This window comes from Genypterus blacodes, unplaced genomic scaffold, assembly GCF_046128005.1.
Source record: "Genypterus blacodes isolate CSIRO-AG114 ecotype Tasmania unplaced genomic scaffold, CSIRO-AGI_Gbla_v1 ptg000052l_1, whole genome shotgun sequence".
NCBI lineage: Eukaryota > Metazoa > Chordata > Actinopteri > Ophidiiformes > Ophidiidae > Genypterus > Genypterus blacodes.
The window spans coordinates 1,588,148-1,725,857 of NW_027466864.1; the positions used below are offsets into that span (position 1 = coordinate 1,588,148).

The window sequence follows — 137,710 nt, forward strand, 5'->3', positions numbered from 1 at the left end:
TCTGTATACAAATTATTGCCGACATGCATTTTTGGATTACATAGGTTGCACAATTATTTGCTGCCTTCTAAAACCCCCAAAACTTTCATTATTTTGTATTCCATGGCTATTTTTCCTCACAAACAATAATAATTTTACAGAGCTTTCGTGTTGTACTCTACACACACACACACAAGCCCTTACTGTCAAATAACCTGTGGCATAAAACCTTTCACCATGATGATCATCATTATAGTTAATCACCATTCATTTCCAGTTTCACAAGAACCCACAAGATCAAACATGGAGTATTTTGAGCGTTTTTTTTTCTATTGCCGGGTCTGGAACAACAGTTTGGAGAAATTGAAACAATATGCAGCGTATCAACACTCACAGTTAGTGAACCATCACCACAGTTTGCAGATATTGCGATAACGACGTGGGCTTGTTTTCTCTTTGTTGCTTCCACCATACTCTATCTGGCGCTGGAGCTGCAGTCCATACAATACACCAGCAACACCATCTTGTGGACACAACAGGTAAACTCACTCTCTGGCGTGACAATCTGGGAATCTACTGGGGTCATTCCCGGTCCAGTGGATCCTGTGGTGAACAGCGGTGTTTCCCCTAAACCCTCGGAAGTAAATCAAGAGGCAACTGCAATCTTTAGTAACGTAAACTTATTCTGTAGTTGCATCAAAACTGACATGAAGTTTGCGGCAGTGAACTATGAAACACTTGCTGGGCAAAACAAGAACCGGGCTGCACCAGTCACATGAAACGTCCGCAATACATTAACCAAAGATATTTCCCTCTATTATGGCCAACATTTGATTTGTGGTCATTGTGTCAGAGACAATATTTCCTGGATTTGATATGTTTTCAGTTTTTAGCGTGTTTCTTGTTTCACTCTGTGTATTCCTTTTCAAGTTGTGCATGCCAGCGATGAGGGCTGGTCTGTTCTATGGTGAAATGCGACAGTTCAAACACACTGTGGTTCATTAAAGACATCCTGTTGGCTCGGAGAGGGAAAAAGATCCCGAGCAGCCTACTGTTGCTCTGGTCTGCCCTCTAAACCCACACTGGCCAGACCACATCAGCACTGGAGCTGGAAATCACTGGGACGGCCGTGGTCAACCATACACACAATACCATTTCCATTTTGTCATTTTGCTTTCCTGAACAGTGGAGCGGGTACAGTATGAAGTGTTGTTCCCTTCAAACCACACAATGCCGGTAAGCGGCACAGATGGTGCTCTGTGATGTTTAATGTCACTGTGATAGAGAACACGTTTGAAACAGATAAAGTGACAGAAGAGCTCAAAATACTGTATTTTTACTTAATGAGCCAGATAGTGTTCAAAGCACATATAATAAGAGGAAAGGAGCACATGGTGGAACTAATGGCATTCAGACATTCAGACACAGGAGGAATGCATCTTCGGCATCAGCAAGAAGCAGAATCGAAAGGAAACTTTGGTTTAGTGATGATCCAAGTGAGTCACCAGGTCAGCTGACTAGGAGCAAGCTGATCACTTGAAAGAAAGAAAGAAAGAAAGAAAGAAAGAAAGAAAGAAAGAAAGAAAGAAAGAAAGAAAGAAAGAAAGAATCAATGAATCAATGAATCAAACAAACTGTACCCTGAGGCCTCTGGTGATTTGGAAACTCTAAAATTGACACTAGGTGTGAATATGAATGAGTATGCCAGATTGTGATCTGATTGAATGATCTTGAATTTCAATGCAACTTCATTGGTAGGTAGGATCTGATCCAAGGAAGAACCCATTAAAGATCGGCCTCATGGCAGCACTGTTGGACCCATTTTGACTCTGCTATTTAGATTTTTTCCCCGAAACATTTGAATAAATCTCTGTCACAAATCTGTACATGTAGAATGTTTGGATAATTCTGGACAAACATTGTAGCTAAAGTTGAGTGGGCGTGGCTCATTCTTCAATAAGTGCTGAATGACTTTATCTACTGTAACCAGACTCCGTGGACATGTGAACTCAGCATCGACAGTTATATTTTGTGAATTAACACAACTGAGTAAGGGGGTGAGGTTTGTGTTTGTGTGTGTGGGTCTAGTCGAGCTCTTAACATGATCAATTTGATCACTGAGCGATGGGGTCAGAACCGGAGGACTGCTCTGCCCTGACTGAGGTATGCTCTCTCCGAGTGCCCTCTAGCCAATGTGGTTACCCGGAGCTGTCTGTTCATTGCACTCCCCATGCAGGTCACTAGATGGCGTAGAGCTGTCAAAGGCACCCACTGCAGCATAAAACCTGCAGTCAAGTTGAACAGGCCTCTTGCTTTTACTGCTTGGGAGTAAATCTCTGTTTACTGCATATGACCCAGTTTAAGCAGCAAGCAGGCTGGTGATCATCTTCCTTGCCCGTCGTGTTGGCATAAAAGTTAATTTTGTTGTTGTGATTGGTGTAAAGGATGAGTCACAAGCTGACAAAATCAGAAAGTTCATAGCCAACAATGGAAAGGCCTCTTTAGTCACGGTAGAGGCAAGAGGGTTGTAAAGTTTCAAGAAAGTCCTAAGAATGCTTCAGTGGAATTACCTGTAGGTGCTACGTGGATAAATCCTGGACCCAGTAAATATGGTTATGAGGTTTAAAAAGCAAAAAAAAACAAAACTTCAATTAGTTCATTTTTGCACATGTGTGTATGTGTGTGTGTGTGTGTGTATGAGTGGTGCAATACAGTAGCAGTGTACCCGGGGCTCTCATCCAAACAGCTGGTACCCATCTGTTTCTTCTACTCCTGCGGCCTGTGGCTCAGGGAGTGAGGTGCACTGGCATGCGGTGTCTGGGCCTAGACCAATAGTGGCGAGGTATGTAGGAGTGTGCGTGTGTGTGTGTGTGAATGCGGTTTAGTGTGTGTGAGAGCGTCTGTGTGTATATGTGGTTTCGCACTTGTGACTCATTTGTGTGTATGTGTGTGGGTGTGTGTGTTGCTGGTTGTGTAGACGTGTGTGCAACTGGACAGTGAAATGACTGTGTGTGTGCATTGGTTAGCAATAATCACATTTATATCCACACTAATACTGCTGATACACAGTCATAGTTTATAGCAAACATACCTTGACGAGCTCTGCTGCCCTCTTATTCCCTGCAGAAGCTCTCCCATGATACAATCTGCTCCAAGTGACTCATTGCGGATAAGCAGAAGAAGACCCACGGCGGCTAAGGTGGTATTTCCGTTTGGTAAGGAAGTAAGAGCCTGGAGAATGTTAAGCGCAAGAGGAACGGGATGATCTTTAATTGATGTAGGGAATGTTATGTCTGAGGCTTTGTGGATAAAGCAGCTTCTTCCAATTTGCTTAATAAAACTGAGCTCACATGGAATTGGAATAATTTGTGACCTACCTTGAACTCATTCCCAGTCTAAAGGAAACTATCCTATATCCGCTAGGGGGCAGTATAGGCTTTATTATAACATAACCTCTGGCGATGAACGTGTGTGTTTCAACGACGGACCTTTAAGACGGGGTGAAAACCTGTTGTTTGCAGGGCACGGAGGGTCAAGTCAGTTCATTCTCAGGGGACTAAAACCATCTGGGGAGACTCCAGTTGGCATTTGTCCCAGTATTCCATTTTTGGCTCTTAATAACAATTCAGCGATCTAAAGGCACTGAGCGATATCAGGGTTTGTCATTTAGACAGAGTCAAAAACTGTGCGTGTGTGTGTGTGTGTGTCTGTCTGTGTGTGTGTGTGTGTGTGTCGAGTGAATATGGGTGTAGCTGTTTACTCTTCAAACCTAGCAGGCCTAAAGCAGGCAGAAGGGAGTAAATATCTGACTTATTAATGCAGAGACACAAACAGAGCGGAAGTTGATGGCAGCCAGGAAAGACTTGAGGCATCATTATGACGTTATAGAACTAATAAAGTATCACGAGTGGGCAGCAGAGAGGGAGCGAAAAGTTAATGGATGATAGAAACCCAGAGAAAATCCTGACAGAGGGCTTTGCTAAGATTTAGAAGAACTACATTTGGAATAGTTATAGTTATTTTTTCTTATTGTTCTCATTCAACAATTGAGAAAATGTTCACATTCATAGGATGAACATGTTGAAATGTGTATATATGAAAAATGGAATACAATAAATGTAATATATTCAAAGAGCAAACCTGTAAATACATAGATTTAATCATTATGTGCATACAAAGCTTAGTATTCAGTCACGTTGTTGTCATACTGGCACCACACCAGCTTCATTTGTCTTTGCTAACTTCATTATATAACAAAGGAGATGTCTCAGATGCTTTTTGCTCTGCAGTCTTTTTAATGGCAGCTAAATGGGTTATTTTAGTGTTCATCTGTGTGCTGCTTATAAGTGGAGGTCTAGAGGAATAAAACCTTAATGTTCTTCTTCTGCTACAGCTCTACTCGTCTTTCTTCAGTAGCCATTGTGCACTTGCCATGTATCATCGTTTCAAGTGAATGTAGTCTAGTTTATTAACCTCCAGCCCACGCGTGTGTTTTATGTCTGGGTGTAACCTTCCATTATTGTAATCACACACTTTCTACAGCCCCTCTCCCTCAGCTTTATGATGTTATAAGGTGGATCCATTTTCCTGCGTAATGACGTTACTGGTGGGAGATTCTTCACACTAATGTAACACGTTTATTCCCTTCCCTCGTCCTTTCCAGTTTCCCCGAATGTCCGTCCATGTTTGACCACGCACTGCAGCAAACAATGTGCATCTGGCTGTGAGTAAACAGTGAGACGTTTGTCACACACACGATAAATGAGCTCTCCTTGCCGAGCAGAGGTTAGCAGGCACACAGACAGCTTGCTCTGAGAGTGTGGATCTCAGGGAAAGTGTGTAGGTGTGCGAGTTTCACATCCAGCTCAGGTACAAATGCCCTCTGTCCACAAAACTGGAATTAGAATGGAAGCTGATTTCTTCCTTATTTATCTAATTTGCCTTATGTCATGGTCTCCAGGCCACTTACACACCCTCAAACACGTGTATCTAATGACAATTGACAATTACAATATGTAGAATTGTGGTGAGTTGAGACACTGCTAAGCTGAAATAAGGTTCAGAATCTGTTACAGGTTTTGACTTGTGTTTCTAGGGAGGAGTCATTGGTTGATAAATAAGACTGTTGCTACACCTGTGGTTAGAGAAACGCGCACATAGTGACACAGTGCATTGAGCTCACATGTTGCCATATCTGCCACTCGGCTTTATTTTAAAGGTAAAAGTGTCAAACACTGTTTTAGATGTATAATTGCCTAGAATTGTGGTTTAATGATGATATTCAGCGGGTGGCCGTACTTTCAAGTGCTTTTCCAAGAGGCTGCACTAATGGTTCCTGCACTAATGGTTTCTGCACTGCAGGTCGTCATAATAGATGTGCTGACAATGCTCACTGGCTGCAGGATTACATCACCTTTCCACCTCCTTACATTCACGATCCTGTTTCCAGGGTACAGAAAGTACAGAAGATATATGCTTTTTAATATCACACCACAGATAAATGATCATCCTCCAACATATTGGATTGTTTTCAAAAGTGAAATTTGATATGTATTCACATACAAGTCTCAAAGGCCCACTGACCAAATAGCCACTGAGTCAACAGAACGGTTGAATGAGTGTGTCCATTTCCATTGAGACACTTGCTGAGCCACCTGGTGTGGTGAATGTGCAAAATCATCAAATGTTTCACAGACCTCTGTCAGAAATGTCTGCAAACTATGCTGCAGTGCAGATGGTGCCTTCAAAGACTTCACAAGTCTTATTTATGTCACCAAGACAAGCACAACACAGTTTGTTTGCACTGCTCAGTGTTTGTACAAAAGATTTCCTATGGTCATTTCTAGAGGGTCATTAGAATACTCAATACTAATGATCATATTATTGAGACCCTGCCTCCAGCCCCTGAAAATGCAGCAGCTACTGGAAGATGAATGCTGACAGGAACAGAATGTTTATGTTCAGGTGGTCAGACAAGGTTATGGTGGTTTTGTTTTTCCTGTTTTAGACAAAATACTATTTAGTCTTCGTAACACAAGTTTCCCACCGATAACACTCACCTCATTATATTGTGCCTCACTTTGAACCTTGTTACCCAATGCATACAATTCGGATGAGCACCAGACAGCAAGGTCACTCTAACCACAACTCACAATCACTAACCTCTACTCCTCTCTCTCTTCTTTCATCTGTAAACTAATCACCATTAGTTTAATTTCTCTCGGCCATGTGTATGCACACACAGTTCCCCTCCTCCTTCCTCCCTCTTACAGCTCCCGATGACATCAGCCACAGTCTATTAATTAATAAGCTCACTTTTTAATAATTACTCAGATAAAATTCCATATCCATACGTCACCGAAAACTCAAAAAACTGACCTTGCACTGTGAGCGTTCTGCAGTATTCATTCTCGATTACCCAACCTCCTTTGCACTGTATTGCTTTCCCTGTTTAAAATTGCTATACTGCAAAGTTCAGTCCATCAACTTTGTCTTTGAATCATTGTGGAACACTCCAGAAATCTCCCCCACAGTCTGGATGCAGGCAGTAATTGCCTATTGACTATGTGGGTGGGGTATATATCAAAGGGAATGCTATTAAAGCCCTCAGGAATGGTGGTGTTGGTATTGGGCGTCCATTCTTCTGGCCTTGTTGTGGATCCCTATAGCAAGATAATTTGTGGTTTGAGATAAAACAAACTTTTACATTTAACATTTTCTCTTTGTGTTTTGTTTAGTATAACAAAAGTGCAGTAGGAGTGCAGCAGAGTGTAAACACTGGCACATTTGAATACGCCCCACAGCTAACCTTACCTTGGACAGGTGTACCAATTGGCAATTTCAAACCCATATTATTACCAATACTATCATTTATGTAATTGTTTAATGGTAGTGGTAGTAGCAGTGCCAGTATCATCATGTTATAATCTACAGTCTATCCTCACATTCCTCTCAAGGTTTAACGCTCTACTTCAGACAACCAGGGGAAACTAATCGATCATTGAGTGATGCAGCGCCTCCGCAGCACCAGACCCTGCTGGTGGAGAAACGCCGTTAATTGCTCTCGATCGGGAGTACAGCAGCAGGAGCAGCCCACAGCGGCTCGGCTGTGCTTGTTGACAAAGTCTCCAGGCTGAGATGCTCGCTTCTTCTTTTCTCTCCCTGCAGCAACGAGGAGGAATGGCGGCATTTCACATCTCTCTGGAGTGTTTGCCAGCGTGTTAGTCATCGATCGCATGAATGAATGATGTTGGATTTGGCATCGCAACAACCTCCAGTGGAAACCTAATCACAGATGACTGCGCATTCTGCACGCCGGGTCCTCGCTCCAGCTTGCAGCCCTGCCTTCCGTAAAAGGAGTGGCTATTTAAACATTACCGGCGCACACACACTCGTGCAATGCGGTGTCATACACACACATACACACACACGGGCTTTCGGTGACTTTGTTTTGGTGGGGGATCATCTGCAGAACTGAAGCACCGGCACCTGCATTCATGGCTGTTTGACAGGCTGCACAGTAGCGCGTTTACGCACGGATCCAGAATAGCCGTAAGGTAAGACAGTGCATGCTTTTCCAGACCTGCTCAGCTGGCTTTAGGTGAACATCGTGTCATAGTGAAAGTGGAGGAGTCTGGGTTGTTTTTATTCCCATATGGGGGCTTCATGTTGCACAGTTTGTGTCTGGGCTCGACAGAAATGTTGGTTCCTCGAGAGCTGGAGGGGGCCTCAAAGGTCACAACTCAAATATGGCACAGTGTCACTCTCCTTCACTTAATGGCGCTATTTAATCAATATATGTTCATGAAATCCAATATTCATCCTTGTCTCTAAGCAATATACAGACTGGAAAGTGTAATTATCATCTACTCAAAAATAAACAATTCGTTTTTGAGTGATATCATTCATGTAAACTAGGCTGAGGTCCCTTATAAGGAATCTTGTAATGATTTGAGAACACAAAACACTGCAGGGCATATTTAAAACTACTACTGTGAAACATACAGTCGGCATGACAACCACTTTATACTGTACATTATTAATCATTACTGACATTTTTGATGTCCCTGTCAGAACACCAGGGGTGACTGAAGGGTGACTGAGCCAAGCATCAAAGGTTCTAACTCAGGTCAAACTCCTTCCAGTTTGGCCTTAATTCTGCTAATGACATCATATTGGTTTGTCACAGTTTTATAGGAGTCCTTGTGCCTAAATGTGCCAGAGTTATTAAGTCATGTGTCATTGTCTGAGGTGGAAGCAGCTCAACAATTCAGCATGTTTGAACTTATCAACGTCAGTATACTGCACACTCTCTGTGCTCTACTTAACCATGTGCAAGTCTGTGTAACATTGTGATCAAGTGCCAAAGGTGAACACCATATTGAAGCAGATAACTGGTTTAAAAACATTGATTGTTTCCTTAGTTTCTCGTCCATGTCTAAGAACGTGCTCATTGTAAAACTGCTTTAACTTCTAATGGGATATCTTAACCACAATGCTTCCCAATACACATAAGATAGCTTACTTGTCTGTGGACTTGACAACTTAAGAACATAGTAACTGTTATCTGTTGTAGTGGGTGTGTATGCGGTGTGCCTTCACTTTACAGTCGTCAAACGTCATTCTGACCCTGAAACACTCTTTGCAGCTCACTAAAAACATACTTAATGACTGTCTTTAGTCGTTATTCTCTTAGTTTACACTGAGCTGCAATATTATTTAACATGCACATAAGGATATTTGAATTATTTCCCTACCACCACTGTGCACAAATTGATGGATTTGATCAGAATGGATCCATAGTGTACTGTACTTGCCTCAGTTTAAGTCATTTTCATTGCTTGTAATTTGATGTTGATGTTTGTCTGACTGACTTCCTGCAGCTGGGAGTGCATCTATACTGCCCTCCAAAGGTATTCACCATAGATATTTGACCTGAATGTGATTCAGGACAAACTCTATTTGACCTGGTCCTCATTCCAGCTGGGACAGTGGAACATAATGAGGGATGATGTCATGTATTCTGAGTTGTGATATTTCACAGGGCTGTAAATCATTTCTATTCCACTTTGTCACTATCTGAAACTGCAGCTGCACATCACTGGTAAATATGTAACCTGAAGGCAAGAGGTCAGTGACTGTACAAATAAAGACAACTTAAAGTGCAATGACAAACCGTAGCGATACTACAAGGCACTTTCAGTTTAGGACAGTGACAAATGCCCTTTAAAAACATCTGCATATTGTTATATATACATTTCTAATATTTAAAGGTCATCTTAAATCTACAACATCGCAGTGTAAAATGTTAATCAGTCATAAGAGGAATTAAGTAGATGAAAAATATCTCCTATATCTTCGGTGCTGCAAATTTCCTGTTAAAATACAACTGCAACTGTGTGTCTGTCAAATTCATGCAGTTTAATATGAAACTTTGATGACTCCCGCAGTGAGACTGGGTATGAGTCAGTGGTTGTTATGGTGATGAACCACCACTGCTGGATGCTCTGTATCCTCTACGCCTTTATTCAATCAGATAGAATATAGAATCCATCTCTGGTGTTTTGTCCAGTAGATACCACAGTGTTGCTATGTGAAGTGTGTTTTGCATATGCACTCAGGTGTATATCGAATGTATTCATCATGGTCCTGGTGCTTCTCGCTAAGCACCTCCACTTACCTGATGATTGTTCACAGCGTACATTGTCTGTCTGGGCCTATGTTTTGCATTTTTATATCTCCTACTTCAAGTCCAGTTCAGTTTTATCATGTCATACATTTGAATAGCAGTTAATCATTTATGGAGTGATGTAACAGCATACGGGACAAACATGACACTTTGAACGTCACCTAAATATCAATCCCCTATAGATATATGTCAGGTCTCTATGCAACTATTACAATAACCAGGCTAGAAATATAGAAAAATATTAATATTACGTGCATCTTTTGAGGAATGAATGTAATCTCTCCTATAGGGGATGGCGTCCCGTAAAGACAGACGCAGGGATCGGACCCCTCCGGAGGAAAGCTATGGAGACAGGAGTGGTGTCCCCCCCTGCCCCGGAGACACCCTGCCCTGGAACCTGTCCAAACACCAGAGGGTCAAACGCTCCAAGTCGGCCACAGGGGAGGTCCTGGATCCAGCAGAGAGAGCGGTCATTCGTATAGCAGGTCAGCTTACTCTCCTCATACACACTTCATATTCATCCTGCAAACACCCTGGCTACAAAACCCACAAACATTGGTGCTCCGTTGGATGAGAAGGACTCAGGAATACTTGTAATGCCATTGAATTCTGAGAGAGATTTGGCTTTGTAAGGGAATATGAGGCACGTTATGAAATGGGTCCCTAAACGCACCTTAAAAGAAGAAGATTTATAGGTAATGGAAACACTGACCTACTCCTCTTAGAGAGCCATTCGGAGAGATTCATTACTTATTAATTACATCAGGGCTATTCTCGTCCGCAGTAATCCCCCTTTTAATGAAGTCAGACCTGTTTGCAACGGTGGGACCCTCAGGGCAGCGAAAAGTTACAGACTGAACCTTCAAACCGAGGGATTCAGCTCTCAGCATCAGTTGAACCGAGTTTCTTGGCTAACGGACTTCAGTACTACAAAATGATGTAATGTGTGTGACCTCCTGATATACTTCTTCATCTTGTGTGTCTGCGGGGTTGGAGTTGGTGAGATATTCCCGAATTTGCATTGTGCTTGTGCTGCAGTTTTGAATTCTAGACTGAACAGAATTGTGTTGTACGTGTGTGAGATTGTACTTTCGCTGACGTGGTTTTTCAACACAACAGGATGTGCGTTTGTACACTTAGACAAGCAAAGTGTTGGGGTAGTAGTCGTGTACGTGAGAGGTGTGGTTCTGGTGTCGTTGCTCAAACAATAGACTGGGATCCTTTCCAAAAGGAGCTGTGAGGATTCTGGAAACACATTATTTATTTATACTATCCCTTGGCAGAGCCTTGCAACCACGCTGATTGCTGCTAAGTGTTTCTTACATTTCTACAGTTAATTTAAAGAGACGACAAACGGACTGATGGAAGTGAAACAATGAAGAGTGGAGGGACGGACTGATTTAGTGACAGACGTGTGTAATTCTATCACAGATGTACAATGTACTGTACATTCTGTTTCTGCTCAATGTGAATATCCTAAATTTAACCCCAGCGAGTCCCTGGAGCGTTTAGGAGTGTTTTGCTCATGTCAGGCTCAAAGGAAGTTTTCCTGACCGCAGTGTGTGTGTTAGCGACATTCAGCATCATCCTGTAACCACGTCCTGTGCAGCTCTTCCTCTGTCCGTCAGAAGGCCAGGTCAGGCTTTGTCAGCACCCATGGGCTCTGCTGACTGTTTAACCGGCTGCTATAGAATTCCTGACTATACGTGGAATTATGCATATAGATGAGCCTGAGCCAGAGGGGATGTGAAGTTAAAAGCGCAGTTCTGGTTTGTCATTACCTACTGTGTGTGTGTGTGTGTGTGTGTGTGTGTGTGTGTGTGTGTGTGTGTGTGTGTGTGTGTGTCTGTGTGTGTGTGTGTGTGTGTGTGTGTGTGTGTGTGTGTGTGTGTGTGTGTGTGCGCGTGTGCAGCTCTCTATTGTCCCTCTGTAGTAGTGTGTTGTGGCAAGTCGATAGATTTATGTTTGAACTGAAGCTATATTTTGCTCCACCAAAGCCCAACACAAAGTATAATCACTAAATCATATCATGCAAAAATAAGTGCTTTTCTTTCATACAACAGCAGAAAGCAACAAAATAATCTCCATAATCACTGAATAACTGTAATTGAATGCAGCATATTACTAGAAGGCAGACGTGTGTGTGTGTGTGTGTGTGTGTGTGTGTGTGTGTGTGTGTGTGTGTGTGTGTGTGTGTGTGTGTGTGTGTGTGTGTGTGTGTGTGTGTGTGTGTGTGTGTGTGTGTGTGTGTGTGTGTGTGCGCGCGCGGACGGACGGACGGACAGGTGTTCATTTCTGTGTCTTGTCAGCACATGGCTCATCCCAGCTCTGCTTATCTCTAAATAGGTTTTTAAATTTCATTTGTCTTTATAATCGCCTATTAGAGGAGATCACAGAGTTTTGTAATAGCCTGTGGGAATCAGCCCTGAAAACACATTTGGTAGCTTGTTAAGACTTAACTGAGAACATCAATGGCATTAGTGGAGTGATCACAGGGTCATTGGTATTAAATGAAATGAGAACCGTGCTCTCATTATTATTAAGCTTTTTTGATGGTGCAATCTCTCTCCTGGTGGACCTGATGAACAAATCACTGAATGGTTGAGTTGCCGCTCAGTCAGCTGTCAGACTTGAGACACAGAGGGGATTTACCACACGCTGCCTGGCTCAGAGGTCACGGCGGGACAGGAAGACGTCAGTGGTCTTCTCCAATCCTGGGCAGAGGAATGTGTCAATGCATGCGCGGGTGCATTACTGAGCACTGGTCCTGTAACATAACTCCAGCTGCTGTAGAGGGCACACACTCTACCTGCCACCTTGTGGTTGACATGTGTAGATGTGTGACCCTCAGAGGAACACACCAAAACGTTAGAGGATTGACCCATTTACCTGTTAAGTAATCATTCTATTCTCTTTAAACCTATAATCGATTACTAAAGTTATGTTTGAATATTCATCACTTATTTTACGCTCTACAAAAAATGGATGGATTTATTCATCTAGTTCCTTGTTTTGTGAATTGCTGACATTTGAAGTGGTTTTGGTATATCAGCAATATCATAAATCAAGCAAATGAATATGCTTACTGTACTTCTGTCTCTTTCTTTGGATTAATATATTATTACAACAAGACAAATTCTGCCCAGGGTTGCGCTTGGTGGAGGTATGTCAGTGTTGGCCTTATTATTCCTAATAGAGCCGTTATGATGTGTTACTGAGGTGACTCTGTACGCACACTTACACACACTTGCGATTAGCCATAAATGTTTCCATTGAACTATTTATCTGTTATATTACAGGCAGAAAGGGGAGCTTAAAGAGTTGCACATTCTAGTCTCTACTGTGACTGCGCTAGTGAAAAGACGGGTAACTCTTCATCCACACAAATACAATCATACCAGAGCTGACACGAGCTACACACACACAGATTAAATCCGTTGCCTCTATGGTGCTGTGAAACAACCTGGCCCTTTTTCATTTCATGAAAGCTTTACAGCTGAATAGAATCACATCTCTGCACAATAGAAGATTATCTTATTATATGTACGTATTATGCATTATGTGTCTTTATGATTTTCATTGATGATACATTAGAGATGTGGTCACTTGAATTGATATCTTTGTGAAATTTCAAAGGTGTTTCTTCTTACATTGTTAAGCATTTAAACAAACTGCAGGACAGAAACTATTTTGGACATCAGCTGCAGTTGAGGAAGAGCTGCAGCAGGTTAATAAGTGTCACCTAATTGTACATCAACCTCCATGATTAATTTACACAGCCAATGACCTTTCTTCACATAGCAATAAATCATTTGCCCACCAGGTGGCACTTCCTCTTACACGGCCCAGCAGCCTAAAAGCAGAGTCATCACACAGAGCCATCAAAGCTTTTGGAACACTGTCCCATGTCCTTAACCTGGCTCAAATAGCATTTATTACATTGTGTAACCTCTTCCTCATACTAATAGTACAGTGAATATGATTTTCACTCATTGAAGGAGTGTGTCAGACTGAATAGCTGCATGATTTTTAGATGACTCTGTCAGCTGTACTACGTTGTGGATATCCAGAAGAGGGAGCCAGGCGTGTACAGCTGAACGTGCTTGTTTGTCCCATAGTGTTACTGCTATTGCAACATTATTGCACCATTCTTGCCTGAACATCGTCCAGCTTGGCCTTGCCCCTGAGTGTCTGAGAGGAGCTTAGCCGTGCCCTCACACTCCAACTGACAACAACACACAGTCATTTAGTGAGAAATCTGTTTTGGGTTGCAGGAAATACAAGGAAGGATGGAGGCAGAGTGACTCTCTTTGACCTTCAAACTGTGTCTCTTTGATTAAGCGTATGAAAAACTTTTCTGTCAGAATCTAATGGCAGTGTCAGTGTTGCTGTTTGTCCATTATTTTACCTCTGCATGTGTGCGGTTCATGTTTATTTTTAACCATCATTAGGGATTTGTGCATCAGTAAATCCCTTGATACAGGAGTATAAAAGATGAGCTATGATTTGTGAAGAATGTCGTCTCATTCTCACAAGACAACAGTGTGAAAGACATGAACAATGTTAATGGCCTCAGCCGAGTATGAAACTAAGGGGAAATGCCTGCTGGGAAAAATAAAGACATGTAGACGGTTTATTGTCTAACTGAACAGCTTTGGGAATGCAGTAAATGTTAAATGTTATAAAATTGTAATAGAACATGTTTTGTGAGTGTATGGCATCTGGAATGGAAGATTGATAAGAGATTCATTAAATAAGTCATAACCTTTTTCATTTTCTTAACAACAGGTACCGTTTCCATCACTGGTTATGAGCATATAGATATCACAAAATCCATCTTAAACTACGTTGCCTGACAATTTTCCAACACATCTTTATGTTACATGCTGGTTTTAGGTCATATATCATCATCATCATCATAAAATGTGACGGTCCTCTGCTTTGAGTGCGTTCATCCTTCCCCTCCACTTTAAAATACATGACAGTCATTGTGTCAAGATGCTTTATAAAGCCGTTATGTTACTTATGTCTGTTGTCCTTGTCTCCACTGCAACGTTTCATGTTTAAACCATGTCAACACAGGTTTCGAATATGGGGCCACTTAAAATAATATATAGATACTATCAAAATTGGATTTACCTTAAAAAATGGCTGAAGTATAGCTGTAGTATATGTTTGTAGCATATGTCGACTATAACAATAAAATCGTCCACGACCAAGGTTAAACACAATGTTGACCCGTCAGCGGTTCACACAGTGTCTCATGTCTCACACACCGTGACATACAGGATGCTGAGGACATGGTTTATGTCACACTCTTGCCCTCCATTCATCCCCTGTGGCTATTGGTGGGTATCAAATGAAGTGCAAATACAAACATATGTATATTCTCCATAGAAGTGCACACACATGAGGTTAACAGGTTTGTGCACATAAACACACACATGGGAACACACCCACACCCTCAGATCTTCCAATATGGAAAGCTTGTGTGACTGAGCTAAAGCATACACACACTTGCACCTGTTGAGCTGAGAGCTGCACACACACACACACACACACACACACACACACACACACACACACACACACACACACACACACACACACACACACACACACACACACACACACACACACACACACACACACACACACTCCACCATGACAGGTTCCATTACGTTAAGGGATAGCAGCCAATAAGTACAAAATTATTGAATATTTGCCTTGTTTGTGCATTGAGTACTTATAATTAATACAATATTACTTTTATATTACTGTAGGAAGTTATCGTTTAACTCTCATGAATGGACTTCATAATCTGCAAATTGAATGAAGAAATCAGAGTGAAAATGTGGAATTTTAAAAGTGAAACTGTGTTTGAACCTTGTTAATATGAGAACAGACCTACAGTGCCCACCGAATACTGTGTCTCGGTGCCAGCAAAAGGGTTTCCATTTCCTGTTGAGTGAGTGTAAACACACACACTCTCACTCGTCCCACAGTTGTGATCAAGCAGCGGCATAGAGTTTGGACTTATCGTGTTTCCTGTCAGGAAAGTGTCCTGGCTGATGTCAGATTGGCCTTGGCCAACAGAAACGTCTGTCAGGCTGAGCTGCAGGGATTTTCCTTTTCCTACTTCGCTGTTGCCCATCATTGTGCTGCAAAGGGATCCTGCACAAACCCGGGTGGAAACGATGCTTGGGGGGGTGGATTATTGTCTTGATTCTCCAAATCATTTTTACGAGCTGTGCCATCAGAGAAACATAAACAAGATTCGTTAGATTCTGCTTTTATATTCTGCAGCACTCTATCAGGCTTGGGCCATTTGAAATGCACCATCTGTCTCTGTTCACTGACATGTTTGTGTCTGTGTCTGGCAGCATTGCTGGCATAAATGTTTTTTATTCCCCACCCTGCATTGATATAAATCCATCCTGCCTTATTTGTGACATTGACGTGTATAGTTACAACAATGAAGCGGCTATATTAGATAAGAAATTAGACTAATGACTAATGACTTTGTGACATATGTTTGTTGGCTGTTTCGTGTCTTCTTTAATCATTATTTATCGATGTCTGAACAGTCAGCACCTTACCTGATCAGGTCATCTGATGAATATTCAGTAGTTGATCTCATGTCAAGGGCATCTCTACAGTACAGCTGCCTTTAATCTATTCATTGCTCTGCAGGCATCCTGTATCATAAAAAACAAACAAACTGCTGCTAGTGATTGACTGTAATACAGCAGCTACCAGCTGTGGTGTGTTATTGCAGCTCAGTAAGGATGTTTGTTCGGTAACATTTAGTGATTAAAACAAGACACTGAGCCTAATGGCTTATGATGAGCTCCTCAAAATAGTAATGACATGCTTGATCTCTTTGTCTGTTTGGGTATTTAACATGATTGCACTTATGTCAACTAGTTACTTAGTTACTAACTGGATCATCTTTAATACAATTAGTTTCATGAAAGCACAATAGCTGTCAATCTAATATCATAATGTAGTCTTGTTTATATGCAGGTATCATTGGTGGTTCTCACTAAATTTTGCTATACAATTACAGCATCATACGTCCTCGTTGCTAGATTGTAGTTGTGTATTGTGGTTATAATTATCACAGGTATGAGTGTACACGCTGGCAGAACAGAAATTGCAGTAAATCTGATCAAATCTGTATTTTTGAGACGTGTATATTACTGTTATCCATGGCAAAATCATCAGCTTGTATGTTTGTGTATAGAAAGGTTATCAGACAGTATCTCTCAAATATCAGCCTTTAAAATCCGTTCGGCTGTGTTGTAATTGTGTGTGTGTTTGTGTGTGTGTGTGTGTGTGTGTGAGCATTTTAATTATCGGTGTTGCTGACTCGTGGCGATGGTGTGTGGGTGTCAGTAGACCTGAAAGCATCGTTTCAGTTTCTTACTTCACTTGTTTAATGAGAGGAGGACAAACAAACTACCTACAAGTATATGAGTCTGGATATTGTATTGTGTAGAGAAGCTGCAATGTAATTAAAGTACATTACATGATGCACAGCAGACACAAGAGAATTGAATCTGTAAGTTGTGTCTAATGGTTAGATAGTAATATTGTAATCTGCTTATCAGCCATTGCAATCTAATTTAGTTGAACTGTTACTAGGCTGCCTCTGCTTTACTTGCTGCCGTGCGTCGGCTTGGCAGGTACTGCTGTGTGTGTGTGTGTGTGTGTGTGTGTGTGTTGTCTCGTGTGTGTAACTTTAAGAGGAGGGGCCTGACATTTATATTAGTATTGGTGAGCCAGGCTATGGGAGCGAGAGGGAAGGGGGCGGGGGTGGTGCTGGGCTGTGGAATGAAGTTTGGAGCTGTGGAGGGTTCATACACACTCATCTGAGAGAGCAGACAGAGGACAGCACAGGCTGCCTCACACACACTCACAGACTCACTCAGCTGCAGTGAGGGAGAAGCTGAGTTGAAAAGGAGAGGAAGAAGCAGAGTGGAGGAGGAGAAAGAGGAGAAGAAGAGGGTGACAACGCAGGCATGGCCATGTATGAACCCTCCTACCTGCCTCCCAACGCCGAGGAGCAGGACTTCATCCAGGCTTATGAAAATGTCAGGGAGAAGTATAAAGGTGGGAACCTCCACTCTGCTTTCACTGCTGACAGCTACTGCATGAGAGCATGTGAGGATGAGAGAAGTGTGTGTGTCTGTGTGTGTGTGTGTGTGTGTGTGCTGCTAAAGGGAGGAGCGTATTCTTCGGTCTATGCCTAAGGTGTTATTGACGCCACACAGGTGCGACCACGTGCCTGTTTGCATACACACCTCACCATGCCTTTGGTGAGTGTGGCTGCTGCTGCTGCTGCTGCTGCTGCTGCGTGTGTTTGTTTGTGAAACTGACTGGCGGCCACGCGTGCCACATCTCTTGTTGAGTGTTTTATCGATTGGTGTACATGTTTGCTGTCACTCTTCCAGACTGTCGCTCTCGTGCGTGCGTGCGTGCGTGTGTGTGTTGCGACTGCGAGAGTCCAATTGATTTACTGGCATGCTCACTTTGATGTGTGACCGTAGCAACCAGCCCACTCTGCTGACCTCTGACCTTGATGAAACAGAGAGGGGTTTAACTCCGAATTCTCTGCTGATTATGTTCCAGTATGACAATATTAACAGGTGTCGCCGAAGAGTTAAAGTCATTGTACAGCAGGGACTTAATGCTTTTGCTCTAACTGTTCTCTCTTCTTCTTCGATCCCTTTATCTGTTTGTTTCTGCAGTCCATTACTGACTGTCTTCTAAAATGTGTCTATTGGATATGGATATTAATCAAGATAAGATGTAGATAGTAAGGTCCCAAATGCCACAGCTTCCATCTGACCCTGCCCCACATACTGCACCAGTCCCAATATCCCAACAGTCTCTTTAACCAGCTGTCCCTTTGCTACTTGGGGGAATTTCCAGAGCATCTTTCAAGTGTGTGCTGATCTAGATTCCCCATCCTCTTCCATTGATACATTCTCTCCCTTGCCTTACCTCACGTTCCAACCTTTCTAGGTTCCAAGAGATCCTTGGGACAGAGTCAGAGCTCCCCTATAAATATTGCCCCAGTTTTCCATTTCTTTTTCTATATCGGGAGAGCTTGCAACCGTTTGTGCTGAATCACCGTCGGCTTTACTGTACACGCATCTCTTCATCGCATGGTCTGTTTCTTTAGAGACCCATAACTGTTTTAAAGCTTTTCTCATGTAAGCATTGTGAGAAAGTACTGGAGATAGCGTGCTGATTTGAGCTATAAGTGTAATTGCTGTAAACAAGCGCATCATTGCCAGAGCAGTTGGTGCTGGAGTCCTCCTTTGGCCTCTACATGTGTGTCGTTGGTTTGTATTCGATTGGATATCTGCTGGTGCTCTGCAGACGAAGATAGATTTTGGCTTTGGTAGATTAGTAAGAAGTGTAATGCACCCACATCACGCACACATACGCTTTAACATTTGAAGACAATGGGGGCAAAGTGACAAGTGACGAATGCGTAATTGCACCCGGGTACAGGACAATTACTGCGATAATGATTTTTTGAAACACACGTCATGCATGCGTGGGTGTGTATGCGCGCGTGTGTGTGTGTGTGTGTGTCAGGAGGTAATAGGAAGCAGGAACAGGCTCAGTGGCAGGTGTTTATGTTCCAGACGTTCCTCTGTGATCCTTCCTCCTCAGTGTCTCTGCCACGCCGAGGTCCTGCTCTCCTTATTAAGGCACGAGGATAACAGAGACGAGGAGAAAGATGTGTGTCTTTTTTTGCGTTCTATTTCCATTGCTTCTCCCTGTCTTTTTCTATTTTTGTGCCTTGACGTTTCTGCACTATTCTGCATTAAACCGGGTAACGTGTCTGTGTTGTTATAGCTCATGGGAAAGATTAAGCAACATTTGTTAACCCACGGACCTTGTTTTTTTCTATGTCACTCAGTAATCGGGCTGTGTACAATGTGCATGTGTGCGTTTGCGTACCTGCTACTGCTTGATAATGGAAAGTATTTGGTGTGTAAACATTCTCCAGATACCCAAGAGTACAAATGTCTCCATGTCACACTGAATATAACCAGTCAAACCTACACACAGAGTACTAAGTCTCACAGCCTCCACTTGTCCTGACTTTACGTTTTTTGATTTTACAGGCAGACATAAAGGACTTTAAATCGTCACAGATCAAGATTAATCCTTTGCTGCAGTGTGACGACCAAAACTGTAATGACTATAGCTACTGTGGAACCGTTTAGATGTTACAGCCCATAAATTGATAATATGTGTTATGCAAAACATCTTGTGGATGTCAGAAAGCTGTCCCATGGCATCTCCAACATGCTGCCATGCAAAGAAATCATTTGCTTATGTAATCACTGATGTCATGGAGATACAACACAAAACGTCGTAGGCGTGGATGTTGGCTTAACTGGGCGCTGTCGGGCTAATCCTTTTTTTTTTCTGTAAGCAAAGTGACTGGTCCCTGTCCTGCATTGACATTTATTTTTGGTTGACATTCCTTCATGTTTGGCCCCTGAACACTGTTACACCCAAAAGCAGTCCACTGTTAAGTCTCTGCAGTGTTCGGGTGGTAATATTAGAGAGGCCTTGATGGGAATTACTCTGTGTAATGGTCAATGTCCAGGCACCATCTACTATCATGCACCTGGAGAGTGTCTTTAATAGGTCAGGGTCTGTTATACTTTATGCTTGTGTACTTGTATGGAGCAGAAAAACCACCAAATACCACCTGGCTGATGTCAGAGCCGGTACCAAGAAAATTGGATCCCTGATGGTTTTAGACTGGCGAGTCATAGCGCCGATCTACTCCATTGTAGAGTTCTGACCTTGTCACATTCTGTGAAAATAAACATGGCAACCGTGACAAGTGGCAGTGCTGGAAAGGCTCCCTTAAATACTAAACATTAAACAAAATAGAGGTGGAAAAGGCAACCAAGGTGTTATTAACCAACGTATATGTTCAATTTAAAAGGCCAGTATGAAGATTTTTCGAGGTGATGCCGAGCTGAAAGGGGTTCCATTTTCCATTTTACTCTAATATTGTTCCACTAAATTTGTCATTTTGTTCTGTGAGACAACTCAGATTCATTCTTGAGCTCCAAACTTTTCCAGAAACAGCAGTTGTCTCTGTCTTCTCTCATCTCTGTGCTCGGATGTGTGACACAGGTCTACGTGGCACGAAAGGAGATGAGATCATGTTCACCCAAACGTCGCTTATCCCACGCTGACTAAGTCATTTCTGAGTCTGCTCTTGCTAATGTTAGGCTCTCTGGACGGTAAATACTTGGCCGTCTTCCCTGTGTCCTCTAATACAATTTGTGCTAGCAGGTGATGCCGGTGTTACTGGGCCACCTGACTGGGGGGCCTTGGTCATGACTGCTGGACTGCTGAGGGTTTCTGCAGCCATGACTGGCATCCACATTTGCCCCCCGCGTGTGTCCTGCAAGGCCCTGTCCTGTGTCCTACAGGGCTTTAAATAACCCCTAAATATAGCTACCGCCATGTTCAGCCGGCCAATTAAACGTTATTTTTGGCTTACTTGATTGTCTGCTCAGGGTGATTTAAATTCCAGTTTCTTCATGGATGAAAAACACCAACATTAGCCAACCATTAAGTCTGCTTTCCTGTGTATAAATGAAATTCCAGTGTCTGAGAAGAGTTGAAACCATGATAAGCACCGGTATAAACGTTCTATCATGGTGCCTTTTGGCCCAGCAGAGACTAGACTATCTTTATGAATGACTACAGTAGCTTCTATTTACAGTCATTGTGTGAGATTGTGTGTGTAAGTACTGTGGGAAGTAGTTTCGTCACACACTTTTGTGAATGAGTGAACTATTTAAAAAGCTAAGAGCGGGACTGTGTGTATGTGGGATGGGTGTGTATTTAAAACCCTCTGCGTGTCTTTTTAAAGCTGAATGTATGTTTGCTTGGCAGGCCGTGTTTCCCATCTGTCACACTGACTTGGGACTGATCAGATCTTGTTGCCGATGGCAGTAAGGCCTTAACATTTCCTGTCTTGATAGGAAAGAAATTTTCAAAAAATGATATCAGAGGAATAAGTGATGTGCTTCCTGTATCATGAACAGTTTCCAGATGTGGATGTACATCCTCCTGTTTGATTAAAAGGTAGCTTCTTGGCACTTAACCATGCTGTTCTCTCTGGGCTGTTGTATTGAAAACCTCGTACGTACGTCACTTTGGATAAAAGCCTCTCCTAAATGACTCATTTTAATGATTATGATGATGAACAAGATAGAAACACTGATCATTTTCTTCTCAAATCCTTCCCAAGATGTCACTGTTGCTGCACTGATAACACCAGTCAACATGAGTTTGCTCTACTGTCCTCATAAAGTTTGTAGTTATTAATTGGAAATGCAGAGCTTTTGTGTGAGGATACGCACAACCATCCATCATGCATATGTGTATGTTTAGTTAACATCACATATAATCCTGGCTTTACCCGTGCTCAACCCCTCTTGTGGCTGCATCGCCTTCTGGTGTGTGACCTGTGGATGCAGGAGTTATTGTCTCAGCTGCTCTAGTGGATTTCATCTCCACTCAATGATCACATATCAGGTAGCACTCCCTGGGAAAGTGTATAACTATGATATACAGTGACTTAAGATACTTAATTATAATGACAGCACATTCAGTTGTTTAAATGAGGGTGAAATCATGATGGCCCATATCTGTTACTGAGAATGCATTACATTACTGAAGTAAGTGTGCAGTGAGCATTCCATCACCTACTGCAGCAACTGCTGTTCTTTAGAGGAGCCCCGTCTCTGTGCAAACAAAGTGCTGAATTCACATTGAGGTCAGCTCTTCACAGATGTCAGCGCCAGGTGAAACGCTCATGGAAAGTGGAGCGTTGGTAAAAATATCTATGGATTTGGCGTGTGCGTTAGTCTATATACAGTTGTCATGACATTATGGGTCACTTTTCTTGGACTGCAATGAGGCCAAACGTTGCCCTTTCATTGCAGTTACCCGTCTTAATCCCCAAAAAGGATACTGTGTGTAATGGAGCTTTCTGTTACAGTATTTGTGTTCAATGCGGTGGCAGAAATGGAGCGTTACATTGGACCCATGCATGCTGTGTGTGCCTCTGTGCTTTGCTGCCCTGCTGTTAACAGTGTCACCTCAGTGCAGCAAAAAGCTGTTCCACTCTTTTTTTTTTTTTGCTATTTAGTTTTTTTGTGTGTCAGCATCCGGCCGGCCTACAGTGCTGCCTGGGATAGATCATCACTGACACACAACTGAGGTCAAAGGCAACTGGGGGGCAGGGCTTGATAAGTAAGACTTTGCTGGGATTCCTTTCGGGCCTTTTAAGGGAGCGGGAGAAGTTCCAGAGGGATGATCCTCAATGTGTCGGGCCTTCCTGTCAAACACGCAACAGAACAGAAGCTGCTGTTCTTTTATGCATGAATCTCTTGTGTTTTATGACTGTCTGTGTTGTGTGTGTGTGTGTGTGGTGGTAAGTGAGACAGCGCTAGAAAGGAGATAAAGAAGAAGGAATAGAGAACATTCAGACTTCAAGTGTCAGTGCATGCAAACACTGACGGATACATCCAGCATATGTAAACAGAGATGTCTTTGAGCCTTAGTATGACGCATAGATATATAATTCAAGTAAAACAGGAATACATGCATGAATAAGCAACGAAAGACACCTACAGTATCTGACACATCCACATGCATTTCCTCCATGGGAGCACTTGTCTCATGCTGGGCTTCCGCAGTGTGTTATGCATTTACGCCCTAATCTCTATTAACAAGTGATGTAATGATGACACAGCAAGTCAGTGATCACATTTTAATGGTTGGAAGAAGAAGAGAATAAAAGTACTTTAATAATCCCCAAGGAGAAATGCTTTTTAGTACTAGTATCCATATTTAATCAGGGATTCCTGCGATGTGAACAATTCAAGGCCCCCCTGTGTTGGTTGCATTAGATTATGTGATGAAAATACTTTACGAGCTTTAAGTTAGACTCCCACAGTTAGGATGAGGTATGAATAAAGACCTCACACATTTGAACTGCACCATCTCTGTCACAGCTCTGTCTGAATGCGTGACATCACCGAGTCAGACAGATGTGTGTGTTTCGTTGCCCTAATGCTGCGCAGTCATCCTGTAGATTTATGATAAGATGTCTGTCAGCTGCACTGATGCCCTCACACTATCTGAAATCTTGTTTGGTTTAGAACTCCAGACCTACTTGACTCAAAACCTGAGTGACAGCTGCCATCTTATCAGAGCCTCAAAGCATCAAGCCTCTCAGCTTTGCCAGGGTTGGACATGTGCTTTCACCATTACTACTCCCCTTTTTACACAAACGAGGAGCAGCGTGGTATTTTACAGTTTTGAGTTTCACCCTGTGTTTTACAAGGCCTGCAACACATGGCTCTGTGGTGTGGTGAAGGGAAAAAAGAGTGTGGAAAACACTGTGTGGAAAATACAGATATTTTAACACCTGGGTTGTGTTTGACACAAAGACGCTGTGTCCACTGCTTTGTAGGGCTTGCAGGGCTGTAAAGCTTTATTATGTTGAGAATTTGTCTGGGACTACAGCTTCAAGGCTCCAATGAGCAATGAAAAAGTTAATAGAGAAAACAAAAACAAACCTACACACACACACACACACACACACACACACACACACACACACACACACACACACACACACACACACACACACACACACACACACACGCACACACACACACACGCACTCACACACGCAGACCATGAGCTGCAGTACACTACTGTAGATGGAAAGGTCTTTTTAAAAGCAGAGGAGTCACCGCCTCTGCAAAAGGGAGAACGTCTCTCCCCCTCATTTCCCAACCCTCCTTTCTCTAATTAAAACTGTATGCGTATGTATGGATGCATTCACAGAATGTGGATGTGTGTGAGGAAGACATACATAGATAAGGTGACAAAGTCTATTGGACACAGTATTAGTCTAGCCAATGATATCTATCCAGCTCTCTAAGTATTATATATTTTTTGTAAGCCTTAAAATGAAATCCAATACGGTGCCTTTCTTTCACCAGAGAATGACATTTGTGCATTAAGTCCTATTTTTCTGAATATCATTTTATGTCTTTTACGACATATGTTTTCATTTAAAAACACCTTGTAGGGTTCAGAATAATGATGTGACCAAAGAGAAAGACCAAACATGTGTCTTTCTAAAGTGATTTATGGGCTTCCTGCATCCCAGGGGTCTCATTGGTATGATGGTACCACTCAGAGAGAGAATTCCTTGCATAGTTTTGGGTGTTGCATGAAAAACTTGCATTCAATTCTACATTTATCAACTTATTGTGGTTATGTTGGTGCTTAAATAATACTGTTTTAAGATATTGTTAGTAAATATCAGTCCGTATCTATACTGGATGTTTGACTTTGATATACATATTCAAATTCAGTTTAAGACAAATTGTGGTTTAAGGTGACCAAGGGCCTCGTCTTAGAGTAGTAATGTATTCTTTAACAGCTACTGGTATTCAGTTGTATGCTTAATGTTCTGTACAGACACCACTGTACATCATTTCCATGTCCAGCCTATTGTTGTTGCTGAACAATTATCACAGAGTCTGAACTGAATCACATGGGTCTGGACAGTTGAATGCTGTGACTGCTGACAGTGTTTCTGCTGTTCCTCATCCTCAAAATTTTAGTAGTAATTGAAGTACCGTCTGTACCACTATTGCTGAAATCTGTGTAAATGGAAATGTCTGTGTCCAATGTGAAGGAGCACTTTGTCGAGGGAAGACAAGACCTTTTTTATTTGCCAGAGTAATTTTATTCATATTGAAAAGTGTCCAAATTCTTCTGGAGGCGAGAGCAAGCGGCGGATTGGAAACATTTCTGCTTTATTGGCACAGGGATTCAAATAGGTTGTCGGGTATTAAATTCAGTGTGAGTAACAGTGGGATTTCCCTTCTGCAGGATGATGGTGCATGGTAACGTGTATTAACAGGTACTGATGAGCCTGCGGGTGCATTTGTGATTGCGCCGGTCTATTTCTTTGTCGGCGCTGTCATTTCCTGACTCTGAAAGGCCACGAGTTTACTGCCAGTCGGCGGTATTCAAAGCAACTGGAGCCGGTGTGACAGTCACCACCCGGGCCAGAAATGTCACGGCAGGTCACCCACACAGCTGACGATGGAGAGAATGTTCCCCACGTGCACACACACACAGACAGACACACACACACGTACGTTCAAACACATTGACATTGTAGATTAAGTTCTCTCTCCTCTTTCTCACACATGTACCCACAGAAGTATACACATGCATGCACACGCTCCCCTGGGGTCTACAAACTTGCCACAGGACATCACTTGTTACATTCTACTCTGTTAACGGACCAATGAATCTGTTGTGGCCTTAGATCCTACAGACAGGGGAGTAAAAACCTGTCAATAGTGTTACATACCGTCCACACACATATTCTCTTCTGCTCCTCTGCTTTGACAGAAGATGCGTTCAGTGGCGTGCTAACTACCGTAAATGGCACGGCTGCCTCCAAACTTTCCCCAAACATGGTTACACAAGTTACGGTTAGATAAATGCTGTGATTTATTTCCAAGATAATAAAGTTCCTGAAAATGTAAACCATGCGTCCAGTGCTTTGACTGCTTGTGCTCTGAGGGGTGTGACCGTATATCAGGTCAAACAACCATGCTGGGGGAAAATTTAAAAAAGCATGTTTGTTTTCTTATCACAGAGTTGAAATCACAGCTAATTTTGGCTTTCCTGTACTTTGGCAGGGGAAGGGAGGGGAGGGGAGGAGAGGGAGCGATATGAGGCTCAAGTAGAGGTGGTGGTGCCTATAAATTCAATCCTGGATAATTTCACATCTTTATTGTCATACGATGTAAACTGGTACCACGAGTAATGCTGGATTGTATATGATGAGAAGCACAAATGGGGCTTGAATGCTGTGACCTCCACAATTCCTTTGCTCTTCATTGTCATTCCAAAAAATTGTCAGTTTAAGGGCAGGAGCTCTGACATGGTGCATACTGTGCTTAAATGTGTGGCAAAAGCTGGGCTGATCAAGACGGATTTAGATTAAAAGAACATGTTTTAATTGCCCCAAACTCTATTGTAGTACAGCCAGGGTCGAGACCAAAAATCAATCTGCTCCCGAGTCTAGACTCAAGGGTAATGGGATGTGCCTTGATTTTCCTCTAGTCTTGGGTCTAGACTGAAAGACGTAAGGCCCTGAGGGTCGGCTGAAGTTCTGCTCAGACTCATAAAAAATTCCATTTAAAAGCGCTGTGCAGTGTTTAGCTGGGTGGGTTTCAGTTTGTCTCTAGTATAAGGCAACAGGAAGAAGCAGGGGAGAAATAGAGACTGACACCTGGGTGTCAGTTTTGGAAAGGCTAAAATGTCTGTACATGAATCAATGTAAATCTGTTAGACATCTGGGACGCAGCCCATCATCCATCCTGGGAACAGAGCATAGCGGCCAGTAGCCAGAGTGGCGCCTCTCGAAGTATAGTCATACAGAGAGTCGACAGAAAAAGATGATGAGGCACTCGGGGTGGGAGGGAGACTGAAGGGAAGTGGAGAGACAGAATGCTGAAATGAAACTAAGATAAATGAGAGAGGATAAGCAGAGAGGAAGGAGGGGATAGTGTGGAGTCTTTCCCCGGGCATGTGGTTGATTTCACACCCAGCTGCAGTTTGCTAGGATTGAGGGACATGTGTAAGGTGAGACAGGAGGTGTGATGTCACAGTGGATGACAGGAGTCCTACCAGAGTGGAATTTATGTTCGACCTTGAAAACGGCTGTTTCTGCCAATTCAATGGCATGACAGACACACAGACATACACATTGTTGTGCACTTGTAGTGTACAGAGAAATACATGCAAGTGGTGCAACACAATGAGATTGACATTCTTCCCGTTCCCCGTTTCACTGCAGAGTTTTGGCCAGAATATGTCCGAACCTGAAGTGATTCTAAAGCAACATTTTGACTTTTCCATCCTGTCAAACATTTTATGATAAGTTAATGTGAAAAGCTGCACAACCCTCTAACTTTGATATGACTTGGAATTTGTTTTTTTTATGATAGAAAATGTACACATTATCAATCTCCATCTGGATCTGCTGTTGCAACCATGAATTTGAATACCTTTCTTTACCCCCTCCATATGCATAATTCCAGATCAGTCAGACTCATTGCTGCTATGTTATGGCCTTTAAATGTATCATGTTGCTTTAGCACCCCCTAGAGGCCACATTGCAGCAGGTTTGTAGTTGGTTTGAACAGTAATGTCATTAATATTTAATTATTAAGCGTTGCATGGAACTACATAGAGCACAAGCCAACAACAGAACCTGACCCAGCTTGAAACTTCTGTTCACAAACTCCCACTTAACTTTATCATCCTGATGAAACACTCAATACAGAATAAATGACTATGAAACGTTACAGGACAGGTGTTTGTGATGATCGGGCCTTTGAGCCCGGATTCAGTGCAACAATTTTCCAGTGCTTGCTCACCAAATGATTGTAGCAGCTTCCTTGTTGTTCCCACTGCCATAAACAAGTGTCACTGCCTGAATCCACCATAGGAAAATCTGACAGCCCACAGCAGCGTCAAGCTTTTCTGTCCAACTGTTGGGTTTGGTTTACATACACACACATTAACTCCGTGTATTTCCCTTAAAGCCCCATGAGAGGCATCCATTGGCATGGTCAGTGTTTCCAGTGTTGAGTGTCACAGCTCCCAGGAGGCTTATGCTTCTCTGTAAAGAGGCAATCTGAATGTAGCTCTACAGTAACATTTGTCTGTATTCGAAGTGCAGCGATAGTTACAAAAGTGTAAACATTTTATTCTCAAATATGTCACCTATATCAGCTTATCACCACTTACTTCTTCCCTATGCTTGTTTAGATTGCTTGGGCTTTACAGGTTAAGAACAGCCCCTAGTGGATCATCATCCTCATAACAACAGATGTGATCCATCTACTATACAGTATACAGCATCATAAATGCATTTTTTAGGGAATCAGTAATATTATTTTAATGATAACATTAGATTTCAGATAAGAAGATGTATTTGAGGAAAGTTTCCTTAGTCATGCTTTGCAAAATGTTCAGTAGCTAGATTAAGTTAAAATGACAGCATCTCCCTTGTGATTAGGTTGGTCCAGCTCCAACCTACTGACTGAGTAAAAACCAGTGAGTCAGAACGTGGGTGGGGGACCTTTGGGCTTCAGCTCGCTCCCTGACCACAGCAGAAAGCCTTTCACGTAAATCACGCCCTCATTTTCTCCCTTCTGCAAATAGTCTGTGACTCGGAGCAGAACCTTGCAGTCTCCTCCTAGCTGTTGTCATGGAGGCATTCCAGATCTCCAAAAGCAGGCTTAACGTAGAGCACAACCTGAAGGCCCCCATGGGACCTGAGCTGAGGTTGTTTTAATGGTTGTGCATGGGAGGAACCCTGCAGGGGTCATTTGTTCCATCCCCTGTTTCCCCTCCGTCTCACTCCCAGAATTCCACTCCACACTTTGTGTACAGATTACCCATTCTGTGGAGCTTTAAACAGCTGTGTGCTGTTTGCCTGACTAGTGAAGAAAGCAGAATGGCCTCAAGTACATCTCGTACACATTCTTTTGGAACTTTGTGTACACACACACACTGAACAGTGAAATCCAACAGATTTATCATGATCATTCAGTAAACTATGAAATGATATCCAGCAAATCCAGTACAAGCTGAAAGAACAGTGGAAGGTTGCTGATAGTGTTGGTTGGCTTCTCGAATAGAAGTGAAGAGACTGAGATCAGAGGATGGAAGTCCACATTAGAATGAGACAATAAGGGAAGATAACATTGTCTAGGCCACTCCATTTCTTTTATAGTCATATGTAAAATCTGTCATATTATACTATATGTGTGTATGTGTTCTGTGAGTGTGACAATACAGTAATCCAATTTCTGACTTGAAGATAACCTTCTATATAACACAGTATAGTCACACTCAGTAGTTAACATGCACATTCAATCAATCATATTATAATCATTGTATTGAAATATGACAGACACATATCTGACAAAAGTGTGCATGCAAACATAGTGGCTGACATGTATGTACTACTGATAATACTACTACTACCTAATCCTTTATATTCACATCAGATTTGAACCCAGATCAATCGGCTATAATCCTGTGAGCTCAGTGTATTGGTGTAACAATTTTGTTGCTCAGTAAGACAGAGATTATGTCTCTTGGTGGGGAATCAGGCCTCTTGCTGACTGCTGTCCCGAGCTCTAAGCCGGAGCATTCAGTCAGAGATTTGAGCGGCCTGGTGACATCAGACAGAAGGAATGTTTTGTCTGCATGTCCACCGCAGGGCTATCAGTCTGATGTGAACAGAGGTGATACAAGCATCACAGCTGACACAGTAGAGCTATGGAACAATCTTTGATGAAACACACACAAAGACAAAGTAGGGTTCTTCAAGGTTAGTCTAGTAGGTCATAGTTTAAGACCCTCAAAGTCAAAGAAGCTGGAACCAATTATTAGTGGAAATTTGGCATTATTCTTTACCAGTTCGTACCTGTTTCATAGTCGAGGGAAGTTTATTTGTATAGCTTTAAATTACATACAATGTCTCATGCCTACATCCAGAGTCTCTATGCAGTGTCTCTTGCTTTTGTTGCTAAGGAACAGTAGAGACGCATACAATGATCAGCTGTGTATTTTCAACAGCAGTGTTTACACAGGCCAGTAAGGCTAGAGATCCAGGGCCTAGGGTTGGTGGTCATTAGTTATGATCATGTTACAGGCGCACATACCAACGTTTGTATTGTATATACAGCTTACCCTGGGCATCATTTCATGTGGCGGGACAGCTGTCAACTGCTGAGGAGATCCTGCACACAAGTCAGTTATTGATTTAGATGTATAAAGAATACATGAAAAATGTACCGTTTTTTATTAGAAATATTAATTCCTGTATATGTGTGTGATTGGGTTATTTGGGCTTTTAGCACCAATGACTCAGTTGATTTCTCACTTAAATTAGCTTTATTACCTGAATTACCACAATCAATCATCAGTTTTTCAAGGTAAGATTCTAAACAATATTTTGGAGTTTGGCTCTATTGAGAAGGATTTAAAGTTACTTCTTAAAAGCGTCAAAAACTGTTCCTGTGTTACAAATGTATTCCTGATAGTATCTAACTTCCTTTTTGATAAAGTGAACAGTAGGGGTCATGACTCATTGAGCTCAATGGCACTGTTAAAAACATAGTAAAAAGGGAATAAAATGACATCCAGGTATATTTGCTCTCTAGCCGGAGCCGTAATGTGGCTGGTGCTGTAGTGATAAAGCCATCATGGACGCAGCAGCTCAGACGGCTGGTGAGAGGCTCCTAGGAGATTCCCATCACATGCTTCAACAAATAAACCTCAGCAGTTTACAGGCTCTCTGGCTGCTTATAAACTCCTGTATAGATTGGCAGGATCCTGTTATAAGTCTGTGCTAGAGTTAGAAAATACAGAAAAGCAAATAAGTCCAGAAGAGCACAGGGATGACAAAGTCCCGTCCCTCATAACTCCCATTCCTCACAAGAGACTGTTATGAAAAGCTGCTAGTGGTCCAAAGTTTCATCCCTGCAACCTTGTACATTTGAAGAGTTTGTGTTTGACTTTGTAAGCTTTTTGTTGCACTACGTAACCATATGAGCAGCTGCAGGCCTGTGGCCTGTGGCCTGTGGCTGATGGTTTACATCATTGTAAACCATTTGCACAGTCCAGATCTCACACACATGGTCAAAACAAAGAAGAAATATTGACCTGAAGCTCCGTCTCACGGAATGTTTTACACCAAGGGTGTGAAAAATGACTGCCAACCACAAAGAATGTGAATACATCACATGCACGTGGGATTGTTTCAAAAATGTATTAAATCCGATTTTTGACAAATCATTTTGTATTTGTGAAAATTTAGAACAGTAACAGAATGACCAATAAACACTGTTGGTACTCACATCGCTTGAAAACTACCACTGAATAATGAAGTGTAATGTATCAACTTTTCTTTTGCCATATTGCCAATGAACAACCACATTATTTTAGTGTAGGCCACATCAGCAGGTATTTCTTTGCATTTTATATGTTTTATAGGCTTCTTTTTCTTCCCTCAGTAGTCACGTAAAAGACTACACTGTGAAATTGAAGGGATAGAAAAGTGAAGTAAGAAATGTCTAAAATTACCTTATTTTGCCATCGAAAACGTAGGGAAAGATCAGAAAATCTTTCATATAAACCTCATAGAGAATTATTGATACAAAAACATCTGTGACTGCCCTCAAATCATCATCCAATCTTGATGATGATTTACAGCTGGTTATAGGCAGCGTCTGCTATCAGCCAAAGCAAGCAGTCGAAGACTTAAATGCACAACACACAGCTGGGTCCATCTGTAAGAGTGTGTATATGTGTGTGTGTCGTTCTGTTTTATGTCTGCAATAAAAAACATGCATGCACAACTATTCAAGGATGACACTATTAAATCACACTACACACTTACACAATAGCCATTTTGAAAAAACACACTTGAGTGATTTCTCTGTGACTGTGGAGAACTAGACTTCCATTTCTCTGCTGCCAAGTATGTGACATTCATTTCCTCAAGACTTCCTTTATTATGTACAAGAGGCCATTCAAGTGCTGAATCAAATAATAGTTCTGCAACAAGGCCTCTTGCTGTCTGAGCTCAGACAGTTCAACAGATTATTAGCGGTAGTGTTGATTTTCCATCATTTATTTTGTTGGATTATTATTTGGTTCAGTCTAATGGAATTCCTGTGGTTTTGACTGTAGTCACTGCTACCAGGCACAGTCAGGGTCTCTAAACTTAGACACTAGACTTCATTAGAGGTTGAAGAATGCAGACAAGTAATCAAGAAGATCACGTATTTTGCAAAACAGTCCATTTTGTATTAGAAGGATAAATCACTAGCAACATTTAATTTATTCCCTGACTAAGACTGACGTGTCTTACTATCAGATAAACGTTTCAATTTTTTCTTTCCTTTGCTATTCGGGAAATTGTAGTCATAAGGATTTATTGGCTTAATCAACTTTAGATTGTCGAGGCTTTTTCTGTTTGTGAGTATGACTTTGCTTTTATTTATTCAAACATTAAATGAAAATGATTTCATTTGGCAAGTTTGTCTTTGATAAGTTTTGAGGATATTTCATCATGGCTCCAGCACCCCAAAGATCATTTAATTCAGATTTCAAGTGTTTGGTGATCCTTCAGTGTGTTCAAAATGACTGTTTAGGTGCTACAAAATTACTAAACATTCTTACCAAGTGCCCACTGACATCATTGAAGCCTGTGAACTTTTAATTTGCACCAACTTCTTCGAAATAAGCAGTGGGAAATGGTGGGATGAGAGGACGTATCAGGTGAATTAGTTAACAAGATGTTTGCAAACTGCAATTATGCTGCTTGCTTAGGAATTAGAGACTCTGCATGTGTTTGCGGTCGTTGCGGTCTGTTGATGTTAGTCACAAGCTCATCCTGGGTTTTACTTCAGGGATCTGGGTGTGGTGTGAGGATTCTGTGTCTCTGCTTGACACACCCACGCACACGCAAGCACACACACACACACACACACACTCGTCACATTTTCTATTTTAAAAACCTTTTATGTTTCTTCCTCTTCCTAATATCTTCTTAGGTAGGTCATCAACTTTACATTCCAATTAGCTTTGTGGCATAGAAGGTAGATACGGACTGTGCTGGTGTGACTGGCATTGTTTACTATGGAATGACTTACTGAAAAGCTGGTTTTAGGTGAAACGGGAGGTGGAGGAGGAAGAGGAGGGGGCAAGGGAGGAGCTTTTCACATGCAGATGCCTGCACACACAGATCGTTTGTGTGTGTGTGTATGTGGGAATGTAAGAGTATGTGTGTGTGCGCGTGTGTATGCACATGGTGTATCACAGGAACCAAAACAGAGCAGCCAACCGGCCAGCAGACGTTCATTAGGAAAGGAGAGGAAGGTGGACAGAGACAGTGACACTTAGCACACAGGAATCTCATTTGACTCAGCTGCAAGTGCTCAGGCTTCGTTACCAACATTCACAAGAATCATCATCGTCATTGTCATCACCTGCAATGGACAGCTTCAGGTCCATCCAAAATGAGATTACTTCTCTCAAAGGTATTTCAGTGTTTTCATATTGATTAACAGCCTGATATATCCCAAGTTGTAACTATGTGTGCTCCTCTACTCCGCTTGGATTGTATGGGACACGGAGCAGGATTCAGGCAGACAGAAACATGCTGTTGTGTTGTTGTCAGTCTGTAGGAAGGCAGTCAGGGAGGAGTGTCCGGCACTAGTATTGTTTGAAAAGCAGCGGAAGCTCAGAAGCCGCAGTGTCCACAGCTCACACATTTACAGCTGAGCTTTTATATCTAAAAACCTGAGAAACAGAGGGAGAATGTGAAGGTAACAGGTGGCGAACGGGCTTCTCTTGCCTTTGATGTGTTGGCATACAAGTGTGCCAAGGTATGCAGTGCCAGAGTAAACAGACACCGGAGAAATTACACACACCCATATGTGTGTCACTAGGACACAGACTTCACATTTGCCAGGCAAAGCCACCAGGCAAGCCTCAAGATTATCGCGGCTCACCTTTGCAAAGGTAAACTTGCTCCTTGGCAATGCCTCCCGAGCTTCCCTTTTACCTCTGGGTTAATCCCTACGGCAGTGATTTTGGACATAGATGATTTCAAAATCCATATAAAAAAAGACTTAAAAACAAAATATCAGTTGGTTGACCATTATTTCACCTTTGTTATCAGTTTTGCACTGTTTGCTACCCACCAGTTTCATGCCCTCACTGTGTCAAGCACCTGTGTCACTTCAGCATGCGACCTGTCAGGTTTTACTCACCAAAACCAGTTGTACGCGTGTGGCTTCTCACCAATGTCATTTTCATTCGGTGTGTGAAGAGTCTCCTACAAGGAGAATGCTAAGAATGTCATGACTATTGTAAACTGTGAAGAGCCTTTTGTAGTGCAGTTCCCTGGAAGACAATAAAATGATATTAAACATTTGAGGGATAACCCTGACAACCTAAAAGAATTCACTATAGAAAGGTGTCAATCAAAGTGTCATTGGTTGGCCCTATATGACGATGGGAGGGAGAACAGACAGTCTTAAACTCCTAGGCTGCCATGTAGTACAGTATGTACACATGTGCTGGATGTTAATGCTCACATGTCTGCTGTCTTGTGTGTACAGACAGCACACATTCACAGAGCAAAGCAAACAACGTGATCTCATGAGGTTGATCCTGATGGACTGACAGACCAGTGCTCCTCAGATGTGATAGGAGGTGGTGCTGGTGTGTCAGGGTGACAGGAGGAAGTAATCCAATGATCTAATAATACTGTGGATGAATGAATCACACACATCCCAGAACTACCTTACCTACCTACTGTATGTATGTATGTGCTTTTGCCATCCGATGTGCTGAGTTTGTTATTGACAGCACATTGTATAGAAAGTCTCTGTGTCTAAGTACTGGGGACATAGAGGAAGAGTAACCCACCATGATAGAAACAATACATGACTAAGGACAATTGTATTAGAGGACATTGCACTGATAGAGCATCAGATGATGTTCCAGAATAAATCTTAATGTAATTACATCAGTGTCACTGACTTTCATGCCCTTTTCCACTCCGTAGACAGTGTGTGTGAGCCTTCACACACTCACACTAATAGGAAAACATTTATTGGGTCTCACCATAGTGAAGAATCTGAACAAAGCACCCTGTGGCCTATGCAGAGAGCAACTTAGTTGGTGTCCTCATTCATCAAACCTCTCAATCTGCAGCTTCATCATATTGGGAATGTGGTGTAATATTCTTAGTGTCATCGTCCATACATCTTTTTTGATGAAGAGGTCATGCATGCACTCTCTGCATCACCACAGTGCAGCCAACAGGCCAGGATCATGAGGTAATGCAAGGTGGGCAGTGCAATCACATGATATGTTGCCAGGAAGAAGCCTGTAGTGTGTGTAATTAATGTGATCTCCCCTCTTGCCCCAATCGATTTAAGTCTCAGTTGCGCTTCCTGAGTGCAACCATATAAAATCCTTGGCAGCTTCCCCCTATTTTACCGTATGACAGAAAACTCCAGAAAGCTACAGTGTCTATTCAGATGAGCGACGTTGCACCCGGCTGTAGCCTTACACCCTGCTGCATGACAATTACAGCAGTTTAACAGCTGGCTCATGTACCAATGACTGGATTCTGGATTCCACACTGTCCATTCTGTTATGGGTGTGGTTTGATATATTGCTTCTGTCTCCTGCACATTTCAGATGATGGATTGAGTCCCATAATACATGTGATTATGTTACCTTTGAGTTTATGCTCATCATAAACTGTGCCTTTACGGAGTTACATGCGACCCAAGTGTCACAACTTACCAAATGCTGTGTGTTTTGTGAACTTTTAATTGTCAAAACATCTGTGGTGCCAAACCCTCCTTTCTATTGGTCCAGTTTGTTTCTATATGGCAGAGAGTTCTCTTAGAAACCTCCCAGGCAACTGATGTTTAGAAACCATTATGAAAGTGGGTGTGATCGCAATTGTCCTTTGGAGACTTCGATAGAAAATAGAATATTTGTATATATGAAAATGTTCCTGGCCACAAGGTCACAGCTCATCTAAATCGATTTAGTATGGCATCTGTCATTAAGCAGCAGTTCACAAAGTGAGACACAGGGTGTGATCCTGATGTCTGTAGCCTCTCCTCCTGTCTAAGGACATGTCTCTTAATGTGCAGTAAATGTTCATAGTAAAGTGTTTGTCTTGCCTTCCAGTGTCTTTGGGACAAATTGGAATCTACCTTAGACAGCAAGTTAGCTGCTATATTGAGGCAAAATAAGATATTCCTCTTCCAACTATTCATGGATCAGATATTTATAATACACACACACACACACACACACACACACACACACACACACACACACACACACACACACACACACACAGAATTATTCAGGATCTAAATCTCCCAGTTGGTATGAGGGAATTCCCTGGCATGTTTGTTGTACTTCCCCAACCCTTACCTCTCTTTTCCTGCCTTAATTTCCCTGCCTAAGCCAAGGAATTCAGTCCAGTCTGTCACCAACCTGCCTGACTGTATCCTTGTTTCCTATTTGGAGGCCACACTTTTGTAGCCTCTATTTCCTCCTGTCATAGTTTACTTTACCTCTGTTTCCTGAGCAGGACGGCCAGTGTCAAAGGTAAAGCAGAGGAGGTATCCTGAGTCTTAGGGCTCAGCAGTGGGGCTAATGAGCGGCTAAACCCCATGGAAGTTAGTGAGTGTCAAACACAGGAACAAAATTAGACCTTAAGTTGTCTCACCACCTATTGCACATAATGGTTGGTTCTGGTGAGCATAGGCCTAGTTTAGGTTGGTTCGTCCCTCCAACATTCTGTTTTGTTGTGTTGGTTGTGGAACATATTTGTCCTTTACACAAAGCGTTGAAGAACCTATTTTCGTTCTTCGTCTGGTTGTTTACCTCAAATAACTACCTTCACTCTGCTTGTTTTGTCACACCATCCCTGGAATTTTTTTCTGTGGCTTCTTTTGGCTTTATGTTGTCCCATTAAAACACACGAGGAGCTGTGTGAAATCTTGAAGGGGCAGAAGGTGTCATAGGTATTATTCTCCCATAATCACAAGTTGTTCTGTCTGTCACTCTTTGATGTCGTCGCCGCTGTGTGCTGCCGTCATGGTGCATTCAGGTGAACGACGAGCAGAGCCAACAACAAACTGGACGCTCCCGTTATCACCAGTTTGCTGATTACAGGGAACGCTGTTTGCATTCAGGATGGGTTCAGCTCCGCTTTGGCTGCCAGACGTGAGGCGGCGCCACAGAATGAGATGATGATGAATGCACCTTCATTTGACAACAGAGTGAGAAGTCTTCACTGTGTTTACTTGCACCGCGGCCCTTCTTAGTGGCGTGGACGCATCTGTGTGTGTTGCATATACATTTGCGTCATGTGAATGTTGAATCTGTCACATTTTCTGCAGTCGTTCATTTTACTATTATACTCTATAGAACAAGGTATAAAATTCTCACTTTTAGTAGTCGGAACAGATTTGAAATGTAATTTTATAAAATTTTACGTTATGATTTGTTGGAGCATCTGTTCAAAATGCCTCCTTGGATGCCTCACTTCCTTGGGAGTATTCCAAACACACCCAACTGGGAGGAGACCACAAGGCAGACACAGAATACGCCGGGGGCATCATGAGTCCCATCTGGCCTGGAAATGACTTGGGATTGCAATCTTGATTAAATTCATCGCTAATGTGTATGTGTGTGAGTCTCAAAGTTGAGGCCAAAGTCTACTTTGTATCGGCAGAATTTTCTGCCATCTTCTACCTTTGCACCCTCTTCCTGTTCTGTGCTGTAATCCACAAAATCTAGATTGGTGTGTGACACATATATGCCTTTCACCAACTTCTTTTGTTATTCTATATTTGATATCATCCCTTTAGTTTTACAAGCACTGCTCTTTTTCAGGTACCGTGTAAAATTACATTTACCAGGTGCTCTTCTGTTATTTGGGGTTTCTTGTATGAGCTGCTAAAGTGTCTCATGTCTCAGTTTCTCTTCAAACAATGGGAGAAACAGAGGCAACAAAGACAGGAAGGAAAAGTTTGCGAGAGGTTTTTAAGGACTCGGGAAGTCGTAGCTGCTTCAATAGCCACTGTTGATGTTAGATGACATTCCAGTGTGCTGTTTGTGCTGTCGAAGCTCCTTTGCAGCCTTTGTGTTGGTAATGAAAATGTTTGCTTATTTAGTAATACAGTAGCTCGAATAAAATGAATGTAACCCAAGTGTGCTGCATTGGGAAGCAAGTAATGATAGTTTAACCTCAAGAATTTAGTCTTTGATCAGAGAAAGGAAGCAGCCAAAAATGCCAAAAATGGGATTAAAACACTGGAGCAAATCTGCATGTCAGAGGATTGGAATGGAACTTGGGTTAATTAGAGGAACATTTTTTGGACTGTTTATTTAAGATTTACTTTTGAACTTTGAATCTCATGGAATGATCAGTTTTAGGCCCTCACACTGGACAGGATCACACTTCATACTGCGTGTGTGTGTGTGTGTGTGTGTGTGTGTGTGTGTGTGTGTGTGTGTGTGTGTGTGTGTGTGTGTGTGTGTGTGTGTGTGTGTGTGTGTGTGTGTGTGTGTGTGTGTGTGTGTGTGTGTGTGTGTGTGTGTGTGTGTGTGTGTGTCTCCCTGCTATGCATCCATCCATGGGAAAACACACCATTGTTTAATCTTCCCATGGCAGTCTGTGTGAAATGGCAATGACTCACTCATTGTTGCTGATGTGCATCCGAAACTGTAGAACATAAATGTTGTCGGGCACATTTCAATGTAAAGATGCAGTTTATGTTAAGTTGGAAAATCTACTGTGAAATATCAAATGTGTGTCTTCAAGGAGAAACAGAGCGTTCTGGGGGGAAAGATCCATCGTAACCACACAGTAGCAGTCAGCTGGATTCTGTGTGGTCTACTGAAGAAGATGAACGGCTGACGTGACTCTTGCTATTGCTGACTCGGGAGTAGATCTTCCATGCTTTCCTCCCATTCTTCTACATGGGAATTCCATCAAATTCCTTTCACTGCTTATCTGTCAGGCTGTGGTACAACAACCTTGACTCAACCATCCGGAGTCTCCATTTGGACGTCACATCGGCACTGTTTGTCCCATTATACCCATAGTAGTGTTGCACCTCTGTATGTTTGGTTTCCTTCAAGTTCCTCTGACAAACAGTCATTATCATAACATCCTGGCCGGGAAATGCATCATGGGTACAATCTCTGAGATATTTTTGGGGATGGTGGGACCCAGGGGTAGACCTGACATTATAGCTGGGCTGATCCCCCTCCACAGCTGGAACTTAAGTTGAGGGTTTCCCTCATGACAAAGAGAAGCCAAGGAAAATAATTCATATAGACGATTCACTTCCTCAGATTTAGGAGGTGGAAAGTGTGTGTGTGTGTGTGTGTGTGTGTGTGTGTGTGTGTGTGTGTGTGTGTGTGTGTGTGTGTGTGTGTGTGTGTGTGTGTGTGTGTGTGTGTGTGTGTGTGTGTGTGTGTGTGTGTGTGTGTGTGTGTGTGTGTGTGCCAAAATACTCCTTACATGATTTGTACACTTGGGGAGAAATTATTTGTGCTCATCTCCTTGAAATATCACAGATACCTGGATGCGGTTTAGTGTTTGGCAGTAAAAGAGTGCAGCACCCAACAAAACAGGGATTTTTACCCGTCTGCATTAATCATTATCATAACAGCCAATCCCGAGTGTGGACTTTTAACAAGATGCACACATCCGAGTAGCTTCTCGAAAATGATTCAAAGGAAATATACTTGAGATAGTGTCTTGTCTTTTATTATGTGGGTGTGCTGAATTGTTGATTTTTCCCCTCAACACTCAATGTCTGAACTTTTGGCTTTTGGAGGCATGAGCGGTCTCAAAGAGGACTTAGGGAACACAGAAAAGCTCATTTGACTCACGTCCAAACTTTCATGTGCAATAGAAGTATTTTCACTGCTTTCCATAAAGCTCAGCATGCATCTCCTTAATGTGGGCGGTTCTGTGCTGCTATTAAAGAATACACAGTTAATCATTAACACTTTGCACTGACTGCTGCATTCAAACACTGGCACTCCTGCTTTTGTTCTGCACAGCCATATAATATAACTGCAGCTGGCATTTATTGTACAACTCATACAGAATATAATCTATTCACTGCATCCACCTGCTTCCGCCCAGAATCTGCTGCTACACGTTTGAAATTGATAACCTGGTTGCAACCATATACTGTACTGTATGACTTTGATTCTATTTCACCTCCGACACACACAGCCTCTCCTGCACAGTGAGTGTATATTAAAACAATGCCAATTCTCCCTGTCCTTCAAAAGCGCCTGCGCAATGTCACTGAGGCTACCTGGCACCTGACCAATGCATTTACATGCCACAGCCCAGCCGCGGTCAACGTCATTGCTGTCTCGTTGATCATAACTGACATCTCTCTGTGTTTACGTGTTTCCTCTCCTCCATTATACGTAAGACAGTGAAAATGGCTTTGTCTCCTTTATCTCAGAAAGCTGTGTGAAAATATTGCCTGTGGCTCAGAAGTCTGACAATTACTTTGATATGACCAAAGTGTGGCTTTAAACTTTCCCTCATTCTGTCATACAGACAGAAGATTGTTTGCATCAGATTTAGCTTTTATTACCCTTTTATCATTTCTTATGCTTTGTTCCTCTTCAACTTTACACAAGCAGCCTTTGTTGCTGCTCTGAAATTTTAGATCCTTTTCAAACACTTCAGAGCTCCACACACACACAGAGGTATTATTATAGAGGGCGGCTCTGACCTGTGAAGGAGGGGGGAGACTCCTATTCTGTTGATCTACACAGTGTGACGTGTTTGAAAGGGAGAGCGCAGAAAGAACAGAGATAGTGAAGAAAGTAAAAGTTCCTGCTGGACAAACTGAGATCTAACGCAAAGGACGGAGTTCCTGCGGTGTTTTGCTGTTCCAAAGGTCTAACTAAATTATTCTAAATGTTCTACATGGAGTGCTACTACTCGACCAAAGGTAAGACACATTGTCACGCATAACTGAACAACAGAGAGGCTGAAAGTAGAGAGCAGACAGGTAGAGAGCCGAGTGGTGAACTTGATACAGGTAGAGCGCAGACAGCAGAGAGAGATTCCGGGCTGGGGGTGGGATTGAGCATGGGGTCAAACTGTGACAGAGCAGAAAACACGTAACAGGTGCGAGTCGGAATCTGTGGTGGCGGAGGTGTTTGATTATTGGCCAATTTCACAAACCGCAATATATTATGTGCCATGGTTGTGTCGGCAAAAAAAGAAGTAGTGCAGAGGTGTAAGAAGCGATCTGTCGGAGTGAGATTGAATTTAAGACATTTACGGGCATAAAATTAGAGACATTGTCAGACAAACATACACTGTTGGTCACTTTATTAGACACACCTGTCCAATCCAATAAAGGAGCCTTGCTATAAATCTGACCTTTGTGAACATGATTATGTTCACGTTTGTTGACATTGTGCCAGAGAGGTATTCATTCAGCTGTTGTGGCCATAGTTTGTGGTGCTGTTTTGTGAGACTGCATTGTATTAAAATGTAATTCTCATATTTAGTCCAACCACTCTGACATTGTGCTGCAGTTAATAGATCTGATTAATGTGCAGCAGATCTTTGTGTATCTGTGATAGCTCGTGCTGCATGTTTGAATCATCTCTTCTGTTCGACCAAAGTCTGCAAAATGCAATCTAACACTGTACACCTCAGCTGAGTATATATATTTATGAGTGCTCACACTGAATGACACCTTTCTGGTTTTGCCTGTTGATGGTTTGCGATAAAGGTTTGGATTGGGACTTGATTGGGACTTTCGAGAAATTGTCTCATGCTTCTTAAAATGTAAGGGTTTGTTAGAAATCCATGGCAATGCAGCCCAATCAATGATTCTTTAGATAATTACTTGGACTACTCTGGTTTCTGCATGCCTGTCGGGCTCAAATTTGCCAGTTGTAATCATTAGTTAGTGACTATTGTCAGCCGTAATGTGTACGTATGGGGGCAAGGGTGAACTAAATGGTATCGTTGGATAGGATGTTTAGATGAGGTATTTGTAAATGGAAAACAATGAATGATCTGGGATGATTGATAACAAATGAACCTGTATGGTTGAGACACATTGACTGAGAACATGGACTAATGTTTCATGTATATTCATGATTAAGAACTATATGTGATGGAATTAGAGAGATCAACGAATATGAAGAAACATAGATAAGCAGTAATCGGTAGATAAGTCGGTTGGTCAGTGGGTCATATATCATTTGTAGTCTGCTTGCTTGTTCTGTCTGTGCTTGCAGAGAACACAGGACAAATGATTGCATGCTGGTAATAACGGAGTTCACCATTGTAAAGAACACTCCAAGTTTTGTGTCATCAACTCTAAATAATATATTATGTAACAATGCACACCATTCCCATGTGTTTTAATAGTATATGATGTATATAATAATGTTGTGTTGTTGAGTGGGTGAGGTTTTTAGTTATGGGAGATATTGGTGTGCTGTTTTACTCATTAAATTCCAAAAATAATGATTTAGCACAGTTGCATCACATTAGGGTGGACGGGGGGGGGTTTCCTGCAGGTTTTCTAGCAGCACCAGTGCTAGTCCATCTATAGAGATAGAGAATTTAGTCTACACTGAGTCTCTTGTGCAAGTGATCTGATAGGAACTGTGTCAATGTATCTCAGAAATGATGGCCTACCAAAGACACATGATCACTCACATTGGTGTCTTATCTGTGATCCCATGTTTTAGGATAGGCCAAAGGGTCAACACTGACCTCTGATCTCATGCCTCTGCTTAAAAGACAGATGGAATGTTTGGGGTTTCAGTGCAGGACTGGCTGGATGCTGACTGTGGTCACATGTTCCTGCAGAGATTTACTGTCCTGTCTGGACCAGGCTCAGTGATTTGTCAGGTTCTGTCCCTGTTTCAGCAGCCTGTACAGTATTTCACCCTCTGTGTTATCTGCTGAGTGTGACACTGCTGTGCTGACTCTCACAGGCAGGGATGACTTCTTTCACTGAAAAGCCTTTTGCTGTCACTTCAGATGGAAAAAATCCCACTGAGCCTCCATCAGGCTGCAGCACGATTCAAAGACCTCCCACAGAATGAGAAGAAGTGCTGCACTGTGTGTCTGTCTGCCTGTTTGGTTGCTTGGAGTTTGTCGTTCTGGCAGTGATCACTGTTCCAGCACCACAATAGGAAAAAATGCCAAATACAGCAAAAATTTACATGATGGATTATTGCTGTTGTTGGATGAAGCAGCTTTTAAAGGAACAGGAGCAGGGTCCATGTCCTCCCACGGGGCCCTTGGTGAAATTGAATAAAAAGGCATGGATTGATGAGAAGGTTTCATAAATGAATACGCCTGAGTTTTCATTTATTCTACTTTGTGTCTATTTTCATTAGAGCAGGTTTCCATTATATTTTCCTTGGATAGAGTTTGATCAAAGCAAGTTGGGTTGAAGAACTCATGCTACCCTGATCACACTTTTCTTAATTTGTCAACATGTGGCAGTAGACTGTCCATCCAGAAAATGTGAGCATAGGATGTTCCAGACAAGAATTGGACTTCTGTTGCACTCCCTCTCACATCCTGTTGTTTTGTGGTTGATCTATTTGATAATATCTGACCTCTTGAAGCAGTTTTCCTTGCGCTCAGTTATTCCTAGACCTGAGTTAAGTGCTGTCTACTTGAGCTAGTTTACGAGAGATTGGATTCGGACAATTTTATGATTTAATGAGGGCATTTTCGATCAAATACACTTACTGTAGTTTAATGTGAGCCATAAAACAAAATTCTGATTTATAGTTTAGCGATTTGTCAGAATTAGTTTTGGACAAACCATTATTTAGACACATTGAACTTTTAAACCTGCCACTTCAGAAGACATTCTAGCATTACATTGCGAAACGATCGTAATGTAGTCATAAAATATTTACCACGGATATTCATCATAAACAGTTATGCAGTAACAGTCAGCTGTTGAAAATACTAGACAGGCCTTATTTTAAAGTGCAATATCTCTCGACCTGTCAGTGTCATAAGGTGATGATTTAACACACTGTTGCTTACGTAGCAGAAACACTAGCAGGGCTGGTGAAGGGTATAAAGTACTCGTATGTAACACAAGCATCTGTGTTGGTGCTTATGTGTAAAACAGTAGCAGGGGCGATGTGGGTGGTAAATGTGAGGGGCAGAGTGGGATGACCCCGCCTAAATGGGCAGCCGTAAACTTTAAGCCTTTCATTTGAAATAGTCTTCAGACGTCTGGAGCCATGTTTAAAAATAAAGATTAATTTAAGTGATGCTTAAAGACCATTACGTTTGATTTTCAAGTCATTTACTTCAAACATATTTAACATACAGATTCAGAGTGAGACTAGTAGTAATGTCGTGGCTTAACATACATATACTTATGAGTACATATGAGTTTAACTCTCACTATTAACGATTTAACACAAACATATCTGAACACGTCATGTTAGACATACTGCATCACTTTATGACAAACAGTGCATGAGTGTGTACCGTTGTAATATAAGTAAAAGCAAATATCACAGATGCAAAAACAGAATATTGATAGATATTGAAATTGTAAATTCCTCATCAATCTTGAGTAACACTTCCTATCAAGACAATACATTATCTGGAATAAAACAAATACATTAGCAACGATAGCAGCACAAAGTCAAAGTACATTTAAAATACTCCTATAATTTGCCATTCAAAATACATACATTACAATTTACTTTTAACTAGGAGATATTATCAATCAACCACTTGTTTTTAAACTACGTTCACATGTATCTGAATTCTTAAGTGCTGCTATGCTCAGAACACCGAACTTGTTTTTGTTCTTTTTGTCCAGCAGATGGTGATATCAGCTAGTTAACATGACTTTGCCTCTAGAGACTTCAAAAGAGCTAAGGGTGTGTCATCCTACTTAGAGCTATTTATCTGGTGTAATCCTCCTCGCAGTAAATTTTACAAGATCAACCCTAAGATCAACATCTCCTCTCCCTGTGTGCATGAATCACATTTAACGTGGAGCAATAAAAATGCCTGAAGGTGTAACTCAGAACCAATGAAACCCGAGTGTTCCAGCAGATGGAGGGAAAGTCTTTGGACCTTTCAGAGGCCTTATGCGTTCTTACAATGCACTTCTAATGTAACACACATGGAAGACCGGTTGTATTACCGTCTACAGTTTGACTGTGCATAAAGAAAACAATTAAAGTTATAACTCATTCAGTAGTGTCAAAGCGGTACGTGTCACAATTGTTTCTGAGAACATACCATCCCACCTTTGTTTTGCACAATGATGTCGCAGACTACAAACTGTATTTCACTTTCTTTTTACTGTTACAGCACTAATGTGTTTTCCTCTGTCTCTCTGTTCTTTTTCAGGTGAGTGTCTCTGTTGTTTCATTGCTGTATGAAGATGGTCTGGAACCTCTGAAGCTGTCACAACCAATAAGTACTCTGATTAAATTACACAATCTAGCCTCCTGGGAGAACAGACGCACACACACAAAAAAAACAGAGGTTCACTTATAACCAATGTTTGTGCCTTGCCTGACTCAGTGGTAATGCAGTTTGCAACTATCCTGATCTATTTTGTATCTCAGGAGGGGGTAAGCAGAGAGGATTAATGGATTTAGTTGTGTACAGATCTTTGTCACAACCTTGCTGATTAATCAACTTGACTATTTTGTAATTGCAGGTAGAGTTTTTACAGATCTCAGGTATGCTTGCCAGGCCATAAACAGGCATGCAAAGACAGACACAGGCTTTAATACTCCCACAATCCACATGCCTTCATTATCACTGTTCTCGTGTTTTATGCTGTTTTGAAATAACCACAGTTCTCGTGCAACTGAGGGGATGAGTCATGACTTGCCCATAAGTCTTCTGAAGTAACCGTGGAATGTTTTACTCCCACTGAGGGCAAACCCACGGCGTGGCTGTAACACGCGGGTGTGGTCTAACCCCCATAATGCAGCAGGTCACCTCACTACCTTGCTTACGTTGCAGTAGTAACTTCAGGCCATGGACATAAAACAGGCCTTTTGAGTGTGAGTCCACTGCCTGTTCACTGGGGCCGTGTTGTGTTTGTGTTCATGCTGGGGCCTGGTATCAAGCATCGTAAAAAGGGTTGATAAGAGGAGAAAGGCCATAAAGTGATAAACAGACAGATATGGGATTTTCAGGGGAAAGGGAGGGGCAATTTATGGTTGTTCAGTAACTCTGAAGCAAGAATAACAAGAACATGCATCGTCCTTCAGTGCTGAAATTACATATTTTCACATTTTAATCAGACGTTTGTGGTAGTGGTGTTTGGCCATTTTTGGCCAGATGTCTCACACCCTTAGCTTTTTCAGCACACACTGGTTCTTATTTCATCTCCCCAAGGGTGATTATTCATTCAGTGATCAGGTCACACCTGCATGGATACTCTGTCACATTTACAAAGCAAAGAAAATCATTGTGAAAGGTACACCAACTGGTTTACTCGTCTCTTCCACAGACACTGCTGTTTTACTAATTTGATATCCACATCACATCTCTAATGTCCCTCCATGCTTTAGGCAGAATGCTGTGACTACCTAACTGTAGAAAACGTTACTACATACGAATTCTAAGCACTGCATACTAAGATATGCATTTCTTTCTCTTTTGCAAAGATAATTGAAGCAGAACTGGTTGCAGATTGTTGTGTAGCATTGCATTTAATCACAGATTCATTACTTTACGTCCTTCACAAGCTCTGTAATGTAGTTTTGTTTATTTTGCTGCAGCGCACCATAGGAAGTTAAAGGAAAGTCAAGGGAGCCGTAACCCGAGAGGCTGTTGACTCCACTGTTTTGTCCCAATTGGGGCCACACTCTCTAAAGAACAACTGTTAACATACTTTTCCCAAGGCTGTAACTCTAATGGTCTCCCACATAGGAGTTTTTCATGCCTAATCACATTAAAGTAATAATAAAAATCACATGCATTGCAGTGCAGTACAGTGGTGTAGAAAACGAGCCCCTATTGTTCATTGTTGGTTTACTTGCTGTTTATATTACAGTAAGTTGGACTGGAGGCTGCCTATTGTTCTGACTAGTATTCTCTCTTTAAGGCAGGAGTATTTTTAATGTAGGTGTCACAATGGAAAACAGGATAGGGTTGGAGTTCAGTCATGCTTATCAGCTACAGGCAAAGAAGAAAACAAAATTCCATCTCCTGCTGCACTGCTGACACCGCAGGTATAGGTGGGGTTGACTGTCACCATAGATATGTCAAAGAAGACCGGATCAACTGAAATACCTGTTACACTCTTTATGTGAGTGAGTTGTTAATGTGCGGTTTCATTGTACTATACAACGAGCACGGTAATCATCACACCGTTAACACCTACCACTTTTTATTTCTTCAGGGGCAGAATAGGGCTGGGTGTGGATTCTATTTCTCAAGCCTTCATGTCCTGGACTCCAGCCAGTCTCGGAGACAATGCTGCATGAGGAAACAAAAACCCTATGGGGTTAATTAAAACATAACAGGGAAAAATGCGAACTTCCAAAGCACTTAACTCTCATATCTTGCTGCATGATCTGGGTGATGCACTGTACCTGTGTTACCCACTATTATCACTTATTGTTGCAGAGTCAGGCAACATGAGTGGTAGCTTGACACGAGTGCCAGAGCTTTAAATTCCCTTTGTGCTGAAACCCACCTATGGTTGCATGAAAGGACAGGTTGGGTACAATTTGTAATGATTTAGACTCCAGTAATTACTTCCTTCTGTAGAGGAGTGATGATGACGACTAGAACGACTAGTAGTCAGTTCCTAAGCATGAAAACCTGTTTGATAGAGCATTGAAATGTTCTCCCACAGGCTGTGTTAAGTCACCTATGAGCTATTATTTCTGCAAATAGAGCGTTGGGCCTTGATATTCCCACACTGTGTTTTAAATATTGGATCGCATAAGTAACATTAGAAGAGTTTTGCCTTGAGAAAAACACACCGTGCAAATAAATGTCTGTTCCAAGACTTTGGTGAGGGCTGTCTGGATGTGTTTCACTTTATACCTGTCTGTTAAAGCATCTGGGGAGGAGCTCCACTCTCACCTCTCAGCGATGGAATGACAGGCCTTCAGGAAATGCTTGTGTTTCCTCATACGATAACATGAAAACACCCGTTGCACTGTTGGCATTTTTGGATTCATTTTCCAACGTGAGCATTTTCTGCAATCTCATCTGTCATGTTTACAAAAGTGAGCAGAGAATTGAAGCCATTGTCCCCATAATGCTGTTGTTTTATTAGAGCGGAGAGTGGAGTTACAAGAGCCCTCCTGTTGGTGGTTCTGCTCGGTGAAAGCCAGTTTATGAAAGTTACATATAACAATGACACCGAGGCACCACTGTAACTAGACTCTAAAGCTGTGGGAGAATAGGCCTTTTCTTTCTGCAGCCACAAACACACTAACTTACTGCATGTCTATCTTCTGTGAAAGGCGCTGCTCATTTTTTCTCTCCCCATGCTCCACTCACTCACACTGAGGAAAGAATGCAACTGATTCATTCTCTCCAGATGGAAGGAGTTTTATGGGAATGTGGATCATAAATCACCTTTGTTTGTGTGTGTGTGTGTGTGTGTGTGTGTGTGTGTGTGTGTGTGTGTGTGTGTGTGTGTGTGTGTGTGTGTGTGTGTGTGTGTGTGTGTGTGTGTGTGTGTGTGTGTGTGTGTGTGTGTGTGTGTGTGTGTGTGTGTGTGTGTGTGTGTGTGTGTGTGTCGGCGTGGGAGAGGGGGCACCTGTGTTGTGTTTGTATTTTATTAGATACACAACACCTGATTGTCAGGATGTCCATCTAAAAATAAAACACACCCTCTTCAGGTTACAATGCAAAGTCCGCACACTGTGACAGCCAGTCAGGAAGGCCAGAGCTCGGATCCTGTGTCAAGTTTTGTTGTTGGACGGTTGGTTGCCCGTGGTTACACTAACCCCAGTCCTTGTGTCCCTGAGCTACGCAGAGCACATGGCATTTGCTGAACCTGTGGGTTGCTTTGCTGAAGCCAAGCCTGACCACACCCATGTTTGGTTTTGTAGTCGCTGACTCATCGAGCAGATATTCAAACGATTTTTTTTCTGTTTTCATTTCAGCAGCGTGACTTTGTTTCATTGTTACACGTTTCAATCGTGAAACACTCTTGCTCTCTTTTCTTTATGCCGGTCCTGCTCTTTCTCCTCTTGCCCTGCTTTCCTCTAAGCACCTGGATCATGTAAGCACAGGGCAGAGGAAGAATGAGTGACTGCTGCCTTTTCATGGCGTGGGTGTGTGTGTGTGTGGCACAGACAGGCCAGTCCTTTTTGGCTGCCACCCCCACACCTGGCTCACACAACGGCCATTTTATACCCGCCTTTCTATCCAAATCGTTACTCCATTTTGTGAGGGCCTGCTTTCATTTCAGCACAGATGAATGGCAAATGACAATATTGATTTAGTACAGGAAATATTAGTACGCTGAATGATATGATTTAAAGTATGTCTTGGGAAATATATTTATTAAGAGACAAATTTGATGCATTTGACCCTGTAAAATGGGCGTAATGATGCATAACCTACGTGCATTTGAGTTGATGCTTTGTATTGATGTGTGAGACAGTTGAAGTTTAATGAAAAGTTTAATTTGTGCAAAATACAAGCATGATGTTCAGTCTTTGTCTACATCACAACCACAGAAGATGTAACGCATCATCACGTAAGTCACATGTCATCGTGTCTGAAAGTGACATGGCACCATTTAAATCATATCTGTATCAACTGACGGATGACTCAGTTTTCATTTCAGAGGGCGAGGGTTTAAAACTTCATGGTCTAAGGAAAGGGCCAGAACAGAGATTAACATAACCATGAGAATGAAAAGAAAACAGGCTCGTGTTTTGACAAGTTCAGCACCCATCAAATTAGTTTGTACAAAGAGTCTGTCAGCTCATTTTAGTTTTAACTTGAGGTTTTGGTCTCCCCCCCCCCCCTCAGGGCCAACTGTATTTGGAAGCACGCCAAACACAACTTGCAAATCCTCAGTTTTAGCTGTTACCTGGGAGCTCATACCTCTTCACTCGGTTACATCATTTTATTTGCACGAGATGGAATTTGGACTGGAGGCATGTTCTCCACTGGTTGGTACTGTTTCACTGGAACTCTTTTGTTCCCTAATACCTGTCTCCAGCTCTAAGATGAACTCACGGTTCTTAAAAAGCTCACAAAAGGCTTAATCACTCACCATAAATCACTCAGAATAAGTATGTAAGACACCAGAGTTGATATTGAGTGTACTGTTCGATGGTGCTGTTTGCTGTCCAGCCTGTACATACTGTAGGTTGGCCACTGGACTCACTTTGTTGTTTGTCTCTATCTTGTTTAACTGTCCTGTCTTTTATCTGGATGTCCTTCCTTTATTTTAAGCACCAGGGCTGTAATTTGTGAGTTTTCTCAAACAAGGCATCCTGTGTGTGTCACCCAGTTACAAAGCGTGGGCAGCTTGAGATGTATGGGATATGTGGCAGTGTATCCAGGGCAGCAGAGAGGATGTGTCCAGCTTGGCAAGACCTCAGATTTATGGTTCCGATGGAGCGTTGCATTTATGTGGAATACATGAAAAGAATCCCTTGTTCTTTTCTCACCATTACCCCCCCGCCCCCCCTACAGTGAATGTTCCGTCCACTCCTGTTCTGTTCTTTTTAGTCCCATCTTGCAAGCCATGTTGATCTGCTGGACAGCCAGTGGGTCTCATATGGGTGAAAAGTAGTCGCAGCAGTGGCAGTGGGATTTTGCCGGTGAAAGTTAAGCGTGGTGTTGTATAGTGTTCGAGGCACTCAGACCTTTGTGTAGCATGTCAGATCCACACAGCAGGGACACTGGAGACCCCCTTGGAGATCGATTCTGGCTCAGCCCTAAAAAAGGTAAGCAACAAACGTCGGACTGGCGCTATGGATACATGTTTCATGGCATTGGTCATATCTGATAATCATATTTACCAGTTCTTGCTTACTAGCTCTTACTTCCATGACTTTATGTACCTCTGATTGATGATTTTGGGGATTTGAAGGGTTAAATTTGAGTTGTACTTCAACACGAATCCCTTTTGTGCTACAATAGTTCCTAAATCCCAAATGGTCTATTACATCCCTAGCATGCTGATTTCCCCTCTGGCTGCTGCTGAGCTGTACTGGAATAAACTACTCAGAGAGGCAAAGAGACAAAGGCTGTTTTAAATTCTCTGTCCAGATCTCACGTCTGGAACTTGTTTACAGCAAAAAAGTTTTGTAGTCTCTGGCTGTTTGAATTAATGTTTCACCATAAGATGACTTCTATTCCTTTTATGACAGAGTGGCAAAATAATATAAAGTTGCTTTGTGAACAGTATGCACAGCGTTGAAAAAATGTTCTTTCATCTCTAAAATGACTAGGTATGGATTTGAATTAGTGAGTGATTGAGTCATGGTTGATGCTGTTGATAATATTGGTTATGGTAACCCACAGTTTTGCCCACCCACGAGTTTGAGCTTATCCTGACTCACCTCCTCGTGGGGGACACCTGTCCCAGTCTGTGAGGCTGCAGGGGGCGCAGCTCTGCTGACCAACACATAGAGACCCCCCCCCCCCACCCCCACCCCTCCACCCACCACCTGTTAGACAGCTCACGGAGAGACAGACAGAGAGAGACAGCGAGCGAGAGAGAGAGAGAGACTTTTTTAGTGCTGCATCCTATTTTTGATGATTAAGGAGGGGGAAGAGGGTTTAATCTGTGACTCCTTTCTTTCCACCCACTCTGACTCATACTATTCTGAGCACAAACAAGGCCTACAATTTCTTTACCTCAGTTTATAGATTTTCCAGTGTGCATTTATGCATATATTCCCCAAGCAAAAGCCAAGGGCTGGCTGTTCTACCTCCCCTCACACAGTAGGCTATTCTACTATAGTGACGTCAGCAAAACTCCCACTATTATGTAACCCTTTCTACACTCCGGAGACACTTCATCATTCTTACAGAAACATACAAACTATAAATTAACACAAAGCAGTACTTAAGTGTAGTTCAAATTGGCTTGCTGCAGAGGACTTATATAAGTATTCTGATATACGTGCAGTATATGAGGCTACATAGGTTTAGATTGGCTCAGAAAGATCGACTGATTTCAGTAAATGACTGTGTTTACTGTTCTTCCCCCTCTATATTTTCTCTTCTGCTGTAATTTGCCTTTTGTTTAAATCTCATTTATCCAAGAACAGTTGATTATTTATTTTTGCAGCAGTGTATGGAATGCCAGAGACACCTCTCACACTCCTTCTCTTCTAAACAGTTCAGTTTTAACATACAGTGCTTCTTTGTCCGTCTCCATTCTGTGGTTTCACAAACTGCTGTGTGTTTGTGTTTGGTTGAACGACTTCTTCCTCTTGCCACTCAATCCTCTGTTTTCATCCCTCACACACCAGCCCATTTCCAGTCATGAATGTGTACTTAGTACTCTTACTAGATCATCACTCTTCAACTGCCCAAACAGTGTCAGGGGTTAATCGCTGCAGCTCCATTCCTTTTGTTTTTCAAAGGCGACTTTCTCCAGCTGTTGGAGCACTAATTCGCCCTGCTGATTGCATGATCGCATACAGATATCATTCAAGGTCATGTTAGGGATGGTGTGAAAGGATGAGCTTTAAGGCCTCATATGCAATCTCTGTCAACATGTTGCAATGGGGGACAGAGATTGCTGAAAATGATTAGGTATCTTTTGAGAGCATTATGAGAATATATGTGAGATCTCCTAACCCCTGTTTAGAGTAACTGGGCAAAAATGGTCATTTAGTGGTTTTCAAAGTGCTCATGCAGAGATACAGACAGAAACATTGCACTATCAACACTACACTTTAAGTGTTTCCCCTTTCTCCACTTGGCAATATAAAAACTGAATAATAGATGATCATATCCTTTTTCATTTTTTAAGCGTATAATTGAACTGCGTATTTAAGCTGTAACTCTGTAGTTTGAGCTACCTACAACCTTCTGTTCTTTTGTTTAGTTTATATTCTGTTACAACTGTTCATGTGTCAGTTCTGTCACTGCTGAGGGGTCATTCTCTATTCTATATCCAGCTATGAGACAAGCCCCCCAAATATAACCAGGCTTATCATTTAAGATCACATGGGAGCTTTTTGGAACTTAGCAGAAGCAGACATTGCAACTTCAAAAGTGCAAGTCATCATTTGCCTTGCTAAGAAAATGACTAAATTATTTTCCATGTGAAATCTTTTTTTGCCATTTTTCAGACTTGTTAATGTTGTGTGTGCTAACAATGTGTTCTCATTGAAGCACACTGTACAAGTTGTTGCACTTCAGCTGCGCTCAATTACAAGGAAATGAGAGTGCCAATTTTCTGTATCTCTGCTCCAGAGCTGTGAAACCTGAATCCCGACACACATGTGTTATACAACTCATAGTACATCGGAATTACTGGAATAACATGACATACAGTATATAGGGCACATCAGTAAATCTAGTGGTGTTGAATGTACATGTTCACGCGTGTCCTTTTAGTAGTGATATTAGAGTTTGCAGATTCCTTAGGATTGCCTCTAATGGGGGCAATACATTAGTTGTCAAGAAACATTGTGCTGACCTTTACTTTCCCTGGAAGTGGAAGTGGATCGGATATCATAGAGAAGAGCACGTGTGCAGGTCCAATAGGCCGCAGAGCCCCAGACCTTTTACAGTGGGCAAATAGCCAGCCGCCATTGTGGCAGTTATCAAGTCTATTCTGGGAATTGTGGAGTTCTGAATCATTAAAGCAAAGGCAGACTCCTAACTGGGTAACTTATTTAAAGAGTCTTCCCTCTGAAGTCTGAACACTCCTTTATGTCTCTCAATCATTACAGTATCACATCAACTTCTGTTTTTGACTAGCTGCTCCATCAACGTCTGTTTATAGTCAGAAGGATATTGGCCTGTTCTAGTTCTATAATGAGCATACGTCCCTCCTCCCTTCACTAAATCTATTTCCGCTGTTTTATGTAGGTGATAATGCTACACTAACATGCGCAAATCTATAATTGCTGCTGTGTCAGAGTGAAAAGTAGCAGGGGCAACACACAAGGTTCATGCCCAGATTTGTTTAAGGTGGTATGAGGCTTCTCTAGGTGACATATTTGATATTTGGATGTCTGAAAAGGTTAAGTCTCAAGTTTAAAGGTCATGGTGTATAAACGGTGCATGGAATCATATTGATTGGCAGTATTGAGACCAAGGTACCGTGCTTGATGATAATTACCCCTAATGGGAGGCTTACGTGTACAAATGATTGACTGACATGTCGCCTGTGTTCATTTGCTTTGTTTGTTATTAATTTGCATGACGGTTTCTCTCTATTAATAAATCCGGTCACACAAGCAGAGATGCGGATGTGCACACAGAAGCTGTGCACTCCTTTCTGCCACCACCACCTCTTCTTTACTGTCAGGCAAACCGTGGCACGTCAAAGATAGAACATTTGTTTCACAATTCTCAAGAATGCCGTCCTCCATACAATGGAGAATTCCTTTGCTCCTCCACTGTAATCCGCCAAGTCTTGAGGTGTGAATGATCCTTGTGTGAGTGAGAATCTGAAGTTTTATTTGAGTGAGCTTCAGGAGAGCATATCATCTTATAACCTATAGCATACTGTGTTTGTCTGCCAAAGGAGGGAGAAGCTCTGACAGCCCTCGGGCATCACTGTCTAGACTGATTACATGAACTTCAAGAATTACCCTTTGAAACAAATTGCCATTTTGACAGCCTTTTCTAAATGTATACGTCAATGCTTAAAAACTCACTGACAAATGAACATTATGCTTTGGTGAGCAACTTATGAATGGATGTATTGGTTTTTATTGTATGTTTTTATATTTAATGACTGCCTGTGGTTGGAAGCACATTTTGTAAAGACTATAATTTTGCCCCACAGATCATTTTGGTTTACCTGATTGCTGATGAAAGCTTGACAGTGTGTTAATAGGTTGTGTCGTTGGGGCAGATCACACTGACTTTGCAAACAGTTGTGTGAAAATTGGACGGTGAAGTCCAGCTGTCCAGGTCAACATATTTATGGCTTGTTGCGCCACTGCAGCGCCAAAAACGGATATGTCTCTTACTCAGACACTGGCTCACTTCATGTGACTGTTGCCATGGCAAATGAAATAAAAACAGTTTTCCACCAGTGTTCAGATGTGTAATGGTGTGTGGTTTCGATCAAGGGGGAGGATGCATAATTCATGGCTACCCATTCATAGCCACTGTAGTTTCGCAATCACTACAGCAACAATAAAGTCTACTCGGTGTTCTCCTTTTCTGAAACAAATGTCTTGAATTAAATGAAAGAACTATGTTTGCTGTTTCCAATGTCGGTCAGTTACTGGACAAGAGCCATGTCAAGACATTTTCCCTGACACGGAGAGACGAACGGGGGACAGATGTACAGAGGGGAGATGTGATCTGATATCATGTTCTTGGGAGTGCTGAAAAGGTTAGCTGTAATGCACTGTTCTTTATATAGACGCTCAGGAGAGATTGTGGGTTCACAGCTAAATTGAGGTACAAGATCCTAATGTTAGCTGGTGAAGCGCTAACACAGTTTTAGGGCATCTTACAGCCTGTTGCATCATTTTAATGAGCCTCAATGGAGAACAGTGATTTGTCGAGTGTAATTTCCTTCATGTGGGGACTTGGTGATCCTCCAAACAAACAGATATAAACAGAGTTAAATTTGTTGAATGTTGCCCGGAGGATTAGGTTGTTTTTGTGGAGTTCACGGGGGTTTTAGATACCTTACGAGACCTTGTTGTTGATCTTTTCAAATCTTTTCTGTCTGACGGAAATGATTGAAACGAGATCTGAAAACCTTGCTCTGTGTGTAAAAGGAGGTAGTATTCAGTGCTACCTGATCAGAATAAGTGTAAACTTGAAAGCTTGTGGTTGATAAACTACAAGGCAACCCAGCGTGTCTCTCTGGGATAGGTTAGATGCAAGCCAAATGGGTGTCTCTCTGTCCTATCACTAATCTCTCTTTAGCACAGCCGCCGCCTAAGGTCGGTGTCTGTGACACGCCAAAGGGTGTGTGTCAGCCAGCTATGGTGTGTGTTATGAGCTGTGTGTGTGTACTCTATAGGAAGGCGAGTGCTTTTGTGTATGGATGGCTTAGTGGGCGTCTTCTTAAAAGTCATAAACCTACTTAGCATGTGCTTTAACACACTTCATATGTGTTTAATTCCACTCATCTGACATTGCTGGTTTTCTTTCGCTTTTCTTTTCAAACCCTATAAAATGTTTTTCCCTTCGTTCTTGCTGCCATAGAGTTTACTTTGCTGAGTTTTTTTTCCGAGACATTTTTCCTAGGAATTATTGAGAGAAGGTAGGAGGAGCCGGCCAGCGAAGTGTGCCTCACTCTCTCTCTCTCTCACACTCTCTCACACACACACTCCCTCTCTTCCATTCTGTCATTGCCATCTCGGCAGAAAGGAGGGTGTTCATTTCCCAGCCACGCTGAATGCAGCGGGAACAGCACTCTCTTGACTTTATTTAGGTCAGTTTTCACCGAGGAATATTCTTTTTCTTCATAATAATCAAAGGAAGAGCAAGAACCTAAGGAAGAGACAGTAAGCTTACAAGGATTTCTTCATTCCTTTCTTAATGAATTGAGAGGCACGTGGCAGCTGGTTTTGCCACTGGATTCTTTAACACAACAAAAGTGAGATTATCTATATCATCTTGTTTTAGTGCCTCTAGTGTTATTGTTAGTTGTACTGTCATATAGCACAATGGTTGCCGGCATGCTGATGCCCCTCAGGGACCTGAGGGCCATCTATGAGGTCCTCTTTCGAGATGGTGTTATGGTGGCAAAGAAGGACAAAAGGCCCCAGACCAAGCATCCTGAGATAACAGGTGTGAGCAACCTACAAGTAATCCGTGCCATGGGCTCCCTCAAGTCTAAAGGCTTTGTGAAGGAGACATTCGCTTGGAGACATTTCTACTGGTACCTCACCAATGATGGCATTGTTTACCTGCGTGACTACCTCCGCCTGCCCTCTGAGATTGTTCCAGCATCCCTGCAGAGAGTAAGGAAACCAGCTGGACCCATGGCCATGGCCAACCGTGCTGCACGGGTCCAATCTGTTCAAGGACCTACTTCTTATGTTCCTAAGCCAGGAGGGAGAGAAGCAGAGAGCCAAGAAGCAGTGGTCGATCGGCAAAGTTACCGCCATAAAATGGTGGAGCCTGGAGAAAAAGAGAGCTATTCTGATAGGACCCCCAAGTTCAGGGGTCGTCCAATGGCTGCTGAATCAGTCAGACCAAAAGCATCCTGGGCAGTGGAGGAGCAGCCTGAGAATCTATTCAGTTGGGGAAAGGTCTTCAGCAATGAAGCAGTGATGACAGAGGAGCTTCGTCTGAAAAGAGTCCCTTCAGCAGCTGGCTCACATCAGCAGCCTGATGTAAACAGTGAGGAGAAACCAGTGATAATCACATCACAGGAGAAAAAAGTTTCTGAGGTCCAGAAGGGGAAGACTCTGGGTTCCCTCCATGTTCAAAAAGGAGCTTTTATCCAGGAGTCTTCACAGCGCAGTCTGAAATCTGTGTCTTCCAAAGCTGCTCCACCTTCCAAGATTCAGGTTATTTCTACTTCTGTCAAATCTAATAAAGAGAAGCCCATAGTGGAGGAACGTGTTCACACAAAACATAGTGAAATCATCACCAGCAAGTCAGTTGTGTCCCCACTCCTCACTACAGAGTTCAAAGAAGAGAAGAATGTGGTGAAAAGTGTGGTGGAGGAACCAAATCAGCCTGCAGAGGTCATGGCTCCAGCTAACACAGCAACTGTTAAAGTTAAGCACCAGGAAGTTCACATCACAAATAGTTCTGCTCAGGAAATAGCCACAATCTTCCCTGATACAGCCACTATCAGCCCTGTCATCTCTAAACCTCTCAACCAAGTCACCAAGGAAGATAAGGTCAACAAAGGACAAATGAACGAGGCACTGATTACAGCTGCAAAAGTAAGAACCACACTTGCCAAACTAACTGTCACTCAGGAGAGCAACAAAGCTGGAAGTACCACCTGTAAGACAGTAATGTCTACTGAAATAGTCAAGGAGACCTTTGGCGCGAAAGTGATGCAAGATCCCATTGTTGCTAATGTTCGAACAGTGAACACTGCAGTGCTCCCGGTGGAGGTTCCAGGTGAGACACAAGTGAAAGAGAGGGTGGAGGAGACCATTGTCAGCAAAGTTAGGCAACAAAAATGCTCCACAAATTATCAGATGACCTCACGGCCAGTGAGGTCCACTGAAGCAGTCAAGGAGACATTTGACGTGAAAGTAATGGAAGATTCCATTGATGCTAAAGTTACGCCAGTGAACACTGCAGCAAAACCCAAAACTGCTCAAGTGCCTCAGGAAGATGTGACAATGACCATCATTAAGGAGTCCCCAATACTGGAAACTGCAGCTGCCATCAGTACAGTGACTCTCTCAGCACCAGTGGCCATTGTTAAAGATGTAAAAGTGGAACGTACAGTGATCGAAATGACAACAGAGCAGGAGAAAACTAACAAAGAGATCATTCTTCCTGTCAAGAAAGATGAAAAAATCTCATTGCCAGATGAAGCCCCTAAGCTCTCTGTGCAGGAGCCCATATCAGCGCCAAAGGACTCTTCTCCTCCTCAGCTCAGTGATGATCTTGTCACCACAGAGACAGTTATTGAAACCAAACCAGTGACTGCAGGAGGCTCTAAATCTAAAAGAAAGAAAAAGAAATCACCGGCTGACATAGCTAAGATTGTTAATGCCGAGGAACCAGCTGAACCAGTGGTGATTATGGAAAAGGCCTCCACAGACAAAGAGCATGATGAGGTGGCAGAAACAACCCGCCAAGCCACACCAGCCATGACCTCAGAAGCACCAAGCACCACAAAGAGTAAGGGACCATCACCCTCAGAGAAAAGTATCTCAGAGGTTAGAATAAATATTGACAAGCAGCTGATACAGAAGAATGTGCTTAAGAGTGTAATGGATGAACCAAATCAATCTGCAGAGCTCATGCCTCCAGCAAAACATGGTGAAATAATCACCAGCAAATCAGTTGTGTCACCACTCCTCACTACAGAGGTCAAAGAAGAGAAGAATGTGGTGAAAAGTGTGATAGAGGAACCAAATCAGCCTGCAGAGGTCATGGCTCCAGCTAAAACAGCAACTGGTAAAGGCAAGCACCAGGAAGTTATCACAAATAAGACTGCTGAGGAAAAACCCACAACCTCCCCTGACACAGCCACCCTTAGCCCTGTCACCTCTAAACTGCTCAAGCAAGTCACCAAGGAAGATAAGATCAAAAAAGGAAAAATGAACGAGGAACCAATCACAGCTGCAGAAGTAAAAACCCCACCTGACTCTAAAATGGATAAGAAGAAGGTGAAGGAACTTGCCAAAATGACTGTGGTGAAAAGTGTAATGGATGAACCAAATCAATCTGCAGAGGTCATGGCTCCAGCAAAACATAGTGAAATCATCACCAGCAAAACAGTTGTATCCCCACTCCTCACTACAGAGGTCAAAGAAGAGAAGAATGTGGTGAAAAGTGTGATAGAGGAACCAAATCAACCTGCAGAGGTCACGGCTCCAGCCAAAACAGCAACTGGTAAAGGCAAGCACCAGGAAGTTATCACAAATAAGACTGCTGAGGAAAAACCCACAACCTCCCCTGACACAGCCACCCTTAGCCCTGTCACCTCTAAACCGCTCAAGCAAGTCACCAAGGAAGATAAGGTCAAGAAAGGAAAAATGAATGAGGAAGAAATCCCAGCTGCAGAAGTAAAAACCCCACTTGAACCTAAAATTGATAAGAAAAAGGTGAAGGAAGTTGCCAAACTGACTACTACTACTACTACTACTAGTGTTACTATGGAGAGCAATAAACCCCCACCTGACAGTACCACCTGTAAGCCGGTGGTGTCCACCGAAGCAGTCAAGGAGACATTTGAAGTGAATGTGATGCAAGATCCTATTGATGCTAAAGTTACCACAGTGAACACTGCAGTGCCCCCGGTGGAGGTTCCAGGTGAGACACAAGTGAAAGAGAGGGTGGAGGAGACTGTTGTCAGCAAAGTTACGCAACAGAAAGTCTCCACAAATCCTCAGATGACCTCACAGCCCCAAATCCAGACAGAATCTGAGGTAATAACTGTTAAAAAAGTGGAAATGGTGACAGTGCAGAGAACAACTGTAGTCAAGCTCACACAAGAGAGCCACAAACGTGAAGAAGAAAACACGGCAGAATTTCAGAAACCTTCAGGTGAGACTGAAGCTAAAGTGCCGGTAATCACAGGCAAAGCTGTGGAGGAAACTTCAAAGGCTAGGAGGAAAGGGAAAGGCAAAAAGCAGGCTCAGGCACTGATACCAGACACCATAAACAAAAACCCTGTCCCTTTGCCTAAAGCAGAGACTTTGCCAGCCACTGAGATTACATCATCGCCCAAGGTGGCAGTAAGAGACCACCCTGTCACGACCTCGGAACTGACAGAAACTAATGTCTCCCCAAAGATGGCTCCTGAAAGAATGTGCAGCGAGGAAATCAGACAGGCTGCAGCTGTGCTCGCTGAGGCCCCTGCAGACAAAGGGAGGGTGGAGCCAACAGCACTCTTTGCTGAAAAAATCAAGCGGGAGGTTCCGAAAGCGAAAACATACTCCACAGTGAGGGAAGCACCCGCAGCCGGAGAATTAGCGTCAGCAGCACCAGCAGAGGCAGCTGGAGCTGAGGCACAGGACGGCCCCTTCGTCGAGCAAGAGGAGCCTCCCAGAGTTGCACAACTTTCAGTCACTCAAGCAGCAGAGCGCAGCACAGAGAAAGGGCTCTCTGTTTCGAAGGCCTTGAAGCCGGAGGGAGAGAAGAAGAGAGACTTGGAGGAGTCCACACCCGCTGTCACTGCCACACCTACAGCTGTCCACCAGGCCCAGACTCACCTGGGTGGCACCTGCCTGCTTGTAAGCCCCGAATTAGACGAGGCAGCCATGAAGAGGAAGATTGTAGTGGTGGAGGAAATAGTAGAGGTGAGGCAGGTTGTTAGTCCTGAGGCAGTGGCGGGGCAGTCGCCACCTCCATCTATACAACCTGAAGCAGCAGGAGAAGAAGAAGAAGAGGAAGAAGAACTGGACCTGGATGTTCTTGAAGAAATAGCCATAGAAAGGGCACTTTTATTTGCAACACCAGGGGCCAGGGTGCAAGGAGCTTCACCTGAGCAAGACTGGGACCACTCACTGGAGGAACCAGACGAGAGGACATGGCCCAACTTCATTGAAGGTCTGTTAGTCTGCCAATTAACCTACTTCCTGTCCTCTACTCTGTGCATGTGATGTAATTGGGGCATCGGTTTCCATCTTTCTTTGAAGTGTGGGAGGTCTTAGGTAGGATAGTTGATGAAGGCTTAGATAGTTGGGTTCGCCCAGTATCATGTACTTAGAGTAATTCATACTCTTAAGGACATTCTCATTCTGTAACTGTCTGTCCATGACTTCTTCTTTAAACTGTTATTTTGTTTGATTTGATTACAGTTTATAGTCGCATATTACAGAGACGAGAGGTGTGGTGGAGTGTATCTGCTGTTTGATGTGGGCTAGAGAGAGTCTCTCTTTTGGAATAGTTTAATTGAGACGGCAAAGAGTGAGCCTGTGAGTTAATCGTCTATGTGTTGAAATAGATACAGTACACATTGCACAGTCACGGCACGCCCTGTGCTCGATTTGACACACTGTCACTATTCACACAGGTATGACATGGGGTCCCCTACACACAGATCAAAGCTGAGTTGTTCAGTACAGATATAAACACTTACACTCATCTGTAATGTTGAGCATTCAGCACATTAATGTGAATTTTTAAAAGCATTTAAATCAGTATTTTTGCACAGATTGAGCCTCGCCCACTGTGTCATTTGCAATTGTAATCCCTTTAACCATCTATGTACACCAAATGATATTATGTAGATCTGCACTTATTGCAACAAGGTGGGGCTGTGTGCCGAGATTCAGCCTCGCCTGGTCCCTAAGGAGATAGTTCTACATGATAGAGTTTAAAGCCAGTTTGAGTGAGAGAAGGGGGTGTGGTGCGTTTGGGAACCTTTCTCCTCTTTGCTCCAGTAAGACTGTGTTCCTGGCACTGTCTCGTGCTATGTGATTTGAGTCTTGGTTCTCCCCTCAATCTGTCTCATGTGTGAGATAAGCGTGCCCCCACAGGATTATGCAATGTTAGAATGCATAGAATCTGGGAGTTGTGAAGACAGAACGATAGCATGCCTGTGTTGCTCCTTCCTTCCTTCCTTCTCTCTCACATTTGGAAACTTAACTTTCCAGAAAGCCCAGAAAACAGTGCCAGCTCATTTTGTGGTTTGCTCTGCTGCAGTGGAAATCATTTCACTTCTCTTATGATGCAGTGGTCATACTCTAAAATCATGATACTGACACATACTCACGTGACTGTGGGTTTTGGACAATGTCACAGACATCTCACAATTTTTAAGTATGAAATAATTCATTATTTTGCATTCTTGTAGCCCTCATGGAGTTTAGAGCATTTGCACATGGGCGTTGTCAGATGTGGGTGTGAGCAACAGACAAAGAGTGAGGAAGCTGGAATGGTTGGCTCACCGCTCTTTGGGTGTGTTTGTTTGGATCCACACGTGATACTTCAGCTGATCTGGACTTAGTTAACTTTATTCCATCTGTGTGTTAGTCATCAGGAACAAAAGTCCCTTTTTCAGTTGGAGTAACAAATACATTAAACAACATATGCAAATCATTGAACGTAAGTTTTTCCATTGTACAGCCAACACATGGAAACATAGGGCCATGCTCTCAGATGACCACAGCATTTGCTAACCCATTGCTGACATCTACTGTCCAGTAACAGCCATAATCACCCCACAACCATCTGTGACCCAGACTAAATGCCATTAGCATTTAGTCAGAGATTATCTGACTCCAAGTGACACGTGTTTCATATCATATGGTGTATAAATTACGTTTTTCTTGAAGCTGATCTCTGTTTGTGGTGGTAGAGTTATATACTGTTGCCATTACAATTTCCTCTTAATACACCTTAGATATGACGGCACATGAAAGAAGAGGTACATTTTAAGTGTTGCTTTCCTAGTGAGCAGGGTATTCTTGGTATGTTAGCAGATTAAATACTTGTCAGCACGCCCAGTTACACCCTGGAGCTTCAGTATAGAGTGTCTACTTTTGCCTGCACTCTGTGTCTCTATCCATCAGTAATGTGAACATCAGGAGGAGGGATGGTATTTCCAGGCTGACAGCAGTGACTTGTGCTGGACAAAATGTTAATTGGAGTCTATAAAAAAAGTGTAAATGCATGACATTTGGAGTTTTCTGCTGGATGGTGGGTGTGTGCATGCTGCACTGTGCATTTTTCTAAGAAGTGAACAGTTTTGAAGTGCTTTATAAAATCCCACACATGGCACCAGTGATAATTAGACAGAATCATCCCAGACAGGCCGCTTTACTCCTCTTTGTTTTTGTCTCTAAAAAATGTGAAATCCTTCAAATGAACAGCTACACTATGTGGCAGCTCAGTGCCTTTCATTATCATGGCCACGTGATTTGGGTGTTGCACGTGACTCATCCAGGCCGATCTCAAATCTGAGGGTCAAAATTTTAACCCTGACATTTGCGCGGTGGGGAAACAGAATGAAAGGCACGAAGATCTCATTGTATCTATCAATAGCCCATGATGTGACTTGGCAGCTACAGTAAGATCTGCTGCTGTTGCTACTGTTTCTGCTGCTGCCGGTGCTGCTGCTGCCGGTGCTGCTTACACTGAGCGTGGCTACTACTCTGGGCACTGCTTGTGTTTATCTCAAAACAAAGTTAATGACCGTAGCTGCCCGTGTCCTATCTCTTACTGCTGACACCAACAGTGAAATCACATCTAAAACTTTATGGGACTCATCACGGCAGTCTGAACATATGACACCACCCTTCTTAAATTATAATACAAGCTTACCTAGAACAGTTTGCATCAGTTTTGAAAGTACCGCTTCATAATGAAACTTCGAAAGACATCTATAGCTATTCAAAGCTGCTTTGTGAGCAAAAAAATGCATAAAATGTTAAACTTGCTGGATTGGATGAAGGAAATTAGCTTGTGAATGAGTAATGAGCAGCCAGTAATGAGACATTTGTTTGATATCTTCCAGCACAGCAGTTTTGGTGCCAGTCTTGAACTACCATGTTGGCATGCAAAGATTATAAAAGCATTTACCGATATAAAACTGAATGCCAGCCGACTGCAATTTAGAAGGGCCAGTGCCTCAGAATAGTTGAGCCTCAGCCTGAGAACAAACAGGTCAGTAACATGTGGAATAAATTGAGGATTTTGGCTTGGAAGATTACAATGGTAGTCATTTCCCAGGATGTTAAGCCACAGTGGTTTTTTGATTGAGTTGACGATATACAACATGCGTTTTATGAGTTGGTGGAGGCTTTGTAGCTTTTTGGATCTACTGTAAATAACACAACATAAACACGCCCGCTCTAAACACAGCAACCCGACCATTGGCTTAGCCGTCAAGTGCCCACTATTATGTCGGGTGTGTTTATCCTCATTTGACCTTTATGGTGACCTGCCCTTATTGTAAGAGACCCTTCAGAGTTGATTATCAAAGTGGAGGGGAATATGATTTCCAAAAGTGAGCTGCTGAAATGTGGCAGTGTGGATAGACATTTGTGATGCACAGCAGAGGCACACATAGAGGCATTTCCCTCTGGACACAAGCTTAGAATATCTTTCCGCTATGTGTCCGAACATGAATGGCAACCATGGAGTTCAGGAGTTCACAAAGACACACAAGGATGTTCACAAAGGAATTCCCCTACGTGGTTTGTCAGTATAGTAATTCATCCATTTATAGTGTCCACATTTCTACTTTCTACTCTCTAGACACTTGCAGGAATTGCAGTGAAACCTTTTGTCAACACTGCAATAAACCACACCATATGCATATATTTGAACTTACTATATTTAGACAATGTTGTGCATTGCTGTGATCCCAAATGCAATGGCAGAGGAACATTTAGGGACATGTGGAACTCGGGTCATGCTAAATTCTCTCACAATCTGTCTCTCTCTAAACCCTGTGGGAGTGCAGCCAGAGTTTAGACAGTTAAATTAGCCATATTGTTATTTATAAGACCAACAAAGATACATTTGGTCTTGATTTAGAAAATATTCCATCCGTGTTAGCTCTCCCCAGCTTAGTTCTCATATTCCCTGGCTTTGTTGCTATCTGTCTTTGTTTATTTGTAGATCCAGTGGTTCTGCTTGGCATTCAGTTTAGCCGTTGGCATTGTTGGCAATTTGAATTTCATGCATTAGGCAAACATCCTTGTCAAGAGAGACTGCTCTCAGGTAACAGTCAAATAAGATCACAAGAAATATGAAGCACAACGACCAGGACCTACAATTACCAAATATAAAGACGATTTGTAGGGTTTCATTTCATTCATTATAAACCTCTTGCCCTTCCTTCCTGTTGACAAACTACTACTATCACACAATACATTAACACAATACATCATCACATCACCTCATAATGCACCATATTGCATTGAATCATATTGTCTGTATTGTGACGGATTGATGATACATTATGTTTGATCAATTATTTTGTATCATTTCAATGTGGTTGAGTATTTAGTTATGTCTCTACTGGTGTTCTGTTTTGGTAAGGTCTAACTGAGGTCTTGCGCACAGCTTAGCATGGTGCACCCATACAGAGCACCCTCAGATAAATGATCGCTGACTTAGTATGACAGAATAAATCTGCCATCATCACGATCAAAGAGAGACAGAGGAAGAGAGGGCGGCTCTGCTTGTGTCTCTAGGGGGGGATATAGCAAGTGTCCGGCCAGAGTATTCCATCAGATTCTAACTGTGACACAGTGTGATCATCTGGCTCTGGTGGATATTTATAACCCTCAGTGAGCTCTAGCCCTCTCCCCCCTGTTTACCCACCCTGAGCCCCCGCAGCTCGTCGCCTCTGCCCCCTTCCCGAGCTTGTCGTTTCCCTCCTCCCCCGGTCGCAGGAAAGCAGTCTGACGGATCTAAGCAGAAGGCAGAGAAACAAGGCAGCTGAGCGCCAACAAACAGGAGCCTGTCCTGTCCGCTTGTTTCCCCTCTATCCTGCTCTCACTTCCTACACCCGGGTCCTCCGCTTCCTCTCTCTGTCGTCTCTTAGATGAAGATCATACCTGGTAGGTCAACGGAGTGGAGTTTCTGTGGTGTGCCTGTGTCCATCTGTTATTGTCTGTTTCTTTGGCTGCTTGGCGTCAGTGATTTTGGCAAACGCACGCGTGAAATTTCAATGTGTTCCTGAGCAGGGCGCACACTTCCACAGTCACGACTGTCACACCTAGACACGCATACACACATTCACATTAAAGGGGGACCGCAACCTTCAGCTACTCCACACACATTGTATTCCATTTTTAACTGGTCTACAGTGTGACTGATGGATTTATGAAGAGCGTTGGCAGCCTTCTTCAATTTTCTCTTATTTAAGACTGTGTGGATAGAAGTGAAGGGGGGCATGTTGACCCAACCCCACTTCCTTCACAAAGTTTTGTTCTTGTCACTGCCTAATGATGATTTTCCTATCTGCCTTGTGATGAACAACAAGATTGAGTATTTTATTCAGAATTAACCTCAGTTAGTGTTTGAGTGTGTGTGTCTGTTTGTTAAAGCCATCTTTATCTGTCTGGGCTATTTCAGATGTTGCTGTTAACCCATGACCACCTGTTATTGTCAAGAGCGATCCCAATGAATCCGCTAGGCTGTCTTTGTTATTGTTGCTTTGAGCATATGATGACTAGGCTGTCTGGGGTTCTACTTATTAGCTATATATTTACAATAAAAAAGTGCAGTTGACTTTAATATATCCAGTTGGAATAGGTTTGGGAGGTGCTGGAAGCTACTTATAGTAAGAGGAACTCGGATAAAACATCATTGTTATGGACGTAAATCTAAATAACTGTTAAAATGTCATATTGAGTTCGATTTTTGTTGTGCCGCTACATTTGAATTCCCAAAATGGTATTTGAGACATGTTTGCCACATTTTACACATTCTGACCTATGACGAGCCCTTTCAGCTGCAGACACTGTAAACATGTATCAGCTTACGTTACAGAAAGAATGTATGCAGCAACAAGCATCAGAGGAATCAGGCAAAATAGCTTTAGGGTGGGGAAACGGAAGGAATTCCTGCTTGGGACGTCCTTACAAAAAAAAAGAAGAAAGACCCTCCCATTGATTCTGTCCATTCCCCTTTCAACAGCTTCCCCCCCTCCCACCGCCCAACCCATATTGGGCCCACCTGTCACTATTGCCTAAGACTGTCACTTCTACCTTACCCCTCTGTTCTGACAAATGCCTGCCAGGCCCCCAGGACTCACTCTCCCTGCCCTGGTGCTTTTAGGGCACATACTTACCTTGCTTGTGTTCTGGCGTTTGGGAAAACACAGGAGACAAGGTAAGAGAGGACAAAGAAAGCACCAATGACAACGTCACCTCTCCATGCAAAAATCTCTCTGGGACTTCAACTCTGTAAATGCACGTCATGAGTCACGCATTTGTCATTGAGCCTTTCTGTGATGACTGTTCGCAGGTCTGCTTACTTCAGGGTTGTTAATGTCAAATCAAATAAGCTTTAGTTCCGTAATGACTTTTGTTATTGCGTTTATCTTTAGTTTGTGTTGAGCGCCCTATTAGCTGCATATGTGGCCTGTTTACTTTGTGTATTAGTCACATTCATATGTAACCTTGACACCTGTCAGCCATTCTCCATTGAGACGTGACCGCTGAGGGTTCCACCCGGTCTTTCTGTGCCAGTCTCACGCTGCCATTTACAGCCTGCTGATTGAAGTGACAGTTCTTACTGCAGCAGCAAAGGGGTTAACCCTTGTTACTCTCAGACAGCATGGGAGGCCATCACTTCTGCTCGTGTGCCCTGAGACTGACAGTCTGACATGTTGGTGCATTCACACAACGCTGGTCCAGACTCCACCTTCTTTAAGCTTCAGGAAGGTTTTGCATCACACACAGACCTGGTGGTGGCTTAGTAAAGCCCCTCCCAAACCTGTCCAGTCATGTTTGGTAATCAAGGATCTGTTTATGTTGTGTACAGGGTGTCTAATGTCTTCTCAGTGGGATGATTCTCTTTCTCTTGGAACTTGCACCTTTCATGTTGGAAGCACTTCCAGTCCTCCTAGCAGCTGCTAGCTTTTGAATGAGCAGACAGCTTTAGAAAACAGGTGAATCAACTGATTGAGGCTGTCCAACGGCAACACTTTGATCAATTCATCCAGAGTTTAGCCTGGATCAAACAGTAAATTGTTTGATCCTATTCTATTTGGATTGATGAGTCTCTGTTTACTCATGGCTCATAACGTACACGCTCGCTCACTTAGATTAGTGTCTAATTTGCCTATTGGGCCATTCCCCTCCCCCTATTGGCATGGAGTAGCATTAAAAACCCAATTCCTAAGGTCTAAACTGCTCACAGCATTAAAGCATGCTCTTTATTAACCTTTTGATAAAGTCAATGCAGTGGAAAGTTATGTGCCATTCTTTTATGTAGACTAAGTAATGTATTAATCAGTCTTGTGTGAAGAATAGTTAGTTATGTTGGATCAATTTAAGTTTGTCATTTTTTTTTTCCAGGGTAAAGCAAACATACATCAGTATTGAACAAGAGAACAAATAGTCTGAAAATATTCTCACCAAACATTGTGAAGATGGAATTGAAAAATGTTACTTAATAACTTAGTTTAAGCTTAAGAAGGTTACTGCTTTGTACTTGATCCTGATATTTTAGTTAATCTTTAATGTTCTACCTCTCAATGTTACATTATCTCTGAGATCCTGCACGGATGAAAGCAGCGGCGGTCACGCTGATGGTGTCTGATGGGCTTTTGGGTCTTAGCTGTCCCTGTTTGCTGGCATCCATTCTACATGATGACAACCCCTGGCCTCCATCCACTCGTCCCTCTGCTTAATCTATCACTGACGGTTTAACAAAAACATATCAGCAGATCTATTGTATGCATAACTTAACGCTGCTGCTTTTGACCCGTGTCAGATGTGTCGTACTGTGTGTGCAGAAGTGGGAACACGGGTATTAACATTCTCCTCTGACCCTGCTGGAATGGAGTCACTTGAAAGGTCACAAGTAAGGGGGCGTGGCCACGTTAGTCTCCAAATACTCCCTTCAGTTGGCATTCATTTGTTTTTGTTGTCCATTTCTCAGCCAAAGTTTGCATGTTACACATGATGAGCAGATTTTAGCCATCACAAGACGTACTCGTGCTCAGTTGCCTAGCTGCCAAAGGTCTGTGTCTGTGTCTGTCAGGCTAGGGCACTAGATTCCTTTGCATAATTGGCGGGTTAAGAATTTTCATAGCCAGTATTCTTGCGCAATACATGTTGAACAGCTAAAGTCAGTTCACATGCCATCTGTCTTATACAGCGAAATGAGAGATGGAATGTGTCAAGTCATTTTTGACATCGCAAGCAAAGTGTAAGTTCCTGTTTCACATGCTAAGGCCATGGGGACCATTTGACCGCACACATCGCCAACTCCCAACAATTGCTCTCAGTAGTCTGAGAGATGAAGGGAGACACTCACTGAGCTGTGTGGGCATGTGAAGATAAGTAGTTGAGTTTGGCTCTGGTTTTGGCTCAGGCCAGTGGAAAAAGCCAGTGCTCTTCCTGGAAACATCAACGAGTCGGCTACTTCTGACTGCATGCAACAGCCGAGTTTGCCACACCGCTGTGACTGGACCAGTGAACATGAGTCATAACATAAACATTGAACTTGTGCCTCAGAGGCTCGTAGATGCCCACAGGGCTTTTGGAACCAGATTTTTGGTTCTCTGTGAATAGTGAAATGAGAGAGAGCTGCATGTTGCATATTCAGTCCCGTCCGTTGGAGCTCTTGAGCTGTGCAAATACACAAGGTTCTCTGCTTGGGGGCGATCATAAAGCTCACCCTCACAGTTTCAGTCAAAAATGCAAATGTGCTGCATCTTAAGTCATATTTAATTAAGAAATAGTCATTTGTGCTGCAACTTCCAGTAGAAAATGTATTGAAGTCAGTTTATTCATTGAGTTATATGGCATTTGTTCAATATCTGAATCAGTTTATTTGTACTATAGTCCAGTTCTACCTACTCGTGATTACTTTACACACTTTTTCAGTGTCCTCACTGTGGTGCATTTTGCATTAACGGCCAGGCTGTAGCTCTATGTGACACACTTTAAAATGAATTTAATTCCATTTTAAATAAACTTAACTGAGATCCTGTATTAAATCCTTACCTTGCTGCTGGATGCAGTTATTAAGATAATTTCAGATTATTAACCAATGAGTAATGTTGAGTTAAATATAACCCAAACTAGCCTGCAGACAAGCTGCTGTCACAGGTGAGAAGATCTGAAGCCTGTACAAATGGTCAGAGGTCAGAGGTCAGTGTCTGTAAGAGGATCACACAGCATATTTAGGTCACTTTCCCTTTTAAATATGACCCGGGTTCAGCTCAACTGTGACCTGTCATAATTTTTCTCTTATTAAATATGACTGGTGACAGGTTAGGCGTGTGTGTCAAACAAACTAGAGCAACCATAAAATGATGTGGAAATATTATCATAGGCTCTGGTTTCATTGTATTGGAGATATTGTTCCTCCTTCATGTAATGAAACGGATGAGCATGTGATTGCGCAGCGGCTTTTATTGCAGCTTTGAGGTTGTGCCAGGTTTCAATGAGGAACAGAGATGATTAATAAGGAGTAATAATCACAGATTCACGTACAACTGGTCTTTGTTGCTCCAGGGTCAGATTAAAACAGGCAACAAAGCAGCACTGTAATCAATCAAACGGCAACACTGGGCAGCATCACAAATATCACAAGCATGTAATTGCCGTTATGTGCTAAGACAAAATATAACCACACACTTTCAAACCACTAATTATCTATGATTGAGACAGAAATTAGAAAAGTAAAAATATGAAATTGTTCTTCATAGTGAAGTTCTTCAAACGCAAACAGCATTGAAAAAATGGGGCAATGTCAAAACAAATGATGTAGTTGTCAAAATTGTTGCTGTGAAATATAGCTCATAAATATTTGAATGTGAAAATGGTGACAGTTGCATTTTGTTTTTGTCTCTGGGGGGCGTGGGAGCCATGCTGTTTTCATCTGTTAGGTTAGAAAGTGGTTCCTGTCTCTTTATTTGAGTCTCACACCAGCTGGCAGTGTGTGTCTGTCGCATGTATGTAACACAGGGATACACAAGGGAGACTGGAACTGTGAGACTTGTCTGTGGACCATCAGGATCATGATGGCAGCGTTAGAGAAAGATGAGCGGGAGGATTATCTGCATGGGCTGAGCTCATACACAGAGAGAAGCAGATACCTGTACAGTAAAATGTGTTGTGCAGGTGAGTAGGCAGTGAGAGGGTTAAGGAGTTGATTTGTTGGTCTGTAAGATCATACAGCATGGTTGTCATTGTCACAATGCTGAAAGAGAGTATATATAGATTTTTGAAACCATACCAGTATTGATTGATTGATTGATAGAAAGTAAGAAGAATCCAATAAAGATAATAATGATATTTAATTTTTATTTGTTTTTTTTAAGACTAACAAACATTTTTGGCAAGAATCCTTTATACTGAATTTCAGTACTGTTGTTAATCAGGGAATCGGTGCCGCACCCTCTCCAAAACGACATTATGGTAATTAGTTTACTGATCAGATATATGAAAAACCTGTTTAATAACTGTCTGCTGGGAAACTCTGTGATGTAAATGAGCACTCTGAGATTTGCCGCTAGCTGCTACTGCAATAAATCCTTCACCCGCTAAAATGCACACATTAGTGTGAAGAATTGTCATGGCATGCTGCTGTAATTATGAGGTTTAATATTATCTGGAACGGGAGCTGTAAAGTCAAGGTGTAAACTGTGATAACATCAAAGGAGCGTGTGAAGAAAAAGCAGACAAAACGTTTCATCAGCCTAATGTGAGTGACTTTTAATCATACGGATAGGAGCTGGTGAATTTAAGCAGCATGTTATAATGTGAGTTTTTATTTATGAATTCAAATGGGCCTTGATCTTTTGTAAGTTGTTTTCCAATGTTTCTTTGTATCATTCTTTGTATGGTTTTTTAACAGTCACTCACATTGCATCTGTGCGTCACACTCTGTACTGAATTTGTTGAATTTCACATCATCGTCAAAAATTTCCTCAGCAATACTTCTTCTTCCCTCATATCGATAATATAATGTGCTTTGTCAGTTTAAGCCTCATGTGCTGTGGGTTGGGTGTCGTTGTGCTTTGGCGCTATCTAATGGTCAAAACCGGTAATTGTCTGCCCTGCTGAGGAGCAGAGCGCGGTGGGTGTTGGGGGTGTTTTCCATTCCTCCTGAAGTCAGTCAGCAATGGGAGACTCCACCATGTGTCTAAAAATACGGCCATGAGTAAGAGTCACTCACAGCGACCACAGTGTGTTTTGGGCTGTTGTCATAGCAACACATCTGAAGTTCCTCTTTTTCCACATTTTGGTGGATGTCTGGGAAGTGGCAAGCGTGACACGGTATTTATTACCCCATGTGGTAAGAGATTAACAGAACACAATGGACAAGGGGAACCTATATGCCTCTTCCTGTTTGGGAATGATTTAGTGTTCTTTGTGCTGCTTGGTGTTTTAAAATCATTTCAGTTTCATTTAAAGCCAAAATCCACCATAGCTTCCCAGAAAAGAATGATCAAATTGTTAATTAAAAGTTAATTCTATTTTATATAATTGATGTATCTTTTTACAATTGAATTTGCTGTCTTCCCTCTGTGTTTTCATATAAAACATAACCTTAATAGTGATATTTCACAGCTAAACAGGCTGAGAAAATGGCGACACCTACAGAAGTTACATTGGACAGACACAGTAGCCACCCTCATGCTCTGAAAATGTAGTTTGTTTGATACAGCATATTAATGGACAACAGTGATATCATACTAAAAAGCGCAGTTAATTGTTTTCCATGCGAGTTGTTTTACATAATTCAAAGTCTCAGCTAAGTGACACCACTTGGGCATATTTCTCTCCTATAGAGGGAGACACATGCTGCTTTACGAGTTGTCTGCTGTCCCCGGGTGAATTCACCAACTGACATAGAAGCAGCTGATACAATAGTTAAATCCCAGATGTGGGTCACCGACTTATTTAAAAACCTCAGCTGTTTTGGCTAATCTTAAGGCTTGTTGAGTCCGAGTTAAATTGGGTTTGCAGCTTCATCTTTAGATTCGGGGACAGCAGCTAGAGTCTGCTGACGATTCAAATGGATATCAGCATGACTGTGCATCCACTGCATAACACGCCTGTGGATTACGAGACTTCTTTTGTGTGAATTATTACATTTGTGAGACATGAATTCAGAACAATACATCAGAGCATCAGCACAAAGTTTAAACATATCTGATTTGCAGTTATATAGAAGTGTTACTTTTCAACCGTCTTTCCACATGTTAAGTAAATGCAAAAGTGTCGATACAATTAATTTAATAACGTGTAATCTCATTGTTTTTTCTGGGACTGACCTTAATCCCAGGTCACTCTATAAAGGTCTCATGATGTTTTGTATTTGGCATTCTGCTATATTCATGGTCCCTGTATATACAACTGAGCAGCACATGCCTGAGTGTCTGAGTCATGTAGCAGTGGATCATAATGCTTTTGATCTTTATGAATCCTTACCTCCAAGGGACATTCATAATGTGACTAATCTCTTCAGATGTCTTTGAGTGGCTTTGTAAGCTAACCACAGCAGAAATATGACCTGATACGCACAGCGATTCAGGTGACGGGCCCTGCCTCCTCTTCCTCGCCACACTCCTCCTTCTCACAGCGGAAATAAGGCGATAATAGGGTGTGTCGAGGCTGCTCCTACTTTTATCGAAATTCCTTTCCCTGCGGGGTGTGGTGGCCCGGAAATTGCAGCTAATACACTTTCACCTGAGTTGACCAGGGAGGGAAGAAGAAGGGATGAGGACAATGGTGGAGGGAGCTAGAAAGAGGAAGAGGGGAGAGAGTCCTCTTCAATGAGACGTGTCCAGCCCCTTCTCTAAACTCTCTATGTGCTCTGTCAATCCGCACTTCTTAACCCATAATGACGCATTCTTTGCATTCCTTTGTTCACTTATTTGTTTGTTTTCTGTGGGAAAATAGGACTTTTAGACCCTAAATGCAGACTGGCCTCAACCTAAATGTCTGTCTGAACCTATTAAGAGGTGAGGTCCTGCTCTGCGATGGTGGCTATAGCAATTTATGGATGTTTGATATAAACAGATGGATACCTCAGGGTCCAGTAAAGCTGATTGATTTTTATCTTTCATTACTGCTAGATCAATTTTCTGTGCTATCAATAGGCAGAATATTTCCAACAGGATGGCAGCCACCTTTACTCTGTCGTTATATGATTCATCGTGACCTAGAGGCCAACGCATGAGAGGAAAAGCGCTGCACTGGTGTGAGATCCAACCTCACACCCCAGCCTCTCCGTGATCTGATTTAAATATATCAAACAATTCTTAGTACAAATGTTGCCCCGAGCACAAATATCATGAATCACTGAATTCACAGAACTAGAGGAGGGTAAACTAGCTGAGCAATCTGCCAAAACTGGGAGGAGCCTCCACTACTACTCCAACTCTAACGCCTACTCAAGAATGTATGAAGAATATATTAAACTGCGATCTAAGACCTAGATCTTCCTGATGAAGCTTGTTTTATCAGTAGAAAAAATGTAGATTTGAGATCATTGTGCAACCAGGAAACCCAATGTTCCTATCACTGTCTCTATAAAAAATGATTGAAAGACCTCAAACTTGTCATTAAGGAAGGAAAACACCCATGCTTCATATTTTCACCAAGCTCTCTCTGCTCGTATAAGCAGCCCGAGTGCTCCATCTGGTTTTGATGAAGTAGAACCAGGGAGCAGTGTAATAAGCATGTTGAGACCTTAATGATACGTCTTCCTTTGGGGAAACGATCTCATGACTAAGATGTTCCACAATTTCAGCATCCTCGTCTGTTCCCATATGGGCTTTGGTCCCGTCTTAGTGTTTCCCATGCTGTTTGGAGAATCCGGCTGGAGAGGGTGTCGGCACACGTTCTGCTGCCAGAACGTCACTGAGTTTGTCTGAGTTTTTTTTCTTCCAAGAGCTCCATGCTGCTTCAGTTAACCTCACTCTATTCTGTTCTGTTTTGATTTGTTTTATTCTGTAGAGCACATACTGTATGCTGGACAAGACCCACTCTCACTTTCTTGCCAATATCATGCCAGATTTATACATTATGCAAATACAGCTTTATTTGAAAATATCTGAAAACTGTTGTAGAAGGGTTGAATCAGCATGGTTTGGTAGGAGCTGCATGTGACCCAGCTGACCTTATACAGTATTTTAATCCACCAGATCAGTATCTGGATCTGGACTAAATCACAACCATTCCTAATACATGATAGGATACACGTGACTGTTTTTTTCCCCACTTGCAATTAGAGTCACTGACAAAAAGATTCAAATGTCAACAATTGCCCGATCTTGCAAAGTTTTTGAAAATTAAATTATACTGTGTGTCTTTACTCAGATCCTGATCCAGACCTATAAAAATTTAATCAACTTGCCTTTGACCCAAATCTCACCTTGCGCGTATCCTATCATTGCATGTATCCTATCATGCAAAGTTTCATTGAACCCCATCCATTCCTTTGGGACATCGCTCCAACAATCAGACAGAAAATAAAAACTCCCCTGCAGAGGAAATATCTGAAATATGGCAAGATTAAATCTGTGATCCAGGGCAAAATAAATAAATACTGCTTTCTCTTGCCTTCAGCAGTATGGACCACACCCAAATAGCAGCAAAACACCTACATGTGTGTAAGCAAATATGTCTAACATACTTTCACCTTTTCACTTTTTCATTAATTCCTTTTGCTTGCCTTCTTCATAATCTTTTGATTTGACACTTTAGATCAAATTATGTTGTGTATGTCATTAGGCCGTATAGATAAAGGCATGTTTGGATGGGGACTGGCCAGATGTTTCCCAGTATATTCCCTGAGTCCTTACCTTTTTAGGATGTAATAACCCATTTACCACTCCTTAATTCCTTAGCTTGCCTAGACATTGCATAAACCCACAAAGGTGTGTCCACAAACTTGCAAACGTGGCGCAAAGTGAGTCAACACACACTCACACACAACTACACACACACACCCATGCAGACACACTTTTCACTGACACATTAAGTACCTTCGTGTCCGTACAGGTCTTCTTCAATACGGTGCATTCTGGAAGAAGAATTTGTTTTAGGTGCCTGATAACGTCATGTCAGACTGGCGGGGATAATGGGATATATACCTTCCTTAAGGGTGGGCAGGATTTAGCAGAGTTAAGACACACCCTGCTTGTCAGTTTAGCTGTCAGCATTGACTCAACTTAGAGGGGATCATAATGGACGTCCTCTGTGCTGATAAGACGCAAAACTCTCCGAATAATCTTTCAGTAATTACAGGCATTATCACTTTTGTACAGGCCTAAGCTGTGAGGCCGTGAACTATGTGCCACAATCAAACGGTGACAAATTTCACTTCGAAACCCACTCACAGTTTTATCTTATCTTATCTTACAGGATTTCCTCCTTGTGGTGGGATTGTGTGCAAATATTCATTTCTATTTGCAGGTTAATGTAGCATTGAAATCAACTCAATGACGATTTTGCAGGACGTGTCATCAGTTTTATCATCAATGTCACAAACAGTTATACAAGATGAGATAATCCTTTATTAGTCCCACAACGGGGAAATTCACATGTTACAGCAGCAAAGTGGAAAGTGCAAAGCAATAAACGGCATTAAGATCAAATAAGAGCCTAACAAAAGTACAACAAGTACACAAATATATGATATGTCTACATAAATTAGATCAGGAACTGTGTTAGATTCAAGATAGATAGAGATGAAATGGCAGTTACAGTTGGACTCAATCTTCATCAATAGAAATAATATGTGTGACGTGTGAACTCCATGAACAAAGTGATTGACATCTCTCACACACAGACAGACACCTATAACAATGTGTGTGTTATTGTATACAGTTCTCATGGAAATCAGTGATGTTCAGGGTGTGGTGATTCATCCTCTGTTGTCTTGTAGCCTTTCCCAAATCTGTTCTCGCCCATCTCTTCCCTTTTTTGGGCCAAATGAGTAATGGGACATGTCTGAGGAATGCTGTGAATAAGTAATGATTAACCATGGCAACAGCGCGTGTGTATGTGTGTGTGAGAGAGGGAGAGAGAGAGAGACTGAATAGACTTTTTGTTTGTTGACTAGTTATGTACTTCACCCAGGTACAGATACACATATGTTGCATGTGATAACCTTTCTCAGTGATAACATGTAACCCTTGACTTCAATGTCAATATGTGTGTATTTTGTTGCGCAAATGAGGCAATTAAAGTGAGAGTGCACGCAGGTTACCACACCTCGTTGTTCCCCGCCTTCTTCTTCCTCCTCCACATCTCTGTGCAACAGTGCAAGAGGAAGGGGTGTGTCCAAAGCCCTACCCACCATGTCCTCTGAACACAAAATACACACTCCCTCATCACACACAAGGACAGGCCCAGACTTCATTGCCCACAGGCACCGTTTACTATGAAAGGAATAGAGTAAGCGAGAGAGGAAAAGGGGGGAGAGAAGAAAAAAAAAGGAGGAAAAGAAGGGCAGAGCCGAACCCAATGAGGGAGAGCGAGGGTGAGAGGGAAGAAGAAGAAGAGAGGAGAGAAATCATAGGCTTGTCAAGCGCTGAGTGGATTGTGGCCACAGGACTGCATGCTGTCACTGCTCTGGGTACGACCAAGGGCCAGAAGAGAGAGAGAGAGAGAGAGAGAGAGAGAGAGAGAGAGAGAGAGAGTAAAGCAAGGAAAGTTTCCATCAAGCGGAAAACACCAAGGATTTTGTTTGAGTAGGATTTTATTCTGCGTTTGAAGCACCACTGAGGTACAGTGACAATGACCTCTCAGCAAAACAGGTTCAGGAATTTCTCCTCCAATAGCGTGGGCAGGGAGGGGATGGCCTCAGACGACGTGCATTACCAGGGGATGCTGAAGGCTACGGACGGCAGGAAAGGTACCAGTATGGCAGCATTTTGCGAGAGAATACAGATAAGATCCAAATCATGCTGAAACAAGAGGGACAAGTGAAGGAATGTTTGTGATGGACCATTTATTAGATAGCAGATACCTGATTTTGCGCTTCAGCGATGATTGATGTCATTTTTGCAGAGTTTACTATTGAGTCAAGCGAATTTTTAACATTTAGAATCTCTCGCTCATTATAAATCGAGATGGATGTAGGATTTATTCTGATTGCGTAATTTTTCTCTGGCGATTGTCTCCGCTGTCACTCATGTGAGGCCACTCCCCATTTGTAGTGCATCAGCGGCGTTCTCAGGCTGTTTTGGTCAGCAGAGGCCATTCACAATTTTTCGGTGACGAAGCTTGGGTTTGGGATGCGATTGGGTCAAGCTGGAAGGAAATGTGTGTGTGAAATGTGTGTGCATTTCTGACATTTCCTTCAATCAGATTTTTCTTCCTGAATTGTATTTTTGCTTGTACATATGCATTCTATTGGAAACATACCTAATGCCACCATATAATGCTTTGATGAATAAATAAATAGCTTGGGTAATTAATGAATGGTTGATTAATTATTAAACCCAGTGACAGGCTTTGCCCTTTTCCCTTCTTTTAAAAGCCTGCCTTGATTCTGCTATTATAATGTATGTGTGTGTGTGTCTCTGTGTATCTTTAACATCTTTACCATCTTTATCTGACTTTTGACGGCATCTTTTGCCTCACATGCTGGTTTGACTGTGACCTCCACACCCCTGAAAACCTGTTTGTGTTTAGTGACATATGATACTTGATGCTCACTCTACCCCCATCCACTTGCATGCCGTGCACACACAAACGTGTCGTCATTGGTAGCAGTTGACCCATAGGTGGGGGTGTGTCTCCTATGGGAGACTGCATTTGCCTGCAGCAGCCTTATAGGAAATGAGCGCAGTGTTGTTTATCATGCACGTCACCACTGCCCCTGTGTGTGACATTTTGCCCCTTTGAGAGGAAGTGGAAATACAGAGGTCACACAATGAATGACAGTAAATGATAAATGAAGAGGTCAAATGTCTGTTTGCATTGACAAGAGGTTTCCATAGAGACAAGGTTATAGGAACCATAGATGATAACCACCTGGGAATTTAAACCCAGCGTAGCCTCTGGGTGCATTATTTGGGTGTAAGCATCGAATCACTGCCATTTAAGTTTCATTGCTGGGTGTGTCACCAGGCTGTGAACACTTTAAACTGATAAAACAGTGGACTTGGCATTTGTGTCCATAGTTCATTGTGAGTCATGTAAGGTGGGTCCCACTTCAGCAGAAACAGCACAGGACCGGAATCCCCAAACAAGGGACACTGTGGAGTAAAAGCCATTAGATGAGACAGTTGATGACAGACGGGGGTGTCTCCATAATAAATGTTGCAGTGACACACCTTGTGGTGTGTGTGTGTGTGTGTATAGTCTGAGCTCAAACTCCAGGTGGGTGTATGCAGGCATGTTGTCTTAGCGGGTGTGTTTCCCTCTGAGATCTTGCTGTTTCTTGTTGGAAAATAGCTCCATGTGATAGTTTTGCCACCGATGTCCAAAATCATCGCTGTCAGTGAGTGTCTCACGATGAGACATGCCTCTGCAAACACATTATGTCTCCAAGACAATAGGGGCCTGACTCATGATAGTGCTGTTTTTCCACCCAGTGAGGATTTCTCTTTGTCCTACTGAAATCAAGCAATTCAGGATTACATGCTGGGATTGTTTTTCTATTATTTTCCTTTCATGTATAATATGAGCTGGTTGAAAGGCATTTGGTGAGTCTTCACTCTTCCGATATGCACAGAAGCTTTTGTGCATGCTGGAACACATACTGTATATCTGAGCTGTTGGATTTTGTAATGGTTTGTAATGTTCAGTTTACGTCCATGTCTGAGGATTTTGTTTGCTTCTTTCTTTCAGATGAACGGGATCGAGTACAGAAAAAGACCTTTACAAAATGGGTGAACAAGCACTTGATAAAGGTAAGACCTTCCTGTCCCTGCACACATTTAGTTTGCACACACACAACTCATATTTCCTCTCAATTTTCACATGAACAAAGTACACTTGTATGTAATGAATGGAAATCCATCCGAAACTGTCCATCAGCACTGCCTCACTTTTCTTCCATAATAACCACTGAAGATATCAAAGGGTCCTATGTTGTGACTTCCCCTGTTTGTGGTGCAGGCCTGAACAATCGCGGATGTTTGTTCCATGAATCATTGTCCCAATTAGCTCTCAACCACAGGGTGCTAGTCGGTTGTTTTGCAAAGGTGACAATTTATTTTTAGAGGTCATTTGTTTCCACCACTTCCACCCAAAAGCAGTTTGCATTGTTTGGTTTGTGTTTGGCAAGAGTTTGTAGAGTTTATTCAAGTGAATGAGAAGAACAATCAAAAACTATATTTCCAGGTCATGGTCTTTTGTTGACATTACAGAAGAAGCCTCATCGCCCTCATAATCGTTTTGAGTGACAGGCCATTATTGTGTAATTCCTCACCTGTGCGTCATTGAAAGAGTTCCTGTGTAATCGATTAGCCCCTCCCACCCTCCCACACACGTATGCACATTCGTCAGGCAGTTCCACTTCACACTCAGTGTCACTAACATTGTGCAGCCATGGGGAGACATTACCAGGAGTCCAGTCTGTCACCGGCTGAGCCTGTGTAATCCATCCGTCGGCGCTCATCTGCTCTCACCTGCCTCACCCTCTTTTACAAAAACTAATCGAGTGAGGGAGGTATACAAATCAGTGGGAGGAAGGGGGGTTAAGTCAAATCGTCCAAACAGCTCACTCTGGAGTTTCTCATTCAGTGTGACAAATTAGCCCCTGTAACACAATGACCCCCCTCCCCCAGAGCAGTACAAATACTTCTGCTCCTGCTACTTTTCATTCATTTACACCATTGTAGCATTAAGTGCTTCCACATTATTCTTTATATTTCATTCTGCACACACAGGCCTATTCATCGGCTTTATTTTTAGAAAACGAATGGAACAAGAAGCACAAAAATAAGCACAAAGAGAGTGTTTTCCTTTCCATGATTGTCCATTACTATGTATGCTGCCGCCAGTCTAAGTTCTCGTTTCTCCTAAATGTTCATTGTGAATAAGGGAGGGTGAGTCATACACATCTGGATCCACTTAGCTCCCACTGAAAAGGCAAATTCTGGTCTTGGTCTAGAGCCCACAGTGGTTAGACCGACAGTAGCACATGTGCGCCTCAGAGTCCTGCGTCCAGACTAGCTGCATTCATGCATAATCCCAATTTCTACTCAAAGTTTCAAGTATTCACAGCCATGTTGCTACTTATATGTATGTTAAATTTGTAGTTTAAAGACATGGTATCATATTCGGTGTAAATATAACCTACAAAATGCAAGCATTGAAGATTTGATGTTCTTTCAAAAGATGTAATTTCAAGCTTCACCAAGCTGCCTCACACTTTTACAATCCCAGCCTGCAGGAAAACTTACCAAGAGTTACATAATGTGGTGTCATTATAACACTCACCGGTTGGACGTGCTGTAAATTTCCTCTGAGGGGATGATGGATCTGCATGTTGAGAAAGAAAAGCTATCTGAAACAGTTTCAGTCATTTTTCGACAGAACAATCTCTTACAGAGGTTTTAGGAAATGATGGTGGTTGTATTGTTTTCAGTTCAATGACATCCTTCACCCAGCTGACTTCACTGATTCGCTCTTCTGATGGAAATCTGATCATTGAAATCAGCTAGAGTGTTGTTGAAGGTTGGACAGAAAAGATGCAACCTTTCGACCCTCCATTTTGACTCCAATGTTTTCGATTACGTTTTTTTGTGCGACTCATTCATCCATTAGCTGCTTTATGTGTAGATAGAAAAGTCCATAGTCAACAAGAATGAAGCATGCAAGAATGAATAGAAATAACATAGCATCACCTTTTGTTTATTGAAAAACTCTTATTCAGTGGGAAATTGTTAACAGCATTTGTTGCGTGCCTGCTGCCGGTTGGACCGATGTTAAACTGATTAACTGGCTTAATGGTTGGCTGACAGGGGCAGACGGTAGGTCGGGTGGAGCTATGAGGAGCTGTAAAGATACTTTGAGTGGCTTTCCCCCGGCCTGTAAATCTTTTTATATTGTCTGACACAGTGGACTTTTCAAGCTGGTTATAGAACCAAAATCAGTTTTCCAACATATTCACATAAAAGGATTAAACCCTACAACTGCTGTTAATCAGTTGAATCAAATGGGAAGATATCTTTGGTTATCAATGAAAGGGCCACACTCGATGTTTGGATGATATAAGGATTATGTCAGATGTGAGGCATGTGAAGTGGTTTGGTTCCAGAGAGCAGATCACACATGTGTGAAGGAGTGAGGATGATGATGTGCTGTCAACTCCATTCACTAATGATTTTCACATTGAAAATATTCACAAACATGCCAAGTAGCTCTTGATTGCTTGGAGAGAGTAATTTGTAGTGTAATATAACCTTTCAACACACATAACCCCGTCGAGCTGAACCACCTTTTCAGTACAAAGTAATTGAGACGTGGTGATGGATGCTGTAGATATGATGTAATTAGCTATTTAAAAATCACAAATGTCTCATCTGAACAGTGGAAATGAGCAGTCATATGTCATGTGGAGTATCTCTGTGTGTTTTTCAGTATTTCATGCATGTAAATCAGTTTAGCACCTTTTTTAAATGTAGAAAGGAAAATAATTTTCAGTGTGTGGACAGTGCTCCCTAGTGGCCATAAATTTGGTTACTCTGGTCTACATGTTCATCCTTGCTCTGGCTTGAGTATGTAATGTTGGATGACTGTTCAAACTCTTGCCAACATAAATCAGCCACTGTTGCGACTTGCAAGAAAAATATGCTTTCATTCCAATTTAGGGCTGAGACATTTTTTTCTCAAATTACTCACAAAGGCTTAAGTCGACATGAAACTAATAAATGACGAGTTTTAACTATTCTGATTTATCTTTCTGTGTCAAAAAACTGCCTTGTTTCCCGTTAAATCTTCTAAATTACCATTTGATTCTAACATCACTTTTCATGTAATCATTATTAATCTTTGCCATTGTCTTGTTTACGCTTCTTATTTTTATTACTCATCCATCTACTCTTGTTTCCTCATTACTTATCCCTCATTCTCCAGCACCGGAGGGTAGAGGTAGGTACTCTATTTAGCACAGCTCTTTGTTTGGATGCTCTCTATCTGACTTGCATGGAGACTGCATACCCTCAATCCCTCCCTAAGTTCACACCTTCCCTCCCTCTTTGTCATGTGTTTTAGTGTATGTTTGCAGCCAAACAACAATCTATTAGGAATTTACATGCATGCGTGTGTTAATTCACTATATAGATCCACTATCTTAATTTAGTCTTTCTGTGTGTCTGTAGCTGAGTACAGGATCACCATTGTTTGATTTTTGTGTGCACATCTTTGTTTGCCCTCACGAATCTGTTTTTTTATATGGAATCTCCTCTATTGGTTGTTCTTGCTGCCAGGTGCCAGTTGGCATTTGGAGTAGGTATGAGGCTTGGCTGCTTACGGCTATGCATTCCTGACCTGTGTAGAACTGTACAGAAAGCTGAAAGCGCTGTAGAATGTTTGGATAACTCCAGCAGGGTGCCAGTTTCAGGAACAGGGTCGTCATTTGTTACCCCTTTGTGTAACTTCCATCTCAAATCTCTGCACCACACATTTTGACATCAATTTTAAAATTGTGTTACCTTGTTGACCTACTTCGAAGCACCATGGCTGTACTGATCCAGTCTGCAGCAACGGTTCCAGAATATCAGTATTCAGCTGATACATTACCCACATAATGGTTATAAAATAGCAGATGTGTCTGGTTTATGATATTTATGTTTTGACTGCATACTAAAATAATTCTTCCCTTTGCTCCCTGCAGTCACAGCGTCATGTGTCAGACCTGTATGAAGACCTAAGAGATGGACACAACCTGATCTCTCTGTTGGAAGTCCTCTCAGGGGATACACTGGTGAGTAGGCCTGACGATTGACCTTTAACCCCACCCCCGAAGTGGCATACGGGACTAAGCTCTACCTCTGATACCCTAACCATCCTGCATCCTCCGAACTCTAACCTAATCCTGACTAGTTACACTTGAAGGAGCACTAGATAAGACCAGAATAACGTCCCTGTGGCAACACATTTTAACCAGTCTCAGCCTTTGTTACTTAAAGGTTTAACCCGAGGTGAACTTTATTGTGTTAAGGCCCATTAAGTGAATCTGGTGACTCTTGAGTCTCCATAACAGCTAAATAGCCATTTGCTTTTTTGACAACTTAAAATGGAGTTCTATCTTGTTGTTCTGCCTCTTTAAAGGGGCCATAATGTGCAGATTTCCATGGTATATTCATAAATCTTTGGAATGTTTTAATATGAAAGAAAACACATTGATTGAACCAATGTGTTGGAGTAAACCACTCCATGGAATATAGCCTACAGCCAAACACTCCCTTTGTGTATGTGCTTAACCAGGTGTGTAAATTCACAAAGCCACAGAAATAAATGAGTAATCAAAACTGAAGCTCCATGGGCCCCTTGGGTTTGTGTCACTGGTTGCAATATCAGGTTTAGCAAATTAGGGGAAAGTTCAACATACTCCTGACTATATTACACCAAATGAGGGCATGTATCAAAAAGCACAACATGTCCTCTTTAATACTTACACATCAGATTTCATTTTATGTCAGCAGTTTGGCTGCTGCAGTGTGTTTAACACTCTGGGGCTCAGATCTGTACAGAAGCTTCTGCTGTGGTTCATCGCTCCCTCCACCAGCTCCAGCTCTGCTCATCTCCTTAATGCTTTCATAGACTTAACACATTAACCTCACTTTGGCCTCTGCGTGTGAGTGAGCTGTACCTCTATCTGATCCACAGTTCTTCTTCTTCTCTACTCCCCTTCCACCCACTCTTCCTCCTCTCACCTCCCGTTTGCCTTCTCAAACCTTTTCCTCTCTGTGTGTCCATCTTTGCCGCCTGGCCTTCGCCTCCTCTCTTTGCACTGCCCTTGCTGGGGCTAGCCGAGGGAGAGAGACATGGTCAGGAGTGTTCGGTTGGTGAGTGGGTCTATAATTACGTTAGGCACCTTGTTATGATCCCATCTTTTATTGGTCCATGCTTTCCCCATGACTTCACTGTGCATGGTGGGCAGATCTCCTTTTCATGGCTACATATTTTGTTGGCTTTTTTCATTTTCATTTTTCATCGTTTTCTCATTTATGGGCTTGCTGTTACCATGTAGCTGCTGGATATGACAGTTTTCAATAGGCACTGCTGATTCTTGTGGGACCTTGATTCTTGTGACTATAGTCAGTCACAAGCATTACACTGATGAAATATGTTTTTGTATGTTGTATATGTTTGCAAAATTAGCTTGGGTCTTTTGTTCTGTATTTCAGATGAGTTCTCAGTAGTTTTCAAACCTTATGAACCAGGTCCCACAAATCATCAAAAACAACAAACTCTATATAAAGCAAAATTCTTAATTAAAGGAAAATATGATTCTCTGCAGAAATGTCCAGTTCATGTGGCATACGAACAGAGGGCACTTCCAGTACCATCGGTGGTACTTGGGCCACAGTTTCAGAACCAGGGATTTAATAAAAACCAAACCACGTATTTGAATTTGCTTTATTATTGTCAGTATTTTTGATTTCCTGCTTTGTGTGATGTTGGTGAAGAACAGAACTGAGCCAAAGAATGCAGCAACATATTTGAATTTCCTGTATCTGTGACAGCACTGTATGAAACTAAACTTCTTACTTCTTCTTTCCTTCATTGGTGGAAAGATCTGAGATTCACCAGTCATCCGCACGTCATTTTCCTTTTCCCATACATTCATTTGTTCATTCGTTCATTTTCCCGTGTTTATTGGATGCCATCCAATCTTGACCACTTTGAGTACAACAGAACGATCCTCTCTGATACTGGTGTCAGTCCAAAGTGTAAACACTTCTTCATCTCCTCTCTGTCCTCCTCAGCCCAGGGAGAAAGGACGCATGCGGTTCCACAAACTGCAGAATGTACAGATAGCACTGGACTTCCTCAAACACCGGCAGGTAGGATACAATAAATCCTCCAGCTCCTTGGACTGCACATGTGTGTATTCGGCCAATTAAAGTGACAAATGATCCATAACCACGGTTTGTTTTGTTTCTCCAGGTCAAGCTGGTTAACATCAGAAACGATGACATAGCAGATGGGAACCCCAAGTTGACGCTGGGGTTAATATGGACCATCATCCTCCACTTCCAGGTCTCCTGCACTGTCAGTTTTGTGTTTTATTATAGCTTTATACCTCTGACTCTGGGATCTACACCTGTCAGCTGCCACTTCCCATCGCCTTGGACTACAATCAATGGATTCTGCTCTTCTAATCAAATCATCCTCTTGTGAAATTCTTTTCTAACCGTTTTCTTAGTAAATCATGCTAACTCATATAAAACACGGGGCTACAGCTAATTCATAGAAGAAATAAAACACATCAAGGGTGTGTGTGTGTGAATCAGACTCTCCTTGCTTCCCAAGGGGAGGGCGTGTCAGGGCTGTAGAACAACTGGCTGACATCCTAGACTCACAGTCATATCCCAGTTATCCATCCTGCCGATCCTATTCCTGTCCCGGTCTGTGCCAAATCTGAAATCCCTTTGCATGAGGGCCACACCTGCTACCATCCAGTGATCCAAGCTCATGTTGCATACAAGCTTGAGTTTTGTGTTTTTGGTGAAGTGAGATGGTAACGCTTCTTTTGTGCCCTCCTGGTTCCCACAGATTAGCGGATGAGATGTGGCGTCTTTGTACTTCGTAGAATAGATGGAAAACAGCAGCTGGGTTGTGGTTGCTGATGAGTCATAGAGGCGAATCAAAAGGAAGAGTAAAGCTTTTAAGAGATACTTCATTTTTACTCATATTAAGATAATTTCCCCTGGATTATCACTTGATCTAAGGAAAATCTGATTGTTAGTTGATGGTTTTGTTGAACTTGGATTAGAGGTATCTGGGTAGGTGAAGGTAGTTTTCAGGGTAATTAGAAGTGGAGAGTTTGAGTGGTCACACATGGATGGACACATTGTCATTCACTGGACACACACACAAAGGAAGATCTGCTGTCTATGGCTCACCTGTCTTATCCACAATCTCCCCAAAAGAACACACACTGTGAGCAGCATTTCCCTACAGTAGACCTGACAGAAGTGCTCCTCCATTCTGTGAGCCAAGTCCAACCGTCTGCCATAATTAAGGGAATTATGTGGATAATTATATACTTATGTTCACCTCCTTTTTCCCCCCATCTTTTTCTACCTTAACTTTCCTTTTAAAATCAACCCGGGATGGTTTGCGGGATGTCAAATTTCAGGTTTTGGTTACTACTAATGATTAATTCCACAATGCAAAACACTTCCATCTTCCTCGTGGTTAATATTTTCTTTGTCCGTGGTATCGCAGATCTCAGATATTCAGGTGAATGGCCAGTCAGAGGACATGACAGCCAAGGAGAAGCTGCTGCTCTGGTCCCAGAGGATGACCGATGGCTATCAGGGCATCCGCTGTGACAACTTCACCACCAGCTGGAGGGACGGCAAGCTCTTCAACGCTGTCATACACAAACACCAGTGAGTAATCAATTTATTGTCAAGTAATTATTTTAAACCATCCCTGTTGCAACGATGCGTCCATCAACATTTGACTTCAGTTCATAAAGACATTATGTAACTATTCAATGAAATGTTGCGTGGATGTCCCCAAGGTCAAATGGATTTATAGAATTTCTCTGCTTTGTGGTCTCTTGCCGGTTCAACATGTCCAGATTATGGAAACAGCTCAGGACACATACTGTATACATGAATCAAATGTGTTATACTTATTGTTTGAAAGGTACAAGGCTTCATTGTTGCTCCTCTGTTATTCAATAAGCAGTGATGCCAGCCTGTCATAACACATCACCATCTGTGTGAGGTATTGAGTGCATTGTAGCAGTGTGATCTTGGCAAACCTTCACGTATCAAAGTACAGTGCATTATGCAAATTATCAAATTTCACCATACTACTTACAGCAAAGACAAGATTGATTAGAGGTCCAAAAACAGTGCAAAACATCTTAAGCACAGCTGGAATTGCATAGAAAAATAACCTCCCGTGCACATTCTTGGTTTGATTTAAGCTTGACATGTTTTTGACATATCCTCATTTTAGCATGACTTTGACTTATCTTAAAGTTGCTGTACCTGACAGCACAGGTCTCCTACAGCTTTCAAGAAATGTAAATTAAATGTGCATGAACTTTTCAGAGCCTCAGGCTCAGCATACCACTGTCAGGCGTTGGTCATCAGTCATTGGGCGCTCTCTGGTTCTTTCTTCCCTTTTTCAGCGATAATTCCTCTATTAGATATAATAAGTTAAAACTGCTATTCCACAACAAATATACTAAACGACTAGATTTTGTCAGTGTCCTTTGAGAGTTGGTTTTGGGAAATTAAAAGGATTTGGAATGGTTGATTTCCTTTTAAGAGCGTCTAACAAAGAAATTGGATTGGAATCAGTTTAGCTTGGTAGGCAGTTAAATGCCCAATGATATGCAGATGTTGCTGTGATTATGAATTGAAAAAAAGAACTTCCCGCAGGCCCAAATCTCCTTAAACATGAACATGTACCTGCAGCTTTCTCTTTTACGGAGGGTGAGCTGACTCTTTATTGCACCCAAGGCTGTTTTAATACCTGCCCTTTGTAAAGACCATGGGTGTGGTGTGTGGGCGTTGCAGTAGCACCCTCCCTGCTATCTGCATAGTTTCTTTGGTGGCCATTATTCGGGGAGACCTAGTGCAGGATGTTTTCCTCTCGAGAGCTCAAAATCGTCTGAGGATTTGGATTTACCAAGTACATTTCAAACGCAGGTTTACATTTAGAAAGCTAAATGGATTGAGAGCAGTGATTTGGTTACACCACTAGGAGGCATTTTCATTTCAGCAACCGCTCAGACCTGCAGAAGGATGATGATGGAGACCTGGGACCACAGAAAGCTATAATCACATGCAACTATACAAGAGGTTTTGTTAGCACAGGCTGTGCAGCCAACAAACAACATTTTGACTTGCTTCTGGAAGGGGAATTCCTGAGAGTTACTTAAAGATGCTTGGCATGAAGAAGAAGTTAAAGCTGAAGAAGGGGAGCATCCGCTTTGCCAGCAAGGTTTCAAGATCTGTCAGTGATGTGGACGACCGGGTGGTTATGCTGTGCGAGGATATCCCATCAGAGGGATCCTCCTGGGACTCAGGGCAAGGTTCACAAAGCTCAGGGACCCGGTCCAGTAGTGACGAACTGGGCCATGGATGGAGGTCTCAGAGCTTTCATGGGAGAGAAGAGCAAAGCGTCTACAGATCCTCCAGGCCAGTGAGGCAGTTTTCTGCACGTGAAGGTCGTTGTGTGGATCCCTTGCCTGTTTCTGGATACAGCTATGGTGGCCATTCATCTCTACCCTCCAGAGAACTGTATGGATCTGCTGCTGTGCTTACTTTGTGAACATACTTTGTTTCTTATAATCAAAGTTGGGGATCTGTAGATTTGGTGATGCACTCAAAATCTAATTGTGTCTGTTGGGAAATGTTGTCAATTTTTCTCAGGTGTGTATGTATCGATGAGAAAGGAGGCTCTGTGATACATTTGACTCTATCTTGCTCTGCACTCCTAACTCTATTCTGGAAGTCGACCTGTGTTTGACTATTGATTCAAAAATGCGTTGGCTTCAACTTTTTTGGCTGCTCTATAAATTACATACCAGGAGTAGCTGCTTTAAGACCTGTCAAAGGGGATTAAATACCCAGAGGAGAAAAGGGCAGGTGCTCTTCCAGGCACAGTGCAGGCAGGGCCTTTTATAGCATGTAGCCATGGGCGAAAGGCACAATTCAAACTTATCTGATAGAATGCCTATTGGTGTCAAACCATCTAATGAACCAGCCCGTACACATCTAGATTTCATTTTGATTTCTGACATAATTCATTATGTATTGAAAACACTCACTGCTCTTTTACACTGCAGCTTTATGGCTATTCTGTGAAAAAAACTTTAAAGTTTATGTTATATTGCAAAACACAATTTTTTCTGTAAACCCAATCTCATCCAATGACATCACTATCAAACTGGTGATAACAGATTACTTTTTTCTTGTCTTTTTATTAGATGCAGGGCGTTTTCATGGCCACACTGGCTTGCTTACCACTAACTTTATGTAAATTGACTTTTTTGAAATATTTAACCTGTAAATTTTTCAAAATTCAAAAATAACTCCAAAAGATCAAACTGCATCCTTCTGACTTTGTGTATGTGCTGGACTCATTTTCGACCAAAAGGCCAGAAAGAACATTATTGTGCTAAGGTCATGATTTTACCCTGTACTTGTGTCCTTATAGATCAAACTACTCTCAATACTCCATATGTCTTCTCTCAGTATTTTACAAGTTATTGCCAATGTTCTCTACCACGATTATTGGGACTGTGTTAGTAATGTGATGTCCATGTTTGTGTTCCCCTAGTCCCAGACTCGTTGACATGAGCAAAGTGTACAGACAGACCAACCTGGAGAACCTGGAACAGGCGTTTGGTTTGGCTGAGAGAGACCTGGGGGTCACTCGCCTTCTGGACCCTGAGGGTAAATCCGGCCCTGATGAGCTTTAGCTTGAATCTGACTGCAGAGACTGTAGCTTCCACCATTATCAATGTCATTATTAATTTGCACCATATAATAACAAATTAGCATCTAATTTGATTTTACTGTATCCTTCCAGATGTTGATGTTGCACACCCTGATGAGAAATCCATCATCACCTATGTGTCATCCTTGTATGATGTCATGCCTCGCGTTGGCGGCGCAACTAACGTGAGCAGAATCCTTCATCTCCTCATTCTTGGTTCCCAGACACAGATTTAACCAAACCTTCTATGTTTTTTTGCTACTTCTCCAAGTTTGAGGGAGGAATAGAAGTCTTGTGAAACCAAGTATCGCATCAAATTAACAACCAGTGGTGTTTACTCTTGTTAGGCCAGAGGCACATGTGAGATAGGGTGTTACAGCTGTGTATTTTCTTCACTGGACTTTCAACCTTAACTCTAAATCCTTAAGTCCTGATATTGACCTTAAGTCCCTGTTATGGGAAGCACAAGACTGCCGTTGTTCAGGCTTAATTAATTGAGTTTAGTGCGGTGTGATAGCGATCCAGCATGGAGACACGGGAGAAGAGCCCTCCTGTCTGTTTTTGTGGGACTCCCAGCTATCTCTTTCTGCCGATGTTTGCTTCAGGAGCTGGAGCTGCGCTGGCAGGAGTACTACGAGCTGGTGACCGTCCTGCTCCAGTGGATCCGCCACCATGTCATGATCTTTGAGGAGAGGAAATTCCCCGCCAGCTATGAGGAGATAGAGGTGAGTGGATAGCGTGGTATTCTGGCTCTAGGGAAGGATTTGTTATTTTGTTTTTATAAAGGGACCCTTGTGTCAAAAATATGTGTCTTTCTCATTGCTCTCCATGAAAAGAGTCATATGAATAGACAAAATAATCAAAAAGATGTTTTGGAGATCATCCATCGTTGTTCAAAGGAACATTACGTAACGTCTGGCTGCGGCTGCATAGAGTGAATTGTGTCCACAGGCAGTGTTTTGCTGAAGGTGGAGCTGCACTAGTGTTGAGAAAGTGCAGCCAAAAGACAAATAAGAACCTAATCCACAGCAGAATCTTCACCCCTGCCGCTCCCCAGCAGCTTCAGAACAAAAGCATTGCGTGACTACAGTGTTTTCCATAAATCTCTTTGAAGCAAAAATAATCAATAAGCAATTATCTCCAAAAGCAGAAGTTTATCTCTAAACACACTCTTAGAGATAAAGTGATCCAGTAATGCAGACAATTACTCTATTTGGCTTGTTATATTATGGGTACAGTTTAGGTAACACTTGTCATGGGAAAGCACAAATCCTCCCGCAGAGGATTACAAGCTATTGTTTACAGTGTGTCAACATAATGTTCTCACCCTAATGAGGAAATTGGGATTTGAATTTAATTAAACTGCTTGTGATGTTGGTTACATAACATCTCCATGGGAAAGAAGCAAAATGATGTCATTTACAAAAATAAAGTCACGGAAAGTTTGCAGATTTGACAGCTTAATAGTTTTTACACTCAGCAAAAAGTCATTGCAAATCAATTTAATGTGAAATTTAAAGTCTTTTAAATGTTAATCTTTTATTTATTTGAAGGTCCTGTGGCGGCAGTTCTTGAGGTTCAAGGAGACAGAGCTGCCAGGGAAGGAGTCTGACAAGAATCGATCCAGACACATCTTCCAGTCCTTTGAGGCAAGATAAACCTGAGTTATTATTCTACTCTGGTTCCAGACTTTGCAATTGTGACTTACACATTGTCCCTCGCTCCTTCCAACAGAGTGCAGTGCAAGCTGGTCACGTGAAAGTCCCTCCTGGATACCACCCCATTGATGTGGAGAAAGAATGGGGTCGCCTACATGTGGCCATTCTGGAAAGAGAGCGTCTGCTCAGGATAGAGTTTGAAAGGTGAGCGAATCACTACAATGATAATTCTTTCCTCTGGTCTTTCAAAAAACAGAATGAAATGTTTGCAAAGCCTTAATGCTCAAAAGCGCATGTCGTGCTGTGTGTGCACTCAGGCCCTTTCAGCTGCTGTCTCTTTCGTGTGATGTATTTAATAACTGCCTCCAGGCGCAATATATGATTTGTGCATTGTCCCTGCTAGATAAACTAGTAATACAAATAACTAGTAAAGCCTTCCTCTGTTGTGATTGGCCAGTGGTACCATGCCTGAGCTGGCAACACCCACAGAGTGACAGACACTCACTGAGAAAAGTCCAATTAATTTTCAATCTACAAAGCCAGTTATCTGCTGTTTGTCAGCCAAACTAAATCTGAACTGTTTCCCAGTGAAAATGGCAAAAAGAAATATGAAGTAAATCCAACTCTATATTATTGCTCTGTCTTGTAACTGGAACTGTCAGACTTTCTGGGCTTATATTCATTTAGGAAATTGAGGCTGTTGACTTTGCAACATCATGAATGCTATATATTCAAGAGGAGCTTATGGAAATATTGCAGTTGCATTTCATCTTTGCTGTCCAAATGTAATGTACATTATTTACATAATCATTATCCTGTTGAGTTCTTAGAGCCGAGTTGACTGTTTTTAGGGTTAGCAATTGAATCTTAATGATGTATTTATCTGTCACAAATAGATCAGAGAGATTAGATTGTTTAAAATGGGATGTTGAGGCATTGCACCATCCTGTGTGTTGTGTTGTTGCATCAAGCCTGGGAATAGGCTGGTCCATGTCATGAGATGCTCTGGTCATCTAGCAGTCTGAGCCTTGTTTATAGTGCTGACTTGTGGAATGAATGAACAAGCAGATTGGACATATTTGTCAGAAAATAGAGACATTTGTGTCTCTTTCTGTGTGGCTACGTGGAAGAGAATATACTGGAGAAACAACGAGAGCGTGAGAACAGACTGGCTCTGTGATTTCTGTTTGCAGAGTGATGACATGGCATTTGTGAGCTCCTCATACATGGGAGTACTTATAGATTGAGTAGTTTTAGATTGATTGAATTCATGTAACATTGTTTTGTAAGCTTTGACTCCTGATGATGTGATTGTGTGGGTGCTGGCATTAAGAAATAATAAGCTTATAAAAACTGCTCCTACTGTGCATTTCCTAGTTGATACATGTTCTGGGATTCCAAAATACGTGTTCTGTATTTTGATCTACAGTGTGTTATTAACTAGATCAATTATATAATCTCGTTACATAACATTTGTGTACCCGATTGTTTAAATATCCGTCAGATCTGCTTTAATTATTGTGAGCTATTTTACCTACCCTGCATTTATGTGCATGAATCTCCTCTTGCAGTCTATGCAGCTGCAACTATGCACTTTTGGATTATTAAAATCATATCTGATCTTTTCTGATCTAGACTCGAGAGGCTCCAGAGGGTTGTCCAGAAAGTCCAGATGGAGTCTGGAACATGTGATGACCAGCTGAGCCATCTGGAGTCCATGCTGCAGTCGGTGAGTCTTATTATTAGATTTATTCTTTCAAATTCAGCAGGATGCTGGACAACAAGGTTTTTTGAGTGTTGAATTGGCAGATAGCAGCCACACAGTCTCATTTAGAAAACAAAGCACACACAGTTTCCAGCCTCTTTCTGCACCAATTAGTTCAATTTCCTTCTAATCAGATGTTCATGAAAGAATTAAAACGTACCGTCCCTCCATTTGATCATAAATAACTGCCACGTGCACTGTAAAAGCTCAGACAAACAGATCTCTGCCTTGCCATACTTCAATCACTACCTAAATCACTGTGCCTGATCCTAAGCTTTGTTTTCATTCCTTCAGGACATTCGTCTGCTGAATGCAGGGAAACCAGCTCAGCACACAGCAGAAGTGTCCCAGGAGCTGGACAACGCAGAGGGCGTGATTCGCCTGCTCTTCAATGATGTGCAACTTCTTAAGGATGGGCGCCACCCTCAGGCTGAACAGATGTATCGCAGGTGGGTCTGACGTAATGCTCTCAAATGAACTTGTGATCCACTTTTGATATGATCCATTTTGTTACAAGAGTTCAAATAAAAGACAAGTTGAAGAGACAAGTATAGATCTCAATACAAAATATATCCAATTTACTTCAATCAAGGCATTTCTGTGCTAAAAAACATCTAAACTGTGTTTTTCATCCCCACAGGGTTTTCCATCTACATGAGCGTCTGGTGAACGTGCGCAGCGATTGGAACCTTCGCCTGAAATCGACTGTGACAACTACCCAGGTCACCACTACCCAAGCTCTGCGCCAGTCGGCCACCAAACTGCGGCCAGAGCTGGATGACGTAACCCTGCGCTATGTCCAAGATCTGTTGGCCTGGGTGGAGGAGAACCAGCGTCGGATCGATGCAGCTGAGTGGGGCTCTGATCTGCCCGCTGTGGAGTCGCAGCTGGGCAGCCACAGGGGCCTGCATCAAACTGTGGAGGACTTTCGGACCAAGATTGAACGAGCCAAAACTGACGAGGTAAGATTGGGCGATTTGAGTTATTGGATGAAGTTGATGATGTTTGATCTATTGATTTTAAAAGAATGATTTTTTCAAGTGAGTGCTTAATTCATTAAAAAAATGTTGTATTCTTCTCTGGTCACTTCTTCAGGGTCAGCTGTCTCCTGTCAGCAGGAGCACATACAGAGAATACCTGGGTAAACTGGACCTTCTGTATGGCAAGCTACTGGTAAATGACATATACATTATTATACTTTGGGCTATATTGAGATTCTCTGGAAACTTATTCTTGAGTGTTTTAAAGATTTAAAATGAAATGACAGATATTGAGTGGTTATAAATGACAGTGACAGAAGTGCTACAATCTGTGTCTTTTTGTCCCCTCAGAACTCTTCCAAGTCCCGCTTAAGGAACTTGGAATCACTTCACGGCTTCGTCACTGCCGCCACCAAGGAGCTGATGTGGTTAAATGACAAGGAAGAGGAGGAGGTCAACTTTGACTGGAGTGACAAGAACTCAAACATGACAGCTAAAAAAGACAACTACTCGGTGTGTCTCGGAGTCGAGTATAAAATGGAATTCTTCAGTCTCTTCAACCAGCATTTCACTTATCATAATGATTTTGGGCTTTTTCTTTAGGGCCTTATGCGAGAGCTGGAGCTGAAGGAGAAGAAGATCAATGGTATACAGGCCACAGGTGATAAACTTGTCAGAGATGGACATCCTGGCAAGAACACAGTCGAGGTGAATACCACAGTGATCCCTTTTGAAATTTGAGAGTCTCTTATATGCCAAACTGAAGCGAGATCTTATTCTTATCCCGTCTACTTGTCCCTTCCAGGCCTTCACAGCTGCCCTGCAAACTCAGTGGAGCTGGATCCTTCAGTTGTGCTGCTGCATTGAGGCTCATCTCAAGGAAAACACAGCCTACTACCAGGTATGAAGCGAAACAAATTAGAGGAATGACAATGACCCCCGCGATCACAGCCACTGAAGGATAGATTTTTAAATGATCCATGTCTGATATTCTGTTCCTGGTTATTTTCCCCTACTTGCAGTTCTTCGCTGACACAAAGGAAGCTCAGGAGCAGATGAAGAAGATGCAAGACACCATGAAAAAGAAGTACAGCTGCGATCGCTCCACCACCACTACACGCCTGGAGGATCTGCTGCAGGATGCTGTGGTGTGTGCATTTTACACTGTGCTGTCAGAACCTTTTTCCGAGTGCAAAATCTAGAATCAAGTATTATGGAGATGCTGAGGAGAATGAGAATGATCTAATCGATATTTTTGTTTTTATTTATTTGTAACAGGAAGAGCGAGAACAACTGAATGAATTCAAGACACTCGTGACTGGCCTGAATAAGAGAGCCAGGTCCATCGTCCAGCTGAAACCTCGCAACCCCACCACCTCCATCAAAGGCAAACTGCCCATCCAGGCTGTCTGTGACTTCAAGCAGATGGAGGTGAGGATGCCTGTTTGTCAGACCACAGCCGCCTCTCTTCACTTACAGTCTTACACCATGGCAGAGACATAGATGCAGACTATTTACCATGTTTCTCTTTCAGATCACTGTGCATAAAGGAGATGAGTGTGCTCTCCTGAACAACTCTCAGCCCTTCAAGTGGAAGGTCCTGAACCACTCTGGCAATGAGGCGGTGGTGCCGTCTGTCTGCTTCCTTGTACCTCCAGTCAACAAGGAGGCCATGGACAGTGTGTCCAGGTGAGACCACAGGATATTTGATATGGGGATAGTAACTCTATACTGCTATTGGTGCCGATGGAAGCCCCTGGTTAATGCATTCAGCTGTTCCTCTTTATTGTTTAAAAGAACCCTATTAAACTAATCAATACCCAAATTAGAATCCTACTCATTATCCTCAGAGTTGTTATAATTGTTCAGATAATTACCTCATATGCTCTATTACCCTGAAGCAGTTCAGGTAATGGGAAATATTGGTCTTAATTTTGAGACATTCCTTTAAAAAAAGACAATTTTCTCCAATATATATGTGGATAATTATGTTGTGTAAAACATTTACATACCCCTTGTTTTGCGTTCTCCCCAATTCTTCTTTTCTCTGCTTCAGCTTGGATACAAGTCAGCAGCAGATGGTGACCTTGTGGCAGAGGCTGCATATTGACCTGAAGAGCTTGTTGTCCTGGCAGTACCTGACGAGGGACTTCACACAGATTCGCTCCTGGAACATCACCATGGTGAGTGTTACCACTGCTGTTATATTTGGTTTTGAGAAGCGAAATAGCTCTACATGAAAAACCTGTCTGGGATTCCTCCTCACTGCCCACTTCTTCTTCTCCTTCATGTGCAGTTTAAGACTATGAAATCAGAGGAATACAGGCTGATGATGAGGAACCTGGAGCTCCACTACCAGGACTACATGCGTGACAGCCAGGACTCCCAGCTCTTCGGCCCTGATGACCGCATGCAGGTGGAGGAAGACTACACCAAGTCAACCCAGCATTTTGAGAACCTGCATCGCTCCATGGAGAAAGGTGAGCAGAGGCATTTCTTCTAGTATTGAAGCTTTGTATTACCCATTAAGGTGATGAAGGTGTATAGCAACTTTATATGCCTGTCAATTCACCTTTCAGGACAAATGGTTGTTAATCTTAAAAAAGGTGAGTGATTAAAAGTCAAAGCTGCAGCTGACCACGTTTGTGTGTGGCTATGCTTTTGAGCTTTGGATGAGCTTTTGGATCAAAAAGAACATCGTTTTAATCACTCTGTTCCTGTAGTTGTGTCCCGAGTGACTGCATGGTGTTTTAGTCCCCAGCACTGAATAGATTAGCTTAGTAGGTAATAATGCCTTTTGTCCTCCACACTGTACGAGCCACATCCCCCCACAGTGCACAGGGTGGTGGTTCCTTAGATGGAAAACAGCTGCTATATATTCTGTGAATGTGTATAGAGCTCTGTGTGTGGTTGTGACGCATCACTTGCATGTAAGAATTTACGTAAAGTGCACTAAGAACTAGCAGTTGCAACAGCTTTGACAATGTACAAATTGTCTACTCCTCTGAATTTTTACATTTCTGACTTTTGATTCATGAAGGAATTTCAAACTCACTATTCGCTTCCAAATGCAAATGCTACTACACAGGTCAAAAAGACGAGACTCTGTGTAAGAACTACATCTCCGAGGTCAGGGACCTGCGTCTGCGCATCGAGAAGTGTGACGCTCAGACTGTGGATCGTATACACAAACCTATGGGAAAGGAACCTCTGAAAGAATGTCTCCAGAAAACCACAGAGCAGAAGGTAATGTATGCAAAGTAAAAAGTACGAATAGCAATGTGACCTAAAATATCTTTTGCATTTACTCAAGTTCTCCATGTTCTACATGTTGTTCACCTCATATTGTCTTTCTCCATTGTACAGAAAGTGCAGGTGGAGCTTGACGGCATCAAAAAGGACCTTGACAAGGTCACTGTGAGGACACAAGAGATCTTGGCGTCCCCTCAGCAGTCCGTCTCAGCTCCTGTCCTGCGGTCAGAGCTTGAAGTTACTGTGCAGAAGATGGATCACGCGCACATGCTCTCCTCTGTCTACCTGGATAAGTGAGTTCCCCAACTACATGCCTTTTCATCATTATGATAAAATGCACCTTTTCTCCTAACACTTCTAATATTTGTGTGTTTTATTCCTTCTTTTTCTTTTTCCAGACTCAAGACTGTAGAAATGGTCATCCGTAACACACAGGGTGCTGAGGCTGTCCTCAAGCAGTATGAGGACTGTCTGCGTGATGTCCACACTGTGCCTGGTGATGTCAAAGAAGTGGAGATTTACCGTGGAAAGCTCAAGGTAAACAACATAAGATTGGTTTTATTTCTCAACAGCACGTTAGAGGAGAACTTGATACATTTTCACTGCTGACTTCCATCTCTTCCTGTTGTCGTTCTGTAGAAAATGCGAGCAGAAGCTGAGGGTGAGCAGCCCATCTTCGATTCCCTGGAAGAAGAGGTGAAGAAAGCCTCCGTGGTGAGCGACAAGATGTCTCGCGTCCACAACGAGCGCGATAACGAGATGGACCACTACCGCCACCACCTGTCAGGTCTGCAGGACCGCTGGAAGGCCGTGTTCACGCAGATGGAACTTCGCCAGAGGGAGCTGGAGCAGCTTGGCCGCCAGCTTGGCTACTACCGTGAGAGCTACGACTGGCTGATCCGCTGGATCGGCGATGCCAAGCAAAGGCAGGAGAAGATCCAGGCTGTGTCCATCACGGACAGCAAGACTCTAAAGGAGCAACTGGCCCAGGAGAAGGTACAATGAGTCTTCTAAGATACTGTATGTCTCCTATGAAAGTAGTGTGCTGACCCTTGTTGTATCTTTAACCACCTTTTTTCAAAACAGAAACTTCTGGAGGAGATAGAGAAGAACAAAGACAGAGTTGATGAGTGCCAACAATATGCCAAAGCATACATTGATACTATCAAGGTGAGCTTTAAACAACATTTGTGCTCATTTTTCTTTGGAATATGTTAATCTGGAGAAAAAAAACTGACATTCATTCTTTCAAAGGATTATGAACTCCAGTTGGTAGCTTACAACGCTCAAGTGGAACCTCTTGCTTCTCCTATGAAGAAAACCAAAATGGATTCTGCTTCCGACAACATAATTCAAGAGGTATGGTGGTTATGAAACCATAAAGGATACACGGTATATATCTCATCCAAAACTACTTGACCATTGAATTGTGTCACCGGCTCAAAGATGTTATATGACACATTTTCAAGTGTTTACTTTTTTTCTCCCCATTCTAGTATGTAACACTGAGGACAAGGTACAGTGAGCTGATGACTCTGACGAGTCAGTACATAAAGTTCATCACTGACACTCAGCGCCGCCTGGAGGACGAGGAGGTGCGTGACAACTCAGTGGGGTCCCAAAACAGACTAAATGATAACCGAAATCTAACCAACCAAATAATACAACCAAATAATCAACCAAGTGTGCGCCAACCACCGAACGCTTGTGTGGACTTATCTCTGTGTTTTACACACACACACGTTCATACACACAAACAAACACACACACACACACATATACACACAAATTAATGTACTGGTGACAATTTATTCCTTTGCATTTATTAAGCTTGAAACATTGGCATGTTGTAGCAGCGCCATACGATAGAGAAGAATACATTATTTGGAACACATTTAGTGTTCAAGTGATTTTAAGATCAGTTAAGATCAAAGAATACATTACCAAACAGCAAGCCATTGAATAAAGTGGTTTATGACAAAAAAAATTGCCAAAATGTTAAATTCAGATACATGATGCATGGATTTGATAATACTGGAGTGTGGTAAGATTATAAAACTAGTTTTGGATATGACTTCATTTTCATTCATTTTGTTTGATTTGCCTTTTTGATAAACCATGAGGGGTTCTTTCTTTCACTATGATTTTTTTTTTGGAACTTTCATTTCTTTTTCACTGTCCTTTCCTCTTTTGAGATAAAATGGTCTTCAGTTCTCCTTTTTCCAAATTAACACCCGTTGGAAGTATTTTAGATCCTAAATTAGATTATTTTCTAACCCTAATATTTTATTTGTTTCTTTGCTTCTCCTAACTGCTTGCCAGTGCTTTGCCATGATGAATGCTTAACTTGTTTGGGCAATAAAGAGGTAAATGATTTACAGTATTTCAGGTCTCTATATACTCCATGCTGTCTGTCATCCTAACCTGTGTCTCAAAGCTTTAAAACATTTTCTTCATTTGCACGTCCATGTCTTAGTTTTCTCTAGACATTCATATTAACCACCTTCACTATCAGCCATGTCTCTCTATAAAACATCTTATGAACACAGTTGTCCTTGTTAACTAACTGTATAATCATTTTCAAACAGAAATGACCTGTTTTCTCAACTTACCACTCTCTGAACTTGTTATCCTCCTGACTTTCCTTTCCTTTCTGTTCCGTTTTGTGGTCAATAGTGATTTAAAGAACCCCCAGTGCATGAGATGAGATGAAACACATTTTTGCTGAGCTAATGGTGTGAACTCAATCTGCTCATATAAACACCCAGGCTGATGGTTTGACATCTATGTTCGCTGGCGTTATTGCATCAACGCTGAAAAATGGTTCACTTACAGTTCATATACAGACCTACCACATGTCACTACTTTTCATTAGATCCAATTTTTGGTTCATGTGACCATCTGTTGCTGTAGCAATAGCACTGGTGACATGTACCGGCTGATAACATTTAGCTGTACTATTGTCAAACTAGTGGCCTTTGTCTTTGACAGCACATTAACAGTATTTCGATAAAATCTTCCACATTTTGGACAACATAAAACCTCACTGAACACATTACCAATAACATTAAGCATATGATTATGTTTATATTAATGGTCTATGAAAGAGATAAATCACTATGTAGATTAATTTAATGCAATGAACCTTTAAAAAAGCAGTAAGGCAAATTATTTTTGAAACAATTTAATTAGGGGCCTAGCTTATTGACAATTTTAATATTATAGCCACGTTATTATAAAGTGATGTTTGCATTTTGCTTCATAATGATTAAATTTGAATTATTCTGATTCAGGTAAAAAGCTGTTTGCATGCCATATGATTTCCCTGCTGTGCTGAGAAATGATCCTTTGTTTCCATACATTAATTGACACATCCCCATCATTCATCATTCTTCATTTGTCTTGATTTTGCCGTGATTTGTTTAACTGCATCTTGACTTTAACATCATGTGAATGAATTTGCATCTAAAACATGTGACTTGATCTTTGAGCTAACTATTAACATTAACAATGGGTAATACGATACATTAAACTGCTCTTACATTAGTGTGATTAGGTTGTGATTACAATAGTAATGACAATTTTAATCCACACTCCTGAGCTAGTTGATGTGGAGTGTTACCTTTAACCTGTCATGCTTGATTATAATCCTTTCTTTACCATTTGCTTCCACTAATGCAGAAAGCTGCTGAGAAACTCAAAGCTGAAGAGCAGAAAAAAATGGCCAAGATGCAGGCTGAGTTAGACAAACAGAAGCAGTTAGCTGAAGGTCATGCAAAGGCCATTGCCAAAGCAGAAAAAGAGGCTCGAGAGCTGAAGCTCCAAATGCAGGAGGAAGTAAGCAGGAGAGAAGTTGCTGCTGTAAATGCAGAAAAGCAAAAGCAAAACGTCCAGCTGGAACTGCATGAGCTCAAGAACCTCTCAGAGCAGCAGATCAAGGACAAAAGTCAACAGGTGGACGAAGCTCTTCAAAGTCGGGTAAAGATCGAAGAAGAAATCCGCATCATCAGGATCCAACTTGAAACAACAGTCAATCAAAAAAGTAATGCAGAATATGAGGTACAACAGCTTCGTGAAAGAGCAGCCGAAGCTGAGAAACTCAGAAAGGCTGCTCAAGAAGAGGCTGAGAAGCTCCGAAAACAAGTCAATGAAGAGACACAGAAGAAGCACATGGCAGAGGAGGAACTCAAACTAAAATCTGAAGCAGAGAAGGAAGCTGCTAAGCAAAAACAGAGAGCTCTGGAAGATCTACAAGCATTGAAGATGCAGGCAGAAGAAGCAGAGAGACAAGTGAAACAAAAAGAAATTGAAAAGGAGAGACAAATCCAGGTTGCTCATCAGGCAGCCCAGAAGAGTGCAGCTGCTCAGCTTCAGAGCAAACACATGTCCTTTGTGGAGAAGACATCAAAGTTGGAAGAATCCCTCAAACAAGAACATGGTGCTGTCCTTCAGTTGCAACAAGAAGCATCCCGCCTCAAGAAACAACAGGAAGACGCAGAAAATGCCAGGGAAGAGGCCGAGCGAGAGCTTGAAAAATGGAGACAAAAAGCCAATGAGGCCCTTCGCCTAAGGCTGCAGGCAGAGGACGAAGCTCACAAAAAGAGCCTTGCTCAAGAAGATGCAGAGAAACAAAAGGAGGAAGCTGAGCGTGAGGCTAAAAAGAGAGCTAAAGCCGAGGAGTCAGCTCTGAAGCAGAAAGACATGGCCGAGAAAGAACTGGAGAGGCAGAGGAAGGTCGCTGACAGCACAGCTCAGCAGAAACTCACTGCCGAACAGGAGCTTATTCGCCTCAGAGCAGACTTCGATAACGCAGAGCAACAGCGATCCCTTCTTGAAAATGAACTGTACCGCCTGAAGAACGAAGTCCTTGCAGCTGAACAACAAAGGAAACAACTGGAAGATGAACTGGCTAAAGTGAGGAGTGAAATGGATATACTTCTGGAGATGAAGTTCAAAGCGGAGAAAGAGACCATGTCCAACACTGAGAGGAGCAAACAACTTCTGGAGGCCGAAGCCACCAAAATGAGGGACCTGGCTGATGAAGCAAGCAAGCTCAGAGCCATTGCAGAGGATGCCAAGCATCTGAGGCAAATTGCCGAGGACGAGGCTGCTCGTCAGAGAGCAGAGGCTGAGCGGATTCTCAAAGAGAAGCTGGCTGCAATCAGTGATGCCACTCGTCTAAAAACAGAGGCTGAAATTGCCCTGAAAGAGAAGGAGGCTGAAAATGAAAGACTGAGGCGGCAAGCTGAGGATGAGACTTACCAGAGGAAGGCTCTTGAAGACCAGGCCACCCAACACAAGCAAGAAATTGAAGAAAAGATAGTACTGCTCAAAAAATCCTCTGAGGATGAAATGGAAAGACAAAGGGCAATAGTTGATGACACTCTAAAGCAGAGGCGTGTCGTCGAAGAGGAAATCAGAATTCTCAAACTCAACTTTGAAAAGGCTTCAACTGGAAAATTGGACTTGGAGCTCGAACTGAACAAGCTGAAAAATATTGCCGAAGAAACTCAACAAAGTAAACTCAGAGCAGAAGAGGAGGCAGAGAAACTCCGCAAGCTTGCTCTCGAGGAGGAAAGGAGGAGGAAGGAAGCAGAGGACAAGGTAAAGAAGATCGCTGCTGCCGAGGAAGAAGCAGCCAGGCAACGCAAGGCGGCACAGGATGAAGTTGCGCGTCTGAAAAAGAAAGCAGAGGAAGCCAGAAAACAGAAAGACGACGCAGACGAAGAGGCTGAAAAACAAATTGTTGCAGCCCAACAAGCAGCCCTGAAATGCAATGCAGCTGAGCAACAAGTGCAAAGTGTTCTAGCTCAACAGAAAGAAGATTACCTCACGCAGAAGAAGCTCAAGGAAGAGTATGAAAAAGCTAAGAAGCTGGCTAAAGAGGCGGAGGCCGCTAAGGAAAAGGCAGAAAGAGAAGCAGCTCTCCTTCGTCAACAAGCAGAGGAAGCAGAACGGCAAAAATTAGCTGCCGAGCAAGAAGCTGCAAACCAAGCCCAAGCTCAGGAGGATGCAGAGAGACTGCGAAAGGAGGCTGAATTTGAAGCTGCTAAAAGAGCACAAGCAGAAGCTGCAGCACTCAAACAGAAGCAGCAAGCTGATGCTGAAATGGCAAAGCACAAAAAACTGGCAGAGCAAACATTAAAACAGAAATTCCAGGTAGAGCAGGAGCTCACCAAGGTTAAGCTGAAGCTGGATGAGACTGATACACAGAAATCTGTTCTCGATGAAGAGCTGCAGCGCTTGAAGGATGAAGTCGATGATGCTGTTAAACAGAAGAGCCAGGTAGAGGACGAACTATTCAAAGTCAAAGTTCAGATGGAAGAGTTGCTCAAACTGAAAATCAGAATAGAGCAGGAAAACCAACGGCTCATGTCCAAAGACAAAGACAACACACAGAAATTCCTCTTAGAAGAAGCTGAAATTATGAAAAAGCTCGCAGAGGATGCTGCAAGGCTTAGCGTGGAGGCCCGAGAGGCGGCACGCATGAGACAGATTGCTGAGGACGACCTCAACCAGCAACGTACCCTGGCAGAGAAAATGCTCAAAGAGAAAATGCAAGCCATACAAGAGGCATCTCAACTGAGAGCTGAGGCGGAGATGCTCCAGAGGCAGAAGGACTTAGCTCAGGAGCAGGCCCAGAAACTGCTGGAGGACAAGCAACTGATGCAACAACGTCTGGAGGAGGAAACAGAGGAATACCAGAAATCGCTGGAGGCCGAAAGGAAGAGACAGTTGGCGATTGTAGCAGAATCAGAGAAACTTAAACTTAAAGTTTCCCAGCTTAGTCAAGCTCAGGCCAAAGCTGAAGAGGAGGCGAAGAAGTTCAAGAAACAAGCTGATACAATCGCTGCCCGTCTTCATGAGACCGAAATAGCCACCCAAGAAAAGAGTACTGTTGTGGAAAAACTGGAAGAGGACAGACTCAACACCAACAAAGAGGCAGACGATTTACGCAAAGCTATCACAGACCTAGAGAAGGAGAAGGCTAGACTGAAAATGGAGGCTGAAGACCTTCAAAATAAGTCTAAAGAGGTATTGTGTCAAAAATGGCATAGCAGAGCAGCTTATGTCATTGTTAACTATCTGAAAACTAACTCCCTTTTTAAGAATTTCTTTAATTTTCCTCTATCCATTGTCCTTAAATCTACTAATCATCAAAACCATTTCTTTGATTTTGAACCTGATTTGATTTTGATTCTTGTTACAGTGCACTGTGCTCATGCCAATCATATCCTGGAATGTTTCTTCAAATCCTTGAATGTTTCAACCTCTTATGATAAACTTCATGTTTCATTCTTTTTCAATTGCAGCTTTGCTCCCAAATAAATGAGAATTGCAGTAATTTAAGCCACCTTGAAATAGTTAAGGTTGATAAAACTTATCACCAAGAGGGCAAAAATATGAATTTAACATTACAGACCAAAGATTTTATGCCTTTTATTACATATTCCCATCACAGATTAGAAGGGCTACTTATCAATAACTGCGGGGGTTAACACTAAACATGGAATTTCACCTACTTTCACTCAAAAGTGATCATGAAAATCACAATATAGGATAAGCATTTTGGACAACACACACACACTCAAGACATTGGACTTGGACCCTACCATGGACAGTCACAAAGTGTTATGGCTTTAATTTCTTCATATAAAATTCAGAAATGCCAATAATTTAATATTTCAATATCAATAACTCAATCCAATTACATATCAATCATTCATTGTCTGTTTAAAACACAGCATTCATATTTAGAAAATAAATGTAGATTTTGTCAAGTATGGCTAATAAGATGATTGATCAGCATGAGTCGATTTTGAGTGGTTTAACTAAGCCAGGAAAGAAACATACTTCCACTCTGCATTCTTCTCGTTTACCAAGCTCATTCTGTAAGTCAACATTGCATATAAAACACCCTTTTGTTTCACAGTGAAAACAGTTCAGTCTTGATTAAGCAGGCAAATATTGAGATAAAAAAAAAACACATTTGTATGATAACTTATAGGATAACTTTGAAAAGTACCTCAAATTTGTTGACACAAACGATTACTTTCAAGTATTTAGTGCTTTCATATTATTTTTTGGGCAAATTTGTGAATGTGAAGCCTCCTCCAGAGTAGAGCAGACCTCCACTGTTGTTTACTGCTCTTCCACTTGTACATGCTGGGTAAGGGGCACTTGACAGGCTTAAGTGGTTTACCACAATAATAAGCAATTTTAGCTTGATGTGACTTTAGTATTCATTAATTGGGGAAAGAGAGAAAAGAAAAAACACATCAAACCCCCTCTCATAAAACTAATGCCTTTCAGGGAGGTTTAATCAAGTAAATGGGTTCATGGGTTTAGTGAAGTGAAATGGATGTGATTATGTTGAATCGTTACAGTTTCTGGAAGGAGGATACCAATTATAAATACAACACTCAAAACATCAATCGCTCTCATGCCAGATCAATCACACTTGAGCCATTATTTTAATGAAACACAAGCACACATAAAATTAGTTTGTTATTTTTGGTAATCTCAGTTTGCATAAGCAGAGTGCACTGTACAAAATACACTTATTACAAATACGATTCATTTATGTTGATGTGTTATGTGCTTCATAAAACCTATTGTAACTTTGGATTTTGCATATTTTTCAATCAGATGGCTGATGCCCAGATGAAACAAATTAAACATGAGAAGACACTGCTCCAGCAGTCGTTCCTGACTGAAAAAGAGATGCTGTTGAAGAAGGAGAAGCTTATTGAAGATGAGAAAAAGAGACTGGAAAGCCAGTTTGAGGAGGAAGTCAAAAAGGCCAAAGCTCTCAAAGATGAACAGGAACGCCAGAGAAAGCAGATGGAGGAGGAGAAGAAAACACTCAAGGCCACCATGGATGCAGCCCTGAACAAGCAAAAAGAGGCTGAGGAAGAGATGCAGAACAAACAAAAAGAAATGCAGGACTTAGAAAAGAAGAGGTTGGAGCAGGAAAGGTTACTTGCAGAAGAGAACCGAAAATTGCGCGACAAACTCCAGCTGCTCGAGGAAGCACAGAAAGAGCAACCCACTGAAAAGGCCACTCCAACAGATGTTATCCATGCTATAAAGGTAGTGGACACCAAGACAGTTTTTAATGGTCAAAATGCAGCAGATGTGGTGGACAGTGTGGTTAAGAAGCCAGATCCTTTGGCTTTTGATGGAATCCGTGACAAGGTCCCTGCAAGTAGACTTCATGACCTTGGCCTCTTACCAAAGAAGGAGTTTGACCAGCTGAAAAAGGGCAAAACCACTGTGCAAGAACTGGGTGAGAAAGAAAACCTTAGAAAAATTCTCAAAGGAAAGAACTGCATTGCTGGCTTGTTGACACCATCTAAACAAAAGATGTCAATATATCAAGCATCCAAAGAGAAGAAGATTACTCCAGGCACAGCAATGATCCTTCTCGAAGCCCAGGCAGCCACAGGTTATATTATAGACCCCATAAAGAACCAGAAACTTTCGGTTAATGAGGCTGTCAAGGAAGGTTTGATTGGCCCTGAACTGCACAACAAAATGCTTTCAGCCGAGAGAGCTGTAACTGGCTACAAAGATCCATACACTGGTGGTAAGATTTCTGTCTTTGAAGCTATGAAGAAGGGTCTGATAGAACATGACCATGCCATCAGAGTCCTTGAGGCTCAGCTTGCAACTGGCGGAATTGTCGACCCCATCCATAGTCACCGTGTGCCAAATGACACAGCTTACAAACAAGGACAATATGATGCAGAAATGAACAAGATTATGGAGAACCCCTCAGAAGACACAGTGGGATACTTTGACCCCAGCACTCAAGAGCCACTGACATATTCTGAGCTAATGAAGAGATGCACTACTGACCCTGACACTGGTCTGCTTCTCCTGCCAATCACAGATAAAGCTGCTCAGTGCTCAAGTATATACACAGAGGAGGAGACCAAGGATGTATTCAACAAAACAACAGTGTCTGTGCCTTTTGGAAAATTCAAGGGGAAGACTGTTACCATTTGGGAAATAATCAATTCGGAGTACTTCACTGAGGATCAGAAGAAAGACCTTCTCCGTCAATACAAGACAGGCAAAATAACAATTGAAAAGATCATTAAGATTGTGATTACAGTGGCAGAGGAGAAGGAGAAGAAGAATGAAATCACCTTTGATGGTCTGAGAGCACCTGTCCCTGCTGCTGAGCTCCTTGAATCCAAAATCATTGATAAAGATCTGTACAACAAATTGCACAAGGGCAATAAGACGGTCAAAGAAGTGTCTGAAACAGAACCTGTCCACAAGGCACTGAAGGGCACAGACTGCATCGCAGGAGTTGTTATTGACTCGTCGAAGGAGACAATGTCCTTCTATCAGGCTATGAAGAATGACGTGATGAGAGCAGGGCCTGCCTTGAACATGCTGGAAGCCCAAGCAGGAACAGGTTATGTGGTTGACCCTGTGAATAATAAGAAGTACACAGTTGATGAAGCTGTCAAGGCGGGTGTTGTTGGTCCCGAGTTGCATGAAAAGCTCCTGTCTGCAGAGAGAGCTGTTACAGGTTACAAGGATCCTTACACTGGAAAGACTGTGTCTCTGTTCCAAGCAATGAAAAAAGATCTTATCCCAAAAGAGCAAGGAATCCGTCTGCTTGATGCTCAGTTGACCACTGGTGGCATTATTGATCCTGTAAAAAGCCACCATATTCCACACGATGTGGCCTGCAAAAGAAATTACTTTGATGATGAAATGAAAGAGATTCTCAGCAGTCCTACTGATGAAACTAAACGTTTCTTTGACCCCAATCAACAGGAAAATGTCACATATGCTGAACTCTTCAAAAGATGTGTTACAGATAAGAAAACAGGTCTCCAGCTGCTCCCTCTTTCAGACCAAGCGATCAGTGCAAAGGAAGAGCCGACATACACTGATGCCCAGACTGAAGAGGCAATGACTCAGGCAACTGTAGAGCTTGATTCTGGGCCATTTAAAGGAAGGAAAATGACAATCTGGGAAATCATTTACTCTGAATATCTCACTGATGCCCAAAGGCTTGATCTCATAAAACAGTATAGGTCAGGAAAGGTTACAATTGAAAAGATTATCAAGATTGTTATCACCATTGTACATGAGAAAGAAACCAAGAAACAGGAACAATCAAGCTTCAAAGGACTCAGAGCCCCTGTCCCAGCTCGCTCTCTGTATGATTCTAAAATCATTGACAAAGAAACCTTTGACCACCTGCAGCAGGGCAAAACAACACCGAAACAAGTCAGTGAGAATCCCAGTGTCAAACAATACCTACAAGGCTCTGATAGCATCGCTGGTCTCTACCTAGAACCCACAAAGGAGAAAATAAGCATTTATGAGGCTATGAAGAAAAAGCTCCTCAGACACAACACCGGACTTTCACTCCTAGAATCCCAGGCTGCCACTGGATTCATCGTAGACCCAGTGAAGAACCAATACCTTTCTGTAGATGAAGCAGTGAAGTCTGGTCTTGTTGGCCCTGAAGTACATGAAAAACTTCTCTCTGCAGAAAAGGCTGTCACTGGTTACAAAGACCCTTTCACTGGCAGAAAAATCTCACTCTTTGAAGCAATGGAGAAGGATCTCATTCTGAAAGAGCACGCCATGCCTATGTTGGAAGCACAGATGGGTAGTGGAGGAATAATTGACCCTGTAAACAGTCATCGTGTCCCAACAGATGTTGCCTATCAAAAGAAGATTTTCAGTAAAGTAATTGCAAACACTCTGTCTGAACCATCAGATGATAACAAGGTTTTCACAGACCCAGAAACTGATGACAATTTAACCTATAAGCAACTGAAAGACAAGTGCCAACGAGATCCAGAAACCGGCATGTACCTTCTTCCACTCTCTAAACCTCAGTCTCCAACTGTTGTTGAGAAGACATATCTCTACACAGAGGAGCAAACACAAAGTGAACTGACCAATACCCAAATTGACATTCCCATTGAGGGTCTTGGTGATAAGCCAGTGAACCTTTGGGATGTTATCAACTCCAATATGCTGCCAGAGAAAGAGAGACAAAAGCTCATGGATGAATATCGCTCTGGAAAAATCACTAAGGAGCGCATGATCATCATTATTATTGAGATAATGGAGCAGAGAGAGATCATTGTAAATGAAAATCCACTGTCATGCAAGACAATAAGGAGAAGGATAACTATTGAGGAACTGTACAACGCCCGCATCATTGACTTAGAGACGTACAACCTCCTTAAACGGGGCAAGAGGGACATCTCTGACATCATGGAGATGACCACTGTGAAACAGTATCTCTATGGCACAGGCTGTGTGGCTGGTGTCCAGACTGACTCCGCCTCTAAGATGAGCATTTACCAAGCGATGAAGAGAGACTTTTTAACACCAGAAGTAGCCCTCAACCTCCTAGAAGCCCAAGCTGCCACAGGGTTTATTGTTGATCCAATAAAAAATGAGACACTCACTGTTGACGAGGCTGTTCGCAAGGGTATTGTCGGCCCTGAGATCCATGACAAACTTCTCTCAGCTGAAAGAGCAGTCACAGGATACAAAGATCCATACAGTGGAAAAGTCATCTCTCTTTTCCAAGCCATGAAAAAGGATCTTGTTCCAGAGGATTATGCTCTAAAAATGTTAGAGGCACAAACTGCCACTGGAGGTATTATTGATCCTGAATTCCAGTTCCACCTGCCAGCAGACATTGCCATGCAAAGAGGCTTTATCAATAAGGAAACCAATGAAAGGCTGACTGACGATGTGAAAGGATTTGTGGACCCTGTGGATCCTGGCGAGAAGTTGTCATATGCCCAGTTGCTCAAGAGATGCAAGTTAGATGGTGGGTTGCGTCTCCTCTCCCTTGGAGATAAGAGGCTGATGTTCAAGGGTCTGAGAAAAGAAATTACATTGGAGGAGCTGCTCCGTTCAAAGATTATTGATGAGGAGACAGTCACTCAACTGCATGAAGGTCTTATATCAGTTGAAGAGGTTAGTGATAGGCTGTCAAGGTACCTCGAGGGCACAGGCTGTATTGCAGGTGTATATTTAGAGTCCACAAAAGAACGTCTGACAATTTATCAGGCCATGAAGAAGAACATGATCAGGCCAGGCACTGCATTTGAACTGCTTGAGGCCCAGGCAGCCACAGGATATGTCACTGATCCAATCAAATGCCTCAAACTCACTGTCAATGAAGCAGTAAGGATGGGAATTGTAGGCCCAGAATTCAAAGACAAGCTTCTCTCTGCTGAGCGTGCAGTGACAGGATATAGAGATCCTTATTCAGGCAAGACAATCTCTCTGTTCCAGGCGATGAAAAAGGGACTCATTCTAAAAGATCATGGTATCCGCCTCCTGGAAGCCCAGATTGCTACAGGTGGAATCATCGACCCAGAGGAAAGTCACCGTCTGCCTGTTGAAGTAGCCTACAAACGTGGCTTCTTTGATGAAGAAATGAATGAAATTCTGACAGATCCCTCTGATGATACCAAGGGTTTCTTTGATCCCAACACTGAAGAAAACCTTACATATCTCCAGCTCATGGAGAGGTGCATTACTGATCCCGACACTGGCCTTGTGCTCCTGTTGATGAAAGAGAAGAAGAGAGAGAGGAAAACATCCTCCAAATCCTCAGTTCGGAAACGTAGAGTTGTCATTGTAGACCCAGAGACAGGCAAAGAAATGACTGTGTATGAGGCCTACAGGAGGGGACTCATTGACCACCAAACCTATCTGGAGCTTGCTGAGCAGGAATGTGAATGGGAAGAGATCACAATGACCTCATCAGATGGTACTGTCAAATCCATAATCATTGACAGGAGGTCAGGGAGACAGTATGACGTGGATGATGCTCTTTCACGCGGTCTCATTGACCAGAAAGCTCTTGATACATACCGATCTGGAAATCTGGCCATCACAGAATTTGCGGACATGCTCTCTGGAAGTATGGGAGGCTTCCGCTCTCGCACATCCTCCTTTGGTTCAACAACTGGTTCAACCACTGGTTCCACCTCTTCTTATTCTATGAGCCCTATTCCCTCCATTAAAGCACCTGCAGTTATATGGAATGACCCAACAGAGGTGACTGTCCCCATAGCAGGAATACTGGATATAGACACTCTAGAGAAGGTGTCTGTCACTGAGGCCATTCACAGAAGCCTGGTCGACAACATTACCGGCCAAAGGTTGTTGGAGGCTCAAGCATGCACAGGTGGAATAATTGACCCAAACTCCGGGGAGAGATTCACAGTCAGTGATGCTGCAGAAAAGGGGCTTGTGGATAAAATAATGGTTGATCGAATCAACTTGGCTCAAAAAGCCTTCCAAGGATTTGAAGATCCAAGAACTAAAGTGAAGATGTCTGCCTCTCAGGCTCTTAAGAAGGGTTGGTTGTATTATGAGGCAGGGCAGCGTTTTCTTGAGGTCCAGTATCTGACAGGTGGCTTGATTGAGCCTGACGTCGAGGGCAGAGTGGCTCTAGATGAATCCATCAAGAAGGGCTCAATTGATGCCCGCACTGCACAGAAGCTGAGAGATGGCAATGCTTATTCCAAATACCTAACATGTCCCAAAACCAAACTGAAAATCTCTTTCAAAGACGCAATGGATCGAAGCATGGTCGAGGAAGGATCTGGTTTGAGGCTTCTTGAGGCCTCGTCAGAATCCAGCAAAGGCCTCTACAGTCCCTACAATGTCAGCGGGACTGGATCTGCCTATGGCTCCCGGAGTGGCTCAAGGACCGGATCCAGATCTGGCTCCCGAAGAGGAAGCATTGATGCTGGCTTCAGCATGAACTTTTCTTCCTCCTCCTTCACATCTTCTTCAACCAACTTTGGCCGGAGATACTGATCAGCAAGTTCTAACCCAAGCAAATATAAATAGACCATGTGACCACGAACCAATAATACTAATGCACTTAACAATTGCATTTCTTAAAGGACAAACAGTTACAGTAACAAAGAAATTATCATTTATTTATTCAGCCCTGCATGTGGTCACACCAAGAAATGATGCCGCTTTTTTTTCATACATATATATACTAGCTGTTTGTTAAAATCCTGACATACTGAGATTTAACTAAGAATTGTAGGGTGTCCCTCTACTTTAGAACTGATTAACTACCAGTCCATTTAGTTTTTTCTCTCAAAGGAAATCATAAAATTAGTGCAGTTTTTTTTCAAATGACTTTATAGCTTTTTATTTTACTCTTGTTAAGACTTGTATACGTATTCCTTCTGAAACTAATATATGCTGTATGTATGTTGAACAGAGATATTTTTCCAGTATTCTGTCTTTTCTTTGCAATTCAAGAATATATGTCCTCTGTTTAAAAAAAAAAGACTTTTTTGACCGTACTACTCCGTAAGATATGTCAACGTAGTTATAATGTTTTTAACAGATTCAAAAATACATAGCTGCCTTTTGAATGTCTTTATAGAATATGGGCATGCTTTATGTTAATTGTTGCTTGGGTAAGTAAATCATTTACCCAGTTAGTTGCAGCAAATAATCCACTAAAATAGAGACACTACACAGTGTTAAACAGTGACAATAGTGCCATAATTGAAAATATAGTTACTGTACTGAAATTTATTTCACATTTGTCATGGCATTGTACTCATGCTCATTTATATTCAGTGGACTTTGCTTCCCTCGAGTTCATTTTGCATTTTTTAACACACTCCAAAGTTTTGAATTCTTCATATTCACCCTCAATCAAGTGTTCCTGGTAATTCCCAAGATGGTGTCAGACTTGATCCTGCTCTCCCATACAGACCTGCCTCCTGTTATTTTGGTTCTTGTAAGTTGAAATGCTTTTTTTATTTTTTGTTATATATTTTTGTTGTGTATTTTATTTGTTAAAAGTCATTTCAGAGCCATATAGTATATTTTGCTGATTTGTGTTTTCCATATGCCACGAAATACCAGGGTGATAGCACCGGTCAAGGTTTTTTTTTAATAAATTCTGGGTTTAACTGAGTTATTGTTGATTGTTCTCCTTTTAACAGCTGCCTCAGTCCTTCAGAATCCAATATATGAGCACAGATACTCAGTTGGCCAGAGTTTACGAGCCACTAGGCGTGGATGGATGTGTGAACCCATGTCATCCTCATCCAGATATGCGGGTAAGTCTACCTGTTGTTGCACCATTATTTCATTTAATTTGCATTTCATTTTTGGAAAACTTCAGTTTCATCCATGTGTTTTTTGCATTTTTCATTTCTTTTTTTGTTGCTGCATGGTTTGGTTTACATAATTCATAGTTTGTTTGTTTTGTTTTGTTTCTAGATGTGCCACTGAGTATGTTCTTCCATTGTACATCTCATTTGAAGAAGTCTGAGGCTGAATGACCCTGACACCATCTTGGGATTCCTTTCTAGGAACACTCTTCATCCATTTTTACATGTTCATTACTTGAATGTTAATATTAATGAACATAACCATATATTTTGGAAGCAGACGAACATTTCATTTGTTCACCTGTAAAACAGAGATTTACTTTATGAAACAGCACATCTTCATTTGCCTAGTCTTAAATCCACTGAAAATTGGTAGTAGACTAAATGTATTATCTCCTAAAATACAAACGAGATCAAATTTGGATAATCTAACCATATTGCATGAATGTATTCAATACATAATATTAAATCATTTCAGTTGATATTCTGCCTTTTATTTCCTTTGCAAGCTGAAGAAAATCAGCTTGAAGCTTTATGTTGCTAGTAGAATTTATTTTTTGATGGCAAGTATTTCTGTTTTGCATCTGTAAATCTTTGTTTTCATATTTTATCATGTTTTTGATATATCACAAATTTCCCTTGCATGTTTTACAAACTTTTCAAAGGATAATTGGGAAAATGTTGATGTAAAATAAAGCCTATTGCAGATATGTATGAGTGCTCTAAAGATCTTATTTCTATGGCGCTGAATATTTAGTCCAAAAAATAAATGGCTGGTTTTAATCACTATATTTTGCTTTGAATGAAATGGTGAGTGGATTATGTTGTATGTTTTGAAAATAACACTATATTGTAAATAAATTTGCTCTGAAGAGACCTTCTTCTCACTCGTACTGTGCATGTATAGTTTAGTGATTAGGATATTTGTTTTTATTAAATATTAATTATTTCTTAATGTGCTTTGAAACACACAACACTGCAGTAATGAAGGAAAAACGAGTAAGTAAGTAAAAGTTAAGGAGACGTTGTGTTAATTATCGCCTGTGGTATAACTTTTACCACATGAGGGCAGTATTACATTCATCTACCCTTCCCCACAGAATCAAACTTAAATCCAGTTTATTTGTGTAGCCCAATATCACATACAATGTCTCAGAGGGTGTAAGATGTAAAAAAACAGCAAAAGCTAAACAGCGCACGAGCCCTCATCCTCAATTTGGTCTAATAGGCACTTCTCCGTACAGCTGATCATATTATGAACCCACTCACGAAATCTCATTAATTATTGATCATGTTCACTGTAGTGCAAGAGATTTGGCGGATGTATTATTTATTCTGATCATATTTATAGTATTACTGGGCCAGCTAATGTCATAGAGGGATGGGAACCTCTGTTGTAGGAACAGGCAGCAACACAGGAAATGCACTAATTATGGCCTTTTGGACCTTATAAGTATGCAGGTGAATTTACACTCATGTACTACACATACAGTGCTGTGTGCATATGCTCTATGTGCCAACATTAGCCACCAGGTTTGATAGAGGAGGCTGCCATCACAACCAACGGGACATTTACCTCCCAGAATTCTTCACTCAGCTCCCTTGGCTACTCTGATCTGGCCCTTTCCCTCCCAGCTCTTTATCCAGCATCGGGGTCTGATGTTAGGGAGGTAAGTAAACAAGGAACAGAGTGTAAAATACTGATATCAGCGTGCAGCAAACAGTTTACTCCAGAGCATTTAATTGTTTTTAAATGTACATGAAGAATACCAGCTCAAGCAGTTGAAAGTGTTACAGCAGTACAGCAAGACACAAGAAGTGGTGCATGGATGATTTTGTCTCTTGCAGGATGAAAGATGTGCTTTCTTTCGATCACCAACACCTACATCACAGGATCAAAGATGCGGGTATGCTTCACATCAAAACAAAAAGCTAATATATTCAACCTTTTTATACATTTTTCATGAGAAAATGGCCACAGCAATATGACAGATGGACTCAGAAATATTGGTGAGGGACCTAGATGTTGTAGACATAAATAAGATGAATACCAAATATATCACACAGTTCCCACCAGGTCAGACCAAACAGATTGTGATGACAGTTGGACAATAGTCTCTGCTTTGTAGATCAGAATATTTGCATTTATCATTAAAGAGAAACACATTTTCATAAAGGCTCAGGTGCCAGACCAGCATTTAGAGAGATCCTTGCCCAATGAGGCAGTTTATTCCTCTTTCCAGCTGATGAGCCCTGGTTTATATATTTAGTTTATGGGATTCTATCTTCTGTGTTCTACAACTATTCCTCAAATGCCAGTGCACAGTGTCACTATGAATGTGGTGGGAGTTTCATGTGAAGGCATTTTGTAACGGTCCTCTCTCTTTTAGGAGGGACATAGAGGACTTGAGCCAATGGCAGTGTGAGTTCAGGGGTCAAATCAGAGCACTGAGGGAGTGGCTGAAGAGCATGGAGATGAGACTGCCTCCTCTGGACCCAACGGTCAGTTGGGGAGCCTGTCTGCCTGTCCGCTTATCATTGTTGCTTTCTCCCTCTTTCTTTATCTCACCATGTCCCATGTTCTCGCTACCTCTCCTTCTGTTTCACCACATCATATCATCTTCACATAACAGCAGTCATTTATATTGAAATACCTTAACTACCATTACAAAAGGTCTAGCTTGGTGGGAGTTCTAAGCTTTGTGTGTGTGCCCCTGCCAAGTCAGTCACTATCATTGTGCACGTCAGCCAACAAAGATATTTGGCATTCTTTTCACTAGAATACAATGTCACAATTTCAGATTATCATTGCATAAAAAAACCTTGAGGATTGCATTGTTCCCCATGTGAGAAAGTGAGCAAATGAATAAATACAAAGTGATCAAGGCCATTTTTAGTTGCTGAACAATAACTGAAATTTGTGTTCCCACGTGTTCCATAAACACATGAATGGATGTCTGAGCAAGACACCAAAGGAAGCCAATGAGTTGTGTTAGGCCCCATTCCTGTAATCTAATGTCCCCATGGTGCAGGGAAAGCATGCCTATCTAATATGCTTTAGGCTCATTGGAGTAAAATGCTGGTAGGAGTCTGCTAATATGTCTGGAGTCTGGTAATAGGACATAATCACATCACATGCATGTTAGATATGGGATTGAATCAGCTGTATCCTTGGATATGCTTATCACATTTCTATTATATTTAACCGATAAACCTGCAGAATCTTAAGTGTATTATATTGTATTCAGTTACCCTTATGCAGTATCAGCTCCTTTCCATTCTATTGCTGCTGAAATACCAGTTTTCCCCAAAGAGATCAATTTTTATCTAACCTCATTCCACCAGTAATAAAGAAAAATGGGCCATGGGTGATGCAGACTAATTAATCTTTGAATGTGACAGTTTTGTAGAGAGAGAGAGTATATAAAAACAATAAAAAAACGGAGGAAATGAACCCTTGAGTCACGGGAGTCACTATACTAACACAGAGCTGAGTGTGCAGCCAGACAAAAAAGAGGGGAATTATGGAGGTTTTCACACAGACACAGACAGACGGATACCGAGGTGGTCCTCCTCCACTCCTGCAGGGAGACTTCTTTAGGCCAGAGGGGGATAGAGGGGCTGGAGAATCAGGCTCCATTGTGCCGAGCCTGGAAAGCCAGGCTAGAGAGCTGCTTGGCACTTGGAGGCCCTCTGCACACATGAGCGAACACAGTGAAAGCATGTTAGATTCAGATGAGAGGAAGAGGCAAATCGGCCGGAAAAAAGAAAAGCAAGATCTTTACGGGAAGAATGCTCAGATCTGAGCATCAAGGCATTCACGGTACACAAATGTAGGTTTAGTCACACAATCGTTTATACAAATATTTAAACAAAAAATTGTCCAAGGCAAAGATGGAGTCAGTAATAATCTCATTAAGCCATTTTGTGGGGGGAGCAAAGATTTAGAAGTGCTTCAGTTTAATTAGACTTTAATTGCAATTACACTTTTCAGTCTTTCATATGCATGGTATTATTGATCACAGAAGATCAACAGGTTAGGTAACTAGCTCACCTGGTTTACTAGCCATATTGGAATTATTTACAATATCGTGCTTTAAAGAACTGCACAGGTGACATTTATCTGGATCTACTATCAATAAAAGCCGATTTTAGAGAAACTGTGAGAAACTGGAACAAGGACGTGTTGTATTACACTGTGGGGTTTCCTGCTTTGGTAGTTTTAGACAAGGAATCTTCCCGAGGGGGATAATCTGTAGTGCAACGCCAGCTGAGAGCAGACGCACACAAAACATTCACTAAACACTGCTCGGTTATGCACAGAGATGGTAAAAAATAATAAATTATTTGAATATCCTTAGTGAAGGGTGAGTGAACCTTCTCCAATGAGCTGTAAATTAATTACACAAAAGGATCAAGAGTCTTTGTTGTTTTTATTGTTATACATTGGTCTCAGGTTGATTTAGTTATACGGCCCATTGAAGTAAATGTGTTCCATTGTTCTGATTGAATGTTTGAGACATTAATCGATTGTGGCGCGGGGTGGTGAAAGGAAAAAGAAAAAAAAGGTTGGTACGTGAATCCAAGCTGCCTCTCGATACACTGATATCTGGGGTTTGACAGAACTGCTGATATAGTTGCTTCCTGATGTTAAAGTCTTATGGGAATGATGTGTAAGGTGCGCAGGCATGTCTTATCATGCTGGGAGAGCTTTAGTCTGACCCCCCAGTGAGAATGTGTGAAATAAGGGGTTTTCTTTTATCTCTACCATGCCTTTACCGTACTGCATCCGACCTCAGACCTTTGTCATGGTAATGCTGTTAGTCTGCTGCACTGCTGCTTCCAGTCTGGGCCTGAGGGACTCGTTAGTTAGCAGCAGGAATGAGGACATCCCTCCGCATCCCCCCATATACAGACCCCTCTACAATGCACAGGAGAGAGACACACCTGCTTCTTAACTCAAAGAGGGCACTGGCACATCCTAAGCCGTTTTTCCTGTAAAGACAGACATAAATATGAAGCAAAATTAGAGGAAATGGGAGTCTTCAATGTTTTCATTTGGACTGGGCTTCAAATATTGAATAAGCAACTTTTGAAGAAGCAGCTGACACATAATCACATACATAAATCACATTTGCTGTTCACACTTTCATGTTGATGACCAGTCATGAGATCCTCAGACAGTCAGGTTAAGGTCAAAAGTTCTTTTCCTCTTTTGCAGCTCCTCTCAGCTGATGAAGAGCAGCTAGATAAAGACTCTGTGTGTTAAGTGTCTTTGGTTTCCCTGGGCTTGTAGCAGATGCTGCATCCCAAATAAGCCTTGTACACACAACATGCAAACAAGCCTGACTGGGTCCAGGAAGAGGGGTGAGAGATCACAGCCTTATTATCCTCCCTTGTCTGTATCTGACAGCCAGCAAACAGCGTCCCTGTTCTCTGACGCCATCATAACCTCTGATAAAAGGGGCTTGTTTTCACTGAATCACAGACAAGACACATGAATAATAAATTACGCGAGATAGATGGCAGTGAGGTAATCTGTCAATCATTCTGCAGGCTGAAATTGGAATTCAACCTTACAACCTATCTTCATTTTGTCTTATTTCTAGACTTGTCAGGCTAAGCTTATTGATTTCATGTTATATCATTTCAGGTCTTTATTTTTAGAAGTTTTCATTCATTCATTTCACACAAAGAACAGTGGGCACCTTCATTTATTGCCTCTGCTCCCCCAACCTGAATTAACAATGTGGACTTAATGGCTGTAAAAAATCTCACTTCCTGGGAACAGTTGGGTCAAACACGAGGCTGATGATGTGGATCAACTCCTCTATCCCTAAGTAGCTAAATCCTCCTCTCACCCAGAACTGTGATTTCCAGTATCCAGGCAGCCTAGCAGGGCACAGGCAACCCAGTGGGGAAGCGCATCAGCCTTTCATCCAAACCCAGCGCTTTTCTTGGAAGCAACCTCTCTTGGTGATAAATGACAGGGTGCAGGATGAATGGTGCTTCTTCTTTGACCCTCAAAAGGAACCCCCTTTTTTATATTTGTCATGAAGAGGGCTAATTACCATGTTCTGTAGAGGAGCTATTGAGGTCTTATTTAATTTGAAGGCTGCAGAGAGGTTGAGATGGCGAAGGAGGGGAAAACAAGCCTGGAAGATTAATCTTTTTTTTCTCTGCTCCCCTGGCACCTTGGATCCGTGATCAGATTTAGACTCTTATTGGCACGGAATTTGCCAGCTCTCTTTATCCCATCTCCCAGCCCGTGTCCACTCCATTACCACATACATTTCAGAAGGATAATGAGGGCTGCTGGGATAACGAAGGTGGTAAAATTGGATTTCACCAACAGATCAGGTTAAAGCATCACTGCACGGTCCGGATCCACACATTGTACCAGTTTCTTTTCAACTAAATCAGCTCTCATCTTTTTGAGAATTGTGCTGGCCCTCTGTTCCCCAACTGTGAAATGGAGAGGGTCTTTGTAAATCATTTAATTAGTACAGAGAGGGTTGGAGGATGCAGAATGCAGGGATCAGGTGTCATAGTTTTACAACAATGCTTTCCTGGCATAGTGGTACATGCTTACTGCCAGTTCTTCTCATATAAAGACAGGGAGGACAGGGAGTGTGGGTGCTTGCTCATTCAGCAAAGCCAAAACGCACTCAAAGTGACCTAAATTAAACAGCTATCTGTGATTTGGTGCTGTAATGGCTGAATCGTCTTAACGGCTGAAGGCGTGTTTAATAGGCGTGTTTAATATATGCTAAACTGGATTTTTACTGACATACATATCTGGAGCTGTGAGTTAAGCGAAGGACATCATTTATGGTGTACCTAATATTCAATTCTCAGGCCTCTGAGGTGAAATGGCTTGAACCTAGGAGCCACTCTGTTCAATTCAGTCTCTTTCCCACCAGGTGCAATGATACAAATTTTTAGTTTTCCTTCTCTCTGCCTTTGTTTTTCATTCCCTTTTCATAGATTCAGGAGAGTAGGGGGGGTTACAAAAAAGGGCACTATGGATCGCTCTGAAAGCCTGGAGTCCATTCAGTCTATTTTCACAACCACAAGCTTAAGTATTCATTTATAAGGAATGATAGATGAATAGTTATTATGAAAAGTCTATAATATATATGTATAATAACACTTTGGTTATCAGAAAGGGCTAAGAGATTTTTCACTAGACTAATGGTGCACTAATTAAGAATTTATTTTTTGGAATAGTGAAATAATAATAATGTTCTCAGCCACAAACCAAACAGAAACAACTGAGATTACATGAAATCATTCTTTTTATGCAAAGTATGTGGTTGTCTTGGTACTGACCTGGTACATTCTCTCATTCTCAAACACAGGGAAATGTACACTGCTGACATGGAGCCGTTTCTGTATGAACACATCCGGTATGAACATCCTGTCAGTGTAGGACACTAAAGTATGTTCTGCTGATGCTCCATTCAAACAAAAGAAATCAGGACTCTGGATATATTTAAACCAGATTCTATGTACTCACAGATTCAAAGACATTTCCATCTAACCTTGAAAGCAATTTACAGTGGTATTGATTTTGTGATACATATTAGCACAGTTGCATGCATGCAGAACTGCGGTACTACACAATCCCTCATAATTTCAAAAGAAGGAATTACGATTACAGGCTGCACTGAAAGGTAAAATATACTAAAACATTTTCTATAGTGTTGAATATAAACACTCTGTATAACACACACATATTTCCATGCTTCTCTCCAGCAGTAACCACACCACATAATTTCCACAGGCAGATAAAAAAAGATTATGTGATTAACTACACTAGTCTTCCCACAGTTGATACCAGAAACAAGAAAATGCAAGTAAGTGATGTTTGGTTTATCCGTGAGGCAAACATTGTGACTTAGGGAAAACGGGCACGATGATGTCACCATAGGGGTCTTTCCTTTACAGAGAATAGACTGTGTATTATCTCAATAGTAACATCCCTTTTGTGTGTGTTACTGGGATCTTTGTTTATGGGCTGGGGTTGCAATGGCTGGAAGTGAGTTGAAAAGGAATCTGAGATGTTTTACAGTAATTAGTCATCTTTGTTGCTGCTGGGAAGACTGCTGCACTGCCTCTGAAAGGGTAAGGGGGGCAGCAAGGGGGCTGGGTGTGGGATTGGGTTTGTAGTAGGGTGGGTGTGGGTCTCTTCTTTTGTGACCTGCACTCCTCTCTCTTGCCACCGAGAGAGGGAATGGGCTGAGGCAGCTGTCACTTAACATGTGAATGTTCTGAGGGCGGCCCAGGGGTCTTTAGAAAACTCTCTTTTTGCCCCCCCTTAGCCCCATTTTTCAAGCAGAAGCAGCATGGAGTTTGGGAGACACAGTACGACCCAGAGGAGGGGCTTTGTTGAATGAGAAAGGGGAGAGAGTGAGAGGGAAAGATTGGGGAAGGTAACAGGGGCATTTTGCCGCCTAGCTGCCGGGTACAGGAGCAACCTGAGCAGCTCAGATGAGAATGCCGCCGCCTCGGTGTGGGACGGAACTGTCCAAAACTGACCTCCATGTGAAAACCATTCTTGGCTTGGAACTGTGGGAGTTTAACTGAGCCGTTGGAATACATTGTCTCCATCTGGGTGCACTATCCCATCGGCAGCGTTAACAAGGAAGGAATTCCTCTATTGCAGCTCCCACAACAAAGAAGAAAGGGAGAGGAGCAGAGCTGGTGGGAGGAGAAGTGAAGTGAGGGGAGGGGTGCACTGTGAGGGGAGCGGAGGACATTGTTTGCCTGTGGCTGTAGGCAACGGAAAAGCATGAGTTATCAGGGCATGTGTGAGTGTGTTTAGAAAGTGTGTTTGTATGTGAGCATGTGTGAATGAATGGACTTGATTGAGTGTGTGTTGGAGGGACTATGCGTGTGTATGTGTGTGAGGACCTTTCACTTTGGGATGTTGGAGCTGGCCGGCTGTTCAAAGGATGCTCAAACAAAGCTGGATTTTTTTCCCTCTCGTCTTTTCAATGGTGATTGAGGACAAACTGAATTCCTTAACTCTTTCTGTCGTGCCCAACACTGCTTCAGGGTAAGTATGGTCACGTAAGCTCAAACCGCCAAAACTGCCGGTAGGCCACAATTGGTTCAGAGAGAGTTTGGTTTTAGAGATTCGTGGTCAGTGACTGAACCACACAGCCATGTGACAATAAATGAGTAGTGACTGAGGGATTTTCTGCACTTGTTCTAACTAAGCCAAAGAAACTAATGTGACAGGCAATGACATACTCCAGAAACATCTCTGTTGTAAGTACATTGTTGTCAGTTTAATAGCTTTTTGTCTGTGTGAGCGCTGTGGTTTACAATTCTAATCAACATTTTACCTCCAAGTGTGCAGTCCTGTTCAGTAACCATTCATTTGCCACAGATGTTCTTACATTTAATATTAATACAGTTTTCAAATACATGTTGTGTGCTTAGAGGGCTTTCTTTGCGGTGGATCTGTGACCTTGTACTATATGCAGTCTAAGATGTTATGAGTCTCATGGGTGAATGCACAGCTGCCATCCAAGATTAGTGACCACTACCATGATTACTACTTTAGGACTTCCCTGAATGGAGACTGACACAACAATATAGGTCTCTACTGTTGTGATTGATAAAGGTTATTTGGCTTCAGACTAACCGACAAGATAATGATTCTTGCATTGTTTGGGGTGAGGGTGGTAAGTGGGTTAATAGATGCAAAACTAGCTTAGTCTTTGGTATAGTATGCTGGTGATTGAGATGTTACTCAAAAAAACATGTAATCTACACATACTGTATGTGCACAGTCAGATTATCAACATATAAGATAACATGAAATGAGAATTAAAGTGTCTGTTATTTCTAGTAACAGCAGGTTTTTTCTTTCATATTTCCTTTGCCATAACATGGATAAGAGCCTATACGAGCTGTAATCAAATTAATCAGTAAATGGACTGCAGTCACATATCATAAATCACAGTTGAGAGCAGAGAAAGGGCTGGGTTGAATTAAGGGCCATTTCAAAACAGGTTAAGTGATGGGATGGCTGGGTCATCCGCAACATGAGTTAAATGGAGGGCTTGTTCTCTGGTTCCCCTCTTCTACTATAATGTGGTAATATAGAGTGCAGCATTAGGCACAGGCTTGGGTCATATTTAGAGGGGCTTTCCGGCCGTTTTTTGATTGTAGAACAATGTAGGTCATGGATTTTCTTACTGGGAGACAGTAGACAACAAAAATGATCGGTCCGGTTGGTAGCCATGATCTCTTTATCTATCTGAATATATATTTTCACGTGGCATCTTCCTGAAACGCTTCATGTGCTCCTTAATGAAAATCACCAGCTAACCTCCACATACAGCACCGTGAGCTCAATTCAGCATAGCAACCATGTAATTTAGTAAACGACCACACATGAGGTGCTGTAACCAGACACGGCACACCCTCTGTATTGAATTGTTAACCCATGTGGACACAGCCACAGACACTCTCTCGGTTCTCCTCAGGAGACTGCTGGGTAGTGATCTAAGCTAACTGAGTAATCATTGATCTTGGGGCTGGGGCTTTGTCTGGGCACTACTCTCTGATCTGACAGTGTACTCCCCTGTGGAGCCCATGCCTGCATCATCTGCTCCAGAAAGTCATGCATGATGAAGGCAATTATTTGGCTAATGCACATGGAGGCATCTAATCAAAGTAGGTCATATTTGGATTCTCATTTAGTTAAAGGCAGTGATGAAGCTTTATTGTTATTACTTTCATTTGGGAGGCACACAGGTGAGATTTGATATGAATATGGGATAGAAATTGCTGACAACAGCACAATAATGTAATGTGTTCTTGACTGCAGGCTTTCTTTGTGTCTGATCTCACAAATAAAATGGTTTAGTTATCCGTGCAGCATGATTTGGACTACCTATAGCCATTCGACTGTAACCTGTCACTGTAAATCCACTGTATCTAAACACAATGAGCAGAACATGCTGCTTCCTCTGCATGGTGAAGCGAGACTGTCAGCATGTTAAGCAGCCAACATCCCAATACTGCCCCCCCCAACCCCCCACAGATGTTTAAGTTACCAAGCATGACCTGGGCTGACCTTTGTAAGCCCGAGTGGACCAATCTAACCCCACCTCACACACAGAGGGAGAACTCATCCTTGACAGGAGCTCTGTGTGACATCTCCTGCTGAGGTCACCTCTGCGCCCCTGGACATAGATAAATACATTCACCTTTAACCCTTCTGTCAAAACAATTATGGAACTTGACTGAGGATGAAGCAGACAGGTTGACACGGTTTGAAATTGTCAATGTCGTCATTAGCTTTGATCAGAGAGATGTTATTTTTGGATTTGCCATTTAATCATTTAGTAGTGAGTGAGTCATTATAATTCCAGGGTCATTATAAGTCAGTATCACTTAAATACTTGTTTTCTGTGATTTATGCTATCGACTGGTATAAGCATACGATGGCCCATATGGCATTCTGCTTTCTACCCCCATGTCCCAACATCACCACAGAGAAATTAGGCAAAATCTGTGTTGTTATGGCTGTCATATTTGATCAGATTCTTAATGGGGTTCCCAGGACTGTTCCAGGCTGAGTTAGAGAAAGAGCTGGCCGGGTGCCACTGGTTCTACGTGCCAGACTCAACAGTGGGATCCTCGACGAGCCTGTCACATTGATTTCCGAACACTGAATATTTCAGTTGGTGATGTGAGACAGAAGGGAGCATCTGTGTATGTGGTCTTAAGGAAGACAAAGGGACAGGGTGTATCCTGGCCAAGTATCTCTCCTGTTGTTCTCTCCGGTCTTTCGGTGCCAAGGGATGGACAATATTGGCACAGACGTTTAGCAAATAAAGAATGTTTGAGAGTCTCATTATAAGTCTTCTCTCTAGCTGTTAGTTGTGGCAGTACTGAAGTATTTACGAGCTGGAAATATTGTAAATATTTTGAACAAAAAGCAGTTCTGGTATCTGTTTTAATCATTTGCACAATGTTGATTTGTTCACTGCATGATTACCCAAAGCCCCCTTGTCTTATTTTAGGTAGCTGAAGGATCTTCTGCATGCATGGCCGAGGGGCCTTACTTCACCTGTTACCTCATTAGCCTCTGGGCTGAAGGATTATGGGTAACCTCGTCAGCCGGCCCAGCTGCCTGGGCCAGAAGTCTAAGCATGTGAGATCAGATGAGGACTTCCTGAAGGAGTGCTACCAGCGACGAAGAGAGTGGCAGCTCCCAGAGCAGCATGGAGAGGTCAACAGAGAAGAGGCAGTTAAAGAGAAGACCAAGGAGGATGCTGATAAAGAGGGAGAGGTGGACAGAGAAGAGGAGGCAGACGAAATTGATAGCAAGAGAGATGAGGACGTTCATACACCCATCTCAGATAAACCCCTCCGCAGCTCCCCTGCCTCCACAATCAGGAGCACCAGTACTCTGGATAATGCCTGGCACAGCACCCCTTCTCCAATAAAAACATCCCGAAATGGGACGCTAACAAGGAGAACAGTCCCTGCCGAATATGCCAGGTCCCCCCTGGCTCACCCTGACAAGGGCTCTACAGAGAGAAGGGCCAGTTTCCAGAGGAGAGACTCTAGAGAAGGAAGCCCTTGGTCCTGGAAGACTGTGGCATCACGTGAGGTCACAGAGGTGACCGAGGTGACAGAGACGATCGTTACGGAAATTGTGGAAGTGACAGAGTACCCAACTGGAGATAAAGGAGGGGATCCCATTGTCACCAGAACTGTTAGAGTCCTGAACGGGGTCGCTGAGGAACTAGCTGAGGTTGATGAAGCAACATCACGTTTTAATCACATCAAATCTCTGCTGTACTCTCATGCCATTCTATCCTCATCTTATCTTACATTTTCACCCCATTTCCACTCTTTTTTGTCTTGATTACATAGTAGTGGGTCTTACACATATAATTATTATTTAAAGAATTGTCTTGTAAAGTGGTGATACATGAAGTATTGTCTATTTTACAGCTCAAAAGTAAAGGCCACTCATGCTCAGATCAGGATTCTAGCTTGGATAGATGGAGGGTATGTCATTTTAAACCAATCTAGACTCAACATTACTTTCCTCTCCTTGTTATAAGAAAGCAAATTTCATCATTTCACACATTCACATACTAGTTATAATTTTATTTTGTGGTCTTTCTCCTTTCCAAGGGAACGAGCTCAGCCTTGTCACTGAGGGACGTGTCTACAGATTCCGAAACATTTCTACAAGACCTGGATGCATTGCTCACATGGGTCAGTGAGATAGAGGAGATCACAGCCAATCAGAAGCCCCCATCCTCTGAGGTCAAAGTGGTGAAAGCACAGCTCCAAGAACAAAAGGTGCGTTATCAGCAACATCCCATTGCATTATTTCCTGTTCCATATTACGCTATAGCAGAGGGTCACCACATTTACCGAAAGGAAATTTGTGTCAGGAAAAGCATCTTATCTTCCTCCTTTCACATCAGAATTCACCTGTAATCAGGTGTGAATGGGTGGCGTTCACTGTCACAATGAGCTCAGTATGTCTAACATTTCCTGAGGGTATGAAAAGAGCACAGAGGTCTCTCACCTTTCGGTTGTAAATGGTCCCATTGTGAGTTCTTTGGATGAGGTAAAACCTGCCTAGCCCTTAACAATGCTGACTTGACACTTGAGACAGAGCTTCCCGCACACTGACACAAAGAAGGAAAGAGGAAGAATAGGGTACAGATAAATGTCAATTCTTAGGGCTATGCCTCTGCAGAAAACACGGTTGCTGTTCTGCTAATGATTTTAAAGCAAATAACATATATATATATATTTATATATATATATTGATAAACAAGGTGGTCTGTACAAAAAAGGTGTCTTTGGTATTATTTGGTGGTATTTTTTTATTCCACGAGTGTGGATTTCAGTTGAACCATCCCTCCCCACGGAAATATGGGTGTGATTCTCTTCTCTCAATGTCACAAACTTATTATCGGAATGCATGAAACGCAGGGCAGTGGAAGGGCTTTGGTTTAATTCAGTTTGTAGCAGGTTTGTGGTAGGGGTCTGCAGGGCTGTCATAAATCTGGCCGGGCCCACAACACATTGAAGTTTCAGCAGTTTATATATTCTGTCTTTGAGTATTTCTAAAAATTGTTGCATCAAACCTATTTCATATTGCATTACCAAGACTGAATTTTGTCTCCGCACAGCTCTTGCAGCGCCTTCTTGCAGACCGAAGGCGGAGTGTAGAGATGATGACGTTGGAGGGGCCTCGGCTTGTGGAGGCCCACCCAGGAGCTGAAGGGGAGCAGGCAAAGGTCAAGCTCTCTGCTCTTAAACAGAAGTGGGATGCCTTACATGTGGAGGCAGAGCAAAGGTCAGATACTTCTTCACTTGACAAGATTCATTGTGTGAAATAAAACTAATTCACATGTGATAACAAGCAATGATCAGTTATAGATTTTGCATTATTCATCAATTACCTTGAATGCCCATAAAGATCTGAGGCCAAGTAAGCTAAAGGTGATAAAATGACCAGTTCTCATGAGTGTTATTGAAGCAATAAAAAGCTTGAATGGCTGAATTTTGTTGGTAGGAGGGCGCGGCTGGAGCTCATTCTGCCAAGGGCCCAGCTCTTTCAGGTGGGAGTGGACGGCCTGCAACAATGGTTGATGACTGTTGAACAGGATCTAGCTGAACTACGAAATGCAGAGAGGGTGATGCTGCATCTTACAGAGGCCACAGACCGAGCCAAGGTAGGATTATTGTCACACAGCGATGATTCAGTTGCACGCGTACAGTGACTATGTCTCGTGTTCATTTACAGAAACTAACGTTGATCAATGTCATTTTTTCAGGCTGTTGTAGAAGAGATCAGGGTCAAAACTGCTGAGCTCGGTAAAGTACAGCAGTCAGGTCAGGATCTAATGGAGGCAATTTCAGGTAACATTTATTGTATAATATACAATAACACTGACAATTGATGTTGGACATTGTGGTTTGCTTAAACCAATACCTATCACACCAAAGCTCATAAGATCTGCTGGTATTTACATGATCAGTACCAAAAATCCACACAATATATCTGTAGCTATGTTTCGCCATCATGACACGTTTGTCTTATTTCAGTGGAGGAAGCCGACCAGGTGCAGGAGAAGATAGATGCTCTGTGTATCCGTTGCTCTGTGCTGAGTCTGAGCAGTGTGGATGTGCTGCAGAGGCTGGAACAGGCCCTGGAGGCCGCCAGCCGCTGCACGTCCAGCCAGGAGGACCTCCATCTGTGGCTCGGCCGTATCGAGAGAGAGCTGCTGGGGGCGGCAGGGGCGCAGACGCACTCAGGAGATGCAGTACTGTGTGCTGCTGAGAGACAAAGGGTAATGCCTACCAACAAATAGCAAACTGAACCAAACGTCATTGCTCAAAAACAAAATGATTGATTTGTTTGAACTAACTACTATGAAAGTAGATGAGTTTGACATTTTTGTATCCCCTGGCTCATCTAGGAAAAGATCATTTGCCCACTGGGGGAGTTTTTATGTGATAATTACCACATCTTTTGCCTTTATTTGCACCTATTTAATAAACAATATTTCTGATAGTGAACAATGCCAGCATAATTGGTTGTGGTGTCTGTGTGCCATGCTCTTACTCTATTACCTGTCATAAAGCACATTACGTTCACTGCTATTTTAGATGAGATGCAATTACACACTTTCCCATACAGCAATGTAAATGATTTGTGTTTGTGTTTATCAGCTGGAACAGGCTGTAGTGAAAGAGATGGCTTGGTTCAGAGACACAGCTCTGAATCTAGAAAAGCTGAAAGCCATCACTCTGAACCCAGAAATCATATCAGAACAACTGTATGAGCACAAGGTGAGAGCTTCCTGCCAAAAATACATTTTACAGTGTCACAAGTATTTTTAATCTGCTAACTCATGATACATTTCTATCACCTAGATTTTAGCTGTGGAAATTCTCCAACATAGATTCAACATTGAAAAGATGGTGAAGATTGCTGAAGTCTTGCTAACATACAGTGATGAAGAAGAAACAGGTGATCTACAGGTACCAGCAACAATTTGTTCAGATCTTTTTATTTTTAACAATCACTAACTTTTGGAACAAAAATGTCTTAAGTGTATAATTATACTGTCACCTCTCCTCACAGACCCCACTAGAGGCCTTACAGGAACAATGCAACACCACCTCAGCTACCAATTCCCATGTGGTTCTGCAGCTTGAACATGCTCAGTCACTTCTTGTCCAGTTCTCAGAGGGTCTGACCGAGGTTTCACCGTGGCTAGAGGAAACAGAAACCCTCATCGGTCAGCTCTCTCTGAGCACCATTAGCTATGCAGCATTTCGGGAACAACAGGAGCTCTTACAGGTACAGAGCCCCGCCTCTTCTGTTTGGAGTGACTTTTGCCCTTTTGGCTCTCTTTTAACAAAGAAGCCTTTTAATGCTTCACAGTTCCACCAAGTCATTAATGTAATCTACTTCCTGACCGGGTTACTTTACCAGCAGTGTATACATTTCTGTTCTGTTTTGTAAGGTGTGCCATGGAAAGTGAGATGATGTGATCTTTTCAAGCTTCTTTAGCTGTCCTTATCTGTCTGCCCATCAATTAGTCTCACACATTATTGCAATGTTACAAAGAAAAGGATTATTATATATAGAGAGACATATCCTGACAGTTTTGTGTCTGCTCTCCATATTGTTGCTTTTCTCTCTCCTCCCTCAAGGGTATCAGGGAGTCTATAGCGGAACACAAACCCTTGATTGCACGCTTATGCTCTTTGGCCAAACGCCTGTCAGAGTTAAACCCTGTGCAGGGGGAAGAGTTTTGTCACAAAGCTGCCAAAGCCGAGGAACAGCATAGAGCCATCAGAGACAGAGTCAGAGAGACTGCCAGTCTGCTGGAGGAGTCTTTGCCTCGATACACGCAGGTAAGAAAACTTAAATAATGTATTAAAACATTGTTAACAACACAAGTGAATACACCCTAGGTTTAAGGTGGAATAATTTATAATAAATTAAGATGATATTGACTATCTTGTGAATTATTAGCACCAAATCAGTTGGCTGTTTTATAATCTTTACCCCATTATGGATACATCTCAAGTGAATGACTAAATTATTATTAAATTGGTATATTCCTAAAATATACTATTGCTTTCTCTTATAGTCTTAAAATGTTGGTCTATTCCTAACAAACACTATCACTTGCTATCAACGTTTCTGCCTCTAGCTGAATGAGAGAATGACCCTTATCAGAGAGAGTTTGGATCGCCTGTGCAGTCGCATACAGAGTCCCGTCTCCCTTCAAGGCCTCACCCCGAGGATCCAGGAGCAGCTGCAGGACAACAAGCACAGCCTGGTTGAGCTGTCCAAGCTGGAGCTGGGGCTCAATAGTGTCAAGTCACAAGCAGAAGAGCTGCTGGCTAACACACAGGCAGCTGGGGATGGAGCCATCGGTACAGGTAAACTCAGCAGTGATCTCATTTGTTTACATTACACTCTTCCAACACAATTGTGCCGGTGATTGATTGTTGTTACAATGCTCTCAGTAATATCATGCATCTGTCTGACCTGTGTTGGTCTTAGCAATCCAGGAGCGTGTGTCCACCCTTGCCCAGTTGTGGGATGACACACACACTCAGGCCCAGGAAAGGGAAAGATGGTTGCTCAAACTCCTGGATCTTGCTTTGAAGTTCTGGAGTGATGTCAGCGATGTCACAGCTGCTCTCAGTGATGCTCAGCAGGCTGTTCTGGATCTCAACGCAAGTCGGACAGATTCTGAAACCATCCGCCAGAGCCTTGAAACCATGCTGGTTTGTTTGAAAACGCCTTCATTAATCATGCACAAAATAAAACACAGATTCCCACACAGCACACAATGTCTGTCACGCAACATTATCTTCTTTTCACTTTACAGACTCTCAGAGAGGATATTGACAGTTTACAGGGAGACCTGGACACCCTCGGCATTCTGGGAATGGACCTGATGTCAGCATGTGGTGACACAGACAAACCAGATGTCACAAAAAGCTTAGATGAGGTAATGTCTGATATTAAATAAAGTCATTTTTAGTTCATGAATTTGTGTTGACTATTGACTAAGTAATCAACCTTTATTTTCCCACCTTAAAGCTCTATTGCACATGGAACAACCTGAGCAAACTATGGAATGAGTGTCAGAAAAAGCTGGAGGAGTCCTTACAGATGGCCCTACATTACCAGGATACAATGCAGGTGTGTGTCAGTGTGTTTATATACTGTATGCAGTACATGGATATGTGTATGCACACCTACAAGAACCCGTCTCCCATAGGGATGCATGTGTTGCATGGATGCAGAAACAAATATTTTCATGTTCAGTGTCAAAGCCAAATCCACCAAGACAGTTTGGCCGCCACTGCCTGGCTCAAGCAGTGTTGTGGCAACCTGCCAAAGACATAGGTTCTCTTAAATTGTGATTCACTGGCAGAAATCTCACCCCCTGCAGATTTGCTTGTAAGCAATTGACAGAATGTAAAATGTTCTGCCAATGGAAAACAAATGAGATTAGAACTGTTAACGGTCAATACAAAACTAAATGCAGTTTGTTCAGCAATATGTTTAATGTTATCTCATAACAAGAACAAGAATACAGAGCTTAGTAGATCATTGAATGCAGTCAGTATTTTATGTATTAGGCTTTTATGCATGCTCCTCTTTTGCATTGTTTTGCCAAAGGGTCTTTTTGAGTGGCTGAAGTCAGCAGAGCTGAGGTCTACTGAAGAGTTCATGGTTGGACCTGACCTGGAGTCAGTCAAGGAGCAGCTATGTGATCTCAAGGTGAGTTCATAGAGAAACTACTAAATCAAAGTCAAGAGAAATTGTGAATTGCATGTGAATTGCATGTAGTTCTAAAAAACCTTTTGTTTTTTCCTCAAGGAATTTAAACGCGAGCTTTACCAGAAGAAGATAGAAATCGAAAGTTTGAGCCATCGCTTCGTGTGCCGACTCTCTCCAGGCTCAGAGCGACCAGGCTCAGTGTCACCCATGTGTGACTTCAGACAGCGCTGGGACAGCCTGGAGTCAGAGACTGTCAGCAGACAGGTGAGGACATGGACCTGGTAAATGTATGTATTCTGCAGGAGGAAATGGCTTCTAAAACAATGCTAACACACATACACACATTATGTTTACAGCATCAGTTGGAGTGTGCTCTGCTGGGTCTGGGTCAGTTCCAAAACACACTGGATGAGCTGCACACATGGCTTTCCCGAACTGCTGAACAACTGCAGGGCAGCCAGCCAATCAGCATCGACCTGCAGGCCTGTGAAATAGAGCTTGCCAAACACAAGGTTGGTGGTGAGCTAATTATATCACTGTATAGAGATTAACATTCCAGAGGACACGATGTGCTGCCAATTAACTTGTAATGAATATCTCTTTAAATTCAAATATTAGCATAATTGCTTGATCAGACACTCAGTACCAAATGGCTAAGACAACATGTTTTGCATTGCTTTTTTCAAGTTTTGGAGTTTTATGAGTTTTGCAAGTGACTAAATAGTTGTATTATAAAACTCTGACTTGACCAACAACTATCTGAGGATGGACTAGTGGTAATGCTTTAACAGAACACTAAGAGTGACAAATTCAGATCAGACTGAATAGATACTTTGTAATTCACTGATGCAGATACAATGATGAATCTCTAATCTGTATTTGGGCTGTCTTATTCCAAGGTCTTGCGAAATGATGTGATGTCCCATGTTCGTACGATGGAGTCCCTCAATCTGGCTGGCAGGGACCTGCTGGAGGTTGGGTCTGGGGACAGCCCACATGGTCTGCAGTCTCGACTGGAAGAACTCAATGAAAGTTGGGAGTTTGTCCGCTGTGAGACCGAGCGCCGGCAGCTGGAACTGGAGAACAGACTCAGTCAGGTGAGAAGACATAAACAGATCAAGATTACTATGCATAGAGTGTGTTTTTATATTGCACATTCAGACGGTGCATGTTATGATAGGTTAAACTCTGTCTTTACCTGTGTGTATTGACGCCCTCTTGTGGTGAAATATTACCATGCATGTGCAAAAATATTACAACATTTATCCGATCATTTATCATCAAAATCAAGCTTTGCTGGCAGCGCAGAAAGAGGAAAGGAGTACACACATCCCTCAAATTTATTTATGTATATATAAAATAAAATTGTTGTACTGACCAAGTAATGTTTGTCCATTGACCAACTATTGTCCAAGTTATTGTCCAGGCAAATGATGTTACAAGGAGTGCTGAAGATTTAATTGGTTTATTGTGTTCTACTTAGGTCCAAGATGTTACCATGGAGATTCAGGATCTTCTGCAGTGGCTTGAGAACACAGATCTGAGACTGTCCTCCTCCAAGACCATGTGGGGGATGCCGGACTCTGCCACTGAAAGGCTGAATGCACACTTGGTACAATCACAGAGAGCTTAGTAGTAACAATTAGATAGATAGATAAGATAGCGACCAACCTTATTTTAAACAGTGTAAATTATAGATATACAACAGATGTAAAGGTCAGTAGAGAAATATCTGAAATACTATTATGAGCAGAAACGTGACCCCAACGTTTCTTCCCTTAATGTTTCTTGATTTGTTTCAAATTCACAGGAATTGTGTAACGAGATGGAGTCAAAACTTCACACCTACACAGATGTAAAGAATGCTATTCAAAGGATGCTGGAGAACAAGAATGTTTTCAGGGGCTCGAGCACCGAACACAGCCTCTCTATTCTAGAACAGAAATGGGCTTCTGTTTACAGCAAAATTCAGGAGCGTAAGGTAATGTACATTCTTTTTTTGCATTGTATTGATTTTTCCTGAATACATTACAATATAAAAATGTGTTGTTTCTCACAGGCAAAGCTTACAGAAGGACTGAGTCTGGCTAAAGAATTCCACAGTAATGTCCAGGATCTTCTCACTAAGATGACCAAGTGTGATGAGTCTGTCGGGTCTCTTCCTGCTCCCAGCTTCGTCCTGGACAAAGTTTGTGCTCAGCTGCAGGATCACAGAGTACGTCAGCTTCAGGTTTGCATTCACAAACACGTGCAAAGGTATTTCTGTATGTTCTAAGGATGAGTTTTCTTTGTGAAGACACTGGTGAATGAGGTGAACAGCTATGGCGAGAAGAAGAACACCTTGGTGAATGCAGGCTCCAGACTAACTGAACTGAGCAGGAAGGAAGACTGTGATGTTATTTACAACCTCGTCATGGCCGTTCAGGACCGTTTCAAAAAGCTGCAGCAGCACACTGCAGAGAGAGGAAGGAAACTGGAAGAGGTCAAGAAGAATGCCAAACAGGTACACCAATCCATCTGAATCTATATCAGACTGAGAAATAAACCAATCTAATCGCACGCTCAACATCACAATAACACTGTAAAGCAATCCATGTAGATGAATCTGCCTAAGATTTATTTATTCATTTCATATTTCAGTTCAGTGAATCTTGGCGCCTACTAGTGGACTGGATGACTGAGGTAGAACAAACCTTAGACACACATAAAGAGATTGCAGCTTCACATGAGGAGATCAAACAACAACTGACTGAGCAGAAGGTGCAGTATACCTCACAGTAATGTAACAATGATGTAACTCTGTATGTTAACGAATGTTATACTGATCGCTCTTCGTGTCTTTAGGAGTTCCAGAAACTACTGAGGTCAAAGAGGCCCATGTACGAGGCCACACACAGGAGTGGCCGCAGCCTCCATGAAAGAGCTCAAACCAGCCATGACAGACAACATGTGGAAAACCTGCTGGCTGAACTCAAAGATACATGGGACACCATCAGTGGCAAATCTATAGAGAGGTATGGAACATTTAGTGTATATCTTATTTCTCAGTGTCATGTTCCTGCCGCTTCCCCTAAACCTTCTCCTCTCTCTCAGGCAACATAAATTGGAGGAAGCGCTGCTTTTCTCAGGTAGATTCACCGATGCTCTCCAGGCATTGAATGACTGGCTGTATAGAGCTGAACCCCAACTATCGGAGGATGTGCCTGTTGGTGGAGACAAAGACATGGTCAACAATCTGATAGACAAACACAAGGTACTCCTTCTTCTTCTGTCCTTTTCATACCATTGGACACATAAATCTCCACAGTACAGCGAGTTATCCCTTACCATCTGCTGTGCCCAACACAAATTTGCTCTTCCTTGTTTCATCGCTGCTCTTCAATTAGTTTTAATCAATCTCCTCTTCCTCCTTTTCCCTCTGGCATCCAGAACAGTGCTATTTTTAACTTGTCTTTGTCCAGTCTCAGTTTTCTTCTTGCCATGATTGTTCTCTCAGGTGTCGTTTCCTCATTATTCAACACATTTTCTTTCTATTAGGCATTCCAAAAGGAGTTGGGGAAGCGAGCGGGGTGCATTA

At 42.2% G+C, this 137,710-nt stretch overlaps 1 protein-coding gene across 11 annotated transcripts; it reads left to right on the forward strand.

The window, feature by feature from the left end:
• Positions 1 to 9,956: 9,956 nt before the first annotated feature.
• LOC143000832 (plectin-like) lies at positions 9,957 to 116,189 on the forward strand. Of its 11 annotated transcripts, XM_076150269.1 has the most exons (36): positions 56,913 to 59,620; positions 59,702 to 60,058; positions 60,140 to 61,787; positions 80,693 to 80,754; positions 84,687 to 84,776; positions 86,785 to 86,862; positions 86,966 to 87,070; positions 88,250 to 88,416; positions 91,331 to 91,446; positions 91,583 to 91,674; positions 92,095 to 92,214; positions 93,043 to 93,138; positions 93,224 to 93,351; positions 94,783 to 94,876; positions 95,207 to 95,361; positions 95,553 to 95,874; positions 96,008 to 96,085; positions 96,244 to 96,405; positions 96,496 to 96,600; positions 96,698 to 96,793; positions 96,915 to 97,040; positions 97,171 to 97,323; positions 97,427 to 97,581; positions 97,949 to 98,075; positions 98,189 to 98,372; positions 98,981 to 99,138; positions 99,259 to 99,437; positions 99,543 to 99,681; positions 99,784 to 100,140; positions 100,231 to 100,314; positions 100,399 to 100,503; positions 100,641 to 100,739; positions 102,826 to 106,179; positions 107,794 to 114,934; positions 115,143 to 115,259; positions 115,423 to 116,189. In XM_076150269.1, the coding sequence occupies exons 1-34, from the start codon at positions 57,260 to 57,262 to the stop codon at positions 113,980 to 113,982; spliced, it is 17,841 nt and encodes a 5,946-aa protein (XP_076006384.1). In that variant the 5' UTR covers positions 56,913 to 57,259; the 3' UTR covers positions 113,983 to 114,934; positions 115,143 to 115,259; positions 115,423 to 116,189. The 11 variants fall into 11 exon arrangements, with proteins under 11 accessions (XP_076006386.1, XP_076006387.1, XP_076006392.1 ...); XM_076150267.1 differs by having other exon boundaries at positions 59,702 to 61,787; XM_076150268.1 differs by having other exon boundaries at positions 59,702 to 61,787; positions 86,966 to 87,058.
• Positions 116,190 to 137,710: the final 21,521 nt, after the last annotated feature.

Bases quoted from the DNA above. Each gene is read 5' to 3' on its own strand.
- LOC143000832 (XM_076150267.1), top strand. From the start codon at position 57,260: ATGGTTGCCGGCATGCTGATGCCCCTCAGGGACCTGAGGGCCATCTAT. The intron at 93,352-94,782 runs GTGAGCGAATCA...TTTCTGATCTAG, and splicing joins CTCAGGATAGAGTTTGAAAG to ACTCGAGAGGCTCCAGAGGG. The intron at 96,086-96,243 runs GTAAATGACATA...TTGTCCCCTCAG, and splicing joins TTCTGTATGGCAAGCTACTG to AACTCTTCCAAGTCCCGCTT.